Raw genomic sequence first — 144179 nt, forward strand, 5'->3', positions numbered from 1 at the left:
TAAGGCATACTTCATTGATATTCTGAAGTTTTGAGGCTATTTGAGATATCTAAGAGTCACATTCTAAAAAGACTTAAATGACTTGAGACAATTTTTCTGGTTAGTTAAATTCTAAATTTGTCTTTGAATTTCACTGCAACACTGTGAGTGGATACTGCACTTTCCTTTCCCTGTCACCCAGACCTGAATAATCACACAAAAACTTTACTAATTATAACACTGTTTGGTCAATGGCTCAGGCATATTCCTAGCTAGCTCTTATATCTTAAATTAACCCATTTATATTAATCCGTGTATCATCACAAGGCTGTGGCTTACCAGTAAGGTTCTTGCATATTTCTCTTTTGGCAGCTACATGGCATCTCCCTGACTCTGCCTACTTTATATATATGTATATATACATATATATGTACACACACAAATATATATATATGTCAGTTCGAATTTCCCACCCGGCTTTGCTCTGCTAAGCCATTGGCTGAAACAGCTTTATTCATCAACCAATAAAGCAACACATATACAGAAGGACATCTCACATCACCACACAATGTCAAAAATTAATGGCACGTGCAATGTCATCTCGCAAGTATTTCTGAGGGTAGTGACTCAAGGTTTTTGATGTCATTATATGCTAACTGTGGGGTTCCACACTGATAATAGACACAAAAATTTTGCAACACTTGTTTCAATAAAAAGAAACAATTTTACATTGCACCCTGGTACAATCAGGTTGTACTCTTTGAACAGAAATACACAAAGCTGCGGAAAGGTGTCTGGACTTGCCTAGATATACCAGAGAGCCCTTGGTGAAGTGAAGAAATTTATATGATTTCTGATGCAAAAACACAATGATGGTGCCTTTGCCAGTACTGATTGTGCAGTTAGAAACAAGATGTGGCTGAGACATAGTTCATCCTACATTCTATTTGTGAGTACATGAAACCTGAATAAACAATGTGACCAAAGTAAGAACTGACTTTGTCAGAAATAATGATAACTTCTTTATTATTTGAGTTAATTATCATCACTGCAAATGCAGGTGGGGACTCAAAAGGAATTTCTTTTTTTGCTAAAAAAAGATGGAAGTGCTCAATTTTTAATAAACAACTAGTGGTTTCAGAGTGCTGGGTGCTTGAGATGCAGCGGTGTGAATGACAGGCAAGGGCCCCGCCTTTGCAGACCGCCTTCCAGGGTCGAGAGCTGGAGTAAATAACAATTCGGTAGAGCTGAGAGGTGCAAGGGGACGAACGTGAACAGGGCTGCTCTCAGTATGGTGATCAGTGAGGCACTTTGGGATCCTCAGCAAGACCTGAGTCCTGGGTAGGAGATGTTAGCCCTGCAGACATTCGAGGAGAGATGGGCACCCGTGAGGACCTGAGTCCTGATTGGAGATGTTAGCCCTGCAGACATTCGAGGAGAAATCGGCACCCCCGAGGACCTGAACAGATGGGGGCTGGGTTTTGCTGGGGGCATGAAGAGAAATGAGTGTGGGCTTAGTTCAGTGCACCAGGGTGAGAAAGAGGAAGGCGGAAGGTCAGAGGTCAAAGCAGCTAGGTGCTATCAGACTCCAATAAGCCAAATGTGGCAGGTTCTCACAGATTGTGGTAGACACTGAATTTTATTTAAAGTGTGGTAGGTAACCTTTGGAATCAGTTAGGGTAAGAGGTCACATAACATGAGAAGGGAGACTATTTATATGAGCAATAATGGTGGTTTGAATCTTGGTAATGGTTGTAAAAAATGAAGAGAATTGGGGAGAAGTTTTGGAGGTGGTGCTGACAGACCAGGGGATGAATTGGACATGGGGGATGAGAAAAGGAAGGATCTGTTGATTTCCACGTGTAAATGTTAACTATTATTTTCTACCTAAAGCCCGATCCCCAATGTAAACTGTGTCTTTCCTCCGCCTTAAAGATTTCCCTCTGCGAAAACTGTGTTAAGAGGACACAATGACAAGCTAGGGAGAAAAGCGGAAGCCACACACCCACCCCGAGGGTGAGGGCGAGTACTGGAATCCACACAGAAACCTCAGAACTGGGAACGGAAGCGTGAGAAACCTAAATTATGGTGATGGCTGCACAAAAAAATATACTTACTAATTGCAGGCTTGTGTACTCGAAAGGAGAAATATTTAAACTAAACTTGAGTGAATTTCTAAAATCATGGCAGAAAATATTCCAAGCTATTAACAATAATTACTTCCAGAAGATGCAATTATGGAGAATTTGAATCTTCTCTATTTACATCTTTCACTTCTTTAAACTCTTTTATAATGAATGTATAATGATTTCAGTGGCTATCATTTTCTATCACTTCTTCACCCTACGGAAATGTGAGACAAACAACAGAAGATTTGGGAACAGGGCCTGTAATGGAGCAGCCTGTGCCGCTTTCTACCCTCTGCTTGATTCCTAGGAAACACATGGAATGACTAGAACTCTGGAAGTCACCTGGGGGCAAAAGACAATTGCAATAACAGAAACAGCAAACAGTAATGAAGACAGCATCCTCTACACATGTGACAAGGAGGTGCCTATTCCTAGGTTTCTATTGCAGGGGAGGATAAATTTTAAGGTATTTAAACCAAAGGAAATTGGGGCTCTTACTTGCAAATAAACCTAATCCTGATTTTAAAAAAAATCTTTAAAATCAGCAGTAAAAGTTTCTAACAATTTATCTTAGAATAAAGACAAGACATTAAAAAAAAAAAACACCTTTAGGGAGGATGGAGAGATGGCTGAGTGGTTAAGAGCGCTTGTTGCAGAAGACACAGGTTCAGTGTCCAGCACCCACATGATGGCTCACAACCATCTGTAACTCCAGTTCCAGGTTATCTGATCCTCTTCTTACCTCCGTGAGTACCAGGTAAGCACATGATACATATGCACGCCGTCAAAACATTCATACACTTAAAATAAGTAAATACACACTTTTAAAAAGACATTTAACCAGAAAGAGATACACAGATGGTCAATCAACTTATACAATTATGTTCAACACCGCTGAACATTAGGGAAATGCAAATTAGAACCAAATGAATTACCACTTTAAATATATCAAAAGGCATAGAGTAAAAATAGAATACCAGATGCCAGCAATGGCTGGGAGGAGCAGATTATGCACACACTGGTGGTAAGAATATAAAATGGTTTGGATGCTCTCGAAAACATCATGTCAATTTGTTTAGAGACCAGACACTCAACTACACAATTACACAGTACATGTTTAGTCTAAGGAAATAAAGACTTAGTGTCTCACAAAAATTGTACATGGATATTTGGAGTAGGTTTGTTGTGAATATTAAAAACTGGAAGCAAACACTATATTCTTCACTGCTTAAATTTTTAAGCAAACTGTAGCCTGTCTTTGATGGTTAGTCTTTGTCAACTCGACACAAGCTAGCATCATTTAGAAAGAAGGAATCACAATTGAGAAAATGCCCCCATCAGCTTAGCCTGTGGCAAGCCTGTTGGACAATTTCTTGATTGGTGCTCGATGTGGAAGGGCCTAGTCTACTGTAGTTGGTGCTATCCCCGGGAAGGTGTCCTTAGGATAAGCAATCAAACTGAACAAGTCAGGGCTAGCAAGCTAGTAAGCAATGTCCCTCCATGGTCTCTGCTTTAGTTCCTGCCTTGAGTTCCTACCCTGACTTCTCTTGATGGTGGACTACCAAAACCTTGGAGGCAAAAAAAAACCCTTCCTCCCTTTTTGGTCATTATCATTACCACACCAAGAGAAAACCAACTAAGCTAGGAGTTGGCACCATGATTATGTGGTTTTATTGTGAAAGACATGACCATGCTGTTCTGGGAGGATTATGAAAGGGTCTGGAATTCTGGGTTAGAAAAACTCTTGAGTCTTCAGAGTTTAATATGCTATTGTGGGACTTGAGAGAGAATGCTGACAGAAGTACCAGCAAGGGTGACCTGATGACTGAGAGGAAGCAGAGATGTAGCAAGGGTCCAGGGACAAACTACAAGCTTCAAAGGCACAGCCACAGTGACCTAATTCCAGCTAGGTCCACCTCAAAAAGTTTCCATCTTCCGAACTAACATCAAGAATTAGGGACCAAGCCTTCAACCCTTGAGAATGTGGAAGTGTTTTATAACCAAACCAAAAGAAACTGCTTCTGTTAAATCCTCCTCTGCACATGCTCCAGGCCTAGGTGGGCCTCAGGCCTGATTGGACAGAACAGCTCCAGGCCTAGGTGGGCCTCAAGCCTGATTGGACAGAACAGCTCCAGGCCTAGGTGGGCCTCAAGCCTGATTGAACAGAACAGTTCCAGGCCTAGGTAGGCCTCAGGACAGATTAGATAGAACTGTGGCACCTGCACAGGGAAGGACCCCTCACACTGGGGACCTTCAGGATCCACTTATCACCTCACATCCTTGACCAGTCTGGTGGAGACTGGGCTGGAAAAGAAGCTTGCACTGCGTAGCAGAAACAGAATGAAACCTCAAGCTTGGATTCCTGAATAGAGGCTAAATAACCAAGTAATTATTTCTCAGTTATATGAATAGCCAAAAATGCAGATGCCTCAGTTGGTTAGATATCTACCATGTAAAAATTAGGACCTGATCTGAGATTCCCAGAACTTACGGTAGAAAAAAAACAAAGTAGGGTATGGCAATATGTATCTATGACATCAGTGTTCACAGGAGTGGAAAGGGGGAGGCTGACACAGGCTGAGATGGCAGCTCCTTGGAGCTTGTTAACCAGTCAGGCTAGCAAAATGGTAAGCACTGGGTTCAGTGGCAGACACATCACAAAAGTTGGTGCAAAAGTGATTGAGGAAGACACTCAGGGTCAATCTCTGGCTTCCACACACAGACACACCCGCACAAGTACACACACACACACACACACACACACACACACACACACACACATTTAAAATATAATCAAAAATGTAAAATTGAAGGAAGGTCGCTTAAGTTCTTGTCCAGAGACAGGACAGAATCAGCTCCATTCAAAGGGAAGCAGGCCGGGCACTGGTGGCACACACTTTTAATCCCAGCACTTGGGAGGCAGAGCCAGGCGGATCTCTCTGAGTTCGAGGCCAGCCTGGTCTACTAGAGCTAGTCCTAGGACAGCTTCCAAAGCTACAGAGAAACCCTGTCTCAAAAAACAAAAACAGAAAAACAAAAAAAGCAGAAAAACACTGATTTGGCTTAATAAACAAAGGACACTCTAAGTCCTTTAATGCAACATTCTCAGTGCAGAGAATGTATATTTAAACTCTTTTCTGATTTACACACCAGCAAAATATGTGGGCACATGCTCACAAGTGTGACCTCTTCTCCTGGTGGGGCTCTGTGGGTACCCAGGTTTCTTCCCCTTTGTTCGTGGCTCTATGCAGGGCCGTTTTACCTTTGGCTTCCTGGCTTCTCTGTTATTACACTGGCCTGAGGGTTTAGCTTAGAAAGAACTTGGCCCTCTTTTGTTATGGTGATTCCACCTGCAAGCAAGGATCCTGCCGTAGGCCCTATACGCCTGCCCTTGGGCGCCTGACACCTGACAACCTCTTCCACTGCTCCGGATGGGAGGGGGCTTTGCCCCTTTGCCCCCTAGTATATATACCCGACCTGTGTTTAATAAAGTTGCCATTTACTCTTTGGTGAATGAGCATGGTCTCTTTGTGTCTGTCTGTTTCAACCCTTAGGATATTCATCCATTCTCGTGGGCTCGATTCGGGAAAGCGCGCGCCTGTTTCGGGTTTGGGAATTCACAGAAAAGTGCAGACAACAGGACTCTATCAATTTCCAGCAACTTCCAATCTAGACTGCATAGGAGTGCCGCAGAATTCCTTCAGTGTACACTTTCCAATTTCCCGAATGAAGTACCACAGCGGTGAGCAGGTTTTGCCACGCTGTGTGACTGTTTCGACTGCAGAAGAGCAGCAAAGGAATTACAGCTGGACATCCATCCAGGTTGGAAGCCAGGTCCTAGCAAGAATGAGAAAACACGGCCTTTCTTTTCTTTTCCTTTTTTCCTTTCATCTCCTTTCCTTTCCTTTCCTTTCCTCTCCTCTCCCCTCCCCTCCCCTCACCTCACCTCCCCTGCTCTCCTGTCCTCTCCTCTCATCCCCTCCCTTCCTCTCCTCCCCTCCCCTCCCCTCCCCTCCCCTCCCTTCCTCTCCTCCTCTCCCCTCCCCTCCCCTCCCTTCCTCTCCTCCCCTCCCCTCCCCTCCCCTCCCTTCCTCTCCTCCTCTCCCCTCCCCTCCCCTCTTATTTCTTTCCCTTCCTTCCTTCCTTCCTTCCTTTCTTTCTTCCTTTCTGCAAGCTCCCGTGGCAAACAATCACATTTCTCTTTTCTTCTAATCCTCACCAGAATCAACATGCTTGCTTATTGCGCATTTTCCCTATGAATGGACGAGGAAGACTCAAGTGAGGCTCACTCCAATCAGAAGGAACTCTGAGTAGTTGATGACTGGCCAACAAGCAGGAACTCCGCATCGCTCACAGCTCATCTGCTCTCAACACCCAGAGAACAGCAGGAGCCTGCAATGCACAGCGGCCCGTGATTGCTTTTAGATGCATTTTTTCCATAATCAGAAACAGAGTTGGCATGTTAGTCAAAAGCTGATGTCACCGTCTTTCAAGATTGCCTTTTGCATTCATTTGAAACTAAACATTTTAGGGTAAACCAATGTTTGCGCTGGATATAATAGTAAGGTGCACACTGTTTATTATACATTCCATCCATTTTATGGCTTTGTGCATCACTTTTCCTATCCCTCTCTCCAAAAATATGACAAAAACTTAAGAGTTCATTTGGGTTCATGGTCTGAGGGGGGAGATCTGTCATGGTGAGGAAGACACAGAACCTGGTACAGCTTGGTTCGTGATGGCAGAGATGTGTAGCTGAGTTTTTTTCAACCAGAAAGAAGAGAGATTGGGCTGAAAGCAGTGTTGGGCCATAACCCATGAACAACATCCCTTCCAGAAATCCACTTCTTTAGGCTAGGTTCAATCTTCTAACAAGTCAAGAATCTCCTCCAAATGATACCATCAGCTGGTGGTCAAATGTTCAAACACGTGAGCCATTATGGGTCATTTTACATTCGAACTGTAACAATTTACCCAAGACCCCATGGGCTCATGGCTATCACAAACGCAAAATCCATGCAGTCCAACTTCAAAAGGCCCTCCCTATTGCAGAGAAACTCTATTCAAAAATCCAAAGTCTTTTCTGAGAGTCATGTCAATCTCTTAACTGTGAACCTTCACTAAACAAAAACAACTTATACATACCCAACATGCAGTGACCTGGAGTAAATATTCCCATTCCAAAAGAAAATAATGGAAAAATTAAAGATTGAACTAAAGTATAACCTAAACCCTGTGTCCATATCCATCACCTGAGACTCATAGTGGCACCATATGAGCTCCAACAGTCTTGGGTAGTCCTGCCTGTCTTAGTTTGGTTTCTATTCCTATGATAAAGACAACAACCAAACGCAGCTTGGATAGGAAAGGGTTTCTTTGGCTTACACAACCTAATAATCAGTCCACCCTGAAGGGAAGTCAGAGCAGGAACTCAAGGCAGGAATTACAGCAGGACCCATCACAAAGTGCAGCTGGGCTGCATCTCAAACCGACAGCAGAACGTGACACTGTTAGCCACCCTGTGCTGGTTTTGTAGGCATGCAGAATACAGGAGTCCCTCAGTCCTGAATGCTACTCACAAGCCCCACAGAGCCACACAGTTAGACAGTGTGTGGCAGGGTCACACTTCCTGGAGGGAGGTTCTAAGAAACCACTGTGGAAATTTGTGACAATCATGTTTAACTTACAATAGAGACCCCAAGAATACTGGCGATGCCAGGAACATTAGAGGGACTTCTGCCAGGGCCTGAGTTGTTAGTGTTCCCATGCTGTGGCAGAAAAGTTGAAGGCCATGTCCTGTTAGATTTTATATTTTACCCGTTTGCTATGAGGCTGGGTCATCTGAGAAGGGGGGACTTCAATTGAGAAATAACTCCCTTAGATTGGCCAATAGGAAGTGTGTGGGGAATTTTCTTCATTAATGGTTACTGTGGGAGAGTTGCTGCAATCCTCAGGAGAGTCTCCGTTCTTCCTTGAAACCTAATGGGTACGTTTTTGTTTGTTTTGTTTTGTTTTGTTTTGCTTTGCTTTGCTCTTTCTGTCTGCCTTTGTATTGTCATTCTGGTCTTCCACAGTCACCATAGTTACGCACTAAGCTCATAGCAGGCTGGGGCTTCTGGGCCTCACCTGTCTAAACTCTCCCACATTCCTCCCACAACGCAATTCCTTGTTTTGTTTTTTTCATGACAGGAACTCACTATATAGTTTTAGATGACCTGGAGCTCGCTATGTATTCCAGGCTTGCCTCAGCTCAGAGATCCACCCGCCTCTGCCTCCCAAGGGCTGGGATTGAAGGTGTGTCCTGATCCACAAAAAAAAGTTTCAAAGCCCTGTGCATTACAAGGTCAAGGCTACCACAGCAATTTCTCAGAAGGAATTTACTCTATTCAACACTTTTTACCATTGTTGTAACCAAATACTTGACAAGGGAGATCCTATCATAGTGGGGACATGCTGGGAGGACTAGTTTAGGTTTGGGGGGAGGTGGGGGAGCAGGGATATGGAATAGCTGCTAGTTACATGGCATCAGCCAAGGAGAGAGTGCTCAGGCTGGAAGGCAAGACTCGCTATTACCTACCAGGCCCACTGCCCAGCACCACTTATGCCAGATAACCCCAACCTCCCAAAGATTCCATTGCCTCCCAAAGACAATGCTATCTGCTAGGGACCAAGGGTTCAAAGTATTTCACATTCAAGCCACAACAGTTTGATTGTATGTGTGTGTGTGTGTGTGTGTGTGTGTGTGTGTGTGTGTGTGTAGTTTTACATTATTTTTTGTGTATGGTTATTTTTCTTGCATACATATGTGCCCCAAATGCATGCTTAGTGGCCATGGAGTTCAGAATAAGACATTGGATCCCCTGAAACTGGAGTTACAGATGGTTGTGAGTTTCCATATGGAAGCTCAGAATCAAACCTAGGTCCTATGAAAGAGCAGCCAGAATTCTCAACCACAATCATCTCTCCAGGCCCAACACGTATTGAAAATAAAGATACAAAGCAACATTAACAACAAGCACCACTATTCACCTGATGCAAATCTCTGGGCAACTGTTTTATCTAGAACAAAGCCCAGTAGATATTTGAAAATTAAACAACAAAACTTTAATTTCCTTCGTCGGCCCAGTATTTAAAATCCAAAACAGATCACTGAAGACAAGCAGGGCTTGGGATTGTGAAACCTCTTTAAATGCAGGTTTCATCACGGCTTCACCGCAGACCTCACACTGCTTTCCAATTGCTTTTGCCATTGCTAACCTAGGTTTGCATAGGAGACAAGACTCAACTTTTAAGTAAGAACTGAGCTACAAAAGCAATAGACAGTATTAAATAGTCGGGCTTTTAATTTGAATGAGCAATATCACAGAACCACATGTTCTTCCGACATCAGAATGAGCCTCAAGAAGTAGCTTATTCATACATTATTTTATTTCTTACAGAAGTTGAACAGGTTCTTGACTCCTTTGTGCAAGTTACATAGGCACCTCCAGGGATTGCACTCTGCTTGCTAGGCTTTTCACTGTAATGTTGTAATGCATACAGAGTCGTCCATTTGAGCAGCTTTGGGCTACTGCCACAGACTACACCACTTATGATACACATGAACTTACTGGCTCCTGATCCTTGAAGCTGGGGAAGCCTAGACCAAAGGATGGGCCTCTGGGGAGGCCTTCTTGCTGCATCGTCCTCTACAGAAAACAGGACAAAGGAAGGGAGAGAAGGAACAAAAGGGAAATAGAGGGAGAGGAGAGATTCCCCCCAAACCACAGTTTTACAATGAGCCCACTTTCGCAATGAGTCATTGATAAAGTGCTGTTCTGTAGCCAGTCACCGCTCCTTGTTCCCACGCCTCAATGCTGTCACACTGGATTATTTTCAAGACCTGTTTTCTTCTTCAGAGAAGCATTCAAGTGTAGCCCACAGGGACCTGTTTGAAAAAGTGCACTGCTTTCCCTTTAAGGGAATGTTTAAGGTTACTAAATCTTCCACCCCAGTGACCTTTGCAGCGGCTGCAGTATTAGTATGTTGAGAAAAGTATTTTTTCTCATTTCTTATTAGTTCCTTGAGAATTTCCTACAATGCATTTGGATCATATTCATCCTTTCCCCAGCTTCTCCAGACCCACCTCCCCTTCCACAGCTACCCGACTTTGTGTCCCTCCTCCTCTTTTTTTTTTTTAAAGAAAACTCATCAAGTACAGTTTGTGAGGCCCATGTACTCTTGGATGTGTGGCCTTCTCTGTATGGCAGTTCACACACTAGGGGCCACAATCTTCGAGAAAATTCTCTCTCCATCCAGCAGTTATCAAATAATAACTTCTCAAGGTGGGACTTTGTGACCTTCTCGCTTTTCAACGCAAAACTCTTGCCTGGCCTGAGCCTGGTCTTGCGCATGCTTTCTCAACTGTGAATTCAAATGTACAATTGCCCTGTTGTGTTTGGAAAACACCGTTCTCCTGTAGTCATCCACTATCTCTGGTTCTTCTACCAGGATCCCTGAGCCTTGGGAGGATGGGGTGTGATCGAGATGTTTATTTTAGGGATAAGCAAGTCACAGTCTCTGATTCTCTGTACATTGATCACTTATGGGTCTCTGTGTGAACTGCTATCCAGTGCAAAAAGAAGCCTCTCTGACAAGGGTTGAGAGATGCAGCAATCTGTGAGTATAATGACTCATCAGTCATTAGGAGTCAGTTTAATGCTATGTCCATTTAGCACAGTAATAATAGTAGGTCCTCCCCGATGGCCTATGGTCTAGCCGCAAGTTTTTGACTCTGATAATGGTGCTAGGTATAGGTTTCAACTTGTAGTGTGAAGCTGAAATGAGCGAGTGGTTGTTCACTCCCAGGACGTTCATGCCACTACTGCACCAGTGGGCACGCCCTGCTGCTCACTGTACTCACAGGGTGCACAGCTGGGCAAGATTAGTGATGCTTCTTCATTTCCAATAGAGCACATGGCACCTTCCGGTCTATAAAAGCTGCTAAGTAGGGATGGAGGTGTCGACCGAGTACCAGCTTAATTTCTCCATGTTCTATAACTCAGGTGTGTGGTGTCAGTTTCCTGCTGAAAGGCTGCACTTCCTAGCTTTACGAGGGATGGAGGAAGCTGTTTCTGATGCTAGAAGGGACCACATCCATCTTCTTCTGTAGGCATTTTGCCATTTGCACTCGAGGGTGATAAAACTGCCCCCTCACCGTGAAAAACCATGGTCCTGCCTAAGGTCAGACCAAGTCTCTCCTCTTTTCCATCTTCCATCTCTATAGATGCTCTAGATAATCTAATTCTTTAGCAATAAGGCCTTGCTGTCAAGTTCTGGAGGGTAACCAAGACTACTGGCAATATTTGGGGTTCTGAGGGACTTCACTCATCAACCGCTCCTAAGAAAGTAGCCCATTCCTGTACATTCGTGGCAAGGGGAATTTTGTTATCCTGTGGTATCTAGTAGGAGCAGTGTTGCCACATTGCAGGGTAGCTCCATTTAAGCTTTTTATACATGCTTGTTTGCATCATAGGAAGTTCTTACAGAAGGTTACTGTTTTAAAGGAAATAGTTTGGTAACTGTATCCAAATAATAGACTATCTTATAAAAAGTTATTTCAATGGACATCCTCAAAATTACATCAAACCCTTACACTTTTTCTCTTTATAATGATTTCATCGATTGTAAAATACAATAAACAGGGACGAGAGGCCTGGCTCAGCGGGTAAGAGCACTTGCTGTACAAGAGTGAGGACCTGAGTTCAGATCCCAGCAGCCACAGAAAAAGATGTGCATAGCTTTGTGTGCCTGTTCCTTTAGCCCTGGGAAAGGGGCAGAAACAGGAGGATTGTTGGGATTGGCTGCCCACTGCATTGTTTCAAGTTCAGTGAGAGGTCCTGTTGCAAAGGAGTAAGGTGTAAAAAGGCATCATCCTTTGGTCTCTTCATGCATGTACAACCCCACACATGCACTTTCAAAACATGACAACCATACACACACAGAATATATAGCAAATGTTTTCTTAAAACTATTGAAATGCTATACAAAACGAATTACAAGGAACCCAGGAATTAGCCCACGTGTTGGACTTTCCTCTGTTTTCTTCTGAAGTACTTTTTGTTTCTTTCGAGACAGGCTTTCTCTGTGTAACAGCCCTAGCTGTCCTGGAACTAGCTCTTGTAGCCCAGGCTGGCCTCGAACTCACAGAGATTCACCTGCCTCTGACTCCTAAGTGCTGGGATTAAAGGCGTGTGCCACCACCACTTGACCTGAAGTACTTATTTTGACCTTATATTATAATTTACATCAAAGGAATTAATATAACACTGACAAAACCTAAACCTATCTTTCTTGCTTTTGTCCCTTTTAGTGAAATCAATTTAGAAAAAAAATTCACAATTTTATGCCTTGTCCTTTAATTGTCCCGTATGACCTTTCACTCTACTAATGGATAGACAGCTTTCAATCTTAACCCTCTTGAAATTATTTTAGCTTATGCTAGAGAACGCTGTATTTTGTTTACACTACTGTTCAAGAAAATTATCTCCAAATACAAACCAAACTACACTTAAAAAAAAAAAAATCACAAAACAGGTATCCAAACTTATCAACTAACCGAATGTGTAATACTTAAGAGATGGGTGTTGGTGCTGGCAGGGCAGTGGACAAAAGACAGCTGTGGTCAGGAGTTCTAGTGTCTGTTTAGTAGAGTAAGTGTGTATGGCTGACAGTAAGACATGCCTGTGAGCAACCCTGTCTAAACTTCAGTTTGTAAATACCTGTCCATTAGTGGAGAGAAGGCTGGTGCTGCACATGGAGATATGTGGATATTATTTAATTCAGGATCTACCATTATGTAAGTAGTATTTAAGGGCTGCTCTCTTAAAATTGCTTAAGGTAGGCTTTTTTTTTTAAGTTTTTGTGTGCGTGCACACGCGCCAAGCTATCTGGCGGCCAGAGAGCCAATCTTTCACAAGTCGGTTAAAAGAAGCCCACACGCATACTTCAAGTTTTAAAAACCCAGGGCTGACAGGTAAATAGTTGGTTAACGGGAACAGGGACGAAAACTTTCCTTACGATCAGTAAAGACCTGATCTCCTAGGCAAGAGTAAAGACTTAAGAAGCAGGCAGAAAACGGCGCCCCAGGCCCCCACCACCTCAGCATCCTCATTGGGCTTGTCCTGTGACGTCATATCACCGGCGTCCTGGAGGCGGGACTTCCTGGCTCGGGCCAGCCAGTTTCGGACGCGCCGGAAGTCCCTGCTGAGAGACGTACGAGTCTCCCTGTCGGAAGCTGTCTGAGACCCCTTGTATCCTGGTTCGGGAGGAGGACTTGTGTTTCAGCGAGCGCCAGGTCGGTCGGCACGCTGAGGAGCAGGAGCTGGGGCATGGACAGCCGCCTGCAGGAGATCCGGGAGCGGCAGAAGTTACGGAGGCAGCTCCTCGCTCAGCAGGTGTGCGCCCGGGTGGGAGGGCGGCTCAGTGCGCGGCCGCCTCTCTTTCCCGCCTGCCCCATCTGTGCACCGTCTTCTGCCAGGATCAAGGTCCTTTGTCCCCAGACTTTGATTCCCTGGTCTCCCCACGTTCTTAGCTCCGGCAGGCGCAGTGCCCGTCGGAGTCATCATGGAGAAGACCAGCCAGTGCCCGTCATGGGCTTCGCAGCCCCGTGGCTGCGGGCAGCCTCTTCGGTGGCGGGGATAGACGTGGTGTTTGTTGACTAGGACCGGTGGCTCTTTAGCCACTGCGTTTCTCTTCACCACTTCCGCGGTGTTTCGTGTCTTGCCTTTCTTCCACTTCAGCCTCACTTTTTTTTCTAAACAGTTATTCTTGTCTCAAAGTACGGGGCTTTGTCTGTGTGGGTACGTGCACGTGGGTACAAGTGCTCACCGAAGTGACAGAGGGTTGGATCTGCCTGGACCTGGAGTTATGGGTGACTGTGAGCCTCCTGGTGTAGGTGCTGGGACTTGCACTTAGGTCCTTTGGAAGAGCAGTGCACGCTCTTGGTCACTGAGCTATCTCCGGCCCAACTTCACATTCTTGAGATTGTGTTTTTGTTTGTTTGTTTTTCGAGATAGCTTTGGAGCCTGTCCTAGAACTAGCTCTTGTAGATCAGGCTGGCGTCCAACGCACAGAGTTCCTCCAGCCTCTGCCTCCCGAGTGCTGGGATTAAAGGCATGAGCCACCACCGCCCGGCTGAGAGTGATTTTGAAGGAAGTTTGTATTTTCATGGACTCATGTGAAGCAAACGGAGAGTAAAATTTAGACTCTGTCCTAAAACACAATCTCCCGGAGACTAGTGTTTGAATCCTTACTTTGTAGGTATTAGAAACAGGAGGGAAGTGTGATGGTTACTTAACCAAACAAGGAATGGGTTTCCAAAATTGTTGCTTCCCCTGGCCACTCCTCACTAGAGAATTAGCTGAGCTTTGTCTCTCCAAATATTAACTTCCAAACTTTCGCTTTCATTGAAGCTTGTGGACGAGTGTGTAAGTGCCTGCCGATTAGTAGTAGTACACGTCCAGAGGGTACATATTACACGTTGTTTTACCTGCAATCTGAGGCCTTTTTCATTGCACCATACAGACCAATAAAAGTGGAGGGAAATGTGCAACGCTTTAATGAGGCAGCTTGCTAAATCCATCGCTATATTGGTTCCTCAGAGAACTCGCAGAAGAAAAGGCTTGTATTCTGAGAAACATTCCAACTACTCTCTGACCAAAAAGAGTTAGGGATTTTATGAAGGATTTGAAACTGATGAGCATTTCATATAGTGGAAGAGATATTTCATTGGAGAAATGAAGGCAGGCATATGAAGTGGTATATTAAGAGAATATTTTGTTATTTAAAGTCAGAGATGCTAATTTGCAGCATTGATGTTTTTGTATGCCTTTTCTCTCTGGAGCTGAAGGGACCACTAAATGCAGATTTTCTCATATGTTCTTATCCTTAATATAACCAAACAGTTCCTCATGCTATTCTATGTCCTTGGTCTGACTTGGAAAGTTTTCCTTAAATTGGTTCTGTTCAGCTTAGCCTTTGTTTACAGAATTTCCCCCATGGCCACCCAAGTTGACATTACCATTTTTAAGCTATTAGTAAATTTTATTTAAAACTTTGCCTTAATAAAATTGAATAAATTTTTGTGAAAGCATGGGATAGTTTATGAATCAGTCCTTATGAAGTGCTTTGCCTTTTTTTTGTTATTGCTACAACTGCTAAATTGTGTTTTATTCACAGTTGACTAAGTAATCATCTTAATTTCAAATATGACCAAATACATAAAATATTTTCCAGCTGACAAAGTCTTTCTTAGTTAAAATGATCTTTTAGCTCACTTACAGTTTATTTTGCGAACCTATTGTTAGTGTTATGAGAGGTGCTGCTTTTATAAAATATTTGATATATTAAAAGTTAGCAACACAGTTTGCAGTATATGAATAGTGCATCGTGGTCTGACGTTGGGTTTTTGCTTCCTAGTTGGGAGCTGAAAGTGCAGACAGCATTGGTGCTGTGTTAAATAGCAAAGAGGAGCAGAGAGAAATTGCTGAAACAAGAGAAACTTGCAGGTATGTGGAGCAACTGCTTTTTTAGTGACGTGTTTATGATGTGAAAGGGTATTTTTTTTTTATTTTGACTTATTTGTGGGGGTTATTTGGAGTGGGGAGAGTGAGACACAGTCATGCTGTGTACCCCATCCTTGCCTTGTAGCATTTCTGCCTGAACCTCATGAGAACCGGAATCACTTCTTAAGGTTTTTTTTTTTTTAATGAACAATTAATTGTAGGTATGAATGTGTTGTTAGGAAAATTGTGAAAATGGAGATTTTGGAAACAGGTTTTTGTTTGTTTGTTTGTTTGGTTGGTTGGTTGGTTGGTTGGTTTTTTGAGACAGGGTTCCTCTATGTAGCTTTGGAGCCTGTCCTAGCAATAGCTCTGTAGACCAGGCTGTCCTCAAACTCACAGAGATCCACCTGTCTCTACCTCCCAAGTGCTGGGATTAAAGACATGCACCACCACCGCCCAATGGAAACAGTTTTTAATGTCAGTTAGAAATTATGAAATATTTACTTTCTGAAAATATTAAATTCCCATTTATAAAATAGGTTGAAGTGAAATGTTACACTAATAATTAGCTTACACACCATAAGTAGTGTTAAATTATAATTTTTATGAAATTATAAAAGAAAATAATAATTTAAAAGTGGTATTTATTTGATAATTCAGAAAACATTTTATAATTTTTAAAATTCTAGTTCATCAGTTGTATCAGTTTTACTTACAGTAGATAGTATAAAATATACATAAACTAGTATGAAGGATACATAATTTAAAAGTTTCTTTTCAGAATACAGTTTTTATAGTAGCTTATTTTTTAATTTGGTTGTCTTCTTATTAAAATAAGCTACAAATTATTGCCCCTGACTTTTCGGCATTAGTTTATAAGCTGAATAAATGTATATTTAACCAGGAAACATTTGGCTTTGTTCCCCTAACTTGTTACTACTATAAGCAGATTCATATGCATCTTTGTATTTTCTTGTGTGAAAGTTGCAGTTTACTTTTCAGGGCTTCCTATGATACAGCTGCTCCAAATTCAAAGCGAAAGTGTCTGGATGAAGGAGACACAGATGAAGACAAAGTAGAAGAGTATAAGGCAAGTAGGAAATGAGATGGTTGTATGCATAGTTGAGAAAGAAATCCTTCTAATAGATTCATCTCATTTGGAAAGCTTAATTTTAAGATGTGCTAAAATCCTTATGAGTAACATTTATATTTTTAGTTAAAGACTTGTATCAGTTTGCTCGTTTTATGTAAAAGTATGTGACTTACATATGATTTTATATATATATATATATATATATATATATATATATATATATATATATATATATAAAAACACAATATAGTTTTTGGTAAGTACTGGCAATAATACTCTTTCAGAACAGCGAAAAGATAAATCTATCATAAACTTTGGGTGACAGAAATACAGCAGATTTTGAGGGACTGCAGCAGTCACTTTTGAGTGACATTATTCCATATTAACAGCACAAGATAGTATAATTAAAGTATTTTCACAACACATGGACTCCAAAGCAGCTTTATTATTTCCAAAAGAACCCTAAACCTCACTTCTTTTGATTTAATATAATCCTCTATTAATTTTTGAGAATTTCATGAAGGTATACAGTATATTTTGATCACATTAACCCTTAATTATTCTGCATCCATTGCACCTCCAACTCCTCCATCCCTCCTCCCAACTATATAGCCATATTTAAAACCCAGAGTCTAGTTTGTGCTGCCTGTAGACGGATGTATAGCTATTTACTGGATCATGGTTAACCTACCAGAAACCACACCCCTAAAGAAAGGAGCCTTCCCCCCAAGCAGCACTCAACTCTTACTTACTAGCTCCTTAGCTAGGGATGGGAACTCATGAGCCCCTTCCGAGATGGAATGTTGACTAACTTGATCTTTTACGAGTCTGAACTGCTGCAAGGTCATGAGTACAGCAGACAATTCATCTAGGTCCTCCACAGCCTCTGACTCTTAGAATCTTTCTGTTCCTTTCCCCTTTTCTATTATATTCCCTGAGCCTTGGAGGCAGGGTGTAATATAGATGTTCATTTATGCTTAGTATCCCACAGAGACTTACACTTTGACCAGTTGTGTCTGTATTAACCACTATCCACTGCATAAAGGAACCTCTCTAATGAATAGTGAGAGCTACATTAATCTCTTAGTGTAGAACTAACCTATTTAGAGGGCAGTTTGATATTGTGTCCCCTTGGTTCATCTGGGGCTCTTGAGTTCCCCAGACATTAAGTTAGGGTTAGATTTACAGTATCAGGTTTGCATTTCCTGTGGTGGAGTGGACCTTAATTTCTGTCAGAAATTGGTTAGTTACGCTCATAATATTCATGCCATGACTGCACCATATACATACCTTGCCAGGCCAGTTACTGTATCATGAGGTTCACAGTGGGATAAAGCTGTTGGCAAGTTTTTTTTCCCAGCAGCCTACACGACACTTTCCAGTCTTATAAAACCTAGCAGCAGGGAGGAAGCTTTGTGGTTAGTACCACTTGGTTTCTCCGTGTCTTGTGACTTGAGTATGTGTACCCTTAGCAATGGCGCCTACCATCAGGTTCTGGTGGGCGACCAAAAACAATGGCAGTCTATTTTGGGGGTCCTTTTTGACACCTCTGTCTCAAGAGAAGGTATCCCACAATGGTACTAGGAATTTTATTTGGCAGCCCATAGTTTCTGGAAGGCACATTATCCTCTGTTTAGGGTAACTTGAATTAGCTCCTTTTTCTATGTGTCAGTGTATTCAAATATCTTATAAAATAGTAGATTTCCTAATAACTTTTTCAAACAACCTTGTGCTAGCCAGTTGGCCACACACAGACACACACACACAGACACACACACACACACACACACACACACACACACACACATACTGTCCCCTCACAACCCCTTACACAGCAAAACCTGAGTTTTGTTATCAACATATATGCATAGGCACCTTCACTCATGTATGCATTCCAACATACAGGCACGCATGCCTACACATGACTAAAAATAATAAAAACAGGGCTAAAGAGATGGCTCAGTGGTTAAGAGCACTTGCTGCTCTTGCAGAGGACCTAGATTCAGTTCCCAACACCCACGAGGTGGTCACAACCATTTGTAACTCTAGTTCCAGAGGATATGAGGCCCTCTTCTGACCTCTAAGGGCAGAACACTCATATCCATAAAATAAATCAGCAAATTTTTTTTTAAAAAAGTAAATCTAAAGACTTTAATGCAGTGCTAGGATAAATATATTTGAGGCAAATAAATCACACTGAGCCTTAAGATGCAGTAATTAAATATAGACCATATAGGCATGCCTCTGCCTTCCAAGTGCTGGTATTAAAGGAGTATGCCACCATACCCAGCTAAGTGTATACATTGTAGATGTTTAAATGTTTTCTTAATTTTCCCTTTTCAAGGATGAACTAGAATTGCAACAGGAGGAAGAAAATTTGCCATATGAAGAAGAGATTTACAAAGATTCCAGTACCTTTCTTAAGGTAAAATAAAGAATTTTTCAGTTTTAAAGCTATTTACAGTTAAGCTCTGTGCCTGAAAAGACCTAGCTTGCCTTGGGATGTCTTCAGTTTTTGAGATCTCAGTGTTAAAATAAAGATCTTAAATTACTCATGAAATATTCTACTGATATATAGATGTTTAGTTGTGATAATGGTGTATTCATACCAATAACTGTTGATAAATAATGTTGTATTTAGTTGTGTTTTCAAATATTAGTACTTTTTTCATTTTGACATAATTTGTACAACTTCATAATAAAAACACAAAGTTAGTGTATCTGCCATTGGAGTGTATACTGTGTATTTAATTTTGACCATTTCTTTAGGGAACACAGAGCTTAAATCCCCATAATGATTACTGCCAGCATTTTGTAGACACTGGACATAGACCTCAGAATTTCATCAGGGATGTAGGTATGTCAGATTTATTTGGTCTATAGTGCTGTAAACTATTGCTACATGCATGTGATTTATGCATTTTGTAGATTATTTCTAACAAAAGTTTTTTTCAGACTTTACTTCCTACTTTGGGTCTCAGGGCTTCAATTCTACCCTCCTCTCCTTTAAGCAATGCTATGTCTCTAATTTTTTTATGTAATTTGTATACCTTATAATTAATCCATTGAAATATATAATTCAGTGTTCTTTGAGTGCATATAGACCCTTCTTAGCAACCATCCCAGCATGTGTTATAGAGCATTTGCTTCTCTAAGGCAGTTCTGTACCCATTAGCGGTGGGACCACATTACTTCCTCTAACCTGCCCCTCGGGCTTAACCACTAAGCTACTTTTTTCTTTATAAGTTTGGCTAGCTATTATCAATATTTCATGTAATTAAACTTATACAACATGGGGCCTTTTGGATTGGCTTTTTTGACTTAGCACAAAGGTTATATATAGCATATATCACTACATCTTTTTATTCCCCAGTAATAGTCCATGTGACAAGTAAATGTTACATATATGTAGGTTTTATTTATTCACTTAGGTTTTCAGTAGATTATTATAGTACTCATGTAAAAAGTATTGTGTGGCATACACTCATTTTTCTTTAACAAACACCTAGGAATGAAATTGATGGGTCACATAATTCTTTTAATTTTTTTTAAATGTATTAATTCTGTGTTTGACTTTTGAGGTATCACCCCAAAGTTTTTCACATTCTTTACATTCTTTGTTACTGTCTGTGTCTTTTACTATAGCCACCCTAGTGGATGTTGAATATGCCATTGTGGATTTCTGTTTTATTTGCTTTTGTTGTTTGCTGTTTTGTGTTTTAGTTTTTTTGTAAACTTTTTAAATTTAAATTTATTTTTTGTATATGAGTATTTGCCTACATTTATGTCTCTCTATCTCTTGCATGCCTGGTGCCTTTGGAGGCCTGAAGGAGGGCTTCAGGTCCCCTGAACTGGAGTTACATTTCATTGTGATTTTGAGTCACTGTGTGGGTGCTAGCTCCTATAATCTTTCCACTCCCTCTTGCTTGATTTTCCCTGAGCCTTAGGTGTAAGGTTGTGCTGTAGATGTATCAGTTAGAGTTAATCACCCATAGTTCCCTGTTCTCTGCCTTTTGTATCTAGTCTCCACTTGTTGCTTTAAAACGTTTCTTTGATGTGGGGGTGAGAGTCACACTGACCTGTGGGCATCAGGATAAGTTTACAATACAGACAGAAAGTATACTGTCTTAGGAAATGACAGCAGTAGATTCTCTAAGGCCTGTGACCTCCAGTCACAAGAGTTGACTAGGTTTACTGTACTAGGCTGTTGGTCACCCCAAAATGAAAGTGCCACTGTGGTACCACTGGGGATATTTTTTCACTAAGCCAATCGTTGTGGTCATAGGTTTTAAAGCTAGGTAGGACTACCATTTGCCCTCACCCTCCGAGCTTGATTAGCACCTTCTAATGCTACCAGAGCAATCCTGGGAGGAGGCTTCCAGGTCAGGCCCAGTTCGATTCCTCCAAGTCCTGTGTCCAGAGTATGTGGGGTCAGCCAGGTCTTAACTAGGGTGCTGCACGGGAGCTGTTTTGTGCATCTTTGTTTGTTTTAAGATGGTCTCATTGTGTAGCCTAAGACAGCCTAAACATACTGTCTCCCAAGTGAATATCCTTTTGCCTTAGCCTCTGAGTAGCAGTGATCACAAGTCTCTGCCATCAGGCCCACATTCTGTAGTTTTATTTATAGTTTCTTGGAAACTAATGGAACCTTAGCATCCCATAGGCATATTGACCCACTTAAATATCTTTTAAGGAATTGCCAAATGTTTTGCTTATACATTTTTTTACCTTTGTCTTATTGAATTAATAATTCTTTGTATTTTCTATATATACATACATGATTTATAAATATTTTTTCTCATTCTGCTAGTTGTCTTTTTAGTTTCTTGATAGTATCCTTGTAATACAAAATTTAAATGTGATATAATTAAATTCTGTTAGCTGTAAGCTGTAATTCATCTCTCCTGAAGAATTAATTTAGATGTGATTTTTATGTTTTGTTTTTTTCTCAGTAGTAGGGCTTGAACTCAGGGCCTTGTGTATGGTAAGCAAGTGCCGAACCCTGTTTTATTTTATCAATTTGAGACAGGGTCTTTGTAGATTATTGGACTGACTGTGAACTTGATATGAGGCCCTGCCAAGCCTCCAGCTTGTGATGCTTTTGCTTCAGCCTTTTATAGTGGCTGAGATTATAGGACTATACCAACTCTCCAGACTCTGATTTTAATGTTATTGTAAGTAGAATTTAGGGATAGCATTAAAAAGTTACAATCAATTGTATACTCATATTTGAATACAGACTCATCTCTTAAGATACTTGATTTGCCAAGATAAAGAAATATATATCACACTGTTATAAATTGAGAAGAGGTTTTGTTGATGTATTTTGAGTCAACTGGAGATTTGAATTAAAACTAAACAAAAATACATTATGTTGAGGCAGCAAAACAAACAAACAAACCCAGTGGATATTTTTTATGATAGCATGATACAAGATACCTAATTTTCCCAAGATCTCAATGCCAAGAAACAAGGAACAAGGCTGATTGTAAATCTCCATACACCAAGCAGGACACCTTAACCTTAGATCTGTTTATCAAATCATCCAGGAAGACAGGTTTCAGATTGCTTCAGGTTTTACCTTCTGTTTTGTAGATAGATGATTTAGTCAAACCTGAGAGCAGAACAATTTTCAAACTTTTTTATTTGAAATGTGATCCAGATCACTGACTGATGGAGCTTTACAAGCATTTTCACTTTTATTCATGTTAAAGACTGTTTTAATTACTGTTTTTACTTAGGTGAATGTATTTGTGTAGGGGTATGTTTCATGTGAGTACACGTGTCCCCAGAGGCTGGAAGAGGGTGTCAGATACCCTGGACCTGGACTTACAGGCAGTTGTGAGCCATCTGATGTGGATGCTGAGAACCAAACTTGGGTCTTCTGGAAGAACCGCTAGTGCTCTTACTGCTAATCTATCTCTCCTGTCCCCAGACTTTTAGTTTTCAAGTTAAGATGTCTATGTAATTTATTTTCTTATCAGTGTTTCTTATGTATGGTAAACAAGAATAAAAATGAATTTCTAGTTTTAATTTAAAGTCAAGGAAGACTCATGACTTTTATATTCAACAGTGTTAATTATAGTTGAACTGAAATTTACTTTTACTATTTTTTCCTCCTTAGGTTTAGCTGACAGATTTGAAGAATACCCTAAACTTAGGGAACTCATCAGACTAAAGGATGAGTTAATAGCTAAATCAAATACTCCTCCTATGTAAGTAGTTGTTGCTTTTTTCAGTCTGTTTATTCTGTAACCTAGTCTTTTAGTAAAATGTATTATTTTGAAACTCTGGTGCTTCTTGTTTAATTCTCTAGGTAATTTGGGAGACTTGTGAATTCTGCCTCAGAGTCTCCATCTGTAAGGTGGAGATGCCTTGCTAGGGCTGATAGCATTTGAAACTGCATTACAAAAAGCCTGACTCATGATGCTTTGCTGTATATTCTTGCATTCTTGCTTCTGAGTTGGGAATCACTGTATTATTCTCTACTCAGTAGAGCTTGTTGGGGGCAAGTTTGGTCCTCTCCTGTTGTTACCTGAATGACAGGAAAGTGTTTGTCCTTCAGAGATGGCGATGACTTCACTATAGCCTGTGATTTTTTTCAATCTAAGCATTAAAAGCCCAAGCCCTTAAAGTAAAAGAAAAAAATCCTATATTTAAAGTATTTTGAATTGGGATGTGAGATGGATCCATGAGTAAAGGTGCTTGTTGTCCAGTGATGCATGCCTGATGACCTGAGTTCAAAACCCAGAACCCATATAGAGGTGGAAGGAGGGAACCTACTGCATGAGGTTGCCCTCTGACTACCATATGAACACTGTGTCCTGCCCCTCCCTAGTAATAAGAAATAAAATGTTCTCTTCAAAAGTGTCTTGAACTTAAAATACTTACATACTGTGTGAAAATAAATTTATTAAAGGATAATAGTTTTCATTGGTGTGACAACATCATTAGTATAAACATATTAATGAACAAGTTCATAAAAGGAAATCATATAATCATGTCCATATTTAGACACTCCTAAAGAAGAACTTTGAAACTTAGATCTCAGTTTTCTAACCTAATTAAATAATGATATGCTAGTGCAAATAATAATAATATATAAAAATCCAAATAGAGATCACATGTGAGTGTAGATTTTCAGCGTAAAAATAAATGAAGACCATATTCTTGATATACATGGAGAGTAATATGCTTTTTACTTTGTTGTAAATACTTCCATGTCCTAAGGAAGGTGTTGATTGATGATGTAAAGTCTGCAATAAAACAAAAGACCTGCTGAAGCTATTTAGTAATTATCTCATGATTATCTTGTAAATAATGTTTAGCAATAATTATCCAATAATATTGGGTAAGGGATTTCTTTCATTACCACCGGAGTTATTTCAAAAAGCTTTTCCCGCTCTGTTAGGTACTTACAAGCAGACATAGAAGCCTTTGACATCAGAGAACTGACACCCAAATTTGATGTCATTCTTCTGGAGCCTCCTTTGGAAGAGTACTATAGAGAGACCGGCATCACTGCGAATGAGAAGTGCTGGACGTGGGATGATGTATGGTGAAACTTGATCTGGCGCATTTACCTTTCAGATGAACACCTGCTGTTTGGTCAGAGAGTGGAGTTATGTATACTGCACTGTGGCTTCTTAGTCTTCTGTTTGACAGGCATTGAGGTTTCCAAGGGTTAATGATGTTAGTGAGATCATCTGATTAGCATGTGAGCTGGACTAGAGTACAGTATGAACACAGGGGTGGCAAGAGACTTTCATTACTTACCTGTAAGAGAAGATTCCTGCAGATGCCTGTGCACAAGGGGAACTTGTACTTCAAACACCCAAGCTGTCTGTGGCTCAAGCATATGCCACCACACCCAACTTTTGATTCTTTTAACCTCTGATATTTCTTTCTTTTAACATCTGACTGTTTTTCTTTTATAACCTCTGTAGCAAAATTCCATCATTCTGTAATTGCATTTTTCTGTCAACTCTTTCTCTTGAACACATATGAAAATAAGTATATGTGTCTGTGTTTTTGCACGTGTATGTGTGGTGCTTGTATATGGAATAACAAAGCAGCAGCCTATCTAAGTAACATCTGTAGAGATTCCAATAAGTCTCAATAGTTATTCTTTGGATTTATGATAAGTGAGAAGCTTTGTGCTCTATTATTTTGGTTCCTTCTAGATTATGAAGTTAGAAATCGATGAGATTGCAGCCCCTCGGTCATTTATATTCCTCTGGTGCGGTTCCGGGGAAGGACTGGACCTTGGGAGAGTAGTAAGTTGGTGTTTGTTGTTTGTCCTCAGTTCCTTCTCAGGTGGCTTCTTATGTTCATTGTGGGAAAAAAATATGTTTTCTAGGCTACAAGATTAATGTTCTTTGTCTTTGGTGTCTGAACTAGTTTAAAAATACTGAGAATTAAAAACGTAAAGGCCTTTATTTTGAGATATATCATGTTATATATGATATTTGGTCACAGTGACAAGAAAAGTAACTAATTCAATATATGAAAGACGTATTAACATATATTATGCCTTTGCGTCTTCTCCTGTCTGCACTAGCCCAGAATTGTTGTGACGCTCTGAAATTTGGCATCCCTCTAGAAAATTTTTAAAGATTTAATTTTGAAATTATTTCTAGTGTTTACGAAAGTGGGGTTACAGAAGATGTGAAGATATTTGTTGGATTAAAACCAATAAAAACAATCCTGGGAAGACGAAGACTCTAGATCCAAAGGCAGTTTTTCAGAGAACAAAGGTATTCCTTTTTTACTTTTTTTTAAATTCTCATTCTCTCAAACTGTTCTGAATTACTGTATATTAGGAAACTAATGTCAGTGGTAAGGCTCTTACGCTTGTAAAGTCGCATGAGCATTACAACTTACAAGTGTCCCCTTCATGATCTCGGGCTGTGCTGGAAAAGTGGGTTCCTGTGTATTGTAAGCTGATACAATTCTAATTAAGGTGTATGCTCTGATAGAGAAGTAGTTCTCTAAGCTCAGGAAGAAGAAATGACTGCAGTCCTCAATAGGTGACCAGGTAGTGTCATGTTTGTCTAATCTTACCTTTTTCTGTACAAGAACCCCTGAGGACTTCTGCTGTAGATGACTCTGTCTCGCTAGTGTGAACTGTAAGCTTTTGCATATTACACTTTGGAAGGCACTGGAGGGAGCACCTGTCTTACTAAGTCTTCCTTGAACTAGATCATGTACATGACAGGATTTAGAACATCTCCAGGTTGGTGAAGCTGTGGAATTGCTGAGAGGAAGGTGTGCCTGGGAGCAGCCTAGGATTCAGTTCCATACTCCTTATGCTATTTTTTATCATATGTGTCCTATCTGGCTAGTTGAGATGTGCATCCTTTTATAATAAACATACTGTAGTAAGTGAAGCACTTTTCTTAATTCCATGAGCCACCCAGGCAAACGTTTGAACCAGGGAGGATCATTGTAACCTCCAATTTATATTTATATTTTTAATTCATATAATTGGTCAGAAGCATATGACTTTGGATTCATACCTGAAGGTGGAGTGCCATCTTTGGGTCATAATGCCTTTAACCATTGGGGTCTGTACCACTGAGGTAGGTTGTGTCATAATTGAGTTGATGTGGAGCTACAGTGGGGAAAGTGGAGAATTTCGTGGTTTGGGAAACTGCAGCATACCTGTGTTGGAAGTGAAGTAGGACTTTGAAGTTTTGAGAGAATGTAGGAGTGGGAGAAAGGTTTTTCCCATTTATTTGACAGTTGCCTGACAGCCAAAGACTAGGCTTTCCTGTCTTGATTTTATCATAAAACTATATTCAGAGATCTGTAAAAAAGAAGTTTGTTTCAGAATTGATTGGGGACATTGAAAACATTAAATGCTATGAAGTATGATTGCTGGTAATGAGAGTTATTTGCACTGGTCTGTTGTAGGAACACTGCCTCATGGGCATCAAAGGAACTGTGAAGCGAAGCACGGATGGGGACTTCATTCATGCTAATGTTGACATTGACTTAATTATCACAGAAGAACCTGAAATTGGCAATATAGAAAAACCTGTAGAGATTTTTCATATAATAGAACATTTCTGTCTTGGAAGAAGACGTCTTCATCTATTTGGAAGAGATAGTACTATCAGGCCAGGTGAGACCTCAGTTTTGAAAAAGATAGTTTTATCATTCTTTGAGATGCAATTTTAAGATAATAGGACATAGTGTTGTGTAAAATAAAAGTCTTACATATTGATTCCTCTTCTCTATACGTCACATGTGAGCAGCTTTACCTTAACAAAACTGAGAAGTCAGAGATTTCCCTTATACTCCCTGCCCCTACACATGCATTGCCTCCCCCATTGTCAGTATTCCTTCCATAACTATAAAAGTCCATAACTTATGGTAGGATTGGTGGTGGTGGTAGTGTGTGTCAACCACTGTAATGTTACACTGAGAACTTCTACTGCCGAAGTCTTCAGTGCTCCACTTAGTTTTTGGTTGACACCATGTAATTATACACATTTTTGGGTTCCAGCAATGTTTCTGTCCATGTGTATATTAAGGTCAGGGTAATTGAAGTATATATCACCTCAAGGTTTTTTTTTTTTTTATTGGGAACATTTTAAGTCTTCTATGCTGTTTTAGTTATCACTAATGGTTAACTATGCATTACTATGCAGTGGTCATGTGCGCTTTACTGTCTGTTCTGTGTATTACTTCCCATCCCTCACTCTACCTGGCCTTTTGTAACCACTGTTCCAGTCTCTGCATCTTTCAGGTACACATTTTGTCTCTACCTGTAGGTGAGAATATGTGGTATTTGTTCTTTGCCTGGATTATTTCGGTTAACATATGCCCTCCTGTTCCATTACACTCAATCACAGAGTTTGATTCTTTTTGTAAATGTGGCAGTCACTTTATCCATTCATCCATCGCTTCCATAGCCTGCTTGTGTGAACAGTGCTACAGTAAACCAAAGGACTTTCTGGTTTGAGTTCCTTTAGATATGTACCCTAGGAATGGGATCCTTGGGTCATTCTAGTGTTTAGAGAAACCTCCGTACTGTTCCATACTAGCTGTTCTCGTGTACATTTCCATCAGTAGCATGTGGGAGTTCCCCTTTCTCTGCAGCTTCTCCAGCCATAGGAATTTCTTTTCTCTTTGGTCGTAGCCGTTCTGACTGGGGTGAAATGATACCCGAGTATCATTGTGGTTTTGTTTTCTTGGTTATTAATGGTGGTGGGCATTTTTTCATATCCTTGGCTGTGTGTGTATCTTTTGAGAAAAGTCATTGCCCATGGAAAGATGGCATGAGGAACAGCATTGTTGTGCTCAAATTCCTAGGACCTAAGAACTGAGTATATTTTCTTTAAGAGAAAAGCAGTTTTTTTCAAGACTTAACGAGAAAGCAGGAGCTCCATTTTCAGATAAGTAGGAAAGATATTTATATTCTTTATTAAATGTTAACCTTGTTATATCTTAAAATATTTTTCATTAGCGGTATTCTAACAATATAGCACATGGGTGGGAACAATGAGGGTGATATATCACAAAAGCTGTACTCTAGGATAAGAAGCAAGGTATATGCACATGAACCCACCCTGTGATGATGTGACCATGGCTTTTGTACATTCTGTGCCAGAGGATGATGGCTGTGTGGGTAATTGACCCATCTTTTAAGAATGTGTTGAGGATTTGAACTAGCCCCTACAAGGCCAGTAAAAGAGAACGGAGATGGAAAAGTCTCATCTGCCTTTTTCCCCTTTGTTTCAGGCTGGCTCACAGTTGGACCAACGCTTACAAACAGTAACTACAATGCAGAAACATACGCATCCTATTTCAGTGCCCCCAATTCTTACTTGACTGGATGCACAGAGGAAATCGAGAGGCTTAGACCCAAGTCGCCTCCTCCCAAATCCAAATCTGACCGCGGTGGTGGAGCTCCCAGAGGGGGGGGAAGAGGGGGAACATCTGCTGGCCGTGGTCGAGAAAGAAATCGATCCAATTTCCGAGGAGAAAGAGGTGGCTTTAGGGGTGGTCGTGGAGGCACACACAGAGGTGGCTTTCCACCTCGGTAACTTAAGGACACTTAACAATGTCCCCTGTGACTTTGGTTGTGGAGACTCCTTTAGAACTGACTCCCCGCTTGCACTTTGCTTTAGTTTCTCATGCTGTCAGAAAGATCTTAGCTGCCCCCACCCCACCCCAGGTCCTCGCAGTGTCACAGACACTGCAGCTGTGCTCAGGGTAGGTGAGTCACGTGCACGCACAGGACAGAGTGGGACACTCAGATACTGACGTGAAATAGGTAAGCAGGGGCTTCTGCGTCTCAGAATCATGACAGGAGTCAGTGCCATGTTTCGCCGTGGCTTCCACAGCAATGGGAGACTGGGAACCTGGGTAGAACACACTGGGGGCAGGTGGTGAGCCTCTTCGGGGCCTTTAACAGTTTCTTGTTGAAACACTAAAAGATGTAGAGCGTTTCCCCCTTAGTTTTAAACCCTAAAGCGTACCTTTAAATATCATTTGAGTACTGAAGACTCGGGGAGATGAAACAAATCATTTTCTTCCAGATCAGGATCTGAGGGGTGCTGGGGCCCTCAGGATAGGTAAAGGAAGAGGTAGAACTTAGTAGATTTAAAAACCAAACCAAAAGCTTATCATAACGAAAATTGTGCAGCTGCAGGTGACTCATAATCATGCTTCTTAAGGATGCTTCTTAAGAGGCACATACCCAGATTGGAGGGCAGAGGTGTGGACTTGACCTTGAGCGGACCTTCTAAGATGATTGATGTTTCTTAACAAAGGTGAAAACAGATTTTCTGGGGGGTTGATTTAAACATTTTACAGAATAAATGCTCGGTGATGAAGAAATGACATAAATCTTTAAAGTTTCTAATGAAAAAAAATTTACGTAAAAGCAATTACAAAATACCCTCAAGAATATAGCTTGGGAAATGGAACTGCTGTTGCCTTTTATTAAAACAGTGGTGCGTTTGTCTCCACGGGGCTGGTTGTCACTGGCTGTGGAAAGCTTCATACTGTTGCCTTTCCACACCTTAACTCATGTGTGAATGGATTTGGAAATGCCAGATGAGGTAATACTATTATTGTTCTTGCTAACTCCTTTTTTTTTTATTTTGCTGTAACTTTTCTAATAAAACTTTAAAACTTTGAAATTTGAGGTTTTTTTCCTTAAATACAGTTATTGTTGTTACCTAATGGAAAGAGCCTGACCTACAGTGAAACTCTTTTGGATTGCATTTGAGTTCTACTTGTCAACGTTAGGCATCTATGACAGCCCTATGGACACAGTTTGAAGGACTTACACTTTAAATGACTGATGAATTTGGCTTCCTCAACATGTGCTTTCTAGTACAGACAACCTTTAGATATCACAAGAGGTTAGAATGTTTGCTGTAATGGTGTTTTTAGTTAAAGTAATTATAGATTATCCAAAAACAAAACTGTATGCTTGATTTGACCTGTAAGGAGAAGGTAGGGTTTAACGGTGGGTTCCTAGGCGATCTGACTAAGGAATTCCTTCCTGCCATAGATGCTCCATCAGAATCTCACGTTCTGCGTTCTGGGCATAAAAAACAGCGGCAATCTGGTGTTCACTTGGCCTAGGCTCCTATCCGGTGTTAATAGTTGATCTCACAAAGAGAGAGTAGTTTTTTGTTTGGGTTTTTTTTTTGTTTTTTTTTTTTTTTTTTTTTTGTAGTTTGGAACTTAGACCCACAGCTCATCTTATGTAGACAAACTGTAAGAGTAGAGTTGGTTGAGGAAAGAAGGTAACAATTAGAATTCATCCGTTTACAGTGTGGTACCAGCTGTAGTGGCGCACACCTTTAATCCTAGTACTTGAACGCCAGGCGCAGTGGATATTTGTGAGTTCATATTGTCACAGAGTTCTATGAAGACAGAGTTTTAGTTGCTTCAGTTGTTCCTCAACAGTAAAAGTTGTGACATAGCTTTATGCTTTTCTATTTAACGTTTCTAGAGCCATGTGCCTGGCATGACAGCATTCAGCTCCAGGTGGTGTGGCCAAGGTAGTGTTCATTTACAGCAGGAGCAATTCTTCCCAGGCTTTTATTTCAAAGGATGAGGAGTAGGAGGCCCAAAGTGCTTCGACTTTATGCTCCACAGGGAAGTAGTTGATCTTGCCTACAGTTACGGAGTGGAGAGTGCTGTACCCGAGCAAAACTGCGTCCTCTTCTGTTAGCGCAGCTTATGGAGATGGTGGGCAGGAGTAAAACAGCTTGGTTGTGAAGGGTAAAGCTGACAGCCTGGAAGTACAAGGGAGGCAGCTCACACGTTCAGAGTGCAGTGGCTGTATGGACCCTGTGGCTTTGGTGAACTGGGGAGCTACCTTTTGAGCCCTGATGTGGATGGAGAAACTTAAACCACATAGACCCATTCTGCTAAAGCTACGTAAGGGCCACAGATTATTCTCACTTAAGGTCACCTGTGGACAGAGGTAAAATAGATTGTTACAGCTGTTACTAGGAGCAAGCCTAGCCTATGTCTTTATACCCATCTTAATTGCTGGTTTACATTCTGATTAGTTATAGCAGCTTTATTTTAAAGTATGCTGGAGGCCAGGAGTAGAGAAATGTTTAAGGCCCTGGGCTCAATCTTAAGTATACCAGACACACCACCAACACAACAAAATACATAAAATGCTCTAATATCAGGGTTCATGTAGGACTTTTATCACCTTCCTGTCCTTAACATTTATTGATTAGAGTCTGAAATTTAGCTTGAGTCTCAAGTCTACACAGTCAGTCTTGAGCTAAAAGTCTAGGACTTCCCATAACATTTCTTCAGCAAACTCACTCTCTGGATGAACATACTGCTGCTGCTAAGCCCTCTGTGATTTACTCAGGTCTGAACATGGTTAGTGATGTTGCACAGAAAAAAAAAAAACTTTAGTCAAAATAATTTGGACAACTTTTCCAATAAGCATTTTCTCTAGAGCTAGGCAGAATGTTCAAAGATCACCATATGTATGTGTTACAGGTCTTCCTTCCAACTGCTTATCAACACCAGAAATGAGATGAGGTAGATTCTCTCCCAACTTGAGATGGGCTCCGAGTCCTCAAAGTTTAACAGTGTAGAATGCACACAGACCCAAGTATACACCACAGAACTGAAGCAGGCTAGGAGTTTGTTGCGCGTTAGAATAATTGATCTTTTGGCACATCTCATCTAAATTGTAAACACATAGAAGATTTGTTTTAACTCGCTTTTCCCCTTCATTGTTTTCTTCCACTCCTAAGAAATTGGAGCAGCACAGAGTTCCTAATAAATGCCGTGGCCTTGAGTCTATAAAAAGATGGGGACTGGGCTCATGACCTGGTTAATGTGGATACCGATTGCCACTGGTAGCTGATTGTCGCACAGAAAGAAAGGGTTTGATGTGCAAGTGAAATCGCTCCTATTTTTAGAAGTTGACAAGCTAGTTTGCACCTTTTGCTTGTATTTTCTTATAAAGTTTAATTTGGTTAGGTGAGAATGCCATTGTTTTAAATTCTTGCTAATAAATAACATGAGACCAAATTTACTCAGATTTGGGGGGTGGGCGTTACTCACTTTGAAAAGGCAACCATTGTCTTTGAAAGCATGTGAATTGACTAACTTTGGGGGTAAACACGCAAGACGAGATGTGGATAATGAAGTTGTCCACCATGATGTGATTATGACTGAAAGCCACTCACCTCTCCAATGGGAGACAGTGTGGAGGCACAGGCCTGATTCGCTCATGAAGCACCTGTTAGAGATTCCTACATAAGAACAAGCATTTATAGTTCTTAAGAGCATAAAAGAGTGAGAGAATCATTTACCTTTGTGTAAGTTTACCATTTTTGAAAACAGAGGTGAAAAGGTGAAGAATTGTTTTCAATTTATCCAGTTGTTTATGCTGTTGAATGATTACGGCAACTGCTTAAATGGTTATCATCCAATAAGTATGTAGTTCAAGACAGTTTCTGAATTGTCTTTAATAGTGTAAGGCCTGAGGATGTATCTCAGTGGTAGAAAACTACCTGCCATTCATGAAGCCTGTGATTGATCCCAGTACTCTACAAATGTAGTCGTACTTCTAGAGCACAGTGCAGAACAGTGTAGATAGTAATTTGATTGTGTCAGCCAGCTTACTCCTTGACTCTTAAGTTCCAAATCCATCCTGATAAGATATGGGTCTGGACAGCACCTGAATGTCAGGACTGTTGCCAGTTGTGACTGCCTCGCTGGGCTCTACTCAGATGAAAAGTATTATCCAAGTGTCTAAGTTCTGAGTAGTAAGTCTTAGCCATTTGCTCTAGGAACACAATAGTATGCTTTCTCAACTGTTGTGTACACATAGTAACTGCTCAATAAGTACTTCCTTATTCCCTTTTTAATAATTGGAGTACTTCTTGGGATATCTTCATTTATTTAACTAGACACTTCTGTGCTAGTTTTAGATTTTTGTCTACATAAATACATGTGCCCATGGAGGATCTCCTGGAACTGGAGTTAGGGATGTCTGTAACCATCATGGGGGTGCACAAACAGCCAGAGCTGCTAACCCCTAAGCCATCTCTCCAGTCCCCCAGGATATTTCTAGTAACCTCTTTTAAGATCTCTTCTGCCCACCCATGCTTTTTTTCTGTCCTGGGAGTATTATCTCTGAGGACGAGGAATCAAGTAGTTTTCACTGAATTGCCATCTTTCAGAGGACTTAGAGACAAATTTGCTTGCTCTTTACTTAAATTTATAAAGAATAGTGGTTTAATCAAATGTCTCTTTATTTAATGATGGCCTAGATGGAAAGGGTAGCCTGCATTGTGACTAAAGGGACAGTAGAATGCTTGAGAGGGGAAGGAGAGGATGACAGGGGCTCGCAAATGAATAGGGAACCGAGATACTGAAAGGTTTCTTATTTACCCTGATGTCACAGCTATTGGTGGGAGCAGTAAGTCCTTGTTGGCTCCAGGTCCTATGCTTAGTCACCCTGCTGGGCTGCAGCACAGTCGGTCCCTCAGTCGCTCTGCTGCCTCTGCAGAGAGTCCACATTTGCTTTCTTCATGCCAACTCCTTTAAGTTTCTTAACCTGCTTTTCATAAACATCTTTATTATTATTATTTAAGTTTTGGATCTTCAGTTCTTAGTAACTCACCGAAGTCAATATGAACATCCCACTAGTCGGCTAGCATAGGGGCATTTTACTAGGTCAGCAGATGTATCTGTTGTTCTCAGTTCATGGCATCCACCAACCTAGAAAGGACCCTTCCTGGCCATGTGTTCACAGATGAAGAACTGAGCTGCTTGCAAAGCTGTCTTCATATGTAAAAGAAGCCATCGAGGTTCGCTGCAGCGAGCGAGCATGGAAATGGTGGGAAGACAGTGGAGATCTGGGGAGGTGTGTACCCCTCTGTGATGCAGCAATTAACACATATCCTGTCTTCGATGGAGCTGAGGAAGGCACACAGAACAGTGCCATTCAAAGCCATCCTCCTAGGTGTACGAGAACTATTTATTACTGTGTGCACTGAAGGAGACATAACAGCAGGAGCTCTGCCAGGCGTGTCGTAGTTCAGAACTTGTAAATGCCTTTCTCAAGGAGTATTTCTGGCAGCTGGATACAATCGAACCTTTACAAATATAATTTGCTATCCAGACTGATTCTCAGTAAACCTAGTTTGCGAGTTTCTGCCATTTTTAAAAAGTAAAAGATTTTTTTTTACTTTTAGTGCTACCCTTCTTTATTTTTAAATTTTCAAAAGACATGAAAAACAGCCAGAGTATATGAAGTAATTTATTGATATTGGTTAAGATCCATTATATACAGGTAGAAACCATCAAAATTGTACAAAGAACCATTAAGAATATAGATACCGTTTATAGACAAAACAACTGGAAAATATTTTAAACAGACAATATATAATTATGAAAAAAGGAGAACACAAATTGTTCTACCAGACAGATTATAGGGTTTTTTAAAGTCTGCTGTGCAGATCTTAAGTTGAAAAAAAAATCTGTTCAATGTAGTCATGGAGTTTTAAAAACATTAGGTATAAGGTAAAAATGAAATCCTTTTCCTCTCATGGCAAAAGAGAGAGGAACCAAGACCATTTTTACCATGAATCTATACAGTTTGAAAAATAATTTATATATCTAGCACAAAGAAAGGAAATTGAGACAGTGAATGGTTCTGTAAACTATGTAGTTATGAAATGCAAACTGTCAGCTTTAGAAATGAGAAGCTTGACAGCCAGAAATAGACTGTTCCCTTTATGGTACCACCACACTCCACGGGCTTACTACCCGAGCACCAGAGCTGAAGGTCTATGTGCTGTCTTGGCAAGTTCTCCTGAAAATGATCAAGAAATTAAAACTAGCCTACTATCTATCATTGGGGAAATTAGGCACCAAGTCGGAGACCGTCTCCACAGAAATGCAAGCTCGGTGGGAGAGGTACTCAGTTAAGCAGCTGACAGATCTCCTTGTGGACACAGCAGAGGAAGTCCACGTAAGATGATCCTCCATAGAGTCCTTTGTCTTCCACCAGGAACTGCCGGAAAACCATCTCCCGCTGCTCTCGCTGCTTCACGATGATGAGCTAGGAAAACCCAACAACAGCCGCTTAGATACACATTCTGCACATGGTCCAGCGACTGCCTTTGATTCAATGCTACCAAGCATGGTAGGGGCGTGAGGCCTGGATGATGATGTCAGCATGCCTGATTCTATAGGTTTTTGAAAGGTAGGGGTGTGTGTGTGTGTGTGTGTGTGTGTGTGTGTGTGTGTGTGTGTGTGTGTATACACATGCACATGTGTGTGTGTAAATGTACAGATCAGTGCAGGTTCCCAGAGAGTCCAGAAGGGAGGGTGTCGGATCCCCTGGAGGCAGAGTTACAGGCAGTCACTGAGTCACCCAGTATGGGTGCTGGGAACGAAATTTGGGTCTTCTAGACAAGCAGTATGTGCCCCCTCTCCAGCTCCAGTACTACACAGAGTTTCCCCACTGGACAGCTCCAAATCCAGGAGACTCCAGCACGTAGCTTACAGAAGGAGATGGGTACAAGCAGCTTGAACTTGGCAAGAAAGTCCAACCTTCTTGGGTTGAAGACATGATTTTATTCAAAGAGGAAATAATAAAATGGTCGAGAGTAACTGTAACTTTTCAGATACAGGAAAGTGTACCTTACAAATGTTCTGAATGGTATTTCTATGAGTATGTAACATCAGGCACCAAAAGGAAAGATACTTTCAAAGGCCGTGAGTGACAGCAGTTGTTTGTACACCACCAGGAAGACCATCACTAAGCCGCTATCTAGTAAGATAACCCATGGTCAAAGCTGTGTATTTTTGTGCTTGTGCCTATTAAGTATATAGACATATTCAAGGGTGGAAATTTCCTATCAAAGGTCATGAGATATAACTGTAGAATATGCATTGAAAGGATTTTTGATGAAATAAACACTTAAAGGCAGAGATCTCCTTTTACCTTCATTGAGTATGGCTTCTTGTGCTGGATATTATTTATTATCATTCTGAGTTGTTGGGAGTGCGGACTTCCCACCTCAGGCAGCGATGTCTACGGGTAAGGGCACAATTTCAGTATGACTTGAGACACTTAGAATAGCAACAGCAATAGAGACCACCAGCCTGCTAAAGCCATCCCTCTAATGCTACAGACACCTACGAGATCACAAGCCTGCTAAAGCCATCCCTCTGATTCCATAGACACCTACGAGATCACAAGCCTGCTAAAGCTATCTCTCTGATTCTATAGAGACCTATGAGATCACCAGTCTGCTAAAGCTATCCCTCTAATGCTACAGAGACCTATGAGATCGCCACCCTGCTAAAAACATCCTGCTAGTGCTACAGAAACCATTTAGTGGCTCAGTTCGTTTACCTGAAAATGGGGAAAACTGAACTACAAACTACTCATTTTTATTAGCGTACATTTCCACCAATGAACCAATTATCTCAGAAATACAGGTCTTCGCTGCAATGCAGTAACAGGAGTGTTTCATGCAGAGGTAGCTTTGGACCATCTCTCAGGAAGGTGATTAAACCTTTTCAAGACTATGGTGGGAAAGAAGAGGATGCCCGTATCCCTTTCCCTTTGGGGGGAAATGCTACCACACTCCAACATTAAAGTAACCAGCAAGTGCTGAATCCCCAAGGAAATGCTACCTCTTACACTTCCAGGACATCTGTTTTGTTTGCAAAGCAGCATAGCTGCACTTGGAGTTCTTCATGTATGAGAATGTAGGCTGCTAATTCTGCCTTCTCAGTGAGAAGGTACCAAGAGCCAGTCAACACGAGTTAGCCACCAGGGAGGATGTGCGACGGTAAAGCTTCACATCTTAGGGGAAAGATTATGGCCAATATATTTCACAGGAGTTCTGAGGGCAGAGCTAATGCATCCATCATTGATGCTCACACTCCTCCATCCCTTGTGTATTTTATGGCATTGTGGTGGATCATATTATTCAAGAAATAATATTAAGTATATAACATATATCTCAGAGTGCAAAATGAGTCTAAAAGTAAAGTAACCCTCTTTGGGTTTTAGTTTTGTTTCATTTTTTGAAAAACAGTGAGGAGGTAGGATGATAAAAGCGCAAGCCCTGGGCTCCTGCCCAGAGGTGGAGAGACCCCTGTTTCCTGTGCACTTTGGGCCTGCAAGGAAGTCTGCAACAAATGTTAACTCTCACTAACGTTAATTATAGATAGATATTTGTATTCATTTCTTCAACATGATTTCTTCTGTCATGACTACCAAGAGGGGAAGGTTAGGGTTTAGAGTATGGTTGGGGACACAATGTGCTTTGTGTGACTTTATTTTGTGCCTCGTTAACCTTAGTATGGAGCAAAATACCTCTAAAGGATTCTGAATTTTCTCAAACAAGAGGCTCGGCAGCAAGAATGGAGTTGAAAACTAGATGCAGGCTCTACCTCTGGCCATATCACCTGCAGGAACCTGCCCCTGGCTTCACTAGCTCATCAGGAGCATACTGCTGCAGCACGGACCTCACCCATGTGTCACAGAATGTGAACAGAACAGTGGGTTTAAAGTCCATATAGCAAACAGCCACTGGTAGACATCAGGAGTCTGGAAGTTTTGTCAGTGGATGTGTGCATGTGTGTGCGTGAGTGTGCGTCTGTCTGTCTGTCTGTCTGCATATGCCACATTTTTGCAGGCACCCATGGAGGCCAGAAGAGGGTGTCGGATCCCCTAGAGCTGGAGTTAGGGGCAGCTATAAGCTACCTGTTGTGAGTGCTGGGAACTGAACTCAGGTCCTCTGCAAGGACAGCAAGCATCCTTAACCACTGAGCCATTTCTCCAGCCCTCTGTGTTATCAGTTTATACTGAAGCCATGTCTAGTTTAACACTTCAGTAAATTATTTTACATTTTCTAATTTTTATTTATCAGAGTATGATTCACATATAGAACTATATAAACACACTGGTTTTCTTCTTTGCACCTTTAGCTTGCAAAAGCTACACATACATTTTAAAAATTTACATTTGTATTTTATCACAAAAACTGAAAAATACCTACCAAATCTGTGTTGATATGTGCAAATGATGGCACATTAAATATTCCTTGAATCAGCTCTGGTGGGCTACTCACTCCAAGCCATAAGAACACGTTCAGACCATTAGCCAGCAGGAATATTCCGTCTTCGGAGAGTCGGGCCTCGGAGCAGCGGACCGCGGCAGGTAGCACCGTGCTCTTGATGTCCCATGTGTGCTGTTAGGGCAAAGTCAGGAGACTTGGGAACTCGGCTCTCACCCTCTCTTCATTTCCTTTCTCTTCCCCGTCCCTCCCTTACAGCACACAGTTAATTGAAACCTACTTGTTGGAGACAAGAACCTCTGCCTTGTGCAGCTAATGGCCTTTGGAGGAAGACAAATGACATAAAATAAATAAAATATACATAATTGTAGATGGGGTTAAAAGCTGTGTGAAAAGCAAACAGTCAGTAGCATAGGGGTCAGTGGTGGGGGCAGGGTAGCTAGGAAGGCTTCTCTGGCCGAGGTAAATCTTGAGTAAAGCTACCTGAGGAGGTGAGGAAGAGTGAGGAGCTGGGCCTGGGGGAAGCGAAGGAAGAGCATTCCAGACACTGGCTAGGGTGTTTGAGAATCAGCAAAGAGATATGCGCAGCTGGCATGAAATGAGAGTCTCCTATAGGAAGTCGCAGAGAAGGACCAGCACTGGGCCATAGCTGTCCTGGACTAGCCCGACGAGAGAAGAGATGGGTGATGCCTCACTCTGCCCTGACCTCGGAGCTGCAAGCAGACTGAAGGAGAGGCAATGGTGGGAACAAGGAAGGACGGTGATGATCATGTTTGATGGCGGCAGATAATGAACAAAAAGTGGTCACACTGTGGCTACCCCGGGAGAGCTGGCCTGCTTGCTGACAGTAGGTATGGTAGAGAAAACAGTGAGGATGGCCAGGACAGCATGAAGGTAGGAGCAGGAGGGCCGTGGGAGAAGCCTTCCAGTGCCGGCTACATACCTGGAGACAGGGATGTGCGGCCATTAGAGAATAAATGGCGTCTACAGCCCAGAACACAAGGACCACTAAGGGTGGGAATGAAGGCAAGAGAAGCTTCCCAGAGTCTCTCGCTTCTAGTCTCTTTGGCCCACCCATTGCTGACTATCCAAGTTTATGTGACAACAATCATTTGACATGATCATTTCTTACACTTGCATCTAACACAATTTGTCACTGAGTGCACCATTGCTAAGCACCTGCTGTTTGTCACCGCTAAGACTAAAGGAGGCGTGGCATACAACCTACCAGCCCTCTCGATCTGAGAGAAAGAGTCCAGGCAGAGTGCCAGGCATTCAAGATGTTACCAACACCTCAACGAGGTGGAATGCATTGCCATGTGAACCCTCGAGGACAAGGGCAGCTGGGCTACTACATGGCACAGGTGTCTTCAAGTGTGTGCCCATCTCAAGTCCCTGACTGCACTTGAGAAATGCCAGTCTGGATAAGTGTGGGGACTCTTAAACAGACACACACTAGCTGAAAACAGATCCTTCATGCCTGCGCGAGATTCCTCCAGCACGTGTGTAGGAGGTGCAGGCCGACTGAAGGTTTCTGTTTACAGACTCCCAAGAGTGCCTGCGTAATTGATTATTACCAGTTTGAGATTGTCACAGACAGGAAAGCGATCTGAGCAATCTGGACTCCCTCACATCCTTCCCCAAGCACACCGAGCCCAGGCAACCTCCTCAAAGGGCTTCTGCTGTGAGCCCAGACTGCACGTTTTGACTGAATTTCCCTCCCAAGTGGCTCTAGGGAACACACAGTCAGCACACGCTTACTATTGGCAGGAGCTGTGGATAGAAGAAGAGCTGGGAGTCAGCCACGCCCATGGTCATGACCAGCTGCCGTTGGTATGCCCGCTCGTCAGTGGAGAGCTCTGGTCTACTGAGCAGCACGCAGTTTTTTAACAAACAGTTCATGTACACAGGCAGTACTTTCATGGAGTCCGGCAGTATAAGCTGAAAAAGAAAACGTTTGCTTCATGAGCCTGTCCCAGTTTTAGCTTTCTCTTTTTATACCTGTGTGCGTGCACATGCGTGCGTGTGTGCACGCGCATGCCAGAAGACAACTCCAGGTCTTCTTCCAAAGTCTCACTAGTTAGGCAGACTGGCTAACTGGTGAGCCCTGGGGACCCTTCTGTCCTGCATCTGCTTCCCCAGCACGGAGATCACGCCCATCTACTGTGTTCAGGATTCTTATGTGGGCTCTGGAGACTGAAGGTAGGGTCTTACATACTTCTGAGGCAAGCACTTTACCGACAGGAAGCTTCCCAGACCTTTAGCTAGCTATCTTTCTCGTGGAAAAGAATATACATTATCAGAATCCACAATGACAAGAAATTTTCCCTCGGGACTCTGAGGATGTTTAGTCCTCACCTTCCACCTCATACCCCTTCATATCAGAAGTGTCTTCTCATGATCTTCTGGGTAAGGGGTGTAAAGGACAAACTTGCTAACTGATTTAGGAAAGCGCATCCCAGAATGTTCTAGAATGCTCGACTTGACCATTTAATTCAGCTCAACCTCTGATCTCTTTCTTTTTTTTATTTGTTTGTTTGGTCTGGCTTTTGAGACAGGGTTTCACTGTGTAGCCCTGACTGTCCTGCAACTCTCTCTGTAGACCAGGCTGGTCTTGAACTCACAGTGATCCGCCTGTCTCTGCCTCCTAAATGCTGGGATTAAAGGTGTATGCCACTACCACCCAGCTATCTAATCTCATTTCAAGGCACCAAGAGTCAGGGACACTCTTCTCATTGTAGCTTGTCCCTCTAGCAGGAAGCCCTGCCCCGTGTCAACGCTGGATACTGGATTACTTTCTCAGCCAAGGAAAATGGAAGGAAAATGAAGGAACTGTAACTAGGAAATGAAGGTCAAGTCACAGAGCCAGTAGCCCCAGCGCCGTCTCCACGCAATTCGTAGCACAGTATGAGAAAATCCTCACAAACAGAAGTGCATATAATAGAAAGATCTTGAAATGTCCCTGATTGCTTCAAGTTAACCAGGAATAGTAAGGTAGCTTATATATCCATCATTTTAAATGCCACAAAGGAGTAAGTTTGGCATTTATGACAGCTCTAAAGAGCTGGGCTACGTGGGACCCAGGGAAGAAACCGGAAGGAGCAAGAATGAAAGCCGATGTGGAGATGTTGTTAGAGCGGGGGAGCAAGAGGAAAGATTTACTCCTTATGTTTGATGTCAAAAAGAAAATATATCACAGGTCATTACTGTAAAATCTCCCCTAAGTTCCCTGGCTACTCCATAATTAAATTACCTTAAAGAGAAAAGGTACTGGTTAGGGGTGAGCCAAAATTCATGAAGGTCTGGTTCAACCAAGTTTGGAAAATTCTTTGCCCTTTCTAATGACAGAGCAGTAATAAACAAAACCACTGGAAATTTTGCAGTTAAAGTCTTTGCCATGCCTTTTTTATTGTTTTAAAAAAGGACTTCAGTGGCATTTTAAGTAAAAGATTGACTATTTTATGTGTGTAAATGTTTTGCTTATACGTATGTCCATGCTTATACGTATGTCCATGAATACCGAGTGTCCTCGGAGGTAAGAAGAGGGTGTAGGATCCCCTGGAACTGGAGTCACAGAGGTTGTGAGCCACCATGTGGGTGCTGGGGATCAAACTCAGTCCTTTACAAGAGTAACAAGCATTCTTAACTGTCGAGTCATCTCTCCAGCCACGGATCTGCCTCATTTTACTCCCGAATAATATGAGCGGCTGATTTGATTTCAGAAAGATAACTAGCCCTACTTATACAAACCTGCACATTTACTAGAACATTCCTCTGAGTACTCTCATGGCTGAGCAACTGAGTCAGAGTGGTATTTCCCTAAATTTTGTCCCCCTCAGGGGTTTCTCTTGCCTTTGGTCGTTGAGCAAAAGTAGTCGCTCAGGTCTGTTACACTACCAAAGCACAACTCTAGCTTGGTGTTGGGGTCTGGATTTGGAAAGCATCCTGAGGACTCAGTACTGAAGGCTTGGTCCTCTGTGCACCCGTGCGCAGAGGTTGGGTGCTGGGGGTGATGGGAGCATCAGGGCCCTAGCTTCATTGGTGGTTGCAGGGGATGGTGCAAATGAAAGTTCAAGTGGAGAAAGAAAAATCTCATTTTAAAGAGCAGATATCATCTCTGTTAACTCACCCTGAATAAAACAAGAATCACCACAGCTGGTCCTACAATGCTTACGCCAGAAAAAGAGTTGCTCTAGTACACACACGGTTCTCCTTTTGCATCAGAAGCCTTACTGTCCCCTTAAATAGGCAACAGGTTGTTTCTTCACTTACGGTCGTGAAAGGCAATCATTTTAATATTAGTGAATAACCTTGAGGACAAGACACTGGCTGTGCAGCTCCACATCAACTGATCCTTCGAAAGCTGAGACACACCAGGGTGGAAAGAGAATCTTCCAGAAATCCCAGACAAGCAGAGAAGGTGGGTGCAGAGTGCTCATAATCAGGCTCCATTCAAGCTGAGTTCCACACGCACATGGTGGGCTCACGTGACTCAAACAAGCACCCTACCCAAATTTGCCTGCCTTTCTTCCCCCAACACCACTTCTCTCCCTCTTTCCCTCCCTCCTTCCCTTCCGTTTGTTTTTTGTTTTGTTTGTTTTTGTTTTAGGAGACAGGGTCTCAAAGAGCTCACGTAGGCCTCAGTAACCTTCAACACCTGATCCTGTTTCCTCCCCTTCAGAGTGCAGGGATTACAGGCCTTTGTCACCACACCTGGCTTCTGCAATAGTATGGAAACTTGAGTCTACTAAAACGAAAATATCCTGAATAGCAAAGACAAATGAGCAGCCATATTGACTCAACAGTTCTTGGAACAACTACCAGTACAGAAGGCAAAAGAATGTTTGACTAATCACTTCAAGCAGCACAAAGGGGAACTTTCCTGAAAAGGGCAGTGTAACAAATGCTTGTCTTGTTTTCCTTCCCTTTTCAGTTGTGAATATAGATGTGGGATTCGTCGGTGTTCTCTTCCTGCCTACAGCTTCCTCCAAGGTGAGTAGCCACTTCAACAACGAATGGGTTAGAAAAATGCCCTACGAGTTGCCCACTGCGTTCTTTTTAAATCAGAATTGTATAATAGTTGTATTCTATATAACTGTGAATATAGTATATTCAGTATATAGCCATGAAAACTGCCATCTAACTTCACTGACACAGGGGAGAATGTGATCCAGAGGTCACAAGCAAAACACATGCTTTAGCCTTTCTAAGTAAGGCTTACCTTAAATTTCAAATTACTTAGATGATGGCCAAAGACAATTATTTTGGAGTGATTCTATTAATAATGTGTAAGCTGAGGCAGGAGGATTGCCACACATTCAAGGAGAACCTGATCTACATAGAGAGTTGCAGGCCAATCAGGTCTACATCGTGAGGCCATGTCTCACTATGCAACTTTTAAATGAAAATAATTCCATCATTTATGTTATAAATTATACTTAATTTTTAAAGAGCCATTCTTACTACTGTCATCAGTTCATGGCAACATTATTTATATGCCTAAAGTCTATTTAAGCACTCACATTTCACAACATAATATCTAGGTCTATCTATATATAAACGAGAATCCTACAGTATTATGACATTCCTCTGTTATAAACAATGTAGTCGTGACTGTCACATTTTTGGTTCAGACACTTTGTTAAGCCCAGGTTTCTTTTATGATGTTGGCTACAAAAGCACATACTCCCATTGTCATGGTCCCCTCCCACCCTAGCTGCATCCTCAGTTTCCTTACTTGCATGCTCTCCTTCAGAGCATCTGGCTGCAGCAGCTGTGCACACTCGCTCTGCACACGAGAGTTGCTGCAGCTGCACACACTTGCTCTGCACACGAGATTTGCAGCAGCTGCACACACTCGCTCTGCACATAAGAGGTGCAGCACCTGCACAAACTCGCTCTGCACATGAGAGTTGCAAAAGCTGCACACACTCGCTCTGCACATGCTGGCTGCTCAGCCCAGCAGGGAACTCACCTGGCTTGCTGCAGATGGACTGGCACAGTGCTTCCGGTAACACGCCAACATATGGGCAGTCTGATTAACTAGAATTTCCCGGATGCTCTTCAGAGGCTGGTTCAAAACTGCTTTAAAAGCTAGGAGCACAAAACCACAAATAGGAAGGACACAAAAGCTTTAGGAACTGATCTCTTCATAATAACACAGAACGAGTTGCTATTATCTTGAGACAACCAAACAAGGATGGTATTCTTGCTAACAGCCTACTTTTGAGTACACAGGATGATCCAGGCAACAGAGGACAATGGTCTAATTATAGCAAAGGGTTACATCGACCCAGATTTATCCTGAGACTACTATAAATAGAGTTCTATACACAGAAAAGACAGGCCAGCCTGTTGTTTGTCCAGGCTCTGACTTCTGCTGGCTGAAATGCTCTCCTCTATTCCTTAAGTACAGACTTTCAGAAGGGAAGCTGAAGCAAGCACCTACCCTGCTTCGCTGTGGTCAGGGCACAGATGACCAACATTGGTGCAAATCACTGGTGCTAGAGGGCACATCCACACACTCCTAAATTTCACCTTACACTCTACTAGCAAGGAAACTCAAGGCAGATCTGCGTGGCCTGGCCCTGGAGAGGCTTGTCTCACCACTGCAGCTGGTGGGCGCTGACCATTCTTCAACCCTTGACTTAGCTGGTTCTTTTGGTTTATTTTATTTTTATTATACAAGGTTTCTCTGTAGCTTTGGGACCTGTCCTGGAACTAGCTCTTGTAGACCAGGCTGGCCTTGAACTCGCAGAGATCCACCTGCCTCTGCCTCCCGAGTGCTGGGAATAAAGGTGTGCACCGCCACCCCTTCACTCCCCCTCCCCCCGGCTGACTTTACTGGTTCTCGTACCACCGTAGTGGTTTCCAGCTTCTGCCTGGTACCAAATCACTAAGCTACAATGTTAGCGAGATGTTACCTGACTTGGCAAAGAAGTTGATAAGGGCATCTGTTTCGCAGCTCTTGTACAGGTCTGCTAGCTGGGTGCTGCAGTTTAAGGCAAGGTTGTGAATCCGGAGTCTTCGCTGGCCGCCAATGGTCGTGTAGAGCACAGCGCACTGCAGAAGCAACATTGAGGCATGGCTATTACTGGACCAGGTCCAGACAAGCTAACCTAATCCTATTTCATGTACAGAATAGAGGCTAAACTGCGGCCCCTGTGTGCTGAAGTTCTAACCTTCAGCACCTTAGAAAATGACTTCATTTGGAGGTAGGACCTTTATTTTTTTTTTTTATTTTTGAGATTAACAGAATTACAACGTTTCTCCCTTCCCTTTCCTCTCTTCAAATTCTCTCATATACCCCTCCACACCTCCCATATACCCTCCACACCTCCCATATACCCTCCACACCTCCCATATACCCCTCCACACCTTCCTTCAAATTCATGGCCTCTTATCTCACTAACTGTTATTGCATGTGTATGGTATTTATTCCTAAACACAACCTACTCAGTCCATATAATGTTACACATGTGTATGTTTTCAGGGCTGACCACCTGGCACCAGATGACCAATAGATATGCTCTTTCTTGGGGAAGAGCACGGAGGTAGCACCTGTACACGGTGAATCGACTAAAATGAACTCATTAGGGTGGGGTCATATGACTGCAAGAACCTTGGACACAGACACTTCACGGGGACCAGTTTGCTAATGTCCGATGCTTCACATCGGTTTGCTGGGCTAATCATTGCCATGTCGCGTGAAGTATACATACATACATACATGCATACATACATACACATACATACATACACATACATATACATACATACATATACATATACACACATACATATACATATACATACATACATATACATACATACATATACATATACACATACATATACATATACATACACACATACATGCACGCATACATACATATACATACATGTATATATATACATATATATATATCAATCTATGGGTGAGCCACACAAGAGAGCTCTAAGGACTCCTGCGTCGAGAAAGAGAGTCGAGTTTCTCTATGAAGAGAGTAGCACATTTGGCGGCACCTGGATCAAGGCTCCAGCATCCTCACTGAGTTTGTCATCATGCTTGAACTCTACAGTCACGGCCTTATCGCAGTCGATGGCCGCCATTTCTACATCCGTGGTGTTGTTCATAAATATTCCTCCAAAGAAATCGGTGGCTCTGAAACCTAAAGGACCGGAAGACAGGAACATCTGCTTATCTGAATTTCGCCGTTCTTTGTTTTGCTGTTACGTAAAGAGACAGTAATTCCGCAGCAGGGACGTGAGATGATGTAAATGCAGGTTACCTGTGCTGGTACGAACCCTCATGATGGCATCGAAGCCTATTTTCTTTTCAATATCATTTCGGAGGTCATTCAAAAACTGCTGGCTGTCCGAATTTACCTAAAAGACAAAATGTGATCAGTGGCCACCAGGTGGCAGTAAAAGACTTCAAGTAACATTACTTTTGACTGACTTTTCAAATAATTTTTATAGTTTGATTTAGCACACTTACATGTATGTCTTATATACATATATGAAATTGAAATTTGTGCCCTGGCAATGCTGAAGCATGCATGGGCAGCCCTATATGGCGGTTCTTTGAACCTGTCCATATTGGGTTTCATGGTCTAAATTTGATGAGGATGATGTACATATATAATCTTATGAAATACATAACCTTTGGGCAGTGACTCAAAGTTAAGTTCCTAAATAAATAGATAAGTTCCTTATCTATTTTTTCATCTTCATAACATTTGTGTGGGAAGATCACTTATTAATTTTATTTTGAGAATGGAGAAATAGCGTAAGCGATTCACTCAGGGGATTAGTGTTAGACATGGAAAGGGATTCAGTGTGTAACATATGAAGTCCCTTGGACTTCACAGCTACTCTTTTAAACTGTATTTATAAAAGTTGTTTACATCCCACACCTAAGCAGTATTAAAGGGGTACACAAGCATGCAGTACGGAGCTGAGGCTCACCTAGAACACTACCTCGCTGAGAGGCAGCAGCCAATGATGTATGTCTGACCAGGTCAGAAATGTCTTTATGAGATTCTCACCATTGCTGCTTGAGAGGCAGCGGAGAGGCACACACACACAGAGACACACACACACACAAACACACACACAACACAAACACACACACACACACACACACACACACACACACACACACACACACGATTCCCATCACCAATCCCCAGAACAAAGAGAAGAGAAGAAGAAAGGAAACAGGCACACCACAGACCGTCCTCATAAAAGACACTGCAGATACACATCAGGTGCCCGACTATGGACACTGCACACACATACCAGGTGCTTGGACCATCATTTTCACCTGGCAATATTTTTTAATGGAGGACACCCTTAAAATTTTTACTTTTAAAGCTGAGAAGTAGATGCTAACATGATTCTGTCTACAACAATGAACACAAAAGCTGAAGCGGATTAACACTAACGCTGATTATAAAATGTTCGACTTACTGACAGTGCAGACAGCTTTCTTCCATGGGATCATGACACCACTTCTTTTTTAATAACACTGATGGAGTCAATATTAATTTTTGGTGTAGTGACAAACAACTTAGGATTTTTATCAAACACTACACAGAACTAGCGCACGACTAAGGGAATGGAATCAACAGTGGTGAAGTCTGATGCCTCTTGCCAACACGACCCTTGGTCACAGTGCACCTAAGTCACTCTAATGAAGATAGCCCCACCCATGTGGGACCCCAGGACCACCCCAGCCAGGACTTTGTTAACAAGGATCAGAAGATGGAGGTTTCCGAGCAAATGTATTCCTCTCACTAGAGAATGACCTGAAACAGTTGCAGCGGGCCTCAAACACGCGGAATTCTGACCAGAGGAGTGTCTGAATTTTACCATTATTAAGGGCTTATGTTCTAGGGTACCTGCAACGATATATGTTTATCCTGAAGTCTTCAAGGGGTGGTTAAAGCTTTTATAAATGCATTTCATTGTCAGTCTTTGGCCTTCCTAAGTCTCTTACTTAACTTCCCACACAAATTTGTAACTGGGTGCTATCCACCCCTAAGCTAAGATAGCGTGAGCATTTGTCTTCTGTTAGGAAAACAGCCCTCTGTGACCAGTTGCCCCGTGGAGCACGAACATCAGTGGCCTGGCCCTGGGTCCTCCTGGGGCCGCATCCATTCTCTGTGCCTAAATACAGTAAGACTTCGAGGCACAACTGTCCTCAAGAGAAGCCTGTCCTAAACTGGGGTGTATGCCTTTGCCTAATTCAGGGGAGGCACGTTCGTCCAATGTGGAAAAGAGGGTGTGATGAGCTGAACCTGCCTCATAGTTCAATAAATTAAAACAAGCACACAGTTACAGTTTCAAACATTATCTCAGATGTCTCTTATATAAAGTATACTTTCCCCCACAGCAAAGCTCACATTAATATTCAACTCTGGGGCAGTACGAGCGCGATACGGGAGCTAAAATCAGTGGGAGGCCAATCAAATGTACACAGTTTTATATCTGTTGACTTTACTTTTGCTAGTTGTCCGCAATGCAACTTTCTTAAGCCATCAAACTGAAACTGGGCTGGGTAGATGGCCCAAGCCTTAAGAACACTTGATGTGGCTGGGCAGTGGTGACACACACCTTTAATCCTAGCACTCCTGGGGCAGAGGCAGGCAGATCTCTGTGAGTTCAAAGTCAACCTGTTATACAGAGCTAGTACCAGGACAGGCTCCAAAGCTACAGAGAAACCCTGTCTCAAAGGACCAGAGAAACAAAACAACAACAACAAAAACCACACTTATTGTGTGAGTCAAATGACCTGAGTTTGGTCCTGACCCACATGCAAAAACACAAACAAACAATAAATAGGTATGGTAGCTCAAAATTGTAATCTCAGAACTCCTACAGCAATACAGGAGGCAGAAGTAGAACTCCCAGACAGCTTGCTGGGCTAGCTAGCCTAGGGCAGTGCACAGTACACATGCAGAAACAAGGAAGACTCTACCCCAACTGGAAGAAGAGAACCAATCTCAAAGTCCTTCCTGAGCACCAGAAGCTCTCAGTGACATGTGTACACCTGCACACACATGCCCCACCCCCATGCACACCAGAGGGGGCAGGGAGAAGGACAGAGACAAAGTACATCTTAAGGAAATATTCAAAATTCAGCCAGGAGGAAACGCAGACGCACAGATGGCTCGCCACTTACCTGAAATCCATTGTATTTGTAAAGGGTCCCTCCCGTGAGCAGGGGGACCAGCCCCAAGGAAGCCACATCCACATACTGACTGGGAAAGAGGAAGAGCGTCACCGAGCAGCTATTGGCCACACAGTCCTTGGCCAGAGATTCATAGACAGTTGTTTGGGGCTGGAAAAGTATCTGAGGAAAAAGATGGAAGAAATGAAAAGCTATACAGTATTTTTTTTATTAAAATTTAAGTTTCTATTAATTTTTTTAATTGGACATTTTAAATGGGGAAAAATACGGAATTTCTACCTCCAGTTAAGTGGACGAGGTGAATGAAATAAAACAGTTGGTTGGCTTCAGGTTATCTGATAATCTAACACCCCAATGGGGCTGTCCCTGCTCCCATCCTCAGTCCATAGGCCTGGATACAGCTCTGTGGATTGGATGGTGCTGGATGGCTGAGGGGCGTGCACCTCAGTCAGCTCCATCTTCCATCACCAGAGACTGTTCCCAGCGGCCACACTGTCTCGGGCTTGAGTGACAGCTTCTTTTCAGCATCAGACCTTGGCTTCACGACTGGTGTCTCTTCCTCAGGAGAGTGAGGTCACAGAGCAACCACCTTCCCGCTCCACTTTCTTCTTCGTGCAAGCCCTCCCTTCCATTTCTCCAAAATTCTCATCTTATACAGGTTACACACGGAAGATGTTTCAGTGTAGACACGTCAGCTATCAGTCTCTCTGGTGCTATGAAACTCCCTAGCAGTTTACAGTTTAGAATACTCATGAAGGATGGGACCTCTTTTAATAACGCTTCAATGGACGCTTCAAAGAGTAACCAACCACTCCCAGGTACCTTCTCTTTGTCTGTGTTGACCAGCTTTCTGTCGTCTCTGTTCTTGAGTTTCCCCGGTGCTTCTGCAGTAGGCAAGGAGGAATGGAAGATAAAAAGCTTCCCAGGGCACTCGGCTGCCTAAAAGCAACGCACAAAATGTCTGGTTGTTGTGGCTTTATTTTTAAGAGCATCATAAAAGAATGAAAATCCTACCTCACTGCAGTCAGGAAGGTAATGATAAAAATGAACCATGAACTATGGTTGAGGCAGGGGCAAAAGGGACCTTTTGCAAGTCTCTAGAAGGGAGCCCTCCAGCCAATCAGAATGGAAAAGAGTGTGGAGGGCCCTCCAGTAACTGCAGAACCACCAGACTGCGGGAATGAGCTTTCTGAGCAATACTGCTGGTAGATTGCTTCTGCAAACCAAACTTTCACCTAACCTGGAGCCAAGTTAATGATGTGCTTGGAGACTATCATGAGGCATTCGTTCTGCTTACACACTGTATACTCAGAATTAACTGACTTTCGCAAAAAACAATGTAACCGATATTTCCACACTTTGAATTCCCTGATATAACATGTTCTCTGTTTCTCCTTAGTGACCCATTCATGCCCCTGACTTAGGAGAGTGTGTGTGGGGGGGTAAGATGTGGTGGTCACACCTAAGATCATTCACTGGAGGTAGAGAGGCATTGAAATCAACCTAAAGGGGTTAAAAAAAATACATGAGTATAGATCAATAACATGTGGTTGTGGCTTTGTGTTCTCTTTGGGATCAGTAGGGCCAAAAAGCAATATCCTCGCTTGTGAGACGTCTATGGAAGACTGATGAAGACATAAGTTCCTATTTACTGTGCTGTTCAATGCGTAAAGAAGATGGCCTTTGTTCAAGAGACCTGATCAGGTCAGAACTCTTCTAATCCAACAGGCTCACTCTCGAGAAAACAATACTAAGGGCTAATTTCTTTCTTCCTTTCTTTCTTTCTTTCTTTCTTTCTTTCTTTCTTTCTTTTTTTTTAATGTGATATTGTCTCGCCTGTAGACAAAAATACAGCACTTCAAGATATATATGCAAAGTCCCCTGAGTCCACACAGCACATAAAACCTGCAAACCCATGTTTATGATAACACTGTTCACAGCAGTCAAGTAATGGAATCCGTCTAGGTGTTCGTCAGTAGGTGACAAGGACATGTAGCACATAGACACATGGCATTTTAGTCAGCTATTAAGTGGAATAAAATTATTTGCTGGGAAATAGATGCAAATGGAGATTACCATATTAAGTTAAATAAGCCAGACTCAGAAAAACAACAAGTTCTCTCTCATTTTTGGCTTCTGTGTTTCATATACGCAGAAAGTCATACATGTATATGACATGCTAGCAGAATAGATACTGGAGATGGGAAAGAAAGAAGGGGTGCATGCAGGAGAGACAGAATGCATTCAGCACTATCCACAGGGTGTGTAAGACAACAAAGCATTTGCAAACTGCCTCTTTATTTCCAGAAGGCTTAATTAAAATGTTCTTCAGCATTCAAACCACCACAAAAAGCAACACCCTGCATTTGTGTCTGAATGGTCACCACCACCACCACATTTTCCCTCAAATTTAAATGACCCTCCCCGTCTGTTTCCTGCTTCCCAGACCGCATCTTGTCTTTTACTGTATAAAGGAAAGTGAAAATCACATCATATGGAGACTTCCTGTGTTAATTGGAGCAAATTAAAAATATTTCTCAGTAACACATTCAGCTCTCAGAAATATAAAGTAAAATGTTTCTCGTCTGAGCCACCCAGTTCCTAGAGAATTCACTATCAATGTTCTTCGTGCCCTTCTGGATGTTGTCTAGTCACAGAAGAGCTGAAACTTGTACTCCAAAGACCACAGGTCCTAGTTCCCACGGGGTTAGAGTCTTAGCCGTTGTGTTAGCTCTGTGCCTTTAGGACAACCACTAAGCTCCTCTCAGCTTCATGCAAACCATACATGACAGAATAAGCACAGAACACAAGAGTTGGAAGACTTCGATGGTTCGGTTAGTCATAATAAACGCACTTAATTGTCTAGTTAAATGAATGGCAAGACCCTACTCAGGGTCCAATAAGAAACTCGGCATTTTAAAACATGAAGCAGCTGGGGCTGGGCGGATGGATGGCTCAGAGTACAAAGTGCTCGCCATTCAAGCATGGGGACCTGAGTACACATCCCCAGCTTCCACATACAAAACTGTCAGGTATGTTGGGTGCTGGAATCCCAGCATTCAACTGGGAGAAACAGAAGACTAGCCAGAATTGGCAAGCTTCAGGTTCAGGAGAAACCCTGCTCCAAGGAATAACCATCGATACCCATACCCATTTTTTGCCCAAAAAGATTTACTTATTTTTATCTTCTGTGTTTGAGGATTTTGCCTGCATGTATTTAAGCGCATCGTCTGTATACAGTATCCATAGAGGCCAGGAAAGGGCATAGGATCCACTGGAGTTACAAGCAATTGTGAGCCACCATACGGGTGCAGGGAACTGAACTTGGGTCCTCTGCAAGAGCAGCGAGTATTCTTAACCACAGGACCATCTCTCTCTAGCATCCCTTTAGTCCGATTCTTACACAGAAGTTTATTTATCAAGTTATTTGACTTAGATAAATGAGTTTGTCAGCAATTGGCATGTAATTGGTTCATGCATGTGTCAGAGTCTGAAGGAAACACAGCTGTTACTATACAGGAGGAAGCAAGAGGCTGAGATTGGAAAATGCTGTGGACATAGCACAACGGAAAAGCATAAAGTCCTTAGTTGAGTATTTCCAGGGCCTTTAGGAATATGCATAGGTGGAATATGCCACTAACATCCCCAAACTGCCACCGTTTGCCTTTGGGACAAATTTTCATGGCTTTTTTTCTAATTTTGATCTGTTCTGTTTGCTTTAAGAAGTTTCTTAATAATAATTCTATACATATATGAATTACATATACACATATACATACAATTGGCATATAATATATTAGTGGTATATAATAATTATATAATTAGTAGCATATATATATATATATATATACATGTAAAGAATTTATTTGGTATCTATCTGGTAGAAAGAAAAGTTCTGAAAGGCCTTCACAATAAAACAAGTTCCCCTTTTCTTCCTTTTTAAATAATTTATTTATTTAAATTAATATTTTTAATTATTTTACAAACCACGGTTTCCCTTCTTCCTCTCCTCCTATTCCCTCCCCCACACCCTACCCTAACCACTTCTCATCTACCCCCCTTCCCATCCACTACCCCTCCATCTCCATTCAGAAAGGAGCAGGCCTCGCATGGGCTTGTACAAAGCATGGCACATCAAGTTGAAGCAGGACTGAGCTCCTCCCCCTGCATCAAGACTGGGCAAGGTAATTCAGTTCCCCACCACACACACACCCCGAAAGTCAGCTGAGTGCCAGGGACAGGTCCTGATCTCAATGTTAGAAGCCTGTTTCTACGCCCTCCCCATAGTGCTGGGATTGCATCTCTGCCCTCTGTATACAATATCTTGAGCTACTGACCAAACCATAGTCCTGAACTTTCCCAAGTTACCCCTGGCCTCCCTACTCCCTCTTTTACTACCAGAAGAATTGTGTCTCATGATACAGAATTAAATCTCCCCTGCAACGCTTCAGAAAACTTAGGCACAGGACAGTCTAGACTGCTTGAAAAACACAACCGCTGAATGATTTTTCTTATTGGTTGAAAAGAATAAATGAATGAATGAATGAACGAATGAATGAAGAGGCCTCCTCAACACTGTTTCTCCACTGCACATTCTCGAATATGTTAGCTTGTAGGGAAGGCTACAGGTGAGAATTTTAGAGGCTTCTTGTGTAAACTATACACATTTAAGTCTGATTTTCAGCTACCCAGGACCTGACTCTGTATTCATGAAGTTCTTCTGAATTGCTATGCTTAGATAGTAGGGGTTTTTTTTTCTCATTTTAAAACATCAACACTTTTGTGTCGGCTAGTTTACATCAACTTGATACAACATAGAGTTAATTGAAAAGAGGGAAGCTCAATTGAGATCCATGAGATCAGGCTACAGCCTTTTTCTTAATTAGTGACCGATGGGGGAGGGCCCAGCTCATTGTGGGTGGTGCCATCCCTGGGCAGGTGGTGCTGGGTTCTATAAGGAAGCAGGCTGAGCAAGCAACGAAGAGCAAGCTAATAAATCGTGCCTCTCCATGGCCTCTGCACCAGCTCCTGCCTCCAGGTTTCTGCCCTGTTGGAGTCCCTGCCCTGTCTTCCTTTGAGGATGAACAGTGATACAGACGTGTAACCCAAATAAATCCTTTCCTTGCTAAGTTGCTTTGGTCATCTGTTGCCTCACAGCAAAGATAAGCAACACCAAGACAGCTTTTGTACACTTCAAGGATGAATATATTAATAAACATTAATATAACAAGAAACTTGTAAACAAAAACATAATGCAAAAGCCATCAAGACATGAATGACAGGAATCAGAACGTCACGAATGGATGGCAGGGAAGGCTTCCTGCTACAGCAAGCACCGCAGAAGCAACTTCAGAGTATATTATTATTACTACGGACAATGGTTTATCACGATTGACATCAAATTTTAGACAAAGAACAGCTCGTCACCACTCGCTCCTCATGCCCCACTGATGCCAGCACATATTTAAAACATCACTTCCAGCCTTGGTTTAAAGCAGAGCGAGGCTTAGAGTCCTTCATGACTCGTGATGTGCGGGGAGGTTTACTAACATACTTCTCACTGGAGGGCATGGCTGACCTTCCCAAATGAAAAGGAACAGTCAGGATTTTAGTTATTTTGCGATATGAAATACCATAATTCCCAAGGCTTTCTATTGATCACTGATGGCTTTCAGTGGGGGGCGACTCTAATACCGTCAAATCATTTGTGATATGAAATCTATTGCTAGAGTAACATTAAACGGCCCATTATTCTGACAGCTGAAGACATTGACAACACCAGGAGCAGATGCTCCTATACCACACCTGAGCACTCAGACATCAGAAAACCTAGACCAGAATCAAGTGCTAGGGTCAGGCTACAGAAAGAGATGCACCATTCGTGTGGGATCAGTTCCTAAGCTCAGCCCTATACCACCACTAACTCTGTTCACTTGGATCATTCTTGTCATTATTGCTAGTCATCGTATTTTAGAAGTTGGCGTGGAGTTAATTTTAATAACACAATTTTAAAACTAGCTTCGGGCATGAGCTGTCAAAACCGACAGGTTCAACTATTGTGATAAAGAGACAGCAACAAGGCCGTCTAGATCGCATTGCCTTCTTCAGTCCTAGGAAGACAAAATGTCATTTGAGCCCAGGCTTCCCAGTGGTCACAGGGACAACACCACTCCGCTTAGACCGTGAGCTAAGCCATGGGCATCAGCCACTTCCCTGACACCACCTATCCCCAGGCCTCGCCTTTGCATGTTTGAAAACCCCAAAGAACGAGACAACAGAACTGGAATTTTTCTCATCGTATCCGATAGCTCTGATTTGACTGAACTAACTCTGAAAATAGATCACAAAACGTTCACCTGAAAGCCAAAGAGAGGCTAAGTTGAATACTAACCAGACAGCTGTCGTGATGCTCACAGCACTGTGATGCTCACTGTGATGCTGTGATGCTCACAGCACTGGGGTGGAAACACAGGGAGTGGCTGTGGCTCGGACCATTTCCTCCTGAAAATGGGGCACCATTTAACAAAGACTGTATTTCTTTTCGCACGCAAGGTCTTCCTTGCTAATTTCTCTGTTACAAACGTCATCTGCTATCAAGTAGAGGGGGCCATTGCTCACCTTGAGTGCTTCCATGCCAGCCTGGATGACAGGAATGAAGACTGTCTCGTTTTCATTAGAGTCAGCAAACATCTCCGGAATCTGGTCCAATAAACTGAGGGACACAAACGGGGAAAGGGTTTTAAACACTCAGCAAATCTGTCATAAACTTCAGAAGATAAACCACTGACGTCTCAAGCCTGAACAAATATGACATTTATTTGAAGGACAGCATGTGAGGGTAATTGTTACCCATAGGGAACAGGCGACCTGATGCAGACACTCCTTAAGGGAAGATGTTTTAGCACAGTCTGGCACCAAAACCTATTCTTTGGATGGAACATTTACTAAATTGCAAACTTTGTAGATGCTTTTGATTCAATATATACCTATTTATAATACCCAGGACTCTTTAAAAAACACTCTATCTTAATATGTACAGTACACGCAAGAAACACATCCCTTTCATCCCTTCCCCATCAAGGAGAAAGAATTTAAAGGCTGAGGCTGAATATTTTTTTTTATTGATTTTTATTGAGCTCTAAATTTTTCTCTGCTTCCCCCCTCCCCCCGCTTCAACCCTCTCCCATGGTCCCCATGCTCCCAATTTACTCAGGAGATCTTGTCTTTTTCTACTTCCCATGTAGATTAGATCTATGTAAGTCTGTCTTAGGGTCCTCATTGTTGTCTAGGTTTTCTGGGATTGTGATTTGTAGGCTGGTTTTCTTTGCTTTATGTTTAAAACCCACTTATGAGTGAGTACAGGTGATAATTGTCTTTTTGGGTCTGGGTTACCTCACTCAAGAGACTGAATGTTTTTTAAATGGTCTACACCAGAAAGGGATAAATCTAAGATAAATCACAAGAGTTGTATACCCTATGCCTTAAGCCTCCTATTAATGACAACACCAAACATTTGTAGTTGGATGAAAACACAACATGACTTAAACCATGCACCTGATTTGCATTTAATTAGAAGACACCTGATATTTACTTGTGAATCACAGATTGAGATTCTTGATAGTTGACAAGGAACCCGTCCAACAAAGGAACAAAGACCTCTGCAACATCGGTCACCACCATCATCTGAGGTTGAGCCAAATTACTCTTGACATTAAAGAAGTGCAGAACTTTGTTGTAGGTGATGAACCCAACCCGAATGGCAGACGTCTCTTCATGCTCCTCCCTAGGAGAGAAAAAAACAGAGCCAAATTTCAGGCACAAGCTCTCACGAACACAGTTTGACTCTTTCTCGGAGGTGATGAAGATGCCATAGACTTGGGACTTGGAGAACATTTTGCCTTCTTCAGTCTTTTGCCTGTGAGACGAGGCTTCTACCTAAGTTCAACAACTGTGTGCCCTATAGAACACAAGGAAAGCATAAAGTTCTGGTTTTAATTTCTACTGCCCTTAGAAAGCAATAGTGAATCATGGCAGGAAGGGATAGGGATGACTTTAAAAATAATCTGGCCAACATGGGAAAGCATTCTACAAATTCTAGGTCAAGGGTTAGATATTATGAAAACACTTAATACATATTTGCTCATGGGTTTCTTTTTCTTTCTTTTTAATTTTTTTTTGGAGGGAGGTGTCTTTTCAAGATGTAGTTTCTCTTTGTAGTCCTGGCTGTCCTGGAACTCACTCTGTAGATCAGGCTGGCCTTGTACTCAGAGATCCGCCTGCTCTATCTTCCAAATGCTGAGATTAAAGGCAGTCTCCCCTATGCCTGGCTTAAATACAATTCATAGAAATTAGAAATTTTAGAATTTCTAAAGAACAATCTGGGCTTATTACATTCATATAAATAAAATGTTCTTAGAAGTAACTAAAAGACCCAAGCAACGAGACATTTGAAGCGCAAGAGGGAGGGGACGCTTGACTTACTATAGGAAAGGACTTTAGGCTCTTGCAGGATATTTTTGCTACACATCCTACAATATCTCAGTGTTGCAATCCCTAGATTTTAACAACATGCCACAGAAACATATAGCAGCGAGTAAATTACACTCATAAAAAAGATTTCGTGTGATGATCGTAACAGGAAATGAAACCCATGAAACTATACTAACCAGCATCTTTTCTTTCAGGAATTCCAAACAATTTGTTAGTGTTCCAGGAAGTACAAGCATGAATTCATTCACCCCAGTCCATAGCAAAGATAGTAGAATTTAGCAGTATAGGCTCCTGTTGCCTGCTTGATGGCTGCATTTCTGCCCGCTCGCAATGGCCTTAAAATACCCACAGCTCAGGCACTCTAAGTTCCAATGGCAAATACTACACGGTGCTCAGAGTCTCGATGACAACCACGATAGAAAGGTACATGATGTTTCCCTTGACTCTTCCATTTCAGTTACATCTCCTCTGCTTAGGACCCTGTTCTTCTGAAGAAGGGGGTACTCTTCTCATTTCTGAATTTTTTCCAGAATATAAATGCTGCCTTGAGGCTGTTTTGCTGTTGTCTGTAACCCAAGCACTTAGAGGATAGACACAGGACTATCAGGAGTTTAGGGCCAGCCTCAGCTAATTCGGAGTTCTCAAAAAACTCAAATAATCAATGAATAAGGGGTGTGTGTGTGTGTGTGTGTGTGTGTGTGTGTGTGTGTGTTTATATATGAGCAACTTGAACATGAGGGAATACAAAGGAAATGGAAGTGCCCACAAGAGATATCTCAAGTTGAAATGTCAGCTTTCACTGCGGACTGCTGAGTGCAGGCTGACAAGAACTGGGTTCTACCTGCTTTGCTTTTATCCTCAATATGATTTGATAAATTGGTAATGTTTCAAAGGGTCTCATAACCAATGGCGAGAACAGTGGGTAAATGCTTACATTTTTGGACATTTGCAATGCTTTCAGAAGTGGGAGTCCCCATCTACTGGGTTAAAACACACATAGGTGTCTCCTGCGCTGCCTGAGGTCACATGAGCAGCTGCCACGCTTCTATGCTGCGCTGCCCCAAGCGACACCACAAACACAGCGCTGCTTCTGGGCTTTCTCCGCTTCCCTGCTATTAAAAATCTTGCTTGTCGAGATCAAGCATAAATCCTTCCTCCTATGAAATCCCCTGAGGGGACCAGCTAGAAGTCACTACCTCTTCTGAATTCCTCTAAGCGTTTCTCTCAGTGTCCAGTGCAAATGGAAGCTGACAAAAGGAAATGCCCAAGACTCATTGACCACCCCTCCCTGCCCCATGCCATTCCACAACATCTACTGTGGTGGAGAATTCGGGTTTTACTGAACATGACTTATCTGCTGGTGAGACACTGGACTGTGGGTGGCAAATTAGAGCTTGCAACAGTTAATCCCGGTTTTTAACTTGACCGGATTGCGAATCAACTGAGACAAAGACTTTTCCGCATGTCTGCAGTAGAGTATCTAGATTCGGTCAAAGACTCATCCTGAATGTGGGCAGTAACATTCCTTGGGTAAGGAGTCCTAGGCTGGATAAAAAAGACGAAGTTGGCTGGAGAGAGAGCTCCGGGGTCAAGAACATTCAGGGATCTGGCAGAGGACCTGAGTTCAGTTCTCGGCACCCATCTCTAGTGGCTCACAACTTCCTGTAACTCCAGCACCAGGGGAATGTGAAGTCATCTACAGACGCCGCTGTGAGCACCTGCACTCATGTGTGCATCCCCATACCTGAATCAAATAACGAGGGAGGAGGAGCACTGTAGAGTGGCAGCCAACAGTCATCTCCTTCTGCTTTCTGACTGCAGATGCAATGTAACCAGCCCGCTATGATGCTGTGTACCCTTAAACCGTGAGTCAAAATGAACCCCTTCCTGCAGTCTGGCTTAAAATCAGTCCGGCTAGAAATATTGGCATGTGCAATAAGGATATGCTACAAATTATGATTTTTTAATTTGACAAATAGTTCACTAGCATGTCATTCATTCACCTTTGCTTTCCAGAAACCATTTATTGCATAAATAAAAATGTCTGATAAATCATGAGTGACTGGTTCTTTTCATAGTTAAATTGTAGTCAAATAAAGCAACACACACACACACGAAGAGAAAGAGAACAATACTCTAGACTGATACCTCTTACCAGATTTGGGCATATGCTATCTGGGTGGGAAAGAGCATCTTGGGATCCACAGGGATAATCTAAATTAACATTTTTAAAGAGCATCTAATCAGAACATCTCACATCATTGTAAAACCTTATCACTCATCTTCATAGAAACATGGTTTTTTTTTAATTTGAGAAACAAACAATATGAAAACTTTTTAAAAATTTGTTCAAAGATGTAACTGTCCTAAACTTTTCTCCACACTATAACATATCACGTGAAGAAAACTCTGCCTTTCCCCATTAGTTCTGTATCACTCTGTGAGGTACATGCAGGGCTGAATCCTAACTCTGCAGGGCAGATGAAGGGACTCCGCACAGCTCTGTAGAGCACGTGAATGACTGTATGACTCGGTAGGGTACGTGAAGGACTGCACAGAACTATGTGGGGCACATTAGATGACAGGAGTTAACGGGCCTTCCTCTTCTGTGCTTCAGCTACACTCTTTCCAACAGCAGCCAGATTGCTTAACATATGAATTCGGCAGAGCAATACCACAGACATTAGTAAGCAGATAAGCCACAAAATTCCAAACTCATGAATTTCCATTATTTTTAGACAGCTGTCTTCTTTTGTACTGTTCATGTATATTTATGTGGCTATAGGTACGTATGGAGGCCAGCAGACAGCACTGGATGTCATCCTCGGGACACCAGTCACTTCCTTTGAGACAAAGTTGCTCATTGGCTAGGAGCTTGCCAATTACGCCAGATTAGCTGCCAGCCGCGGGCCCTGGCATTCTTATCTGTGTTCTGAAAATTGAACTCAGGCCCTTGCACTTGAAATAAAGCAAAACGAAGGCAGTGCTTATTACCTGAGTCGTCCTGCCAGCCCCATGTCCAATATTTAGTTCATCAACGTTGGAAAGAAGCAAAAGTCAAATCAACCCAATGATTTACTATGAATAACAGATGAAGGATTGGGAAGTTTTTCCTCCTTGTTCCAAAGAAGTCAGAAAATCTAGAAACTTTTCAAGGCCAGATGCAAATTCAGAGTCAAACAGAAAAGAAGGGGTTTCTCTTTTCCGAAAATTCAGAACATTCTAGAGCACCAAGCACACGCAGACTTCTTTGCAGAGATCGTGTAAAACATGCCACCTGCTTTAGTACAAGAAGAGCAATCAAATTGATGGGACAGTCTTACCATAAAACAGAAAAAAAAAAAAGCTGCATATACGCAGAGACCAAAACAAATTTCAGACAGAAAGCAACCAGGTGGTTTTTGTGTTTTCAAACGAAGACAGTTGGCTTGACAACACAGAGTTTAGAGAGATTTGATAGCGTTATAGAGTAACCAGCTGTAACCTTCGACTTTTCTCTCTTGTCTTCTGCCAAAGTCACACATGTGCTTCAGCGGGAGCGGGTACAGCGAGAACAACAGAATGTGTGATTTCAGATCTGAGACCAAACGCTGCACGCTTCGCGCCGATGTTCCCGGTAAGGAACACGGTGTTTGTGGAGTGACTTGGTGAAGGCAGTTTAGCCTGACTCGGTGGGAGACAAGAAAAAGGAGAACCTGTTTTCAGAAACTGGAGTGGTTTCTTATAAACTAACCCTTTCCTATCGACTAACCGTAAAATCCAGATTTGAATTTAAGACGGCCCATGGGCGAGTTCCGTGTGAAGTGCATGGCATCTAGCCAAAAACCAATCCTTCCCAAGGCTCTCAATAACACGAGGCAAAGCAGTCTCAGGGCATATGGGCCTTTGCTTGCCATCTGCAGCTGGCTCCCTCTCACGTTTCACCTCGGGCCAGTCTGAAGTCCCCTCAGTGTTTTCCAAACATTCCCACTGTTTTCCAAACCATCTCCACAATATTATGAGTGCTGCTTAACAGATACAAACAGAACTGCTCGTGGGAGGTCCAGAGCCTGCTCATCTTAGCTTCTCATACACAAAGCATCAGTTGTGTGTGTGTGTGGGGGGGTTACAGAGGAGCGAGCATTCAAAGGCCACAAAGCACTGTGGCTGAGGAATCCCTCCTCACCCAAATGCCCCCATCCAGAACAGATGTTGCCCTGTGTGCTCAGCAAAGAGGAGGTGAAAGGTATGGGGTGCACAGCATGTCCTGGCCTCCCTATGCGCTATGCATGGCCTCTTGGCAGATGACAACACCCCCCTACCCCAGTCTCCATGCTTGGCACCAGCTCATGTTCCATACAGTTAGCTTGTGCACAGAGACAACTGGACCTCACCATGATTTTAGTCTCAGTGGCGAACAGAGAGAACAATGAAAGGACACTACCAACTACTTCCTGCCGTTTCTTTCCAATCTCTCTTTAAGGGTTTTATTTACATAAAAACGATTTTTGTGCACCCCTCTCTGACCTTTTAAAGCAAGTCTGTTTTTAATTCTTCCAAATGCAATGTAAGGTATACGTGTACACAATTATACCTCATGGGTAAAACTACCACCAATTTTATTTCCACTTTCGTCTACAGCAGGTAGTGTGCCAGCTAGCCTTTTAAAGCCGTCTGCCGCGGGCGAGGTCATCAGGACAGGGTCTAGGCACCTGTTGGGCTGCAGGTCAATGAAGAGCTGCTTCCTTTCCTTCCAAGTGCTGCTTGCTGGAATGATAGAGAGAGGCTTGCCTCACGCTGCTAAGCCAGGGCACATAGGAGGCAGGAAGGGGTTTGCTGGCATCACAAGGGCAGAAGGGGCTTTGGCTAAAAAGATTCCGTCCCTTCCTACAACTGCTCCGTTTTCTGGGACCCTCTGAACTCTGCCACTCTCAGCAACCACCAGCTTTCATGAAATACTCTTGCAACGTTTCCCCATATACTTATTACTGGAATTGTCCTTGCAGTTTATAAACTATTTTGAGACGTTTCATTTATCTATCATTGTTTTTCTTTATACAAATATCCACTCTGACATTCCGAATATTCGGAAGAACGGTGACTAGCTATAGTGTTCAGATTAGCAAATGATATTAACCGGCCAGTCGGTACCAGCTCAGTCACACAGCATCTCACAGAAGAAGAGCAGTTCTCTTACTTGGGCAGTCTCTGCAGCACGGTCTTCAGTTCATCACATATGAGCTTGACCAGTCCATTCTTTATGTTACTGTACGAGACATCGATCATGAAGATGAAGGCTGGTGGGTTGGGAGGCTTATTCTTCTGCAGGGAGGCAAAGGTCACACAAGTAGATACAAACTAAGTATATTTCACAATCAAACACAAACAGACTCTAAGGCCAATCAGATGCTTCAGTCAATACTTAGGATATAACCTCTGTGGATCAATAACTTTCTAGGAAACTCAGTCCCTGCTATAAAAACAAATAAAAGAAGCCACTTATTCTCCAGGTTATGACAGGAACTTTCCACTATATTAACAGAGGGAGTATTGGGTCAGCCTTTGAGGCAGCAAGCTCTCTTATAGGAGGAAATGCATCTGGGGATCTGAAAAGGAATGTTCAAAAGGAGTACAATCGAAAATTAACATTTTTGGAAACTGGAACCAAGCTTCATTAACTGGGAGATCATGATTCAGGTCTCTCACCACTTCCTTTGGTTTTAGACATGTGGTTTTTTTGTTTTGTTTTGGAAGCAAGGTCTTGAGGCTGGCCTCAAGCGCAGTTCATTCTCTTGCCTAAGCCTCTGCACTGCTGGGATTACAGGAACATCTATACCAACACACTCAGCTGCAGATATGGAAGTGTCTATTAAGATTAACTGCATACCTTAAAATATACATTATAAAATACTTTCCAAACTTACTTTGTGTTTGTGGTAAAGAAAAATGGCCCTTTCCCTATGTCTATGCAGCAGTTACTGTAACATAAAGCAGCTGTTATGAAATTGGGCCCTCGCTGTTTCCCAATCTGGCTGGTGTCCAAATAGCTCATAAGGAAGTGATCCTTCAGCTGGGGTTTATAAAATGTTTAGAAAAGAAAGCCACAGGCACATATCATCAGTGACCTCCACTCGAGAATAAAGACCCAAGACCAACATTTATTCAGCTTATGGTGAAGTGTAAAAATGTTCTGAAATTAAAATATATTTTAATTTTATCATCTTATCTTATCAATTATTAGATGATAAGAGTTATAAATGATCTCATCGATCTGGTCTGTATCTACTGTAATAGACATAATACTGTTCTAATAAATATCCCATTTCAAATAAAAACATATACTAACTCAGTCTGAAAAGTTACTTTTCCATTTCCAAAATCAGAACAGCCAAGGAATGAGGAAAATCTGCTGGTGTGTTTGTGAGGATTTCTTCTCAATTCCCAAGTCCCTTCTCCTCTATTCCATAATATAGATGAGACCAGATAAAAATAGAAACCATTCTCATTAATAAAGCAACACCTCTCGGTGACTTTATTAATTGTATCTTATTTATTATCCTTATACTCTCTCATACAATTCCCCATAAGTCATTCCTCGCTGACCTGCCTGTCTCTCTAAAAATCCTTCATTCAGTCAGACTTACTTGTTTTCACCATGTGTGTAGTTAACGTGTCATTCCTCCACACTACACTGCCTTTGTTTCTTTCCGTGACAGCACCACATGACAGCTTGAGGCTGAAGCTGTACTTGACCTGTTTCCCTCAGACATTTAAAAAGAAACTGTTCCCGGGGCCCCTAGCTCTTTCGCACAGACCCTCTCAGTCTTCCATTCTAGCCAGCGTGTGCACATATGTGCATGCGTGTGTGTGCGCATGCGTGGACATGCGTGCATGCGTGTTTGCGTGCATGTGCATGTGTGTGTGCGCGTGTGTGGGCGTGCTGCGTGCGTGTGTGTGTGTGTGTGTATGTGCATGGCAGCAGAAATCAGTGGAAACCACTGCCTCCCCACTTTCCATTATCCCCACCCCACTAAAGTAACATAAGCTCTCAACAGCTTGTCCACCCACACTCTCTATAAAACTTCCTTTACAATGTGTACAAAACTCTAAAACCCCAAAGACACAATGCTAACCCAGTAGGAAATAAAGGGACAGATTTGTCTCAAAATACTTCTTCAATTTACTTCTCATTCCCAATACGCATTCTCTCAATTTAAGTGGCTGCCATTTCCAAAATATTGCCTACACAGCATCACACACACACACACACACACACACACAGAACCTGAGCCAGGACAGTAGTAAATATGTTTTATTTGATACAGCGTTTTAAAAACACTTGAATTCTTATGAGGTTTTGAAGAAAATGGAGTACACTCTCCAGCAATCTTGGTGCTTACAATGGGTCCACATCGGTCCCCAGCAGTCTCTTCAGAGCTCCCGAGCAGAAGTGACTGGGCTGCCCCTGTGACCCACTTCTGGTCACTCTGCAGTTTCTCCCTCCACAGGCGGTTCTCTGCTTGTGTTGTATCTTCTCATTATTACTATTAGTTACTTTTGTTTGTTTTCTGGGTTTTGTTTTGCTTTTGTTTTGTTTTTACAGGGCCCCACTAGCTCCAGCTGTCCTGGAACTCACTATGTAGACCAGGATGGCTGTGAACTCACAGAGCTCCATCTGCTTCTGCCTCCCAGGTTCTGGGATTTGAGGTGAGTGTGAGCCCGGCTATCTGCTCCTGGCTGAACTCACTCATGCCACTTCCCGATACACACCTTTCTGACCATGCTCTCCTCCAGCTTTGACCATTCGTCCTTCACAGTGTAGCATACTCAGGGTCATACTGTGACCAGACATGCTTCTTAGGCATAGCCTTTGAACTTATTTATTATATTGCTGGTTTGGGGCAATTCTTACAGTACAAAGATGAATTGTTTGGACATTCAAGTTATCTAAGATATATCAAAATGAATTAAAAAGGCCCTGCATTCTTATTGAGGAAGAAAAGCTGATGGTAGATTTGCTCTTCCTCAGGGAAACTTCATACTGATTTTGCAAAACACTTGTCCACACGCTTCATGGTGTGCTGACAGGGGAGGTAAGGCTCTGACCCCACAGACATGGGCTCAGGGTGGCACCATCACCTTCTACACATTTGATCTGCAACTGAAGCTCTCTCACCTGTCCCTATACAACGTGGCACACAACACAACACTGTAGAAATGTCACAAATCAAACTGAGACCCCAACGTGCCAGAATCTAGGAGGAGGACACACATGCAAAAACATAGATATCACAGGGGGAACAGATAAAACTAAGATGTCCTCTAAGTTTGATGAAGAAAAAGAAGCACCCGTTGGAACGAATAAACGGGGACACCTGCTCATAATGCACTTCCATCTAGTCAGGAAGCAGAGAATAAGTAGGCATTTTTCCAGACAGGAGTCATACACCCATGATGGGTCAGGAGAAAGACACCCTCTTATCTTTACTATATAAAGGCAGAGCTGATAAGTCAGTCTCTGTGTTGAGGATTCATACAGTGGCAGACAGCTCCGTGAGGGCAGCATAGTGTCTCACAGCCAGTGACTTGATAAGGAAAGTTAATTTTGTTATCTTTTTCTTCTTTAAGAAAGAACCCATTTATTAATTATGGCTCTCAGTGTCTGTGCTGCAGGGTTATATTTAGGAAATGGTCTCCTGTGCCAATGTGTTCAAGTGTGCTCCCACTTTCTCTTCTGTGAGGTTCAGTGTGGTTGGTCTTATGTTGAGGTCTTTGAGCCATTTGGACTCGTGCATGGGTCCAGACCTGAACAGAGAACTCTCAACAGACGAATCTAAAATGACTGAAAGACACTGAAGGAAATGGTCAACATCCTTAGCCATCAGAGAAATGCAAATCAAAACAACTCTGAGATTCCATCTTTCACCTGTAAGAATGAGCAAAACCAAAAACATTGATGACAGCTTCTGCTGAAGAAAATGGAGGGTAAGGGGAATACTCCTGCATTGCTGGCGGGAGTGCAAACTTGTACAGCCACTTTAGATTTAAGTATGGCCATTTCTCAGAAAATTAGGAAACAACCTACCTCAAGAACCAGCAACACAGCTATTGGGTATATACCCAAAGGATGCTCAATCACACGTACTACAAGGACATGTGCTCAACTATGTACACAGCAGTGTTGTTTGTCAAAGCCAGAACTGGAAACAACCTAAATGCCCCGCAACTGAAGAATGGATATAAAAAAAAAAGTGTGGTGCATTTACACAATGGAGTACTATACAGTGGAAAAAATAATGACATCTTGAAATTTGAGGGCGAATGGATTGATCTAGAAAACACCATATTGAGTGAGGTAACCCAGACCCAGAAAGACAAATATAATATGTACTCACTCATAAGTGGCTTTTAGGCATAAAGCATGAAAAACCAGCCTACAATTCACAACCCCAGAGAACCTAGACAACAAAGAGGACCCTAAGAGAGACAAACATGGATCTATGCTACACGGGAAGTAGAAAAAGAAAAGATCTGAGTAAATCAGGAGCATGGGGATCACGGGAGATGGTAGAAGGGTAGAGGAAGGAAGAAGGGAAGAGAGCAGAGAAAAACATACAGCTCAATAAAAACAATAAAAAGAAAAAGAAAGAACCCAAAGAAGTTTATGGGAGGTAGTCAAATGAGTATCAGAGTTACACACTAAAGTAAGGAAGCCCGCAGTTCTCTAAGCATACTGGTTAAGCTTCTGTCTTGGTAGAGAAATCACTAACAAACCAAAAGAGCCAGAGACCTGGGTGGAATTAAATTACTGCATTAAGAAGCAAACAACATCTGGAAGAGGCGCCATTTGCCATTCACCTTAGCATTCATTCGGGAGTTCAAGGTCATCTTCAGCCACACAGCAGGGTCAAGGACCAAACTAAGGGAGACCCTGTCTCAGAAACCAAATCAAAACAAACAAAAGAACAGGATCCCCTCTCTCAAACAGACAAAACGGAATTGTTTCCTATTTCTATACCACACTTCTAAGCTTGATTACCCCAGGAGACAGCTCAGCCACTGAACCATGCTAACGAGTCAGGTTGGATCTGTGTCTGAGGCATTTCTACAAGCCCCAGGAGATGCTCTGTCTGTGAACCATGTCATGTCTTTACATATGGAAGTTGTTCAGTGAAACTCACATTCGACATAGAAATGCTTACGTCCTGGCAACACTCACCCTGCAGTAATCCAACGTAGCCACATATTCATAGGATCCCAGCGACAGCTCCGGCTTCTCATAGTGATCCACTCGCCTTCCAATGTGGTCCAGATGTTGGAAATAGAATGGAGGGACTAAGGAAAGCAAACCAGGGCAGAAAATCCTTTTTTTTTTTCACAAGAAGACAACCCAAGAAAGTCTCAGATTTTATTATAGAAGAAAGGAGTTAGGATCAGGAACACAAGTTGTTCTCAGTATCACTGTGAGACCATGTCTTAGAAACATGTGAAAAATGAGTTCTCTCTTTTAAGGTCACTGACTTTTTGACTCTTGTATATGTTGTAAGTCATTATGATTATGATTATGTCTTTTAATTATGTTCGTAACAGTTTTGCCATATATAAGCTTTGATATTTTTATAATCAAGTCAATCTTCCTGGAATTCTATCTATAGAACTATAAAATTTTATACATACTTTTCATCAGTGTTGATTGCTTCATTACTCAGCATAACGTATTACTACATTTTAATCATGAAATATTTTATCCATATAGAAAACAGCAGACCACAATATTCACATTCATGTTACAGGAATGAAAGCTTTGTTAAAAACCTCTCGATCATAGACAAGTTATTGATGGCAAAGGACATTTATAATTTTGGGAATTCCAGAGAAAAGTGCGGTCGTTTCCAAGCTAACACACCCAAGAATCTGCCTCCACTAACTCACCTCTCTTCTATAAATTTAATTTTCTATTTGGATTTTTAACGTAGCTGACGGAGACTAATGCTGACTATCAGGATTATCCTATCCACTATAATCTTTATTACACCTTAATTAAGAAATGTCCTCAGCGCTGGGCTTTCACACGCTGATCTGCTAGCGGCCGGCCCTCCTCATGTGGAAGATTACTGTATTAGGGAAAGACTGTACCCGAAAGATCTCAGTGGAAGTCTAATTTGATTCAAATGTCTCAGGAGGTTACTTCTAGCGAGGTTCTGGAAGCCACCCAAAGGCAGAGCAAGAGTTATGACTCACACGCTCCACACTTGGACAAATATGGCTCGGAGTCTCTGCTCAAAAGAGCTCCTGTAGCCTGGTGATAGCCAGAGAAGGCTGCGAAACTTCTGTTAGGAGAACATGGGAAAGCTACCAATGTTTTCAAGTATTTTGCTAAGAACAGCATCCCCCTCTGTAAAAACCACAAAAGCAGTACCCTTTGGGTTGAAACCAAAGGAGTCTCTATATTCAGATGTGAACATGCGAATTATAACAGGATTATTTTTCTAAAGTCAGATTTTAAAAAAAAACACAGAAGTTTCAGAGTCTATGTTCTTATCATCTCATGACTATTTCCTTTAGGAGTGAACTCTATAAAGTTTATATTTACATATTTGACTCTGAACTTGGCAAATTCAACATCTTGAAAAGATTACAGAAGACGAAGACGACAGTCTCTGTCAGTAAAGTCAAATAAACCAGGGGCCATGATAGTGACTGGTTACGTGTAGGTGTCATGCCGATTTCTGGGCTGTCTGGCTTACGATACGTGGAATGGTACTTTCTATACAGCATAATGTATAATTCATTCACACATCTCCATATAACGTGATTTTTTAAAATTAATTTGACATAATAAAATTACATTAAATATTAACATTTAATATTATCTGCCACATATCCTCAATCGAACTCGAGTCACACCATAAATTATGCTCTGCCACAGAATCTCTTTCTCTCCTGGTTTCTGTGTGCGCGTGAGTGTGTGTGTGCACGTGCGTGTGTGTATGTATGTGCGTGTGTGTGTGCATGTGTCTGTGTGTAGCTACACGTGTGTGGGGGTCCACCTCAGGCAGTATTCCTCAGGAGCTGGCCACCTTGTTACTTGAGACAGGGTTTCTCACTGGAACTTGGAGCTTGACCATTTGGCTAGGCTGGCCAGCCAGGGAGCCATAGGGATTCTCCCTTTTCAACCCCACAGCACTATGCTCTGATTGCGTCTCATGTGGGTGCTGAGGACCAAACTCAGGCCCTCGTGTTTGTGGACAAGCGCTTTATCCATGGGCTCTCTCTGTAGTGGCCTCCCGCACAGTCTGACATCAACATTAGCGGATTTACAAGAGGATGAAACGAAAAACACACCCAAAAGGCATCATCGTATGCCCCTTCCTCCTGAAAAATTCAACATTTATATCAGAAGAGGAAAGTCCTTGGTTATATGAGCTTTTCCGAAATACCATGAATTCAAGAACAACCCCAGGCAGTGGGGCACTGTGGGTCCCAGGAGACACAGGTCCACCATTACACACTTCAGTTTCACGCAAAGCAATAGCACAATTTCCATGTGGGACTCCTGCAACTACATACAGTTAACAGGGACCTAGTTCCATTAGTAATGGCTTCTGTTTAGGGACGCTACCATTAGTGCCATCTAGAAAAAAAAATTTAAAAAAAAACAAAACAAAACAAGAGCTGTCTTCCCTAAGCTAAGGCATCTAATACTTCATATTTTTAAGTAAAAAGCTTCTACAAAGTGCTCTAAATGGCACCATTTACCATCATTCACACAGCTGCAAAATCCACACTGATAGCGCCTCCCGCCTTCAATGAACTGCATGAACGGGCACATGTAGGCTTTGCACCGGTTGCACCGCACTGGTCCGCTCTCGCCATGGTTGACCAAGTACAAGGGGGTCTAGAAGAAGGAAGAACATGAAATGAATTGGGAGCACGGAGATTCTGGGTACTATCAAAACCCCCCACTAGGACTCACTGAGAAACCCTTACTGAGCATTTACCAGGACCGTGAAGATTTCTCCCAGACCACTGGTGAATTCAAGGATTATGACACACTCCACCACACCCAGACAAAGATTCATCTAGACGTATATATCACTAACAAGCATATCTCACTTGCAAGAACATATTAACACCTGCACATCGATGTCAATATGTGTATGCATGATTACCTGTCTCTGTGTGAAAAGATAATAAATAAAAAATAATAATGTAAATAGTTCATTAAGCTTATGTGAAAATGTTCCCAATGCCTATAGCACGCATCCTGCTAAGCAGGGCACACTCCAAACAGAATAAGATGGGTCTTGTAAGAGTCTAGTGTGTATGGCAGCATGTTGTTCATGTAGCTTACAAATGACTTCTTCTAACATGAAACTATTTGGACTAGAGAGATGACTCAGAGGTTAAGAGCACTTTGCTCTAGAGGACCCAGTTCCAATTCCTAGTGCCACCATGGCTGTTCGCAACCATCCATAACTCCAGTTCCAGGAGATCTGATGCCCTCTTTTGACCTCCATGGGCACCAAGCACACTTATGATACACATACATACATACATGTAGATAAAGCACCCACACATAAAGTGAATCCATTTAACAAAGCATTTGTTAAAATGAAACTATTTGAAAAATATGCAAGAAGGGCCACTTATTTAAGGCTGGAGGCTGATTATACTTTTTGTTACTTCATTAAATGACAAAACTTCATAGTAGCCTTAGTGTGACCGGCCATGTTTGACAGACTGGAAAAAAAAAATACTTGATTCAGATGCATCTTTCTCATCAACACAACATAGAAAGCCAGACTAGATTGAAGGTAAAGAGGCCCAGAATCAGGACTCTGCTTGTTTCTTAATGGTCCAGCTTTTGTAATAAAACCACAAAGACCCTTCTTGCTTTTATAAACCTGTTTAAAAGAAAACACCTTCAGAAACCCCTGAGAGCTGAGGAGCTGCTCATGTCAATTAAAAAATTTAAAGATAAAGTTACAAATAAAGAAGATACTTTTTATGGAGGCCTGAAGAACAGGGGACCATCAGGTGGGGTGAGGGAGCATCAGGTGAGGGAGCATCAGGTAGGGATGAGGGAGCATCAGGTGGGGATGAGGGACCATCAGGTGGGGTGAGGGACCATCAGGTGGGGATGAGGGACCATCAGGTGGGGTGAGGGACCATCAGGTGGGGTGAGGGACCATCAGGTGGGGTGAGGGATCATCAGGTGAGGGATCATCAGGTGGGGATGAGGGACCATCAGGTGAGGGACCATCAGGTGAGGGACCATCAGGTGGGGCGAGGGAGCATCAGGCGGGGTGAGGGACCATTAGGTGGGGTGGGGGGCCATAAGGCGGGGTGAGGGACCATCAGGTGAGGTGGGGGGGCATAAGGCGGGGTGAGGGACCATCAGGTGGGGTGAGGGCTCACCAGGTGGGGTGAGGGACCATCAAGTGGGGTGGGGGACCATCAGGTGGGGTGGGAGGCCATCAGGTGGGGTGGGGAACCATCAAGTGGGGTGGGGGGCCATAAGGCGGGGTGAGGGAGCATCAGGCGGGGTGAGGGAGCATCAGGTGAGGGACCATCAGGTGTGGTGGGGGACCATCAGGTGTGGTGGGGGCTCACCAGGTGGGGTGGGGGACCATCAGGTGGGGTGGGGGACCATAAGGCCAGTTTCTCCCAGAGGTTTAGAAAACCCAGTCCCGGTGCTTGTGTTTGCCTTTGTCAGATGTTCAGAGCGAAAGCCGACCCACTGCTGGGGTTTCAGAAATGGGCTGTGAGGTCTCGGAACAGTGGGAGAGGAGGAAAGGTGGGAGGGGAGGAGGAGTTGTTGAGACAAGGATTAACGTGAGCATGCAGAGACATGTTCTTGGCACAGAGGGCTGGGGAAATGGAGCTGCCATTGTTTCTATCCAGAATAACTTTATCTCTCTAAAAAGCACTTAGCACATGAAAAACTGTCTTTAATGGGGGGGGGGGGGTTAGAGCTGGGTAGTATGAAATGTACTCGGGTTTCTGAAGGCCAACTTCTTAGTTACTGCAAAATGTGCTCATAAAAATGACCTAGAGGACAGAAAATCTACCTTCCAGGAGACTTTAATATGGCTATGAACTAGTGGTTAAAAGCTGAGAGGCATTTTTAAGCATCTAGGGATTTGCTTCAAACCTGCCCATGGATGTACACAGTAGTGTTTTCATATATACCTTTTGTCTGAAAGACAAACTGGTCCGAGTTTGCTTTTTTTAGTTAGAAGCAATAAAACATGATCTAGGGACCGGCCTGAGTGGGAAGATGCAGTCCCCAAACAAAAGGCCCCGAACAAGTCAGGGGAGCGAGAACCAAAGGCAGAACAAATGGCATTGGCCAGGCCACTGCTTCCGGGGCCTGTGTTTACTCTCTGTAACCAGACAACAGTTTCTGAAGCTAAACAAGGAAGAATTCTGTAATTTGCCTTGACCATGGCCAAGTTCTACTTTTTTCAGCCTTTTGTTTCCAAAGACTTCAAAGACTACAATCAGTTCCCTGAAGTGCTTTAGAAACAATTACGATACAATTATTTGCCAGACAAATCAGTGGGAATGGAAGGTAATTTGCTTTTATATTCAGGATTATAATTTGCCCAAAGGCAGACCATGCCTAAAACGTCTGGGAACTATCACCAACCACCACGTAAGCATTCCAGTCCTGGGAGTGCAACCTCCCAGAATCAGCATGGATGCCTAGCAATAAGCGGCAGCCCCGTCAGGACTCTTTCTTGGCTATTACAAACACTTATGTTTTCCTGCGTTCGCTCCTTGAGATGATAAGAAAGGTCTTCAGCCAACCAGGGCGGCGGCAGCAAGGAATCTTAAAAGCTTCTTAACTGTTTATGTCTCATTCAGGGGCGACAGGGAGAGGTTTGAAAGTGGTGCTGTCTTGTTTAATCTCTCAGGCCGTGTTGAAAACCGTCAGGGTTTATTCTCTTTCCCTGTGTCCACTTATCGGCTCCACAGTCATGTGCATAAGCTTGGAAAGACCTAAGCTGCCTTTTCTTCTGTGCTTAACTGCAGTGAATATGCATTTGTAAGTGAAATTCCTTCTTCTCTAAGACTGGCGAAAGCTGCTCACTTTCCTAACCAAGGGTGCTCACCGTGCCTCACCTGCCCTGGCTTCTAAGCGAGCTTTCATCTTTGACCTCTGTACACTCCTGTTCACACTATATTTTTTTCTGACTATCGTTAGTTCTGGTACCATGTTGTGTGACTTTATCAATATGTAAGCAGGTGACAGAGACGCTGAAAATGGAAAAAGACAAAGCTGATTTTTCAATCTCCTATTTTGGGATTATCAGAGGTGTGGTAAATAGCATACCGATACTATTTGTCATTTAAATGTTTTAATTGAAAAAAATGTATCTTTATGTATAAGTAAAATTAACATTCAGAGTTGGTCAAAGGGGTCCTACAGACCACGCAACCATCACAAGCTACTGCCAAGTCTGTTGTTTCCTCTCCACAATCTAACGGGTGGGCCCTATATCAAACATGCTGAAATCAAACTGGTGCCTAACTAGACATTCCATAGACTGGAGTTCATAAGACCAGAGTTCAAAAAGGAGATGTCAAACCAGTCACAGACTATATCTTCAAAACAAAATCAGATATTCAGGAGGATGAATCCCATCCACATCTTCTAAGATCTTTAGGCTGTGGGATTTTGCTTGCTTGTACGTTGTTATGAACACTGTACGTACAGAGCACAGAACAAGGGTATGAGCTTGTGATCCGGCAGGAGGAAGGCTGGGGTAGGAGGAGCCTTGCTTACACAGGTCATGTCTCAACAAAATAAAACTCCAGACACTTGAGTTTTGCTGTAGATTTTCTGTCCTAGGACAGCAAGGAATTACAAATAACCTAAGCCAAAACTGTTATTTTTATAGATGATGTCCAGTAGGTGGCACTGTGAGACTACAATTGAAAACAAAGTTCTTGTGGGTCATGCCCAAGAAAACAATCGCAACCACTTGTGTAATTTTAGAAACAGCCAAACTTAGAGCAGCCAGTACCTCATTAAAATAATAAGTATAAAGTTTACTAAGATTTACCAACTATTCTAAAACAAATTAATAAAAGACAGGCATATATACATACACACACATATATATATACATATACACATTTCGTCAATATTAAAGCAATTACTAAATTTACTGAGGTAATAGGAAAAATTGTATTTTTAAATGTTGTTAACATTCTGCCAACTTCTCCTTGACTCTACATAGGAAAGCAGAAATATTGCCGGGACTGACAGGCAGCCACCAGCACAGCGGGCAACATCAAAGTGGCCTAAAAGCAAAGGGACTCAGGAAGCCAGCGCCCACTGCCACAGCGGCTCCCACCTCCTGCTCTGTACCCTGGCAATCAAGAGACAGAGCAGCCAGAGCCCAGTGCTGAGTCATGGCCCCGGGCAGCACTGTGATGGAGAGAGGATGCAGCCACGGCCAAGAGGAAAGTGCACAAGGATGCTGATGCTGTTCGGAGGCCCAGCAGCCACGCCTAGGATTAGTCAAGCCCTGCCTAAGGCACCCAGGACACTGTGAGTGAGAGCCCGCCTGTCTCTTCTTATTTCTTGCATTTGCTTTTTAGATCTAACACTTTAAATTTTTAATGGAAACATATTACATCATATCTCCCCGTCTCTTTCCTCCACCAATCCCTCCCGTCTCCTACCTCCAATCTTCCCCAATTCCCCTTCATGCCATCTCAAATTCATGGCCTCTGTGTCTTTACTATCATTTGTACATGTGTGTGTTTGTGTACACACATATATGAGACGTATGTACACACAACACATATATTTGCACTCATATAACTATAAACTACTGAGACCATTTAGTTTTGTTTATATGTCTAAAAAAATTTGACTCTTTGGTATTGGATAACCAAGGAGGAGGGAGGCTCAGCTCTGGGGAAAAAAATAATTATCTCTCAAAAGTGAGAAGGAAATAACATCGCGATATTGTAGGAACAGTATGGCGGCCCAAAGAAGACCTGAACAATGACAACACCAATAAATAAGCTAATGTGGGAGGGGGAAAATTGCACTTCACAGCACAGAGTTCATGTGGATGTGCGCGTGCACACATACACACACACACACATACACACCTGTGTTCTTTCTCTTCCTCCCCACCTCCAGTCATTAGTCCCTCTTTTTTAGTATTTATTTCTTTGTACAAAATTGGCACAATCTGCTTGGAAAGAGTGTGTGAAAGGAGACCAAATGTTGTTCGTCTCTATCCCAGAGAATGCGTGGTACACTCCCTGGCTCCTCCAGCTCCTGTGCAGTTCAGTGACTGACTTCGCTGCATCTCTGCACCCATGTAGCCTGGCAACCTGGATGCCAGGCACTTCACCTTCCCACTGCACTACTGGCCTGCCAGTGACGTCATGAATCCCTGCCACTAGGAGGAGGAATTCGGCACTGGCTGGCATAACCACTGAAGTTTTCCAATGGAGCTCTCTTTCTGGTCACTGAATCCCGATCGCAGGCTCGTTCAGGGTTTTGGCCTGTGCCAGTATCTTCGGAAACATCTCAGAGTAGGTGTTTCTGGCTCAAGATCTCCAGCTGGGACATCACAGAGCACATGGTCCATATGATCTGAAACCAATAGACCTTTCTCTGGATGCTTCTTTGTAATGACTTCCACATTGGCCTTGAGGTTCTCCCATAAGAAGCCACTGGAGAGCAGCGTCCTGGGTAAACCTCTAGCACATGGTGCCCCTGCCACAGCTGGGCCTGAAGATGATGGTGTGGTGTAGTCTAGATGCTGGCCTTCATAAACAAGCTAGCCTGAAGTCCCAGAGGCAGTCCCAAACTTTGGTTCTCAGTCTCTGCCCCTTACAGTCTCTAAACACATCGTGACTTGCCTGCCTGAAGAATATATTTCCTGAGTGATATTAAATATCACACCATATATCACCTATGGACAATTCAAAGATAACCTTTATAGCTTTAAGAGTTTTTGTAGTTGGCTCAACTTCATTTTATGTTTCCAATAAATGATCTCTTCGCAAGTTTGGATGATTTTACAGCGTTTCCTTCTATGGCGCTGCTGGAGAAAAGCTGTCCACACTGATCGAAAAGAAGAAACAAAGGCAAGAATGGCAGCTCTTAGGTATGGTGGAGGAGAGAGTTTATCATAAATAAAAGGGAGGGCATAGTCAGAAGCAGGGACATCTGTGAGAGTCCAGAGTAGACATGACCCTGTGCCATGTGAGAAGAGGGGGAGGGGGAGGGAAAGGGGAGAGCAGGTGTCCACCAAAAGCGACAGCCTGGGCCAAGAGAGTAGATGAAAAGGTCAGGGAACAAAAAAAAAAAAAAAAAAGGTTGGATTGTATAGGGAAGGCAGCTGGGGGAAGGGCACCCTAGTCCCAGAGCTGGAGATGTTTAGGGTAGGGAGTGAGGTGTGCCAGTCAGGAGGGCTCTGTAGCAGGAAGAGACTGAGGGATGCAGGGAGAATCTGGCAGCTGGCATCCACTTTGATATGTTAAAGGCATCTCAGTTAGCCCTTGGTCCTAACACGGGTGACCCAGGGAAAGAGAAGAAGGAGAAGAAAGAAACACAGATGTTTCCAAAGAGAGACGGAGAGGTCGCACCTACACACACACACACACACACACACACACACACACACACACCCCATGCACACGCACACTACATGCACACACGCGTGTGAGCACACAAACACACACACACACACACACAGCGACAGACAGCCCAACAGTGTAGAAAGACAAGAGGGCAAACTACCACAAAGAAAACAGTCACACCAAGCCCAGTTCCAGTCACTTGGATCTCTGGCAGTGAGGGAAGCAGATATCTTATCCGAAAGGTCAGGGGCCTGGGGATAAGAGGCAGTCCTATCCATAGGATAATCCCACAGCTCTCAGGGCCTCAGCTCCAGTTGTGGTCTTGCTGGGACAATGAACTCTATAACGAGACAGGTCAGTTGTGAAGAAGAGTTCTCCAGGTCAGAGGGCTGTGCCCAGCTGCCATTTTGAAAGACAAGCCCTTGTTTAAAACTGAGCTATCCTGGTGACCCAGAGAAACATCACAAGTGCCAGAATTTGACAGCCACAGTCGGGATACAATCCCAGTGAGATGTGGCAGAAAGCAGAGGGCCTGTGCTGACAGGCCAAACAGCGCAGGAATCAAGAGGCTTGTCTCCGGCTGTGAAGCTTCCGGGGCCTGGCAGCAGACCTCACCAACCAGAAATAACTCCGAGCCTCAGATCTGTAGGTAGAGCCTGTTACGTGGAATGGAACTCTCTGCCACAGAACAAGAACTCAGAAGCTCCAGCAGATCCTTTCATGCCCAGAGAGAGAGCCTCCCTCCAGTGGGGCAACAATGGTGGGCTTTCAAAGCGTGGAGACAGGTTAGCCTACAGACCTCAGGGCTATATAAGACTGAACATGCTAAGTTAATCCCCAGACGGGCATCAATAACCAAGCCATGTGACCTCTCTCCAGAATGGCCACATCTGCTTTAAAGTATACACAGGTGACACAATCCTATCTAGCCCTCCAATGTCAGGTGGGCCTTTCGGTAGGAAGGTCACATCGAATTAAGTCTAGAAGAGTGGCTGCCTCTGGTAAGTCAGCGACTGTACCTTCAAAAGGGAAAGTAATTATCAGCACACAGCTAGAGAGATGGCGCGGTGGCTAAGAAGCTGCAGTGCAGCTCTTACCGAGGACCCGGGTTCGGTTCCCAGCACCCACATCAGGCAGCTTACACACCAACACCTGTAACTTCAGCTCCAGGAATCCAATCTTCTGGATTCTGCATTCACATGTGCAAATCCATACACAAGACACACACGTATGCACATAACTAAAATCAACAGTCTTAGAAATGACTGTCAGCACAGTTGGAGGCAGTACCAAGTTCCCTGAGTATGGGGCTGCACCATGTAAGATAAGATTCCTGAAACAAAAGGTGGTCTGTTTGGACCGGGTTAGGCAGACAACAGAGTGCCACATTTGCAAAGATCCCCGTTGTTCTTTTTGCTGGTATAGAAGTTAGAAACTTCGGAGTAAGCACTGCATGATGAATTCGCTGGGCAAGGATTCTGCAGTTCAATGCCATTCCCTTCCGCTTCTCATAAACCTTGGCCCACTGTAGCTGCGGGTTTTATCTCTACAGGAGAACTGTATCTTAGAGTTCACATGCAGGCCACTGACAGAAGACAGGCTTAGTTGCTACCGCACACAATGCTCCAGGGACACCGGGAGCTGATCTTAGACGTAAATCCCTTCTGTTTCCAATCGGTTTCCTCCCTAATAGGACACATGGTGGCCTCCTTGTCCTCAAACAGAAGTGGGAAGGACTGAAATGATTCATTCGAAACTGAACTGCAAATAATCTGTCCGAAACTGAACTGCCTTTGCGTCTGTCACAGTCAGAATTAAAAGTTGGAGAGTTCCCTTCCTTCGTCTCATTTCTGCTCCGGTCATGAAAACCTCTCCGAACAGCTTCCATCTGGGCAGACTTGATGGCATTGTGTCAGTCCAACCTAGCTGAGCACCCATCCGGTTTACTCTAAAGTCTGATGCAAGAAGCTGCCATGCCTCTCCCCTGCTCTGATTTCTCTTCCTCCGCGGTGCTGTATAACCCGAGCCCGATCTTACCTTTGTACATAAGAACAGAACCTCTTTCTTGTCTGCGCTTCACTAGCAGGCCCCACGTGCCCAGAACCCCAGCCAGCCCACCCTGCACAAGCAGCAGCTTCTTACGGAATCAAAGCAATGGCTGGTCTGAAACCCCATTTTGAAACAAGACGATAAGCAATCAATTATCCTTCACCAAGCTGGATGCTGCTTATAAAACTACCAGTCACATGATAGTGTTTCCTGTGTGGGTCACGGTACGATCACTGAAACACTGTTATAATTGAAGATGTGAGTATATAATTATGAAACTTAGTCTATAAGGGGCATAGCAAATCACCATCTTTTCCACACTTACATCTATGGAAAATAACACATGTATTGGAAGCTTTTTCTCAAACTTTTTGAAACTGGGACAGAAGGTGTAGAAGAGAATGAAGAATGGTGGGGGAGGGGGAGGGGGTGGAAATTCTAAGGAGGAAATTAAACTAAAAGATGAATAGGGCCGCAGGCAAGACAGCTCAGCAGGTAAGTAAGGGTACTTAGCACCAAGCCCGAAGCCCTCTGTCAATCACTGTAACACACATAAACAGGAGAACAACTTCCAGTTCCCAAGTTGACGCCTGACCAACACACTCCTCCACACCCTGCCTAAGTAAGTGGGTTTTGTGGTTGTTGCTTTTCTTGTTCCTTCCCTTCTTTCTTTCTTCCTTTCTTTCTTTCTTTCTTTTTTCCTTTCTTTCTTTCTTTCTTTCTTTCTTTCTTTCTTTCTTTCTTTCTTCTCTCTCTCTTGCTCTTTCTCTTCCTTCCTTCTTTCCTTCCTTCCTTCCTTCCTTCCTTCCTTCCCTCCTCCTCTTCCACCTTCTCTTCCTCTTCTTCTTTTTTTTCCCTCTCCAGAACTAACTTGAATAGCAACCAGCAGGTGTTAGGGAACTCGCTTCAAGGCGGCTTGTCTTAGAGCCCCAGTTCCCATCGGAGAAGCTGGTCTCTAGTCTAGCCTCAGGCTGTAGACACAGCAGCCCAAGCCCCCAGACTGCAAACTACAAATTTACTTCCCCTGTACATTAAAGTATAGCAAGACGTTTTCCTTAATTCTTATTTCCCGTGAGGTCGTTCTTCATCTAACAAAAGCAAGCGACTAGCTTTGCAATTGAGAAAATTAGCTTGGCGCATGTTGCTCCTAAGCTACAACAAACAGAACTGCAACACACTTTGCCTTGACAAATGGGAACTCAGCAGCCTGCTACAACACGATAGCACAGCTCTGTAAAGGGTACGGCCGCGTTCTTCAGCTGCCAGACTCACTCACAGCATCACAAGAGTGACCCAAACCACCCAGGGATTAAGATTTAGTTTCAAAGTAACTTTAGACAATAAAGGTACCCTAATGTTTTATCCATGGCTCTTATTTCTATTTTAGTATGTGCACTTTACTTTCCAAGTTTTCCCTTTGGGTAATATATTCAAGATATCATAGTCAAGCTTTGGACCATACCATAGTACACATCTTAGCAGTTAATTTGGGACTTTGAAACATCTGCTTGAAGATAATTTTAGTTGTAAGTCTCCTTTTAAATTATGCGAGGGGCTAGAGAGGCCACGATATTTTGTAGTAGTTTAATTATAGAGCACAGATACATGTAAAAGGAGCTCCATATTAGCTCACGTGAAGATCTAATAATATACGAAGTATATAAACATGGCAGTGCACAGCGGGTGCTGCTCAACAGAGACTGGATAAATGGCAGTGGCCCCTGCCTTCTGGTCCTGCGGTCTGTAAGGGACAGGCTGCTTCTGCCCGGGAATGGAGGCCACGATCTTTTTTTTTTTTTTAAAGGTTTATTTATTTATTATGTACACGGTGTTCCTCCTGCATGTATACCTGTTGGCCAGAAGAGGGCACCAGATCTCACTACAGATGGTTGTGAGCCACCATGTGGTTGCTGGGAATTGAACTCAGGACCTCTGGAAGAGCAGCCAGTGCTCTTAATCTCTGAGCCATCTCTCCAGCTCAGGCCCAGAAGAGGCCCTGTGAACACCTCCTGGTTCCTTGCTCGGTTTTCTGTTACTTAGCTGCCATCCACTACAATTTGAGGAATGGAGTCAACTTTCACTGGCTCCCTCAATATCTTAAGATTCTTCATAACTGTCTTAATGTCTGTCCTCTCTGGGTAGTCTGTCTTGTTGATAAAAGAGAACGAGCTAAGTTAGTGATCACGAACGTGGATGAGCTTATTCAAACTACATCAGTGGACTCCAAAATGATTTTTTATTAACCACAGAGTTTATGGAGAGATAAATAAAGCTATAAATGACATCTATAGTCATTCACAAGTACAAACCAAAATGGCCAATATATGATACAAACTTATACTTCATTAGCAATATTTATCAACAGACCCAATTATGAGTGGCTATGCCGTAAACACTAAATTAGAAGCCTAAAGAACTATAAACTAACCACATTTCTGTGGCTTCGTTGATCTTTGTCTATACAAGCCCAAGGAGATCTTACTTATTCAAAAAGACTCTATGCCATCTCCTGATGATTCTGGGTAATCTTGGCCCTTCCAGGAGTATGAAGGGCTGGCTTCACGTTGTAAGTTCAGCTCATTCATAAACGCAGAGGGAAAAAAAGAGCCCATTGTTATTAGTAAGAAAAAGGAATGCCCTTCTATGTACTTAACCAAAATAAAAGCCTGGCCAGCTCCTCCAAGCCCAGTGGAGCCTGAAGAACTCCTGTTCCCAACCAGAGTTCCAGCAGCATCAGTTCCTAGGCCTGCGACCTTAAACAGCCCGGACCTGCAGAGCTTCATCGTAAAAGAAAAAGGAGACAAGAAAGGGGAGGAGGGGAAGAGGGTGACATGGACTTTATAAGCTGTAATTCTCCTGAAAGGAGGATGGATGCGCACGGTCATCTTGACATAAACTACGCTCTAGGGAGACAGAATGTTTTTCCTTTGGTATGTTAAACAGAGTAACTGCTCTTCCAAAGTATGTCACCTCATGCACGAGCGACTGGCTGAAAAGTCAAATGCACAATGGTCAGTTCCCTTCACATGGCTGTGAACCTTTCCCCAGCAGGATGCACTGGTCCTACACTCATTTTCGTTTTCTGTGCACACTATTTGCCAATTCTTGAGCATCCATTCTTCCTTTTCCTTGCCAATGGCATCTTCTTTATAAATACTGAGTTATAAGAATATGGAGTCATAGCCGAGCGGTGGTGGCACATACTTTAATCCCAGCATTTGGGAGGCAGAGGCAGGCAGATCTCTGTGAGTTCGAGGTCAGCCTGGTCTACAGAGCGAGTGCCAGGACAGATTTCAAAACTACACAAAAACTGTGTCTTGAGAAGAAAAAAGAAGAAGAAGAAGAAGAAGAAGAAGAAGAAGAAGAAGAAGAAGAAGAAGAAGAAGAAGAAGAAGAAGAAGACGTCATTCAAAGAAAGGATTAAAGGAAAAACAAACAGTAGGACAACCTTCTTTATTAAATCACATCTTACTTGGGGCTGAAGAGATGGCTTATTGGTAAAGAAAACCGGCTGTTCTTCCAGGGGTCCTGAGCTCAATCCTCAGCAACCACATGGTGGCCCACCACTATCTATAATGGGATTCTTAGCTCTCTCTGGCATGCATGCAGATAGAGCACTCAGACCTTTAAAAAGATTCATAAGTAAATCACATCTCAGGTAAAATGCTCCCTAAATATGAACTCCACAGACAAGGTTAGATTTATAGACCCCTTTTCACACTGGGGAAAAAAAAAATCTGTATGTTTGCAAATTCTCCTTAAGTCCTGGCCAAGAGTAGCCGGTGTTGTCTCCATAATGCGCATAAAATACGAAAGATAACTTCAGCAAAGTGTAGAGGTATGGACCAAAGTTCAAGGCTGCTAATGCCTTATGATTATGTTCACTTGCGACAGAAGAGTATATACAAATAGCCACCTGGTTTATAATGGATATTACTCATTGTATATCTATGAATGCACAAAATGTAAAGACATCATATTTCATAGAAAAGAAGCCAAATGAAATTATTTGCTTCTATCTCGAGTCTTTTGGTACTTGAAGTCAAGAGGATTTCTACCTCAGTTTTTAAAATACTGCATCAAAAGTAAAGGATTTTACAAAATTTTTAACATGACTAGTAATTTGATGAAAAAAATCCTTTGGGGTTAACTATGTTTGAACATGGAAGTGGGTCCGCCCCACTTAGAGCCTAGTTTAAAAGCACCGCGATTTGTCTGACCATGAGGACACAGCCCTGCCCTTGGAAGCAGCAGGTATCTCCAAAGCAAATGCTGGTAGGAACAGATCCTGATAATAACTTCCTGGCAACGTTTGATTTTGCAGGCCGTTGCTACCACAAAGGATACTTTTGAAGGTTTTGTCAAACAACAGAGCCAACTCTTAAAAAGCTGTGCTATGTAAATTGTTTTGAGAGATGCCAAACCAAGATGTTACTCTGAAAGCCTTAATAGTGTGGTAGTGATGGTCATGTTAGCCCACTACAAACAAAATCCTAAGATGTAGGTAATCTGAAAATAAATACAAGTCACTTGTAACACAGGGCAATGATCTAAAATGCTATTCATATGGAAAACTGTTCTTGTATAACCTACTTGCTCGGGATGGTATTTTATTTGAATTTATTTATTTACTTTCATTTTATGGATCTGAATGTTTTTGCCTGCATCTATTCCTGTGAATGAGGTGCATGTCTTTGTCCACAGATGCCAGAAGAGGGTGCTGGATCCCCTGGAGCTAGAGTTATAGATGTTTGTGAGTCACCATGTGGGTGCTGGGAATCAAACCTGGGCCCTCTGGAAGAGCAGCCAGTGCTCTTATCCACTGAGCCATCTTTCCATCCCCAGGAAAGATATTTTAAAGCTTATTTCCCTGAGGGTTGGGTATAGTGGCACACATTTTTAATCCCAGGACTCAGGAGGCAGGTGGATTTCTGTATGGCCAACCTGGCATACACAGTGAGACCCCATCACAAAAAACAAGTAATAAAACACAAAAACCTAAAACACCTTGTCCTTCACATTCATTTACCTAACTATAATTACTGAGTTTTGATTTCGAACATGAGCCATTAGGTAAGCAGTGGCAACAATTATTAGTATTTAGAAGAATGAACGGGCACAGAGATGAGAACACGTTGAACATGTTGAATGTTCATTCTGCGAGAAGCATCTGAGTATGTGGATATGGGTTGAATGAGGGAGGGAGGGAGAGAGAATATGACTTTGAAGAACTCCGGTGCCTGGCATTGGGCCCACTTAATAGTTGCTGACCTTTTCAACACACCTAACTCTGCCTTAGATTCCTCATCCCTAAAATGGGGATAACTACCCAGGTTGGCTGGCACAGTTTTTCAACAGTGTTTCTCTACTGTCCGTGGCTCTCCCCATTTAGGTCCAGCTAAATGCTCATGGAGTAGACACTTTCTCCAAGGATGCCCTCGAGAGCTACTCCCTGGAGCTTTAGCATCTTCTCCACACCCCTTGTCTGTTCCTTCTATTTCAATAAGCAAAAATGACAGTGCTTCTCTGAGGAGGCAGCTCTTCATGAAGGGGACACTGCCACCGCAGGCAGGGCCTCTCACATCTGTCCATCCAGAATGATCCTTCTCCTGCTGCTCTGAGGGAAGGGGCGGAGCAAAGGAAGCAGAACTGTCACAGGCACCTAACTGTGCAGTATGACACTGTCTGCAAACACTGGAAGACAATGTATTTTTATTCTTAAGTACAGCTTCTCCGCAAGTCAGATTTCAAATGTCATTCATCAGTCTAACTTCACCTGCTCTGGCTCTGGAAAGCCCAGACACGTTCCTGAACTCAAACTGGCACAAAGGGAATGTCAGGCTTCGGGGTGATGTGGTATTCCTCTCTGTATGCTATGAATATGTTTTGTTACCTTTGGTTAATAAAGAAACTGCTTTGGCCTATATCAGGGCAGAGTATAGCCAGGGTGGAAGAGATAGAGAGAGAATAGGCAGGATCAGGGAGACGCCATGTCGCTGCCAAAAGGAGACAGATACCAGATCCTTACCGTAAGGCACAACCTCAGGCCGATACACATATTAATAGAAATGGATTAATTTAAGACGTAAGAGCTAGCTAGAAATATGCCTAAGCTATTGGCTGAACAGTGTTGTAATTAATATAGCTTCTGTGTGATTATTCATGTCTGAGCAGCCGGGAAATGAACAAGCAGCCTCTATTTACATCAGGGTAGATACCATTCAGTTAGAACTATTGACTTTAAAACTCACGAAGCAAATATTCAGTCTTGATATAAATGTCTATATGATTTTGGGGAAGGCTTGAATTAATGGCTGAAAGATTTTCCCCCCAACAATACCCCAAATCTCCACACATATCAGGTTTAATTTTTAGAAACATATTATTGAATATTACATTATTACTACTGCCATGATAACAGGAAGCTTGGAGGGGGTGGGAGTGTGTTTCAGCTGGCAGAGTGACGGCCTTGAGTGCGGGGCAGAGCTCCTGGCTTCCAGCCCCACATCACATTCCTCCCTCAGGAGGTGGAGACAGGAGGATCAAAAGTTCAAGGTCATCCCTGGCTACACAGTGAGCTGGAGGCCAGCCTATATGAGACCCTTGTCTCAAACCAACAGAAACCTATTGATACGAGCATATAGTAAGATGGCCAAGGAGCGGTGTCATCAGCAAACAACAGCTAAACTTTATCCGGTTCCAAGCATTTGTATGTTGTCTCTCTGGGTGGGCCATGTCTGTGTATTACGGTATAGCTATGTGTATGGGAGGGAGTCTATGCCTATACGTGCACATGTATAGGGGGGCAGCAGTCAACGATGGGTATCTTTCTCTATAGCTGTCCAACTTATTTGGGGGTACAGGGTCTTTTTCTGAGCCTGGAGCTCACTAATTCAACTAGACTGGCTGTCCATCCATCCCCTAGGAGCACCTGTCTCTTTGCCCCAGTGCGAGAGCAACGAATAGGTGCTGCTGAGCCTAGCTTTTACTGTGGACTGGGAATCAAAGCAGAGGTCCTCGTTGCCTGTGAAGTTGGTACCTTACTGGCTGGGCCCCAAGCCCCTTCCCGGGATATTTGACCCAAGTTAGCTTTCTCGGGAGGAGATAAAGAATAGATTATGCTTGTGTCCAGCTAAAACCCAGAGAAATCAAGCCAGAAGGTGGTGCCCCCTGCCTTTAATTCCACCAGACGAAAGGCAGAGGCAGGTGGATTACTGCGAGTTCAAGGCCAACCTGGCCTACAGAATGAGTTACAGGACAGCCAAAGCTACACAGAGACACTGTCTCAAAAAACCAAAAAAGAAAAAAAAATCAGACAAATTCACTACAGTGAGCCCAGTATACCCAAAAATGACAGTCAGGGGCTTAAGTCCCACATCCATGATTTTGATATTCAACAGAACTTCTGCCTAGAATGTTTTCTTATTTGATGTATTCTTGGTGGGGGGTAGCTTTTAAGATATAAACTCATCTTCCCCTGATTATGAAAGTTACAAGTCTCAGAGGCAAGACAGAGAAAGTACACCTGCAACAACCCCACCCCGAGGAGAAGCGAATCCACGGTTCTTCCGGGCACATTTGTGGGAACGCAGCTCCCCAGCTTTGGGACTCATGCTACAAAAGCTCTGTGCTTCCAACATCTCACACTGGCACACACGGTGGTAACGATGTTTCTCTTACTACACGCATGCCTCCCCACCGTTAAGGGTGACACTGTCCTCTAAACAGCGGCATGGGACGAGTGCAAGACACACTCATAGACAACAGAAAAGAGGAGGTCAGTGCACAGCTGGGCCAGCATTAGTATAGTAATTTACATGTTGATTTTTTTTTACAGGATGAATACATGTAGGCTGGTATATGCATATTTTAATTGTAAAAGGAATCTGAAAGAATAGGTAAGGCTGTTTGAAAAAAGCTGGTGGGCTAGAAGCAGGGGAAGGGATTGATTACCCACTGAGAATGTTCAAATTTTATTATTCAAATGCCATCAGCTCAGCCAAGCAAAGAATAGTACTACCTATTGTCATAAGGTGAGAATAAACATTAAGTGTATTTGTGTCTCTCCCTAGAGAATAAGGGGGAAAAGAGAGGTGGGTCTCAGTAAACGAGAAATTACATATACCTAGGATGTGTTAATTCCCTAAAAAAATCATAAGATAACAAATATTGTCATTTATTCATGTGAATCATGTGTTTATGAATGGCATACTAGTCAGTGTACCCTTTTGAAATTAAATTTTATTTAAATCACAAAACTGGAAATAAAAAATGTCATAGATTCTACCACATACCCATCATGGTTGCTTAGATTAAAGTGAGGACATCATGGGATCCTGGGGACGATGTGGAGGAGCTGGCGTGCTAGTGCAGAGTGAATAAAATGAGGCAACCACTTCAGAAAACGGCCTTTGAGTGTCTTATAAAACCACTTAAAATCCTTAAGAGGATTCAAAGTATTTGTGGATGTTAGCTTAAGAAAATAAGTGTATGCCCACGGGAAACTTGTACAGCATGTTCACAGCCGTTACATTAATGAGTTAGGAAAAGCCTGCACATCTATGAACTACTGTGTAAGCAAACTGGCATGCCTGTACAATGAACTACTACTCATACATGAAAAGAAAAGCTATTGCTCCACGAACCTCTGTAGGGAGAGAGAGAGAGAGAGAGAGAGAGAGAGAGAGAGAGAGAGAGAGAGAGAGAGACTTTCATGGGAGATTTTTCTAGCCTCTGTAATTTTAGCCATATAAGGCACTAGAAAAGTAATACAAATCTGTCAGAGAAAAAAGTCAGAACAGTGGGCCCCAAAGAAGGGAGGCTGTGTGAAGGGTGGGAATGGCTCGGGAGCATGGGCTACTTCTCCAGAGTCACTGTGATAGTTTAGATTCTGATAGGCATCAAAGTTACACAGGTATATAGATTAGTTCAAATGTAATCAATAGCAACTTTAAGGCATGCATTTCTTGAACATGAGACCTTGGGTTTGACTGCCAGACCACAAAAGGATGTACATACTTATCATAAATGAATTCTGTAGGTAATTTTCAGTAAGCAGATATTGGGCAATAGTTACTAATGTGTGCATGAGTGAAGTAGACTGACATTCACAACTAACCTTAAGATGCTTCCAAAAAAAAAGAAAGAAAAATGTAGATATGTGACAAAATAACAAACATTGATAGTATTTAGATGATGACATAAAATTACTTTAAATTTTCTGTACATTCAGCATTTAAAATTTTTTGACATTATAATACAATACAAACATTCCTCCTTTTCCTTTTCTCTCTTCAATAAAACATTGGCAATAGTTACAGCACATATTATTTAAGCTACATACGTTATACACCACAGGATCTCTTTATCAATATATGTTGGTCCATCTTATCACACCATTGGGATTAGTACCCAGGGCACTAAGTAATGAGGCTTATGAGATTCTGGTTTACAAATGAATTGAATGACTAGCTGTTTTTTGAATTGTATCTGCTTCTTCCAGTTTCCTGGAGTATAGAACAATGTACAGTGAGAAACTGATGAGACAAACTTGGAGTAGGCGAATTACTGGATCACTGTAAAAAGCCATTCTTACCTCATTTGGTGGAATGTCAGCGAAGGGCTTGATGACAGCAGCTAGTGGGATCTGAGCTTGCTTAGCCATGTCCGCGGTGCACGGGAAGCAGTACGTGGTGCAGCGAATGTACCGGGGGCTCGAGTGGCCTGAATCATCCAAAGTCACACACAGACAACACTCGGTTAGAATAAAGAACTGTCCAAGATACCCAAACAAGAGTACATCCGAACAATCCATTCTCATCTATAAATTCTCTGTTTCTAAAAATGTGTAGTGTTGCAGAATTCTGCAGTCTACATTCCGAGGGCATACATGAGACATGCTGAATTTTCTAGAGAGATACGGAAGAAGTGTTTTATTACTATTACTATTTTCAATAAGCTGGGCTTTAATGCAGCCCAAATATAGACCGGAGAGGATTTAGAGTTAATGGAAGATATGAAATAAAGAGACAAAGAGGCGTGAGAGAATGAAGCTTTAGGCTCACAGCCGTTCTTTTTATTAAGATTTATTTTCAGTTGGATTTATGGTAGTGTCTGTCTGATGGGGGAGCCTTAGGAGGTAGGGTGAGCACTTGTGCAGGTGCCCATGGAGGCCAGAAGAGGGCACTAGATCTCCAGGAGCAGGAGTTACAGGCTGCTGTGAGCAGCCTAACATGGGTGCTAGGAACTGAACTTTGGTCCTCTGGAAGAGCAACAATACTGCTCTTAACTGATGAGTCATCTCTCCAGCCCAACAATCACTTTCTTGTTCCCACGCCTACCAACACATCTGCCATGGTCACATGCATATCTGGACAACATTTTACTACCAAAGGAGACGTTGTCAAATACAGCGGCAACTGTCTACATTTTTTTAAGTTTGTAAATGGAATTCGTAAATTAAAGTTCTACTTGTAATAGAAATGTTACTTTTAAAGTCATCCTAATCACTTTTTAATATACATTAGACTTCTGACCACACACTTTTATCATGTGGCACACAGAGAACACATGGCATGAAAAACAGTTTAATCATTAGAACAATTTAATTTTTTTCAAAAGCATCATCATTAACAAATTTTGTCAAGAAAACTGAATTTCTATATGTGGAAGGATCTTGCTTTTTCACCTAAATTCAAATAAAGTTTCAATGGATCAAAGGTCTCAACATTAGACCCAAAACTTTGGAACTTCAGAACAAAGAATGAGTGCATTTCGGGTTTAGGGTCAGGTGAGGAAGAGTAGGGAGCACACTTCGGGATTTAGGCTCAGGTGAGGAAGAGTAGGGAGCACACTTCGGGATTTAGGCTCAGGTGATGACTTTTTGAACAGAATGCCAGTCACCTAGGAAACAGGACCAGTAACCAACAAGTGTGTTGTCACGGAATTAAAAAGTTCTGTAGAGCGAAGGAAACTGCTGGTCAACTGAAGAGGAAGCAGCCTACAGAACGGGAAAGAGCTTGGCCGGCTACACATCTGACAGAGGATTGGTGTCCATAATATGTAAGAACTTCAAAAACTACACATCAAGAAAACCAACCACTAAATTTAAAAGTGGGCTTAGGAACGGAATAGAGATTTCTCACAAGAAGAAATACAAACGTCTGAGAAATATTTTGACAAGTATTCACCAACTTTAGCCAACAGGAAAAATGCAAATTAAAACTAATTTGAGGCCTTATCTTAATTCGGTCAGATTGGCTAAGATGGAGAAAACATGCAACCACAAATTCCGCTGAGGATGTGGGGAGCCCTTGGGCACTGTTGGTGGGAGTTCAAGTTGGCACAGCTGCTCTGGAAATCAGTGTGACTGCTCCTTGTTGACCCAGCTATCCCACTCCTGGGTGGGTACCCAAAGACTATATTCTCCTGCAGGGATGCACAATCCATGTTCATATCTGCTCTCTTCACAGGAGCTAGACAAAGAAACAGCTTAAAGGGCCATCAACAGATGAATGGATAATGAAAATGTGATCCCTAGACAAGGCAATTTCATTCGGCCATAAAAAACTAAATTACGAAATCTGCAGACAAATGGATATAACATAACTGGAAAACATACTGAGTGAGGTAACCCAGATCCAAGAAAACAAACGTCACATGTTCTCACTCATACATGGATCATAGTGTTGAATCTTTAGATTATTTGCTTAACTCCGGGGTACCTGTTAGAATCCAGGGAACGAGAAAGTTACCGCCGGTGGGGAGAGAGTGCCCTGGTCATTTTGTTGTTGTTCAGTTTGACTTAAATTAAGAGTTACCTGGGAAGAAGAACCTCAATTGAGAAAATGCTTCCATCAGACTGTCTATAGGCCAGGCTATAGGGTATTTTCTTGACTATTGATTAATGTGGGCAGGTGGTTCTGAGTGGTGGTAACACAGCAAACAGAGCTTGCAAACTGAGCTAGCATAAGGAGAAAACCAGTTCCCCACAGTCTCTGTTTCAGTTCCTGCCTCTAGGTGTCAACTCTGCTTGAGCTCTTGCTTTGGATTCCCCCAATGATGGACTGCTCGGAAGTGTAAGCCAAACAAACCCTTTAATTTCCAGTGGCTTGTGGGGAAGAGAGAGTCGATTTTCTTTAAGGATGTAGCCCCTGGTAGGTCTGTCACACTCTGGGGATGGCCCTGTACCCATGACGGCAGCACAAACAGGACAGGAATATGGGAGAGTTTGCAGAGGTGGGGATGGATCCGAGGAGAGAAGGGGGCAAATATGATCAAAATACATTGCATGCATGTATGAAGTTTTCAAAGGATTAATAGAAATAAAAGATGTATTGACTGTCACTACATTTGGTCTCTGTCCTAGGTTTTAATTTCCGTTTACTGGCACTGGAGATAGAACGTAAGGCCTCACTATGCTAGGCAAGCATATGATTGATGAGTTATATACACCCCAATCTTTTTTAGTTTTATTTTGACATGGTCTTATGAAACTGTCCAGGTTGCCCTTGAATTTACTGTAGACCAGACATGTCTTGAACTTGAAATCCTCTTGTCCCATCCTCCTGGGGAACAAGTATTAGACCTTAACTATCACCCAAGCTAACGATCAAAAATATTTAGGATTATAATCTATTAGGACCAGAGAGGATAATCAAATGATGTTTATTGAGTGTCCACTTCATTTTAGGCACCGTCCTAAGCCTTACTGTGTACTACATAACTATGCTTTTTATTTCTTAATAGATCATGAATAATAGAAACACAAAGAATGAGTCTACTATCTAGGACATTAGAATGTGATTATCAGCTATAAAAAAAATGAAGCCTCTTTGGTTAAGGAGTATCAGAGAAGAAGAGGCTTATTGAAATTTTAAATGCTTTCAGGACCAGCCTCAAGAAAAAGATAACATTTGAGTAAAGATTCGATGGAGACAAGGAATTCACTCAGATAGACTTACACAGGAAGCCTACCAGAGGAGAACAGGAGCTGTTTAGATTGGATCTTCTTGGGGCCCAGCAACTGAGGCTGAGCTCAGAGGAAGAACAGAATCAGATCCTGGACACGTAAAGCTCAGCAAGCCCTCAAGGTTATACAAATGAAACGGAGCATCACTGCCAGGGTTGGGTAGAGGGGTGTCGGGACCTGACTTAGTCTCCTGGCTGTGCGGTGGAGAAGGGCTGCAATAGGAGGAGCAGAGCCGGGAAAGCTCAGGAGGAGGCTGCGGCTGGGGCTGCATGAGGAAAAGGTAGTGGCTCAGCCCAGTCCCCTGGCAACAGAGCATGGAGGGACAGAAAGATCCTGGGCATATGTCAATCTAATGGCATGAACGCTTGCAGGAATAATGGATGCACTGTACAGATGTGAGTCTGAGGATCAACAAGAATTTGAAATTGCCATCACTGAAAACTGAGAGGCTGCAAGGAATATGAGGAAGGGACCAGTTTTTAAGGGATGAGTGGACAGAGATCAGAACTGGGTTAGAACATGTCCAGTTTGGAAAATGGATTAAGTCACAGAGCAAGTCTGAGAACATGGTTAGAGGGGAGTTGGAGTCCAGACTAGCTGTGTCCTTTTAAGAGCTCTGAACAGAGATAGTACGTAGGAGTAGGCTAAACCACTACAGCAATAGCCAGGGCCAAAGGGAAGGTGATCAAGGACTAACTAAATCCATATATGCATATATGTATGCATAAACAATACACAGGCATCTACACATAAATGAGCATATATATACACATGCATATGTATACAATATGCATGTACACACATATACACATGCAAATACATATGCATATATACATAATATGCATATGCACGCATATACATGCATATGCATACACACATGCATATACACATGCATATGCACACATATGCATATTCATGCATGGATAGGCACAGAAAAGAGAGAGAAAGCAAAAAACATTTTTAAAAGATTGAGGAAGGATTAAAAAAGGAGAACCCAGGGCCCTAGCTCTGAAATGAGGAAGATCCATCAAGAAAAGGGCGTATGGCCACCTGCACCTGATGGTGCTGCTACACCAATGTGACTACTTGGTTCAGTAATTCAGACAGACAGAGACTCTAAAGAGGTCTCAAAGGAGTTCCAATACTTCAATACTTAAACTATTAAATAAAACTAGAGAATATACAGAAAGTTCATGCAGAAGTAAGGGTTTGGACTAAAACGGCCGCATCTGTTTATCCACAAGAGTAGAAAAAAACCATCACGCAGCACACCCTAACACTTTACAAACGTGAACTCACTGTGTACATCTGATGATTATGTAAATAATAAGAACAAAGCAAATCATTCAAGACTGATCGTGATTCAGTTTAATATCAATGTCTAACGATAATGTGAGAAGATGACTGGGTCCTGGATGACTTGACAACTCTGAGCTAAGGGGTGACGTCATACTTCCATGAAACAGTCCACAGAGCACACACCCATTAAAATGCGGTATTCTGACTTCACCGAGCCACTATGGCTTTGATGTTGGTGCTGAGGATCAAAGCCAGGCACAGCTCTACCACTGAACTGCAGCTCTAAGCCTGTCCGTCACATTTTGACTTGCCAACAAGAAAAGGATCTGCATGGGGCTTGATAGGCAGATTAAAATGAGAGCAGGCGCGGGCTGCATCAGGAGAGGCAGAGTTCACGTTCCCCTTATTCTGGTGTAGAGGCAGGGAAACAAGAACCAGAATGTTAAGAGACCAGCTAAAAACAGTATCCCCAGGCTACAGCGGGTGAGCTGACTCACAGAGCTTAGCCTCCCTGTTCTGCTCACAATGCCCAGCAGGGCGCGCAAATCCAACCCAAGTAGGGGATGGAGTACCTTAAACCATAAACCAAAATTTGAAATTTTCTTAAATGGATACATTGTATTATACATCACTCAAAGTTCTGCGGATTGTTACGTCAGAGAGTATAACTGTTGGCAGCACCTCTGGGGTTCTTGAGCGATTAATAGGAAATTAGTCTATTCTCAGTTATAACGGGGTTGCCCATCAATAATAGTATTGATGAGTGGAGTCAGGGTATTTGTTTTTAAGCCAGTGAGAAATTTTAAAACAACAACAACAACAACAACAATAATAATAATAATAAGTCACTGAAAAGAAATACCTTGGTCTTGAATCACACAGTCCGTGGTGACCAGCGGAGGCACCTGGCCTCTGGTGTTGGTAGTGTAGACCTGCCCGCCTCTGGTGGCCCTGTCACTCTCGATCACTTGAATCTGACAAACAAGACGTGAAGAGTGAATTACACTAATTTACAAGTCTTCCTGACACTCAGCTAAGGGGGACAGCGGCTCGTTCCTGCTCCCTCTTCCTCCTCTCCTCTCCCTTTCCAGAGAAAGAGGAAAAAGAGAGAGAAGAAGAGGGATGGAGACAGAGAGAGAAGGGGAAGGAGAAACAGGAAAAAGAGAGGATCTTTTAAAAATCCTTTCGTTTCTTTGTTGATTTAAATCCATCATACCTTCATTCCATCTTCATTTACTTTCACAATTTTATACCATTATCAAATTTCCAAATCCTATCTGTAATACTCTTAGCTCAGACCCTGACCTTTCAGAGACCCTTATTTTTATTTATTATACTTTATCTTATTTATTATAACCATAGATGAGCATTTGAAAAATAATTTAGAAGGAAAAAAAAGAATCTTGAAATCTTGTTTAACGGAAATACTTTTGTATCAAAAGAAAACTCTAAAAATCATTAAATATGGCCAGGTGGTGGTGGCACACACCTTTAATCCCAGCACTCAGGAGGAAGAAGCAGTCAGATCTCAGTGCATTCGAGGCCAGCCTGGTCTACAGAGCTAGTTCCAGGACAGGCTCTAAAGCTACACAGATAAACCTGTCTCAAATATGAGCAAAGAGGTCAAGACCATGATGGATTCACACACTGAAACAGTTTACCTGAGCTAATGGAAGCTCTCCAACTCCAGCTGGCCTGGGAAGGAACAAGCAAAGGACCAAACTAGTCCCTCTGAATGTGGCTGACAGTTGTATGGCTGGGGCAGACTGAGGGGCCACTGGCAGTGGCACTGGGATTTATTTCTACTGCTTGTACTGGCTTTTTTGGGGATCCTATTCTCTTTGGATGAATACGTTGCTCAGCCAAGATGTAGTTGGGAGGGCCTTGGACCTTCCACAAAGCAAAGAGCCTTACCCTGTTTTAGGATTAGAGGGGGGTGGGGTGGGAGGGTGTGTGGAGGGAATGGGAGGAGGGGAGGGAGTGGGAATTTGAATTGGTATTTTTTTTAAAAAAATCTAATAAAAAAATCATTGAATACAGAAGAAATGGTGTACACTATCTGAGCTAAAGCCACCTATCTACTACTCAGAATCCATCTTCTTCCTCAGTTTCCCTACAGAAAATATTTTGGGATGGGGGTATCTTTTGTTTAGAAATAATCAGGTGTGAAGGGGACCAACTGTTGCCATCTAACATAGAAACATATTTTTCTACTAATAATATTTGTTGTTGAAGACTACAGAGCTTTAGTTTTGTTTTGTTTTGTTTTGTTTTTTTCCTTTTCATTCTAACTGTCTCGGGTTAAATGGTAAGCAAAACTGAGTGGAATGAAGTTAGGGAAACAGGAAGAAAGTCTCGGGACTATCTCCCTCTATTTCCTCCTTTTCCACTCCGGTCCCTCACTTTTATGAGGGGGAGTGGCTAAAGAAAGCAACAAACAGAGGCTAAAACCAAAGACAAGCACAAGAAGACAGTGAGAGGAAGTGTCTAGGCTAGAAAAAATGAAAAGATACCGCTCTCCGCTGTAATTAGTGATAATGCTGACTGTGAACCAACTCAGAAGTGTTCTCTTGGGCTCCAGTCTCACCAGTGCAGATGGTGCTGGCACCACAGGCTCCAAGAATATTGGCAACGAACCTAGCCTGAATTTAAACCTGCTTCTGTCTGCCTTCTGGCTCCCTTAGAGACTGAGTACTTATAAAGATGTAGGATGTGTTCCCAACACCACTACCACAGCAAGACACAGACAAGATGCTACGCTGGACAAGGGCGACACAGGGGCATGGAAGCACTGTGATTGTACTCTGCATTTAACACAAAGCTAATCGGTTACTCAAAAGCAAAGTCGCTTCTCCATTACTTAATGCTAACATTTAGCACAATCATTCCAACCAACACAGTCTAAGGTGAACACTGTCACGATGCAGCCATGTGCCAAATAAGCTGAACCTACACGGTCACCAATCAGGACACCATATTTCCAGAAAAATGTCATTTAAATTATCCATTTACAACTCTCAAAGCCAAATCCCCAAAGAAACAATGTTATAATTACTCATTATTAATTAAAAATCCACATCTTGTCAGAACAAGACACAGAAAAAAGGAAGAAGACATCAAGCAGTTCTAGCCATTGCTAAAAATAGCTTTTGATTTACCCCAAACGCAGACTCTTAAGAAACAGCATCAGAAATGAAACAATAAGCAAAACCTCCAACAGCGAGAGGCGGCGACCTGCACCCGTGAGCCGAGACCTAGCACAGTGACACGTGACATGGTAGCGCTCTCCCAGAAGACACGGATCTCTTTCCCCTTCGGAAGTGCCACTGGAGTCATCTCCTCGAATGTTGTGGAATCATAAAACATCCTCAGGAAAAGATACAAAGGGGGCCCTGCTCTAGGAAGGAATGCACAGGAGGAGACACGAGTGAAGGTGTGTGGCCACGTAAGCAACGATGCTCAAGGCAGAGATGTTTGACTTGTGGGCGGTGGAAGGAGAAGAGGAAGGACTCTAAATAATCCTCCTCTGGATGCAGAAGAGGGTGAGGAGAGCTTTGGCAATGATGCTTCCATCCCTTTATAATGTGGCTAAGACCACCAGTCACAGGGTTGTATTAAGTACCTCACTCGGGACTGGAGGACGGACTCTTTCCTTCCGAAAGAAAGAGTTTATTTCATTAGAAAAATATGTCATTTTGGTCAGAGGAAAACAAACAGACTCCATCTGGCATCACTACGTCATTATCTCAAGATAAACAACATGGGGCTGATTTGCATATAGACACTTTCGAGATTCACAACGAGCCGTGGCATCTGCTGCTTCTTCTCATTAATGCTCATCCACCCCTTCACTCAGCATACTGAGCAGCGGGCTCTGTGTAGGTGCTAGAGACAGCAGCAAACACACCAGATCCTTGCCCCATGGAGCAGACGTTCGAGTCTGGAGAATGGTGGCAAATAAATCACGATACCACTAGTGCGCCCTCTGCCGGGCAGTTGGATGCTGTGGACATGTAAAGACACAGAAAGGCGGCAAACATGTGGGAAAAAAGAGCATAGGAGTTGGGCTGGCACACGCCTAGGAAAGGAGCCTAAATACGGTCAGTGGAAATGTCACAGTCAAGCTGAGGCACACAAGGCATGTTTGAGAGCTGGAATAACTAAAGTGGAGGTGCAGGACAAGAAGAGATCAGGTGAGAGCCATCTAGCATTTGTGAACATGTATAGAGGGGAGCTGGAGTCAGGAGTAACCAATGGAGTGTCTGAATGGAGAAGGTCCTAGAACAACAACTCCTAAGATGCTCTCGGCTACTATCAGTTGCACATGCTTGGGGGTGTATTTTGAATAATGCTGAGACCAAGAGACCATGAAGAAAAGTTCATTCCAAAGATTAAGTCTTGGGGAACTCTAACACTGGGTCAATAACAAAAACCCACACCTACAAACACACACACACACACACACACACACACAAGACCTACAAACATACCACACATATACACATACATATATGCACATACCACACACATAAATGCAGACACATACATATATATACAAACATACACAAACATATACACACCCACATTTAAATACATACACACATACATATGCATACAAATTCCACACATACACATGTACATACATGTATATATATACACACCATACATACATACACACATACATATGCATGCATACAAATACCACACATACACATGTACATATATGTATATGTACACACAGCATACATACATACATACACACATATATATAACCCCCCATACACACAAACACACAGAAACAAGCACACAGTATATACAAACACACAAGAGACACATTCATGGAAAAAACAAATCCATTTATATAGACACAAACATTTATACACACACATACATACACATAGGCCTGCAAAACCACTAACTCACATACATATTCAACATGAACACACACATGTACAAACATAAACACATGCACACACAAATATGCACATATATACATAAACACCTGCAAACAACACATATAAACACACACATGCACATCCACAAACACACACAGGCATACACCACCCCAAAGGTCCAAACACGAGGGTACATACCCATTCACGTGCAAATGGGAAAACAGGGTTAAGAGATGAGGGTGTATTAAGAGATGAAGATGTAAGTCAAGGGGCACTGCCAGGTGTGGAAGTGCTGGTGGGGAGAGCGGGTCCTGCTGGTTTCCAGGGAACACGCTACAAAGGCAGGAAGCACTGGGTGGAAAGAAGGCTTTCACCTGTCAGCCTGAAAATCAGCAGTGCTCGCTGACAACAGGGTCAGCGGTGAGACCCAGACAATTGAGGGAAGGTAGGAAACTGGGAGGTTCATCCCCAAGGATACTAAAGGCACCTGTGATTCTAAGAGGAAGAGACTTGGTGAGAAGGAAAGTTGGGGGGTGGGTATCCGAAATCACATGGAGAGTCAGAATAAGCTCAATATAAACATATTTTGAACCCAAATAACCAAATAATTTTGTTTCCGTTAAAGACATTTTGTCACTGGCATAAAGAACTTAAAGGAGAAAAGATTTATTCGGCCCATGGCTGCTGGGCCCCACGTATTTGTGCAGAACCTCATGGTGGAGGAACACGCAGCACGTATGTGTTCTTCATGTGTCTGTGTTTGCACACCTCACAGCAGACAGTGAGTAGAGAGCACGGCAGAAAGGGACCGCATGCTAATTTCTTTCCTGTGCTGTAATAAAACATCACGGCCAACGCAAGTGATAGAACTATAAGTTTATTTTGGCTTATGATTCCAGAGGGTTAGATTTCCTAACAGCAGGAAAATCGGGGCAGACTGTGGCCAGCACGGGGGTAGGAACAGGAGGCTGAGCGCTCACCCACACCCTAAACCACAAGCGTGAAGCAGAGAGAGCAAACAGGCAGTGGAAAAGGACTCAGGCTCACAGAGCCCATCCCCTGTGACACACTTCCCCCAGTAAGGCCACACCTTCTCACCTCCCCAAACAGTGCCAGCAGCAATGACTAAGCAGGCAAACACAAAATCATATAGGAGACATTTCTCTTCAATCCACCACAGGCCAGGAACAAACTACCCCCAAAGACCGACTTCCTCTAGGCAGGTCCCATCTCCTAAGGTTTCGGAACTTCCAAAACTGCACCTGACTAGGAGCAAAGCCTGTATGTACATCTTTCCTATTCAAGCCATAAGAAAAGTTATGTCATAATTGTAATAACAAAGGCACCAAGGGCAGCTGAAGTTGGACTCTTAGTGCATTAGGAGGTTTATTATAAACCCTGATACTTCATCACCAATCTTCAAGTTTATAGAATTACAAAAATAGCCAAAGTCTTCACCCCTCTCTGTATCTGTCTCCTTTCCAATGTGACTTACAGTGCCTGATCCAGAAGGCAGAGTCCTCCCTCTGAGCCCTCAACATGCTCCGAACCTGAGCATGCCTCCTCGGGTGGCCAGTGTCCCAGACCTCTACAGGTCCTGGAGGACCCAGTGCTAATAGAGCTTCTGTGTGGGAGGGGAAGAACCACTTACAGGACTGGGGATGGAGTCAGGATCCAGCTTCCTCTGGAGCTGTGGCGGTGGTCCTGCCATCTGTGCAGGACCTGCAGGGAAGGCCCCTGGGTAAGGCATCTGGGCACCTCCCATCTGCGGTCCATAGTTGGTTGCTAGAAAAAAAGAAGAAGAAGAAAAAGAAGTGACAATCTCCAAGCCCAGGTGTAAGACTCACTGACGATATTATACTGTTGAATCAAGCAAGCCACCAAGTTCACCTTGCTGGATGCAGCAGGAAATTAAAAGTGAGTTCCTAACTTCCTCTTGAACTTTCTCTTCCGACACTATCCAGAGGCTACTGTCTCTTTACAGTTGACACAGAAACAAGCCTGATCCCCAGCTCAGGGCACCCCCAGGTAACACACACCTTGGCCTCCCCCTGCCCACCTTACCTTGCTGTGGAGGGTAGCCAGCACCACCCAGGGTCTGGCCTGCTGGAGGTGGCGGTTGGTACTGGGCATTCGGAGGAGTAGGCCCAGGAAGTCCATCCTGCCTGTGAGTTGGTGGAGGCATATGAGAGGCACCAGGGCCATTCAGAGCGGTGGGGGGCGGTGGTGGAACCTGAGGTCCTGGCTGCAAAATAGATGGCTGTGGGGGTTGTGGAGGCCCCTGGAAGGAGGCTGCTGACTGAGCACCAGGAGGACCCTGGCTCTGGGAAGTCATGCCCACACCTGTGGAAGAGAGAAGACCACGCCTTAGCACCACGTTCCTCAGCTCTCGTGCCCACAAAGCACATGGCAAACACTTGTTTTCCATACACTTATGAATTATATGTTTAGGTATATATCATGGCCACAAATTAAAATCTTCCCTCAGAAAGTAATAAACATAATACTTGGGGGCATTTTTTTTTTACAAATAAAAAAATTTATAAGAGTATAAAAGCAACATCTCTAGTTTGGGTAAGAAATTTCTTTTTAAAAAAAAATTGAGCATTTGTGTGTGTGTGCATGCATGTGCACACATGGAAGCTAGAAGGAGCTAGAATAATAGGCAGTTATGAGCAGTCATGTGGGTGCTGGTATCTGAACTTGGATCCACTGCAAGAGCAGCAAGTGCTTTTAACCCCTGAGCCATCTCTCCGGCCCCAGCGAGAGGCTTCTTGACAGCACAAATTTTAACTCCAGTTCATTAACGCCACATGATCCATGAACTACTTTAAAACATCTGCATCTCCTAGAGAGCCTTCAGAATAATATGAAAGAAGAAAATTGTCTAGAGCAAGCACCACTCAGATAACTTACACCTTCGATACTGAGTTTGACTCGAGCATTTGAGTTCAGAAACAGGTAGAAATAACTGGAGGAGGTCTGGGCCACACACAGGCTCTCCATCCACACTGGAAACCCAAGCTGTTTCCTGGTCAAGGCTTATGTGAAGCTAAGCTGCTCCCTAAGCCATCCGTTTGGAAACTAGTGAAAAGGCCAGAAGTATTCCGGGAGACTTATCAATACTTATAACAAACTAGCAGTACGGAGTACGCGGGCAATTTAACGTCAGCTTGGCACAGCTAGAGTCCCCTGAAAAGAGGGATTCTCAGTTGAGAAAACTGCCCCACCAGACGGGCCTGTGGTGCATTTTCTTGATTGATGTTTGATACGGAAGGGGCCAGCTCACTGTGGGTGGTGCCATGCCCAGGATTCTGTAAGAAAGTAGGTTGAGCAAACCATGAGGAGCCAGCCAGTAAACAGCACTCCTCCACGGCCTCTGCCCTAGGCCCCCTGTCCAGGTTCTGCCTCAAGTTCCTGCTCTGACTTCTCTGGATGATTGACTACAAGCTGTAAGGAAAAAAAAAAAAAACACAAAACCTCTTTCCTCCCCAGGTTGCTTTGGGCCATGGTGTTTTATCACAGCAACAGAAACCCTGAGGTAATAAGCTGTTACCAGGTTGTAGGGCCTGGCTGTGACAGACCTGACCATGAGTTTTTTTTAGAGGATTGCCATTGCATATGAACTATGGGTTGAGAAAGCCTTTGAGTGCTCAGAGATCAGTGGATTGTTCTGTTGGGGCTTAGAAGGCAAGGACACGAGCAGAGAAGATGAAGGAGACCTGACCTGTGACATTTCAGAGGAAAGAAAAGACTCGGCCAGGGCCATTTGTGTGATATTTTCCAGTAAAGAATCTGGGGTGTCAGCAGGGCAGTGGTTGGGAGGCAGAGGCAGGCGGATCTCTGTGGTTTATAGAAAAATGAACCAGCCAGCATTTTAGTGTCATGCCAGAGTTAGGTCTATCTTCAAAACGAAGAGATAACGATTTTGGGAACATAGCTCAGTGGTTGCCTAGCACTAGGTAGTCAGTGGTGGCCTAGCACTAGGTACTCAGTGGTGGCCATCTTCCACACCTCAAAGAGCACCGGATGGGGCTGAAGGGAGAGTGTCAGTGCACAGTTACCGTAGCTGTTGATCTGCATGGTGCTGAACTGACTGCCCAGCTGGGTGACAGAGGCAGTGGACCCAGGACCTGGGTAGGACGACGGTGGTGGGGGCTGGCCTGATGCGTAAGAGGGGGCCGCATTATTGACAGGTGGGGGTCCCGGAAATCTAAGAGACAAAAGGGATGGTTAGTGTCCCAGGGTTGCGGAAGCAAATGACAAACAAAATAGTTACTATATTCTAAAACAACAACAAAAGTACTTTCTCTAGGGGGTAGGAAAAATGACTGATATTGTAGATTACATATTTACTCTTGTTCTGAGCTCAGAGCAACCCACAGCACAGCCCCACGTCTCTCTCCACTCACATGTTTCCTATGTCGAGGGAGAGAAAAGTCTAACACGAACAACAAGGCCAGCTTTGGAAACCAATAAAACAATGAGCCCAAGGCAGCCACTTCACACTCACTGAACTTGACCGATAGAATGAAACAAAACAAAAACAAGACCGCATGCTTTGTGGTTGTGCATTGGTGATCATCCTGCTTATCATTCTGACCCAGTTTTTAAACAGAATCTGGCCTGTCTTACATTCTGAAGTCTGTGAGGCACACCCTAGAAAGGAAGGGTGTTTGGCAGTCAACATTGCAGTAAGTTTGGAGTAGGTGTTTTTCTGTTTTCCTCATTTAAAAATCCCATCATACTTTACCCATGATGTAGTTTGAAACTGTGTTTGTCCGTTGTGTGTTATTGTTACTCTTTGGTCTAAGCAATGGCTATCGCCCGAGTAGTGGCCCCACCCGAGCAGTGATACAACACAGAAAGCTAATAAGTACCAGGGATTCATTATGAATCTTTTCCTACTAACTTTCAGTTGTGACAAAAATGAAGGCTCCCTAGATTACATGGCCTGAGGGGCTGGAGAGATGGCTCGGTGGCTAAACATATCTGTGGCTTTTGCAGAGGACCTAAGTTTGAGTCTCAGCACCCACATGGCTAAAACAACCACCCATATACATAAAAGAAAGAAGAAAGAACACTAAAGAAAAGATGGGGATATAGCTCAGTGGAAGAACACTTTCCTAGCATGTTCAAGGCCAGGGATTTAGGCGTCAGCACTACAAACAAGCAAACAAAGCCTATGGCTTCTTTTCAGCGCAACCTCCGTTTACGTCGCAACATTTCTTAGTAGATTCTCATAAATTCAGTTGGAAAGCTGGGTCTTTTCATTCTCTATCTCACTATTTCGTGGTTAAAACAGATGAATTACAATGAATTGACTGTCATTTTCCCTTATGATGGAAAGACTGACATTTAAGAGTATATATTTTAACAGATTAATTCTTCATAGTAGTACCTTTTGCAGAAAACTTTAGAAGTACTTGTAAGTATAAGACAGTTGTCCTGGGGCTAGAGAAATGGTTCAGAGGTTAAGAGCACTGGCTGTTCTTCCAGAGGTCCTGAGTTCAATTCCCAGCAATCACATGGTGACTCACAACCATCTATAATGAGATCTGGTGCCCTCTTATGGTAATAAATAATAAAAAATAAATCTTTAAAAAAGAAAAAAAAGAGTTATTCTACTTCAGCCATGATCAAAAGAACAAACAACTAGGTATGTGTGGTAGCTTGAATGTAATTGGTCTTATAAGCTCATAGAGAGTGGCACTATAAGGTGTGGCCTTGTTGAAGTAGGTGTGGCCTTGTTAGAAGAAGTGTGGCATTGTGGGGGCAGGCTTTGAGGTCTCCTCTACTCAAACTACATCTAGATCAGTTCACTCCTAATGCCTAAAGATCAAGTTGTAGAACTCTCAGCTCCTTCTCCGGCACCATGTCTGCATGTCTGCCTGCAGGCCACCATTCCTGCCATGATGATAAGGGATTTAATGTCTGAATTGTAAGCCACCCCAAATAAATGCTTTCCTTTATAAGAGATGCCATGGTCTTGGTGTCTTCTAGAGCAATAGAAACTCTAAGACAGTATGGTTTTTAAATTTTTTCAGATATTCCTTTTGAAATAAAAGATCTTTAATATGTATTTATTTAAATTTATTTTTATGTGTATAAATGTTTTTCCTGCACCATGTGCGTGCCTGGTACCTGTGACGATGAGAAGAAAGTGTTGGATGATCTGAACCAGGAGTTACAGACAGTTGTGAGCCACCATGTATGTGTCGGGAACCAATCCTAGGTCCCCTGCAAGAGCAACAAGTACTTTTAACAACCGAGACATCTCTCCAGTCCAAAAATATCACTATTTTAAAAATCATATACATATTTACTATATAAATCAACACAATGACTCTGAGTTTGAATTGATTAAAGTCTTATCTCTGTGGCTGAACCTCTATGTAGAAGGAGGATCATCACCTATAGGTCAGCTGCTACACAGTGACTTTAAAGGAAAAAGAAAGTTAACCACACCTAACAACTGAATTTTTATTTATGTGTGTGTGTAAATATATATATATTTAAATATTATATTTATATAATATAAATTTATAATATTATATATTATATATAATTATTATATAATTAATTATTATATATAATTAATATATAAATATTTATATATTTACACACACACACACACACACACACATATATGAAGTTTCTAAAATAACAAGTGTGGTGGTTGAATAAGAATGGGCCCCACAGGTTCATATATTTGGTGTTTAGTCACCAGGGAGTAGACCTCTTTAATAGGATTAGGAGGATTAGGAGGTGTGTCCTTGTTGGAGGAAGTGTGACATTGGGGGTGGGCTTTGAGGTTGCAAAAGACAATGCCAAGACAAGTCTCTCTCTCCCTCTTCTCTCTCTCCCTGTGAATGTAGCACTCTCAGCTATGGCTCCAATGGTTGCCCACATGCCACCATGCTCCTGGCCATGATGAGAATGGATTAAAATTGCAAGCAAGCCCCCAAGTAAACACCTTTGTATGAGTTGCCTTGGTCATGGTGTCTTTTACATAGAACAGTGACTAAGACAGTAGGTTTCTATTTGACTTCTTCACAGATCATTGGTGTTATCTATCTCTCCTCAAACCCTTTCTTCTGCCCTGGCCTCCCATCCACTTCCCCACTTATATCTTTCTCTTCCCATTATTCTCCTACCCACCCCATACTGCCTGTGTTTGACTGTCCCTCCTCCATTATTCTCCCCTCAACGCAAACACAATGACCCTTTCTAATTTCCCGGCTTCTACAAGTGCTCCAATTTAAATACAAATATCCATGGACCCAAGGCTGGCCTACAAATATGAGAGAGAACACACAGCATTTGTCTCTCTCGATCTGGGTGAGCAGACTCAGAAGAACTATATCCAGTTCCATCAACTGGCCTGAAAATTTCACTTTTTCTTTACAACTAAATAAATTCCACCCTATATCTGTTCTGAATTTCCATTACCCATTCATCAATTTGTACAGATCTAGGCTATTTCCATTTCCTGACTATTAGGACTAGAGCATCAACGAACATGGATCAGCAAATATCTCTGGAGTAGATATAGAGTCCTTTGAGTATATGCCCGAGAGTGATATAGCTGGATCATGTGGTAGAGTTATTTATTTCTAGCCTTTGGAGAAACCTTCACACTGTTTTCCACAGTGGCTATACCCGTTTTCACTCCCACCAACACTGAATAATGGGTCTCCTTTTGCCACAGTCACTCCAGGATTTATTGTAATTTGTTTTCTTAATCTTAGGCAGTCTGGCTGGGGTAAAATGAAGTCTCAAGGTAGTTTAATTTGCATTTTACCTGATGGTCAGTGTGGTTTCATAACCCCTTCAAAACAATACAGGCTATTGCTATTGCTGGCAGTGCTATTACTCCAGAACTTCATAGTAAGATCCTTTTGCTGAAGATACAACATACTTGAGACATGGGACATGGAAAGATCCAGTTGCTACTGAACTGGAAGTTTCCCCTCTTCTGGCTAGCTTTCACGGTGCTAGAAGCTGCTATACAGACCGCTAGGAGGAGGGGAGTCATCAACAGTCTTATTCAGTCTTATTGACCAATCCAGTAAACTATAGTAATGGCCAGCATGGCAAGATATATGCATGGATGCAGCAGTGGCATGAATGTTATGGGGGAAACCAAGCACTATGGGATTTAAGGCTCACTCTACAGGAGGACATACATACACATGCCCAGTATTGTAAATATGACCAAGAAACCATGATCAGGGAACTCACATGCCTGAGGACGGAGCCTACAATTACTGTGTTGCTAAATGGAGATAGTGTCAAACTGCTCTCTAATACTCATCATTATGTCCACAGGCCAGTACAGCTCTGAGACCTCATCAGAGAGGCTTCCTTTTACAATGGATAGAGATTAAGTGCAACTACTCACAATACGTCAAAGTGAGGAAATAAATGACTATGGTGTACTCAGCCCGCAACAGAACATTTATCTCCCACCCACTTGCTCAGAGACCACTGTGAGAGAGGAGGTCGAGAGCCTGTAAGAGCCTAATATTGTGGAGAGCAGCTGGGAAACAGCATTTTCTAGACATGACTATTGCACGCACGCACTCACAATGGCTGTGAATACCTGTACAAGATCAAGTCAGTAGCCATTCCATCACCAAAAAGGGGTGGAATCAGAATCACAAGGTCCTGTCCCTAGCTGAGGAGCTGTTTTCCTCAGGGAAGTGGGCCCTGGGGAGCTGCCCATGCTCCAGCAGATGGCCCTACACACATTTACATGGTGACAGCACTCACTAGACTCAGTGAGTCAAAAACAACAGAAGAGCAAATAAAGTAGGGAGGGTCCGTGGGGTTCTGGGAGGAGTCCAGGAGGAAGATGGGGTGAGTATGATCAAAACACACTGAAACACATGCATGACAGTCTCAAAGCGTAAATTAAAACGTCATTTTTAAAAAAGCTTTTAAAACATAAAGGAAAGATGCAAAGAGAAGGAGGAATGGAGGAAGAGAGAGAGAGAGAGAGAGAGAGAGAGAGAGAGAGCGAGCAAGGAAGGTCACACACATCTATTCTCCTCTGAGCCTCCGTCATCAGAAGAGTGTGACTCATCACAGCTCACTCTGTCCTTTGCCTTTGCACTGCCCTGTGTGTACAGAAACGTGTCCCACGGAGCAGATAAGAGGCAACCTGGAAACAGCCTGCATATCGGACTTCCCCCTAACTTTTTCATCTTCCAAACCTACCTCTAACTTTTAGGCCAATATTCAAGTTGTACCACATAAAAAGTGCTGGGGAAAGAACAGGACCTAATTGTGCTTCCTTGCAATCAGAGTCCAAGCAGATTCTAAGTCTGACTTCCTGGAGTCACCAGCCTGAGGGAGAGCAATCCAGAGATAGCAAGTGGACTTTCTATCCAGTGACATGGCACACTAGAGCCAATGAAATGAGGCTGAGAGCTGCTGACATGTACTGAGCCTATGGACTGTGATCAGCATTGTGTGTTGCATGAAGTCATCGGCATGCAGAACCCTCACAACCATGCATTAGAGGTGTAACTGTAAAGGCTGAGAAAGCAAAACCACACAGAGGTTAAGTGGCTTACACACCACTTAACAACAGGATACTCTGAGAAATGCATCCCTAGGTGGTTTTTGCCCCTGTGTCAACATCACAGGTTATACAAACCTGGATGGAAGTGCCTACTACATACATAGACTGTATATTCCTAGAACAACAATGAGCAAAAGAACGCTCAAAGAGATCAAGAGAAAAATGCAACTAAGAGATGCAGTGAGGTAGATCATCGAGCAGCTGCTGGCAATCAGTACAGTGAGTCACAACAGACTTCTCTGAGTAGGAGAACACTCTAAAATCGCGATCAGTACTATGGGAAACACCTGACCAGTGCAGTCACCGCATCCCTACCCAGGGTTCTGTGCTGGCGGTGAGCAGACCTGTGAACACCAGTGGCATCCCAGACACACGTGCAATGTTTCAGGGTGACAACATTCAGATGCTGTGGCAGCACTGAGCCCCAGGAATTCTCCAGCTTCCTTAGAACCTGAGGCTCACACTGTACATGCGGAGAACATGTATAGAGCATGTGACAAAAATCTGTTCAGCCAACAACTTCAGAAGGCATGCCTGGCAAACATGTCTCCACTCCTCAGGGTGCCAGCCCTGTACTGTCTCATGATGTCATTCCCACACGTGACAACACATCAAAGAGATCCACCAGCTAGGCCAATACCAGTGACCAAAACTTGTTCTCAAAACCACTGGTTCTAACTTGGCTTTCTTTTCTGAATCCTGAGATACCATGGAGGGGGTTCACAGTAATGAACTGTCCTGGATCGTCTTCCTTTTCCCTCTGAACTAAGAAGATCACTTCCTCCTGTTTCCAGTGAGGAATTAAGGAACAATATCAACAGCCCAGGCTACTCTGCTGTTGGGGCCAAAGCTACCTTGAGGTTCTGAGCATTTCTTTTCTATATTTACTTATTTATTCTTAGACATTTTAAAACTTAACACCAGTTTGACAATTCCATATATTTTTGTTTGTTTGTTTGTTTTTGGTTTTCTGAGACAGAATTTCTCTGTAGTTTTGGAGCCTTTCCTTGAACTAGCTCTTGTAGACCAGGCTGGCCTTAACTCACAGCAATCCACCTGCCTCTGTCTCACAAGTGCTAGGATTAAAGGCATGCGCCACCACCGCCTGGCTAACAATTCCATATATTTTTACAACGTATTGTGGTAATATGAATTCCCCATATGTTCTTTTATCCCTCCCCAATTCCTGCTCATGCAATTCCTATTTTCAACTAGCTTTTATGACTTGTTGGAGTTGGATATTGCTGTTTTTGAATCACTAAGTTTAATTACAGTCAATTGGATGGATAAGGCTGAGGGGCTATTTGCAGGGCATGGGCAATTCACCAAGCGCCATCCCACTGAGAAAGATGGCATCCCCTGCATCGCCTGGTAACCACTGACGACCAGCTGCTCCTCAGGGAAGGGTACGACTTCATGAGGTCCCCCCAGATCCACAATGGGATGTTTAGGACCTAATTTTGCATTAAACACGTGTGTAGGTTTCCACAGCTCATGTCTGTACGTTCACAGTCACACTGATGACGTCACATACAGAAGACAGCTGTGGCTCTTACATGGTTTATCCCCTCTCCGCCATGACGGCTGAACTTGGGAAGGGGTGATGTCCCATTTCGGGCTGAGCACTCGACTGTCACTTATTCTCAGTGCTCTGCTCAGTTATGAGTCTCTGCACTATCGATTCCTGTTACAAAGGAGACTTTTCTGACTACGGCTTTCCTGGGCCTGCCTCTGACTCCCTCTTTTCCAGCTTACTACAAACACAAGCACAAGCTGTATTTCTTGAGCTGCTTTTACAGCAGGCCTGCCAATTTACAGCAGCACCAGCATATGGCTACAAACATAAATGTATAGTAATATTGTACAGGAATATAAACAAAAATATATGTATGCTATATTTATATTAAAACTCTAGAAAGCACTTTAGCTATATTCATTTAGCAAAATGACAACAGTAGACTCTGCCCTAGAGTCACCTTGCCAGCAGCATGCTTTAACCAGGTTCACAGTATCAGGCGGGAAGTCCTTCAGTAGACTGGATTTCACATCCAATCAGAAAGCTTTCGGTTTCCCCCACAACAGGCGCGTTGCTTTGTACCAGTGAGTCTGCCTTACCTGGCAGATTGGCCGTACACTGTACAGGATCCACAGTTATAGAAGACTCCTCGGATTTCTGAAGCCGAGTTTGACTTTGTAGTCTAGGCTGGCCTAGAGCTATATAACCCAGGCTAGCCTTGAACTCACAACAGTCCTTCTGCCTCTGTCTTCCTGCTAGATACAGGTATATGCCACTACATGCAATGGTTCTCAGCACTGGGCACCTTCATTGCCCATCCATCGTGTTTTGGAGACTAATGGCCCGTTCACAACAAGGCCTTTGATGAACCCCTGCTTTGTGCTCAAACCACAGGTGTGCCCACAAAATAAATTCCTTTTTTTTTTTTTTTTTGGTCCCCTGTGTGACACTTCTCTGTGATGCCATAGCTACATCTTTAGCCATAGTTACCACAACAAACAAAATCCAGGCGTGTCAGACCTAAAAGGCAAGGCTGATGATTTCAGAATCTCCGTTTTCCCATTACCAGGAATGGCATCCTTCCTCAATGACACAGACCTCAAAGGTCCCACCCCCACTCCAACCTGACAACTTGGGGAAAAAAACTGCGTCTGGACCACCCCTGGAGCAGCTCCAAGGTCAGTGCCATGAGGAGCCGAACTCCTTTTGGTGGCAACAGCTTGTGGGACAGATAACATTGAGATTTCCAAGCCTTGAAGTTTGCTGCTGGCTCCACCCCAAGTGATAGTCCGTTATGGATAAGAGGCTCTAAATATCTCAGGAAGATTTTGGCTTCCCTAGGCCTGTTCCTGACTTCCTCTTTCTCAATTAATTACAAATAAACACGAGCTGTATTTTTGTTTTTGAGCTGCTTTCACAGTAAGCCTGTCCCTCATTGACATAATATGCTTTCTATATAATATGTAGAACCCACAGACTACACCACTTACTTCAATCCAGTTTCATTTTAAGATTTTGGTAAGCGCTTACGGGTAATGAACACAGGTGTGTGGGCATCTCGGGAGAAGAGAATGATCTAAGAGAATTTCTCAGTTTTAATGCTTTGTTCTGTTCTGTTGAGTCAGTATCTCACTGTGTAGCCCTGGCTGGTCTGGAACTTGCTCTGCAGATCAGGCTGGCCTCAAGCTCACAGAGATCTGCCTACTTCTGTTTCCCAAGGGCTGAGATTAAAGGTGTGCGCCACCATGTCCAGCACGATCTAATATTTTGAAAGACATATAGACTATAGATGTCTGAAGATAAGCTGGAGATAAACACAAAACTCTAAAAATAATTGCCAGGTGGTGGTGGCACGTCTTTAATCTCAGTACTCAGGGAGGCAGAGGCAGGCAGATTTCTGTGAGTTCAAGGCCAGCCTGGTCTACAAGGTGAGTTCCAGGACAGCCAGAGCTACCCAGAGAAACCCTGACTCAAATAAATAAACAAACAAACAAACCTCCAAAAATAAGCTGAATATAACCCCCAAACTAAAATACGTAGCACTGACACAAGCAATTTTTATGTATTCTTAAATATGGAACATACAAAGATATTAAACTTTCGACCAAGAAACACAGGAGTTTAGAAGATACTTCCAGAATACAGGGCATATTCAAATGAGGGTTGAAATGCACTTGGCTCACCTTTGAGGAGGATGGCCTGGGGCATGGGCTCCATTTGGGCCAAACTGTGGGGGTCCAGGAGGTAAAGGGCCTGGGGGCAAGAGCCCTGAAGGAGCAGGGGTTCCCAAAGGCCCGGAGGGCTGCTTCATCACGCCTGCAACAGAAGGGAACAGTTATGGGCACTGAAGTGCAAAGAGAGATAATAGGGAGGGGGAAGATTAACAACCGGAGTGAAGAAGGAAGGCCAAAGGGCAGGCCACAAGGTCTTTCCAACCTCCCTCAGCCACCCTCTCCACAGTGCTTATTATTACTTAGTAATAACAATATTAAAAGAACAAAAATATTTTTTTTAAATCAAACTGAAAGTTAAATAAAGGAAATAAACTCTGCATGTGGCGGAGGTGCCCTAACAGAACTCAGGATCTCACAAAAATATAAATAAGGGGGTGATAACTAAGTCAAAGAATCAGAGAGCAGCCTGGGAGAGCATCCTAAATGCATATAAGACGAGCGCCTGCCAGGGTCTTCGGAGAAGCTGGCTGTCAGTCCTGCATATCCTGAGACAGCTGAGGGAGTATTAAAGTCATCAAACCCAGAATGTGGGAATCACAGACAATGGCTGTGACCACTTTCTTGCAGAGGTTCCTCGGAAAATGTCTTAATTAGACTTTCTATTGTCGTGATGAAACACCATGAAGAAGTAAACTGAGAAGGAAAGGGCTTATTTGGCTTCCACTTCCACATCATAGTCCATCACTGAAGGAAGGCAGGACAGGAACTCAATCAGAACAGGAACCGGGAAGCAGGAGCTGATGCAGAGGCCACGGAGGAGTGTTGCTTAGTAGCTTGTCCAACCTGCCTTCTTACAGAACCACAACCACCGGCCTGGGGATGGCACCAACCATATTAGTTGGGTCCTCCCCCTTCAATCACTGATTAGAAAATGCCCTATAGGCTTGCCTACAGCTGGATCTTCTGGAGGGATTTTCTCAACTGAGGCTCCCTCCCTTCAGATAACTCCAGCCTGGAGCAAGTTGATGTAAAACTAGCCAGCACAGAGAACTTGAAGGTCCTTCTCTTTTTTTTCTAAAGCAACCACGGCAGAGGAGCACCTGGGCTTTGTGGCGGAGAGCCGAACGCCGCGTCTGCATAATTAGCAGCTGCTCAGACCTGGACAAGGAGCTTCCTCTGAGGACCTCAATTTTCATCTTCGTAAACTGAAAGTAAAATCGACTCTACCCAGCCGAGTCCCTTAAGCTTCCGTCCTGCCCTCCGGGGTGTGCCCCTGTGACCTCCAAGCTGCCTGTGTGTTCTCCAGGACACCTGGTAGCGGCACTCAGGCTGACCTCCTTCTGTTCCCAGCCTCCAGGACATTTACCCCACACTCAGCCCCAGCCAGAAGGGGAATGACAGCGTGGTCTGCAGTCACCCAGCAAGGCCTCGTCAGACTGTCGCATGCCTTCGTGAAAGTCCTTTCACGTCTTTGGATAACCCAGCACACGTGACTGCCGGAGCAGCAGGCTTTGGGAGAGATTAAAAACTGCAATGCCTATCAAGCCTCCTCTCTTCTAGCACTGCTGTCTCCGCTGAGGATTGAGTCCAGGACCCCGCGGGTGAGGCACACCCCAGTAAACAACCCAAGTTATAGCCCCGCCTTTTTTATATTTTATCATTGTAAAATTGGAGTCTCGTTAAATTGCCTCTGCTGCCTTTGGACTCGCCCTTCAGTCTGGGCAGACTCTAAACGTCAGTCTTCCCACCTCAGCCTCCTGAGCAGGTGGGAACCCAGGCCTGCACCACCGCCTGAGTGAGGAACGTTATCTTTTAACTTTATGGTCAGAGTTCTGTTTGCAACTTTCTATACAGGACAAATGACAAATATTGCTATGTAATTATAAATTATTTTAATTGGTAAAAGTATATATTAGTGTGATACCCTGTGATATAGCCACCAGGTTAAACACATATATCGGAAAGACATCAATTGATGGTAAAGCAACTGAACACTTTCTATAGCTATTTGAGAACCATGGTGCCTACACGGTACCTCTTTGCACCTGTATATAATACCACACTGGAGCTCCCTGCTTCTGTCTAACTTAGCGCCCACTAAGCATGTTTTCTCATCCTCCTCTCACTAGCCCAGCTTCTAGAAACCACCATTCAATTCCCCACATCTACGGGACCAACTTGCTCAGCTCCCACATATGATTCCCACCACGTAGCATTTTTCCTCCTGTGAATTAAAGAGGAGTTCTCCCAACACTACATTCTTGGATGATGCTCAGCGATGTAAGAACACCACGGGGCTTGCAGTCACACCAACCGCGTCCAAATGCCTTGTCTACCGCTGAGCTACTAAGACTGACGAGACAGGGTACTCTGTCTCTCAGACCCAGGACTTCTCAGGCTGGGTCACAGCTGTAATCTCCCTGCCGTCCAGGACTGCTTTGAGAATTAGGTGAGGCAAGGGGTATGGGAATACTCAAAGCCACCTTCTCTTGCCGGGCCATACGCCCTGACTTCCTTTTCGTTTTACTTTTTTATGACTTATGGTTTAATAAAATACATGTAACTAAGAACACACTGCATTTTTATTTTTAAAGTGTTATTTTGGACAACAGTAGAAATCCACAGCGGTATTACCCGAATATTAACTACTGTCAGATCAGGAGCCAGAACCCTTACCTTTCAAATGAGCAGGTGTCTTAGTTAGTTTCTATTGCTATGCTAAACACCGCAACTTTGGGAAGAAAGGGTTTACTTCATCTTACAACTCTCAGGTCACACCTCCTCATTGAGGGAAGTCAGGGCTGGAGGCAGGAACTGAAATTTCTTTTGAGGCCATGGAGGAGTGTTGTTTACCGGCATGTTCACCATGGCTTGATCAGTCTGCTTTCTCATACAGCTTAGGTACCTACCCAGGGGTAACACCACCCATTGTGGGCTGGGACCTCCTGCTTCACCAATCATTAAAAAAAAAAAAATCCCCACAGACCAGTCTGGTAGAGGCATTTTCTCAATTGTGTTTTCTCTCTCCAGATAACTGTCAAGATGACAAAACAGGTACAAACTACAACCAATCCAACCAGGATAGCAGGTCAGTGGCCAGTTTTCCAGCCTCCACATGCATCAGGAGACTCTACGCTGTTCGGAGGCACACGCAGAGAACTGTTATATAGTAGTGCAGTCTTTGTGTTTGAATAAATAAAACTTTCCTGAATATCAGTGCAAAGCAACCACACTAGTCAGCCATGCAAGCCAGGCAGTGGTAGCACACACCTTCAATCCCAGCAGCCACACTAGTTAGTATAGGGGCCGGGTGGTGGTGATGCATGCCTTTAATCCCAGCACTAGCAAGACATATAAAACGGGAAGTGACAGGTCTCAACTCAGTCTCAGTCTGAGGATTCGTGGAGGCAGGATCACCCATTTCGGTCTGAGGTGGAGGTAAGAGCCAATGGCTGGCTGTTTTGCTTTTCTGATCTTCAGCTTGAACCCTGATATCTGTCTCTGGGCTTTTACTGTTCGTGCTACACTGTTATATGTTGGTCACATTAAGATATGCTCTCCCTCTTGCTTTTGGAGGTCAACAATGATTCGAACTCATTCAACACACAGTTAGCATGCCTCTAACGCACTAAGAGCACGTATGGAGGACACAGCCATGTAAGAAACAGTGACCCTGTCACGTGATAAGAGTTACAAGAGGCAGAGGGGCTCCTAACCTTCCTGGAGAAATCAATGAGGAAAGACAGCTTGAGGTACACCTTCGGGACAGCGGCTTCTTAAAACAGCAGTCAGGATACGGGATTCTAGCCAGAAGTGGAGCCTGACCCGTGGCCTGAGAGAGCATGGCCTCATCAGGGACTGGCGAAGGGTTGGGTGGACATGGAGCGGGGGTAAGGTGGCAAGTACAGAAATCACCATACAGATTGGTTGGAACCAGGCTACAAAGTCTGGTGTGTCATCTGGACTCTGCCCCCAGGGCAAAGGGAAATCAGTATCGTGGTGACCTGCAGAGGAAGAGTCTTTGATGGGCCACACAGTTGACATTTTCAAAAGTGACCAGACACAAAGAGGATCGGGTTCTCTAGAGCAGGAGGGGAACTTTAAGAGGAAATGAATACCACAGCAGGGGAAAGAACCGCTCATGCCAGAAGAAAGTGTCAAAACCCACAGCCATCTCTAACATGGCGGCAGGTAGAGCATCAGTGCCCTCCACGCTTGCCTTCACATACGGTCCTCGGCTAGAAACACGAACTCTATTTCCCAGGATCCTCTACAGTTTCTTTCTTTCTTCTTTTTCTTTTTTTTATATGCAAAGCAACACACCTTTGAGAAGCTTGGGCTAGCACTGTCACAGGGGCTGTCCTTCTGGCCTCGAAGGAAGTGATTTTTGATAGAATTGTCCTGTGTGGGCTGTGCATCTCTGTAGACCAGATAAAGATCCTAAGTCTAGGGCTTGGGCCTTTCTCTGTTTGTTTCCTGACAGCCCTTAACAAATTCCTTTCCACTACAAGAGATTCTGTTATCAGCAAAGGGACTCGGATCAAAACAGCATCATGGAAAAGCAGACCTTAAATCAGACCCTATTTCTAGCAGAGGGAAACAAAAATCAAAGCACATTTGAGGGAAGAAAAAAATCTTTATCTAAAACAAAACAAAAAAAAAAGGTCCTAATGGCCAGTGCTCCCAAAGCTCTGGTTACCTGTATAAGAGGTAGTGGTTACCTATATAAGAGGTAGTGGTTACCTATATAAGAGGTAGTGGTTACCTATACAAAATCATGTAGTAGCCACTTCTCACTACCCCAGGCCCAACCCAAACCCCACTACTACAACAGTAACATGTCGGATCTCTCTGCTTCCAGTCACAGAAGATTTTTTTCTTCCACTCAAAGGACTCTTGGAAATGCCAGCACATTTTGACAAAAGTTTTGGTAAAACTCCCTGAAGAAGAGGGAGGTACCACTGGTGTCTGGTGGACATGGACCATAGACCATGGATGCTGCTAAGTGCACAGGACATCCCTTTCTCACACACACACACACACACACACACACACACACACACAGGTGCACGCACACATGCGAGGGGGGGGGAGGGGAAGAGAGACAGAGAATGTGAATCAGTTTATGCCAGATGTTAAGAATGCTAAGATTTAGAAACCCTGCCCCCAACATAGTATACCCACTCCTAGTTTCTCCTCCACACCTCCTAATACCCAGGGCAGTTCCTTCTCACTGCATACTGGAGTGTGACCCTTTCCAGTTTAAATCACTCCAGTGGCACCTTTGATGTGACCCCGTTACTTCGCACTGTGCGGACCCTTCCTGAGTCACATGCTGAGTGTCTAGTTTACACCAGCAAGCCACCTTCCTTCCTACTGACACGTCTCACTGATCTTTCAGGTCACTGCTCTGAGAAGATGCTTTGGCCCTGACCCCCATCTCAGAGCTTGGTACTTTCCTCCTGTTGCTGCTGTGTGCTTCCCTGCCACCCTCCTCTTCCTTTCCAACGCTCTCCCCCAAACTGTGACTGTACGTACTGTCCTCGAGATAAGTACGTAATATAAGGACTAAGCCTGAGATCACTGTATTTGTTGTTTTGTGATGAGTACTTTGCTCACTCAAAAAATCTGTTAGATTTGTTACCAAATAGCACAGAAATTACAAAAACACAATCGATGGGTGCCGAGAGAGATGTAATCTGTGCAGAACACAAAGCCAAACTTGGCACTGGCCCCTCTGATGGAACAGATACTCCAAAAAGCCACAGTTAGGTTGTCTGTCGGAAACCTGGCGAAGAGATCACATACAATGTGTGTGTAAATATCTGTGAGTTGGTGCTGCGGAAGGAAACCCAGAGCCTTGTACACACTAGGCAAGTGCTCTATCACGCGGCCCTCTCTACCTAGTACAACAGTTTGGGAAATGGTTTAATGTCCGGCGTGGTGTCAGGGAATAAAGCAGGGGGAGGGATGTCTAAGCGAGCTGGGGAAGCATCTGCAGGAGGATGAGGTGGTCAGTTGTGAAGGCAACATGGAGGAGGGACGACCATCTTCCTGGGAGAGCCGGGTGCTAGCCAGGCGCCTAGGGTAGATAAACCAGCACTCCAGCGACAGGTTGGTGTCTGCAGAGTAACGGATGAGGGGACAGAGCCGGGGAACTGAAAAGAAGAAACTGGAAAAATAACAAAGGCCTAAGGAACTTGACGTATAAGAGACGCAATGGGAAGGCATACAAGGTTTCGAGCCAAGTGTGGCATACAAAATCCATCCAGTTCGAGAGTGGAAGGTCTGGAGAAAAGGCAATGGCGGGTAGACGCCTAAGGGTTAAGAGGCTGTTTGTCACCTGGGTGAGAGATGGATGGATTGGGCAAAAACCACTAACAGAAGGGGAGGAGGAAATAGGTAGGAACAATGTTCCCAAGTGCTCAGAACAAGTGTGGGAGACAGTTAGGCGGTACACACACAAATATGCTGCAAACTCTCAAACATGTATGATGAATTTAAAAAAAAAAATCAAAAAATAAACTCCTGGGAGATTGACTAGATTGGAACAGGTAAAATAAACAAAAGCCTCTGTTTTGATTTTGTAGTTTTTGTTTGTTTCCTGGAGACAGGGTCCCATATAGCCCAGACTGGCCTTGAACTTACTGTCTAGCCAAGGCTGGTCCTGAACGCCTCACCCTCCTGGCTCAATCTCGAGTGCTAACCGTACAGGCATGCGCCACCACAGCTAGTGTATTTCGGTTTTGTAATAATGAAAGTTTGGGTGCCGAGTGATGCTCGGATGTGATGTGGAATACCAGCAAAAGGCAGGCTTCAAGGAAAGAGACCCAATTGCTGTGAATGTGAGTATGCCATGCCTAAGTAAACAGAAGGGTGGCAAACACTGGTTAGGCATGGAAAGACTTCAAGGCTGAAGGAGTAGATCTAAGAGATAAGCGTGAACTTCGTGTATCTTGCTGTAAGAGCCTCTTGAAACGATGCTGTCATGTCAAACCACAGCTTTAGTCAATGACTGCAGCCTGCTTGGTCCCATCTCGTTAATGACTACCAACTAGGAATATCTCATGCCTCCGAGTCCAGGGAATGAGTAATCACATACAAGTGGAAAGAACAATTTACCTGGTGGAGAAGTTACATGGGACGGATCCCCATAGTGTCCATAATGAGGGGGAGAAAGGCCCATTCCAGGCTGGGACTGAGAATACGGGGGTGTCGCCACATAACCTTGTCGGCTCATTATGAAAATATCATTCCAAAGGAGAGCTACCGCAGAAGAACCCTGCAAGGGTAAAAACAAGAAGTTGACAAGAGAATTTTAGATACTTAATGCTATTAAAAATATAAACACTATCAAGAAACATTCAGGATGGCCTGAAAACAGTAAAAGTGTCCATCCGGGAAATATCTTCATTGTATACAGCATTACATATCATGTTATTATCCTCAGGACACAGCTTATGACATCTCTTTGGAATTCAGTAGCATCATTTCAGCGGTCCCAGGAAAATTCTCAGGCACAGATCCGAAGAGTAATTGCAAACCATTCTTTCCCTGGGAAGCCTGAATTGCTTCCTACAGTCTCTCATTAGTATTCCTACAATTCTGTGTCTTGGTTTCCATGGTCACATCTTGAGACGACGCCATGCCGTTCAAGTGACTGGCCAGAATGACTACAAGCCGTCTGCAGCCAGATGTTTCATGACTTGGATCTTTCTGGTGCCCGTCTAATTAGCCAGCTTAATCTGCAGTTAAGGAAAAGGCAGAGTCCATCGACTATAAGCTGAGATAGAAGTGATACCCGCCTCTGTGACTCATAATTTGACAAGCCAGTGGCAGCTCCAACCATCGTGACCAAAGATGCTAGGTAGGATTCTGACTTACATGATGTCACACCTCAGATTCAAGCACCTATATTCAATCAACAAATGTAACAGTCCCATTGAGTCTATTCAGAACCCAAATACCAAGTAGTGGTACACATTTATGTTTCCAGGTTTTAAGAAAACATACCTCCTAGGGAGGCTTTCAAAAGACATTTGTTTGCTTGTTTGTTTGTTTGTTTAACTTTTTTCCCCTCCAGACAGCGTTTCTCTGTGTAGCCCTGGCTGTCTTGGAACTAGCTCTGTAGACCAGGCTGACCTCAAACTTATGGAGCGCCACCTGCCTCTGCCTCCCTAGTGCTGGGATTAAAGGTATGTGCCACCACCTCCTGGCTTTCAAAAAACATTTGCAACAAGACATGGGGTGCTCAAAATTCTGGGGGGAGGGATGGGTTTTCATCTCCTATCTGGCAATGTATAGCTTTGTGACCCAGGGCAAACTGAAGAGGCTCTCTGGGCCCCAGTTTCTGTTTTAGAAAGTGAAGTGTCCAAAAGCCATATTACTTGTGAAGCATTGGTTCTCTAGTTTCTTTCCAGTTTCTCCACCAGGCATTTGCGTGTGTCTCCTGTCATTTCTTATTGCTTCTTTTTGAGGTAAAGATTAGCAACGCCTTCTAAGACATGGGTTCTGTCTTTATTCTGGAAATGCCTTGCCAAGCTAAAACGTGAAGGCCAGAATTCACGCTTCAGCTTTGCTTTCACATTAAAACTTAAGCTTCTGAGTGGCCACCAAGAAAAAGTATCATGAGGTCACTGTCTTCTTAACGGAGGACAGAAAGGCAGACAAAGGTCTCCAGTCCACTGTGTTCCTGACAACACTTTCCCTCCTCCCACTGCGCCTAGAGAGACGTGGCAGCCTGCTTGGCCCCATCCAGCCCAGCCCCTTCCGAAGACCGCACCGGCACACCCACGCAACAGCTGCGGGAGGGAAGCGGGGCAGCGATGCTCAAGCAAAGAACGAGAAGCTGCCCATCCCTCTTCCCTGGTCCTGGGAGGAATTCGCTTCCTCACCCTGCTGTGCCACGTCAAACTTCCTCACCCAGATCACCAAGTTGCTGAAACCTGACTCAGCTGCAAGCGGGCGACATGGCAGAAAGCCACTTGGCACCGACCGGCCTCGGATCCAAACGTAGAGTGCTCGGATTCCACAAACACACCCTTCCCTGTCCACTGTCACCCGGGACAAGTTCGCGTTCCGCTCTAATGATGTCCCGAAGCCGAACGCTGGAGTTGCCATTTTCCCTCGGAATATTTCCTGGGGGAACCGGGGAGCCAAGTTGATGGGGAGTCGCGATGCAGTGGCGTGTGGCCGCTCCGCACCCCAGCTGCACCCCGAGCCCGCCAAACCTGCGACTCCCTAACCTCCCCATCCTCCTCCCCGCGTCCTGTGCCCCGCATCCCCGGTACCTGCTCTGCACGCTCCGCGCCCCGCGCCGCCGCCACCGAGTCGCTCTGGACTGTGAGTGCCACGTCAGGAGCCCGGCTGCGCGCGCGCTGGACCCGCTCGCTCCCGCGGCGCGCACCGGCGGGGGCGGGGCCGCGCCTCCCGCTGCGGCCTCCCGCCTCTTTCCGGGTCTTTTCCGCTCGGCTTTTCCTTCGCCAGGCCCCGCCTCCACCAACTTGTCAAAGATCCTCCGGTTTCGTTCCGCCCGAGCCCGTGGGAGGGACCCGAGCGAAGAGGGCGCGCTCTGTGTTCAACAGGTGGCTCTGAATAGCCGCCCTGCGCGTCCCTTGCTGGAAGGGACGCCTGTCAGCGATTGCACGGTTGCAGGAGCAATCTGGCTCGTGTACAGACAATTTGATGACGTCTTCCAGCACTACAACAGAGGAAGGAAGGCCCAAGGCAGCCTGGTTAGGTGTGGAACAAGAGAGGAGGATGCCCATAACGTGAGACTGCCCAGCTGAGATGTCCTCAAGGAAGCAAAGGTGGCAGGACCTCTGAGGGACGGATGGCATGTCTCACCCATCAACAGGAACTCGCAGGTGTCAAAGTACATAACTTTTAGTCCTCGTCCCCGCAACAGTTGAAAACACCTATTTTGCATTAGACTAGTTTCCAACCATGTCTCACTACGAAAATAGAAACTGTGAGTTCAGTCCGCAACGGAGTTTGATATAGCTTTACTTACTCAGTTTTATGAAATAAAATCAGCTTGGTGATTTTGCCTTCACTATGTGCCTTCTGAGTAATCAGAAAATAAAAGCTCCCTAAAACGTGACTAGTGAAAAGCTGAGTAACTTTTCCTATCACCATAATAAAATTCTCTGACAGACACAACTAAAAGGAGAAAATGTCTAGTTTTACACCTCAGTTCAAAGGTGTAATCTCATCTTGGTGCAGAAGTCAAGCTGGTGGTAGCCTGAGGCAAAGTGATTGCTTTGCATCCACAGTTAGGAAGCAGAGAGTCATGAATGCTTATGGGTGACTCTTTCTACACAGTCCAAGATCCGAGCCCAGGGAATGATACCACCCACAGCGGCTAGGTCTTCACATCTCAAAGCATCTAATCAAGATAGTCCCTCACAGGCTGGCCGGGAGCCTTCCTACCTCAATTTTAGATACTATTGGAATTATCAGGAATTTTAAGGCAACTGTATCCACTGTTTTTGTCACTGAAAAAGAAACAATTTAAAGACTATTCATTTATGTTGGCTCATAGTCTCAGAAGTTTCATTTCTAAGTCATTTGCTGTATTGAAATGAGGGGGTGGGGGCTGCTGGCAGATAAAGCAGCTGGGAAGCAAAGAGGGAAACATGGAGGGTCTCAAGCAGGATACAGCCCTAGGTCATCCCCTCCCATTATCTATTTAAATAAGCTATCTTAGTTTTAAATAGGCTATCATAGTAACTTTTCTATTGCTGGGATAAGACACCATGACCAAAGCCACTTAGAGAAGTGAGGGTTTATTGGGAATCTGCAGTTTCAGAGGATTAGAGTCCATGACTTATGCTGGGAAGCATGGCCCTAAGCGCACAGACATGGAGCTGGGGCAGTAGCTGAGAGCTTATATCTAGAGTCATGAGCACAAGGTAGGGAGAGAGATCCTGGGAAAGGCCATAGTCCAAGCCTGCTGCCAATGCTACCTCTAAACAAGTCCACACCTCCTAATCCTCCCCATACAGTTCCACCAATGGGGAACCAAGTATTCAAATATCTGAACCTGTGGAGGACATTCTCATTCAAGCCACCACATTCCACCCCTGATCTACACAGGCCTGTAGCCATATCATAATCCAAAATGCATTCAGTCCTACTTCAAATGTCCCCATAGTCTTTCACAGTCTCAACACAGTTTAAAAACTCAAAGTCCAAAACTTTTCTGAGATTCAAGATAATCTCTTAATTGTAACCTCCTGTAAAATCAAGTTACATACTTCCAAAATAAAATCACACAGAATATACATTACCATTCTAAAAAGGAGAAATGGGGGCATAGTGAAGAAATAATGGACCAAAGTAAGACTGAAAACCAGCAGAGTAATCCCCATGAATCCCATCACTCCATGTCAGTTGTCAGAGGGTTTTGGCTCTGTCCTTCCAGCTGTGTTGACTGCAGTACACTTTTCCCTCTCTCTTGTGCTGTTTCTACTCCCTGTGTGCAGCTCTCCCTGGCTGGGAGACTATGACTTCGGCACCTATGGCATTCTGGGGTCTCCAGGGCAATCCAGATTTTACTTTCACAGCTTCACGGGTTGGCATCTCAGGACCTCCATGCGGAGACTTGCCTGCTACACCAGCCCTCCTTAGATTCCATAACTCTATCACTCGTGTGTCTTTCGTGACTTTAAATCCAGAACCGTGTGCTCAGTACTGCCAAGATTGGCTGCCTGCTTGGAATGGAGTCTGCCTCCTTTTCGAAATACATTTGCAGAAACATTGTTGCTTTTTTTTTTTTTTTAAACAGAAAATCCCTCAGGCCTTTTCCTTTCACAAGGTAAAGGATTAGCTGGCTGGAGTCTTGCCCTGAGGACACCACTGCCTTCTTACAATTTCAATGCAATCCTTTCCTAATCTCTTTCAGGACAAGCAAGGCTTGGCTCCAACATTAAACTTCCTGGTGCTCTTTTCCTCCTTAAACTGTGTGTATTTTTTATTCCTTCTGGCACACTTGTTCTTTTCCATTGTAAACATGTATAAGAGTGATAACTAATAAACACTTGACAGAACCAGTATTAGGCTGTCTTGAAATCTCTTCTGAAAATGAAATTAGTCCATTATTTTTCAATTTTGCCGCAGGCGAATTTTAGGACACAGGCAAAAGGCAGCCATATTCTCTGCCAAGATATCACAAAAATGGTTTCAAGCCAAGTTAGTGATATTGTTCCTCTCTGAAACCTCTTGAGCTGGGTCTTCATAATCTACATTATTCACTACTGTAATATACTACTATATTCAAAGCTTCTACTAAGATGGCCCATTAAGCCCTGTTGATAGCTCAACCACCTTTCTAGTCCAGAGTCCCAATCTAACACGTGCCTTCTCCAAACAGCATGGCAGGTCTGTCCCAGCTACAGTCCACTTCCAGGTACCAAATTCTATCTTAGTTACTTTTCTATTGCTGGAATAAGACACCATGACCAAAGTCACTTAGAGAAGAGAGGGTTTATTGAGAATTTGTAGTTTCAGAGGATTAGAGTCCATTATGTTGGGGAGCATGGACCCAAGCATGCAGACATGGAGCTGGGGCAGTAGCTGAGAGCCTACATCTCTCCCTGCCATATGCACAAGACAGGGAGAGAGATCCTGGAAATGGCCCTAGTCTTTTGAACCCTCCAAGGCCGCTGCTGATGACACACCTCTAAACAAGGCCACACCTCCTAATCAGTTCCCATACAGTTCCACCAGTGGGGAATCAAGTATTCAAATATCTGAGCCTATGGGCACCATTCTCATTCAAACCACCACATAGGTCTCACCTTTGAATATTTGTGTCTCATTCCAATAGTGTCTTACTTGGGAGACCAGCCTGGACTGTGTAACAAAACCTGTCTGAAATAGAAGGAGGATGGGAAGCAGAGGAAAAGGAAGAGAAGAGCAGAGGGAAAGAGAGAGACAGAGAAGGGATTAAAATCTCCTGAAATTAGTGTCTGGATTATGATTTTTGATGAGAAGTTATTTTCTTTTCAATAAATTCCTCAAATCTACTTCCATGATTACCTAGAAAAAATGGTTCAACACTATATTATTGTTCTAAATAGAAATTATTAGAAATTGGGATTTCAGAATATATTATTGTGGCAGAGACTTCTACTGTTTTCAGGGTATATGTGTATGTGTGTGTGCATGCACATGCATCATGTATGTGTGTGTGTGCATGTACATACACCCACAGGGAAGCAAGAAGACAGACTCACGTGTTATTCCTTAGACTGTGTCCACTTGTTTTGTAGACAGGGTCTCTCCCTTTGGAATGAAAGCTGTGCCTTGTGTCAACACTTTGAAAACAGAGTCCCCTTAATCCTTGTCCGGTACTAGCTACCAGCACAGACTTTGGGGCTAATTATCCAGGTTGCCACCTCAGGCAGATGTTAGCGAGCCCCGAGGTGTATGGGGCCAGGATGCTCCCTTTGGATTTGCTCAGTGATCCACTGGGTCACGGGGAGCAGGTTGTCAGAGATCGTCTTATTTGCATTAGAGCATTTCCCAGAACTTCTGTTCTCTAGTAGTTTTTGTCTTCCTGCTATTTCTCCAACTTAACTGCAGTTTTTGTCTCTCCTCTCTTCTGTTTATTGAAACTTCACCCTTTTTGTGTAGAAACTCTATGAGCACCTAATTATACAGACAGTGAAGAGAAGCATTTTTATCTCTATCCCAACAGGGTGATCTTATGGTGGTGTGGGAGAATTGTCTGTATTCTGTCAATCATGTATTTTAATAAAACACTGATTGGCCAGGCAGGAAGTATAGGCGGGTCAACCAGACAGGAAGTAGAGGCGGGGCAATAAGAATAGGATAAGGCTAGGGAGGAGGAAACTCCCTCCACCATTCCTGTCCAGACCACTGAAGAAGCAACATGTAAGCTGACAGTTGGAAAAGGTACTGAGCCATGTGCTAACGTAGATAAGGATAATGGGGTAACATAAGTTATAAGAGCTAATAAGTAGCCTGACCTAATGGGCCAAGCAGCTTTATAACTTATAGAGTTCTCTGTGTGATTGATTTTCTCTGGAACTTGCCGGCTGTGGGGTACCAGTTGGGAACAGATACCCCAACAAGCCGGCCCTCATGCTACATTATGGTAGTGATGGTGGTCATCTAGGTTTGTTCCTTGGACCAAAAATTAATTATTAATTAATTAAAATTAAAAAATTTTTAAAAAAAGAACTGGATGACCAAAAAAGATGGGAGATCAAGCCACACAGAGAAAAGCAATGGCTTTGTGTGTTCAGGATGAGAGCAGCCTAAGAGGGAAGTTCATTAAATGGACTTTGGCTGTGGTAGTTTATAAAGCCCCTGGGTCCTCTTCTTTCCCCTGTAGGTCCTGTTTAGATGCTCGCCCTCGGGCCTTTTCTCTGTTCTTCCTCACAGTGTTCTCTGGGAACAAGAAGTGGTACCACAGGAAGCCTGCTTTTGCTTTCCTAGTCTAACCATTTCCCTATAATTCCCCTTCATTCCTTCTCTCAGAGATTCATACCTACTGCTATCGGGAAAAGGTCAGTGATGACTCTAGCTTCATAATGCTATGCTGAGAGAAGACTTCTTCTAAGAAGTATTGGTCCAAGAAAGGGAGAACTCTTGTGAGGTGGATTGCTGGGACTGGTCCAGGAGGCTGAAGTAAAATCCGAAGGACAATGTAACTTGTAAGGACTATTCCTACCACGAGCTCTCTGCTGACGTAAAAATCCCAATCAAGCCGAATCACAACAGGCCAAATTTAAAAATGTCCAGGTTTAATGAGATTCCTGCACTCGGGTGGCCCAAGGGGAACTAGTGTGGCCACGAGTGTGTGTGTGTGTGTGTGTGTGGGAACACAAGGACACCACCACAAAGGGGAGCAGTTTAAGTAGATTGGGGGAGTGTTTAAGATTTTTGGTGGGCTGTCTTGACCCTCCTCCAGGGAGGAGTCAAGGTTTTGGTGGGCACAGGGATGGGGCCTCCAAAGATGGAGGCCAGAGACCGGGACTTACATAACTGAGGCTCCATCGGCAGGACTGTCTGTAGAAGCAGAAGAGCAGAAGTAAAGAGAAGAATGTTAGAGATCACTACAGTGTAGCTTAGAGTAGCGTGGCCATTCTCTAAAATGTCTCACATCCAAGGCTGGTCTTGAGAGTGATGAACCTAGCATCTGCTTTGCTAGCTGTTGGAGTGGCTAGAATCAGTATGACATCTCCCCCGGATAACTTCTAGAGAGGGAGAGAGAGAAGACATTTAAACATCATTTCATTTTTAGTTTAAAGTCATAGTGGGCTATCTCTCTTAGTTACTGATAGGTATGACAGTACTGAATTCAAGCATTCATGACATCAAGAAGAAAATCACTAATGAGAAATAGTTGCCAAAGTGACATCTTCTATGCTTTTAAAGCCACAGAACGTACATCATCCCTTAAACTAACAAGCCCACCATCCTTCTCCTTGATTACACTTTCTTTCTGGGTGTTTGAGGCCATACAAGTGGTCAAAAGGAATCATTTTTATTTTTTACTTTCAAGGTCTCTTAAGGATCCTCAGGGGTCAGTCCTGTGAGCCTGAGAGAAGTCTCTGGCCCCTCCAATCTCTCTTTCACTAGTTGTCCGGTCTATGTGAGGATCAGCCAAAGGCCTTGCTTGACCAATGCTTCACCTGGCGATGTTTACTCTTTATTTAAACCTCCTCTTTGTAGACTGAACATTGATTAAAGCTTCCCAAGTAGCGTCTTCCTGGCCACCCTGACCGAGAGGACAGGTGACTTCCTACAGTTGCAGAATATTTTGAGAGATTCCCCATAGTTCCCTGGGACCTACTTGACTTTGAAGGTAAAGAGGGAAAACGGAATCACTTTTAATTCCTCTGGCCACACTAGTGAAGCCTCCGAGTAGGGTTACTGGGCACCCAGAAGAGCAGTTCCACCGGCCTGGCACTTTTAACGACTCAGTAATATTCCGATGAAACCTGGGCAAAACGCAAGCACGTAAATACATGCTGAATCTGTAAGTCAGTCCTTACCACTGCTACAGAGCATAGAACCATAACGCCAATGGTTAAACCAGAGATTGACACCAAGGTATTGAACTTCGACTTTTTGCAAATCCCTAAATAACTTTCTCTGACCTTTGTAATTTTATAGCAGTCCCCCCCCCCCATTATAAAAAAATATCCGGCCATCTTATGAAATACCATAGTATTAATAGATGAACAATCGGGCAGGCAGGGAGATTTCTGGCCAGAAAGGGGCACTGATCCTGTAGCAGAAGATACAATGGAGGGGTAAGTGTGCTCCTGACCCGCCACAGAAGCCTGGCAAGGGAACACACAATTTCCCCACCACCCTTATCTCCCTGGGTATTCTGAAGGGGTAGCTTCCCCCGGCTAAGCCCTCTCTCCTCCTACCCCATCCCTGCTTTCAGCCAGGAACCCCTTCCCTTCCTCCCTCCCTTTTTAGGGGCATAAATTCTCCCAACCCAGCCTGTGTGGGCGCCGGGACAGGGCGGTGAGTGCAACCCGGCAGGAGGGAGTTCCTTTGTTTTAATAGCCTGCCTACAGCAAGGTAGGACTGCAGGCGGGGAGATTTCTGGCCAGCAAGGGGCACTGATCCTGTAGCAGAAGATCCAGCGGAGGGAAGAGCCATTGGAGAGCATCTGAAAGAAAAGATGGGCAGGCACCAAGGCAAGAATTCCTCCAACAATCTGAAAAACAACATGAAAACACTAGATCCCAGCGATCTTACTACAGAAGGATTTAAACACCCTATTCCGGAAGAAGTGGAAAACAGTGTCATTATGAAAACAATACAGTCCCTTAAACAGGGTATGGATAACTCACTTAAATAAATGGAAGAGAAGTATAACAAAAAGATTGAAAAAATGAGTAAAGAATTGGAAGAGAAGTATAACAAAAAGTTTGAAGAAATGAGTAAATCCGTAAATGACACCCTGGGAAACCAAGAAAAAAACAATCAAACAGGTAATGGAAACAGTTCAAGAATTGAAAACAGAAATGGAGGCAATGAAGAAATGACAAACCGAGGGCTGGCTGGATATGGAAAATCAAGGAAAACAAACAGAGACTTCAGAAACAAGCATAACCAATAGAATACAAGAGATAGAAGAACGAATTTCAGATTATGAAGACACCATAGAGAAAATAAACGCTCTGACCAAAGAAAACAGCAAATCCAACAAATTCTCATCACAAAACATTCAGGAAATCTGGGACATAATAAAAAAACCAAATCTAAGAATAATAGGGGTAGAAGAAGGAGAAGAATTGCAGAACAAAGGTCCAGAAAATATATTCAACAAAATTATAGAAGAAAACTTTCTCAACCTAAAGAACAATATTCTTATGAAGGTTCAAGAAGCATACAGAACACTGAATAGACTGGATCAAAAAAAAATCCCCTCACCATATAATAATCAAAGCACAAAGCATTCAGATTAAAGAAAGAATATTAAGAGCTGCAAAGGAAAAAGGTCAAGTAACTTATAAAGGTAAACTTATCAGACTTACACCGGGCTTCTCTATGGAAACCATGAAAGCCAGAAGATCCTGGATAGAGGTACTGCAGAAACTAAAGGACCATGGATGCAAGCCCAGACTACTATACCCAACCAAGCTATCATTCACTATCAACGGAGAAAACAAAATATTTCAGGATAAAAACAAACTTAAACAATACGTAGCTACAAATCAGGCCTTATGGAAAGTATTAGAAGGAAAATCACAACCCAAGGAATCCAACATTCCCAACACTGCCTACAATAACTCAGACATCTAGCAACCCTTCACAAGCACAACTCAAAGAAGGGAAATACATACACTCTACTACCCAAAATAAATAAATAAATAACCAGACTCAACAACCACTGATCATTAATATCACTTAATATCAATGGACTCAATTCACCTATAAAAAGGCACAGACTTAGAGACTGGATAAGAAATCAGGATCCAACATTCTGCTGTTTACAAGAAACACACCTCAACCACAAAGACAAACACCTACTCAGAATAAAGGGTTGGGAAAAGGTTTTCCAAGCAAATGCACCTAAAAAACAAGCGGGTGTGGCCATTCTAATATCTAACAAAATAAACTTCAAACTAAAATCAATCAGAAGAGATGGAGATGGACATTTCATACTCATAACAGGAACAATTCATCAGGAAGAAGTCTCAATCCTGACTATCTATGCTCCTAATATAAAGCCACCCACTTATGTAAAAGAAACACTTCTAGAACTCAAGGCAGTCATCAAATCACACACACACTAATAGTAGGAGACTTCAACACACCTCTCTCACCAATGGACAGGTCAATCAGACAGAAACCTAACAGAGAAATAAGAGAATTATTGGAGGTATTGAATCAAATGGACTTAACAGACATCTATAGAACATTCCACCCAAATAGAAAAGAATATGCCTTCTTCTCTGCAGCTCATGGAACCTTCTCGAAAATTGACCACATACTTGGTAACAAAGCAAACTTCCACAGATACAAAAAATATTAGTAACCACCTGTGTCTTGTCAGACCACCTTGGATTAAAGGTAGAATTCAACAACAATGCTACCCCCACGAAGCCAACAAACTCATGGAAGTTGAACAGTCAACTACTAAATCACCCCTGGATCAAGGAAGAAATAAAGAAAGAAATTAAAGTCTTCCTTGAATTTAATGAAAATAAAGACACAACATACTCAAACCTATGGGACACTATGAAAGCAGTGCTTAGATGAAGTTCATAGCACTAAGTGCCCAATTAAAGAAAACGGAGAAAGCACACATTGGAGACTTAACAGCACACTTGAAAGCTCTAGGAAAAAAAGAAGCTGATTCACCCAGGAGGAGTAGAAGACTGGAAATAATCAAACTGAGGACTGAAATCAACAAAATAGAAACACAGAAAACAATCCAAAGAATCAATGAAACAAAAAACTGGTTCTTGGAAAAAATCAACAAGGTTGACAAACCCCTAGCCAAACTAATCAAACGGCAGAGAGAGAACACGCAAATTAATAAGATCAGAAATGAAAAGGGGAGCATAACCACAGACACAGAGGAAATTCAGAGAATCATTAGATCTTACTACAAAAGCCTGCATGCCACAAAATTGGAAAATGTAAAAGAAACGGACATTTTTTTTAGATAAGTACCATATACCAAAGTTGAACCAAGACCAGGTGAATAATCTAAATAGACCTGTCAGTCGTGAAAAATTAGAAGCTGTTATCAAAAATCTCCTTACCAAAAAAAGCCCAGGGCCAGATGGTTTCAATGCAGAATTCTACCAGAACTTCCAGGAAGAGCTAATACCTACACTCCTTAATGTATTTCACAATATAGAAACAGAAGAGTCATTGTCAAACTCTTTTTATGAAGCTACAGTTACCCTGATACCAAAACCACACAAAGACACAACCAAGAAAGAGAATTACAGGCCAATCTCACTCATGAACATCGACGTAAAAATTCTCAATAAAATACTGGCAAACCGAATCCAAGAACACATTAGAAAAATCATCCATTATGATCAAGTGGGCTTCATCCCAGAGATGCAGGTCTGGTTCAACATACGCAAATCTATCAATGTAATCCATCATATAAATAAACTGAAAGAAAAAAACCATATGATCATTTCATTGGATGCTGAAAAAGCATTTTACAAAATTCAACACCCCTTTATGATAAAGGTGTTGGAGAGATTGGGGATACAACATACCTAAATATAATAAAAGCAATATACAGCAAGCCGACAGCTAACATCAAATTGAATGGAGAAAAACTCAAAGCCATTCCACTAAACTCAGGAACACGACAAGGCTGTCCACTCTCTCCATATCTCTTTAATATAGTGCTTGAAGTTCTAGCAATAGCAATAAGACAACATAAGGGGATCAAGGGGATTAGAATTGGAAAGGAAGAAGTTAAACTTTCGTTATTTGCAGATGATATGATAGTGTACATAAGCGACCCCAAAAACTCTACCAAAGAACTCCTACAGCTGATAAACACATTTAGTAATGTGGCAGGATACAAGATCAACTCCAAAAAATCAGTGGCCCTCCTATACACAAAGGATAAAGAAGCAGAGAGGGAAATCAGAGAAACATCACCTTTCATGATAGCCACAAATAGCATAAAATATCTTGGGGTTACTCTAACCAAGGAAGTGAAAGACCTATTTGACAAGAACTTTAAGTCTTTGAAGAAAGAAATTGAGGAGCATACCAGAAAATGGAAAGACCTCCCCTGCTCTTGGATTGGGAGAATCAACATAGTAAAAATGGCAATTCTACCAAAAGCAATCTATAGATTCAATGCAATCCCCATCAAAATCACATCAAACTTCTTCACAGACCTTGAGAGAACAATAATCAAGTTTATATGGCAAAACAAAAAACCCAGGATAGCCAAAACAATCTTTTACAATAAAAGAACTTCTGGAGGCATTACCATCCCTGACTTCAAACTCTATTATAGAGCTACAGTATTGAAAACAGCTTGGTATTGGCATAAGAACAGAGAAGTCGACCTATGGAATCGAATAGAAGACCCAGATATTAACCCACAAACTTATGAACACCTAATTTTCGACAAGGGAGCTAAAGGTATACAATGGAAGAAGGAAAGCATCTTTAACAAATGGTGCTGGCATAACTGGATGTCAACCTGTAGAAGAATGAAAGTAGATCCATATCTATCACCATGCACAAAACTCAAGTCCAAATGGATTAAAGACATCAACATTAATCTGTCCACTTTGAACCTGATAGAAGAGAAAGTGGGATGTAATCTACAAGATATAGGCACAGGAGATCACTTCCTAAGTAGAACCCCAGTAGCACAGACAATAAGAGAATCAATGAATAAATGGGACCTCCTGAAACTGAGAAGCTTCTGTAAAGCAAAGGACACTGTCAGTGAGACAAAAAGGCTACCTTCCGACTGGGAGAAGATCTTCACCAACCCCTCATCAGACAAAGGTCTGATCTCCAATATATACAAAAAAACTCAAGAAACTAGACACTAAAACTCTAATTAACCCAATTAAAAAATGGGGTACTGAACTGAACAGAGAATTCACAACAGATGAACTTCAAATGGCCAAAAGACACTTAAGGTCATGCTCAACCTCCTTAGCGATCAGGGAAATGCAAATCAACACAACTTTGAGATACCATCTTACACCTGTCAGAATAGCTAAACTCAAAAACACCAATGATAGCCTGTGCTGGAGAGGATGTGGAGTGAGGGGAACACTCATCCATTGTTGGTGGGAATGCAAACTTGTGCATCCACTGTGGAAATCAGTGTAGCGGTTTCTCAGGAAACTGGGAGTCAACCTCTCTCAGGACCCAGCAATTCCACTCTTGGGAATATACCCAAGAGATGCCCTATCATACTACGAAAGTATTTGTTCAACTATGTTCATAGCTGCACTATTTGTAACAGCCAGAACATGGAAACAACCTAGGTGTCCCTCAATAGAAGAATGGTTAAAGAAGGTGTGGAACATATATACATTAGAGTTTTACTCAGCGGTAAAAAACAATGATATCTTGAATTTTGCATGCAAATGGATGGAAATAGAAAATGCTTTACTGAGTGAGGTAACCCAGACCCAAAAAGAGGAATATGGTATGTACTCACTCATAAGTGGATTCTAACCATAGTTAAAGGTCTTTGAGCCTATAATCAGTGATCCTAGAGAAGCTAAATAAGAAGGTGAACCTGAGGAAAATCATATAGTTATCCTCCTGGATATTGGAAGTAGACAAGATTGCCAGGTAAACTTGGGTGCACGGGGGATGGGGGGTGGAAGTAAGGGGAGATGGTTAGGGAGAGGGGAGAGGGGGAGGATTGGGGATGGCTTGGGGGAATGGGATGGGGGGGAGGGAGGAAGGATGGTTATGGGAGCAGGGAAGTATATATCTCAACTAAGGGAGCCATTTTAGGGTTTGCAAGAGACTTGATTCTGGAGGGGTTCCCAGGCCCAAGGAGAGGTCCTCAGATTGTTCCCTGGGCAGCAGAAGAGAGGGTGCCTGAACTGGCCTTGGCCCATAACCATACTGATGAATATTTTGCATGTCACCATAGAACCTTCATCTGGAGATGGATGGAGATAGAGACAGAGACACATATTGGAACACTAGACTTAACTCCCTAGGTCCAAATGAGAAGCAGAGGGAGGGAGAACATGAAAAAGGAAGTCAGGACCGCGAGGGGTGCGTTCACCCACTGATACAAGGGGACTGATCGAATGAGAGCTCACCAAGGCCAGCTGGACTGGGACCGAACGAGCATGTGATCAAACCGGATTCTCTGAATGTGGCTGACATGGGGGCTGACTGAGAAGCCATTGACAATGGCACTGGGTCTTGTTTCATCTGCATGGACTGGCTTTTTGGGATCCTGGTCTGTTTGGATGCTCACCTTCCTGGACCTGGAGGGAGTGGGGAGGAACTTGAACTTCCCACAGGGCATGAAACCCTGACTGCTCTTAGGACTGGAGAGGGGGGAGGAGAGGGAGTGGGGGGAGCGGGCGGGTATTGGGAGGAGGGGAGGAAGTGGAAATTTTTATAAATAAATAAATAAGTAAATTTAAAAAAACGAATGCAGGAAAAAAATAGATGCACAATCGACAAGCTTAGGCATGATGGTCCACTGTAAGATGTCACAGCTGACGTCATGGCAGTTGTCTGACTTGGAAGATAGAGCTTTGCAAAACCACCTTAAGAAAAGAAAGCCGAGCAAGCGGTGGTGGCGCACACCTTTAATCCCAGCACTCAGGAGGCAGAGGCAGGCGGATCTCTGCGAGTTTGAGGCCAACCTGGTCTACAAGAGCTAGTTCCAGGAAGGCTCCAAAGCTACAGAGAAACCCTGTCTCAAAAAAAAAAAGGCAAAAACAAAACAAACAAGCAAAGAAAGAACCCAGACTGATAGATAGCAAGTTAACATTACTTGTGTACATACCATTAAGCTATGAGACTTGATAAGCCCCCGGGTAAACCTTCTAGAAAACACTAGACAGCTTTTGTATGGTACATAGAGCAGTCTACCATACCAGTGCTGTGGGTTTTAAATAAAATATAAAAGGCACTTACTCCTTTATAAAACTGAGCCTAGTAGTTCACGTGGAACAGTAAACTCAGTGTTGAGTCCAGTGACTGCCTGGCTCCAAAGCACCTGTTCTCCTCATAACTGGCATAGAATTGACCAGATGAGCCTTATTATTTACTGGAGCATGTATCTGAAGAGGAGGTTGACAAGCTTTCCTTTCCATCTTTAAATATGATAAGGTTATGGGTGAGGGGCAGTAAGCGATCAGCAACCAGGGAGCACCAGGCCAGTAGATGTATCTGTGTTCATCAATGTCTAACCTGAGATCCTGGCTAGACTTGGGGTGACCAATTGCTTGGAAGGCTGTAATAATGTCTGATATCCTTACATTTGGCTAACGCGAAGGCACTGCGAATATAGGTGGATCCAAACTCCTACAAGCGAACCATCCCTGGAGATGTCGCGGACAAGCTTGGGTTGTTTGTTGGCTCGCTTGCTTATTTGTCTACTTCTGTCCAGTGTTTGAGAAGGCAGCTGAGTGGTGACTTTGGAGGTTTCTTGGAATCAGTTTGTTCCATCTGCAATGAGATGAAAGCAAGGCGATAAAGAAATCTTGGTTCTGAGTTACGCTTTTCCCACCCTCATTCAGTCCCCCTGAACGGGCATGCCCGGTTTGTCATGAGGGAGCAGCTTACACAGTCTGCTCTGTCCCTGGGAGAGGCCCAAGGAAGTAGTGGGATTTCCACACCTCACGTAGGACTCAGTGCCCTCCAATCTCCAGGTTGCCTCCTTTAGTAAACCACATGAGCGCTAAGCCGACATTCAGTTTATGGGTTCTGTTCCTCTAGAGAACCCTGACTAACATACTAGGTTTCTATGCTTTTGCTCTGCTTACCACGAGTCGACTGTATCCTGTACAGCCAAGCCCACAACAGCCCCTTACTGGGACTTGACTTTCTACTCTCTTGAGACAGAGGGTTTTTTTTTGTTTTGTTTTGTTTTGTTTTGTTTTTCAGAATTTAGGCTTCTAAGATGACAGTGATTAAGATTTTATTCTTTCTGGGTATGATTTTAGATGTTAGAAACGGTGGGGATATTTAGGGATTTTAACATTGAAGACTATGAAGTTCAGGAGGGTTGGTTATTTTAGTGGTTGTGATGAGCTCTGGGGTTTCACTCTGTCTCGGTTTGCCTAAAAAACTCCCCATGGATATATTTTTCCCTAGGTATAAGATGTGGGGCAATATTATACAGGCCACATATTTCTGCATTGTATTGGCAGCCAGGTTCTCAAGCCACAATAGCAGCCGAGGTGCTAAAAGTACTTTCAGACAGGCTGTGTCCTGAGGTCAGGATGCGCTGATGTTGTTCTGCCCTTCTTTGTAGTTACGAGGACCACCTGAAAAAAAAGTGTTAACTCCAAGCTAGTGACAAAGCTGAGGATATAAAAGCTGTTTTGAGAATAAACACAGGTGATCTTCAGGATTTGAATGGACCCCAAGACTTTCTTCCAATATTGCGGTGTGGACTGTGTCTCAATTATTCCTGCGCCTCCACGCTGGTCCGGTGAGATAGTTTATGTTGGGGTTGGACCCCAACAATAAGAGACATGTTGTTGTATGACCACAGCGTAAAGCTGTTAGGGCAATTCTAACTTCTGCTAACGTCTCACAAGACATAATTTCTGTTGGCTAACATTTGCATGACAGAGCTCTCACCTTAGCTTAACCTTTCCCTGTCGAACTAGGTGGTATTTCAGTCAGTCATGCCTTGGCCTGAGTTATAGTTCTCAGTACCTAGAAAGGTGCCAGGCAGCTAATCAGCAAGGGCACTGAGATAGGTGGAGAATTAGATTAATCCATGGAATACGTGCCCAAAATAGCATCTGTATAGTCCTCCACTAGCGAGTCTACACAGTGGTCTGAGCAGGCGCCAAGAGTGTTCAGGGACAAATTGAGCACTGAGCGTCTGGTTCTTAAAAAAATGCTAATGTTGAAAATGTCACCTGGGAAGGTGTGAAAATTTCTAACAATGAGCTGTAATCGCCAACTACATGAAAATCATCCCTTTCAAACATTAGTGCTATTTAAAGATGGATGTGCCAAGTTCGTGCCTGAATGTTTGTCGCTGGAGACGATATTAACAATGTTGCTTGGGCTGTGAGGAACAACTTTGGCTTAGCGTGATTTCACTTTTAAATGTTGCTCCTTTGCACTCCACCTTTTCCTGTGATCGTACAAAAAGCAAGACAACTGTATTGCATTATTGGATGCATTAACAGAAGAACTTAACAAACAGAAGGTAAGATGTCATAGCAACACATCAGGTACCACAAGCAGGAAACAGTCCAATCTCACAACCAAAGTAAATGCCGCAGCTGTCAAATTGTATACATATTTGCTATATTTGCACAGGGGACTCTGACTATATAATTTACACTTTTTGGTATTAAAATAAGAAATAGTTCAGATTCAACACAAAATCAGGTGCTTTCTCTGCTATTAATATTCGTCAAATTTCTGAATGTGTAAGTCTTTAAGCAATGTCTTTGTAAATGCAGATAAGAAGAGGGCAATAACATTAAACTTCTTTACACGTCTTCAAACTTTCTTGAACATATCAAATGAGAAGTGAATAGAATTCATCAGCATTTGAAGCATTTAGCAAGTTGCAATGACCATCAGTACTTACAAGGAGGTTGATATCTTGGTTAAGCTTCACTAAAACAGAAGAAGAATTGACGTGTCTTTTCAAAAGCTTGAGTGATACCTGAGGTCTAGATTTTAGATTTGGTGACATATCTTTGCAGTGTCTTGACATGTGAGGTAGATCTTTTGCTGAATCTGTCATTTTCAGCATGAGAAAGAGTATTTTCTGTGTTAAAGTGAAATAAAATATAAAGAAATTTAAATTTGATTAAAAAATTTAAAAAGTCAAAATTTACCAAGACAATTTTCTTGATAAATTCTTTCTATGAAAAATGCTTATTGAAGACAAAAGAAAGGCAAAAGTCCCCATGAAAGTATTTTTATATAAAATGTCAAAAGATTTCAGTGCCAAGCAATCATAATTGTGAATATTCTCAATGTAAAGTTATTTTTATCTTATAACAATGGAGAGAATGTTTTCATATTAGAATATTAGGTCTGTAAGATAAAGATCAATCAATTAAAGCTATTGCAATTTTCAAACACATTTGGAATATTTAAGCAGGTAAATATGTAAATATTGTAAGCAATTATAGGAGATTCATAAAAATAATAGCTTAATAAGGAAAATAAGAAATATGTTAGAGATTATGCATGCTAAGAGACTGATCCAAATCTGTGCAGCCATAATGAGAACAATTATTCTGTTCCTATCTTCCCGTTGTCCGTATTGATTGAGCTCTTCACAGTAAAGATACAACTTAGACATAGCAAAGTCACCACTAAGACTTCAGTTTCTTGCATAAGTGTTTTCTTACGGCAGCATCAATTAGGTCTGTCTTTCTCCCTCCTCTCTCTCTCTTCCCTCCATTTCTCTCTCCTCCCATCCCCCCTCGCGCTATCTACGCACTCCTACTCAACTATGACTTCTCTTGGCCATATTCCCCGAACAACCTTCTCTTTACCATTTTTGAGAGCACTCTTTGTTTTTTTTTCCCCATTAAAATAACAGAGATTTTAACAGTTTGGTGCAGGCTGTCCCTTTTCATTTTACCAGACTTGACCTGGAAACTCTGACGAACTCTTGCTTTGTTCATATTTTGATGGCTTATGGGGTGTCTGTCTTTGGGTCTATATCACTGTATAGTGGAGAGAAACAAACCTCATATGACAGAAATAAATGAATTAAAATAAAATCAGAGATGGTGATACCTCTGTCAGTTCTTTCATTATTTAGGACTATTTTGTCTATGTTGCTTTTTTTTATGCTTCCAAATGAAATTTAAGATTATGTTTTCAAGTTTTACTAAGAATTGAATGGGAGTTTTCATGGGGATTGCACTGCATCTGTAGATTGTTTTTGGTAAGGTGGCCATTTTTATAATATTAATTCTACCAATTCGTGAATATGGAAGGTCTTCTCATCTTCAGGGGTCTTATTGACCTTCTTTCTTTAGGATCTTAAAGTTATTGGTTGGATGTTTTCCGAGTTTTGATGTGAGGATAATTCTGACTTCATAGAAAGAGGAAGTATTTCTTCCTTTCCTATTTTGGAGGATTATTTGAGGAGTATTAGCGTTAGTTATCCTTGGAAGGTTTGGCAGAAATCTGCACTTTTTCCATCTGGTCCTGGGCCTTTCCTTTTCTTTTCTTTTCTTTTCTTTTCTTTTCTTTTTTAACTTGAGAGATTTTAAATTACTGATTTTATCCCCTTAGTTGTTGTGGATCTGTTTAAATTATTTACTTCATCTTCATTTAATTTTGGTAAGTCATATATCTAGAAATTCATATATTTAAAAAAAAAGATTTTCCAGTTTGGTGGGATGAAGATTTGTAAAGTAAGTCTTTGTGAGTCTCTCATTTTCCCTAATGTCTGTTGTAATGTTTCCTTTTTCATCTTTAATTTTATTAAGTTGGGTCTTCATGCCTTCTTTCAGTTAAACAAACAATATAAAGAATCAGTAAACAAATAGTTGGTTCTTGGAAAAGACTGAGATACTTTTTAAAGATGGGAAAGAAAGAATGGAGAGACAGATCTACAGTACAGAGCACTGGCAGAGGGCCTGGGCCATTTACTAGAATCCAGTGGACCTGACACCCTCTACGGACATCTACAGGCACCAAGGTTGGACATGTTGCCCATGCATGCATATATGTATTTTAAAACATGTAAAATACTGTGTGAAGTTACAGCAAAACTGCAGAGAAACGGGAAAGTATGAATTGCATTTGCTGTCTGTGCTTGGCATACTTACGAGCGAGCAGGTGCTGGGATGAACGGAGCTGGGGTCGGACAAGTGCGGCAGAGTGAGGATGAATCAGAGCCTTTCGTGTGTAGAATTTTAAAAAAGATTTCATCTTCTCCGATTGAAACTTTAACTCACGTGAGTGCAAGTGCTCATAGGGGCTGCAGGTGCCTGATATCCTGGAGCGTGGGCCTACAGGTGGCTGTGAGCCAGCTAATGGGGGTGCTGGGAACTGAACTCAGGTTCTCTGGAAGAGCATCAGGTGCCCTTGCTTAGCCATCTCCCTAGCCCCTTAAATGTATTTTAAGTGTGTGTCTGTGTGTCTGTGTGTGTGCACACACACGCGTGTGTGAAGGGTATGTTCATGTGAACACAGTTTTTTTGAAGAGCCCAGAAGAGGACATTGGATGCTTTGGAACTGAAGTTTTTACACGATTTTTAGCCACCATATGTGTGCAAGGAATTGATCCCAGATCCTATGCAAGAGCAATAGGTGGTTTTGGCTCACAAGCCAGCTCTTCAGCCCTGTATCATTTATCACAAGGAGAATAAGAGAAAGAGAATGCATGGTGCAACTTAATCGGGTCTGTGAAGTGAAAAGCAAATCATTTCACTTCTTACATATTTATTCGAGGCAGTTGTTTATTCATCCTTTCCAATCTCTTTTCTACAATTTATGTCATGTGTTCCTTTGGCGTCAATATGAAATGTTTAATTTACATTGAATATATTTGGTAATTTCATATTCAACGCTGACTGCCCTCTACCTAGCTTCTTGTATTTATTTACTTAAGTAAATGACTGTGCATCTGTGTGTGTATTTTGTGTGAAGGCTAGAAATTGACAACCAGGTGTCTTTATTTCTTAAGTGTTGTGCACCTTATTTTTCGAGGCAGAGTCTCTTACTGACCCAGGAGCTCACCAAATTGGTTAGCATGTCTGGTCAACTAGGAATCCTCCTGCCTTTGTCTGCCCAGAGCTGGGATTATTGCAGTGTGCTGCCGCACCTGGCTCTTTTACATGTAGCCTAGGGATCAAGCTCGGGTCTTCACGTTTGCATAGCAAGCGCTTTGCTGGCTGACCTAACTCTTACTTTCAGTGGCAGATGCAAGTAGACCCCATAACACAATTATAGGCGGAGTTTTTTGCCAGTACCGCTAGCTCCCAAATAATCCACAGAGACTTATTATTTATAAATGCTTGGTCGATAGCCTAGACTTGTTTTTAACTAGCTGTTATAACTTAAATGAACTCATTTCTATTAGTCTATGTTCTGCCCCGAGGCTCCTTTACCTCATGCATGTGTTTTCATGTTGCTTCTTCCAAGTCTGGCTGGTGACTCCTGAGAATTCGCCTCCTTCTTCCCAGCATTCTCGTAGTCTGGTTCTCCCGCCTAACCTTATCCTGCCTACAGGCCAGTCAGCTTCTTTATTAAATCAATCACAGTGATATATATATATATATATATATATATATATATATATATATATATCACACACACAGTGTGTATATATATATATATATATACACACACACAGTGTAAAGGAGTAAGCCCCACACCATAATCACTATTCACTAGCTGTTCATTGAGGAACAAAGGAGGTAGAGACAATTGCTGTAGTAACTAAGTACCTCCTGAAGCAAGGGGACGAATTCTCCAGCCCAGCATTGTTGAGATTAGTGTTTATCTGCCCTGCCTGTCAATACAGTGGCCGATTATATGTTTCCACATCAAAACATCCTATTAACAATGCGTTCTGCCAATCTTTCAGGAGGAACATTGTTACTTGGATGCTGTGCTGAACTCATTTTATTCCCCCTCCAAGGTTGATGTATGCAGTTGTCTTTCCGTTAATACTGTGCTGAAAGTATCTTATCATGCTTTAACTCTCAACTGTCTTTGAATGCTTTGCAGCTCTGAAATCTTGTTATTTTGTGATTTGGAGCATCCACTGAACTAGGGACCATCTATTAGCTATTGACTTGCCTCCTAAAAGTGACTGATAATCTTTAAAGATTAATAGCTTGGGATTCCTTAAACACAACAGTTCTATAAAGAAACCAAAGGTTTTGTATCTCAAACAAATGGCTCTATTAACTAGACATCATGCTCTGCCTTGATGAGCATGAAACAAAGCATTTCACATTGTCCTAACATCTGGATTTCATTTATTAATAAAGCAGAATACAACAGATGGGGGGCAGGGATGAAGTGAAATCATTTTTATGACCGCTATCTGGTCTTGCATTCAGACTGAAATTGACTTCTCTGTTTAAGTCCGTCTCTGCCATGTTTGACTTTTAAGAAAAGTGTGTGTTTCATTAGGAACAAGTTACAGTGACATCATCAATGACGTCATCTACTTTTTCCTTCCCTGTGATAACGAATGAAACAAATCAAAACAAAAACAAAAGCAAACTCACTTAACGGAAAATGTTGGAATAAGAGGAAATGTAATCTTGGTTGAAATTCCTCTGCAGTGGCTGATGGATTTAAAAATTTAAATTACATGCATTTGTTAAAATATTGGATTTCTCCAGAAATAGAATATACACGGTCTATATGCTGAAACTTTTCAAGTTGTTCATCTAAATTTATTGATCTTAGATCTTTAGAAATGTATTCGTAAATTGGATCTCAGACCAATGTATTTGAAACATTTCACATCTGACTAACATTTTTCCTGTGATGATAACATTATGCATACTTCATTGTTTATCAACTTGTGCAAAGTTTTACACATATTAATGTATGGCTTTTCAAGAAAATGTTTCCATCTCTCCCCTCCTTTCCTTCCTCTCTGGCTTTTGAAAGAGAGGCACTGTATAGAGCCCAGGCTGGGTTTTAGACTTGCAATCCTGTTGCCTCTGTCTCCTGAGTGTGGGGATTACAGGCATGTGTCAACAGTAAATGTGGACAACACATTATAAAAAATTCTACAGCTCATCAGACAAATGCACACAGATGATCTTTTCAAATGTTACTCCAATGTTTGGAAATCCAAATCTACCTTTTAGTTTGGTTTAAAATGGCAGGGTTGCCGGGCGGTGCCACATGCCTGTAACCCCAGCACCCAGGAGGCAGAGGCAGGTGGATCTCTGTAAGTACGAGGTTAACCTGGTCTACAGACTGACTTCTAGGACAGTCATGGTTACATAAAGAAACCCTGTCTCAAAAAACCAAAAATGAAACCAAATCAAAATAAACAACAACAACAAAAAAAACCCAGAGGCTTTTTTTTAAAAAAAGATATTTAAATGTTTGCAGAGAAGGATATTTTCATATTAGCTGGCCCTGCCCCCAGTAACCCTAGCCATGACTAGTACAATCACACAAAACCATTGCAACAGGAAGTCTTGCTACAAAATGACAAGCGCTTTAGAAGTTACACTTTGAATCACAGATACTTTTTGTCTCGGGCTCAGAGCTCTTAAATGCTCCTGTAGTTACCCAAGTTAGAAAGAAAGATGAAAAGAACATTATCCTTTCCAACAGTTAAAGCTAGACCTAGCCAAATGCTGGAAAACAAAATACAGGAAAATCCCCTGAATGTGTTGCCAGGGAAATGGCCTAACTGACCTCTGTGTAACTTTTTGCGCTGCCGATGTAGCCCGATGTAGTCTGGCTTCCTTTCTCAGTGGCTCCACTGTGACTTCAGGGGACATACTTGGGCTGGCTGTTTTCCTCTTCTTAAACCGTCTCCCTGGAGGTGTTTAGCAATGACACTCAAGTAAAGAGGCTTGTTTCTTAAAAGCCTTCCAGGGCCGGAAAGAGAAAACTATCAAAAAGATTAAAAAGTATTTTTTTTCTTTAGTTGCTGGCCAGTAAAAACTGATCTCTAAAAGTAAAGCCAACACTGTTCCAATTGGTTAATGTGTATCTGCTTTTATTGTGTTTCTGCTTGGCACTTCATGTTGAATTTACTGTCACACTCTACTGATGAAGACTCTCAAAGCCTGGGCCGAACACTCCTGGCTGTCCTGAGACTACCAGGAAATCTTATCTGTGTGAAAGGCGGCAAAGAGAATCTCCCATGTCCAGATCTGATTTAGCAGCGGAACATGAAAACTTAAGACTCTTACAAACCCTTCAGGACTGGAAAGAGACAATTGACAAAG

General features: G+C 42.9%; 2 protein-coding genes across 2 annotated transcripts; one reads left to right on the plus strand and one right to left on the minus strand.

Annotated features, from left to right (window-relative positions):
• The first annotated feature begins 13331 nt into the window (after nucleotides 1–13331).
• On the plus strand, nucleotides 13332–29899 carry Mettl14 (methyltransferase 14, N6-adenosine-methyltransferase non-catalytic subunit). Its single transcript, XM_048456798.3, has 11 exons — nucleotides 13332–13543; nucleotides 15567–15655; nucleotides 16655–16742; nucleotides 19090–19170; nucleotides 19515–19602; nucleotides 22870–22960; nucleotides 24157–24298; nucleotides 24929–25021; nucleotides 25385–25501; nucleotides 26661–26871; nucleotides 28494–29899. The coding sequence occupies exons 1-11, from the start codon at nucleotides 13478–13480 to the stop codon at nucleotides 28796–28798; spliced, it is 1371 nt and encodes a 456-aa protein (XP_048312755.1). The 5' UTR covers nucleotides 13332–13477; the 3' UTR covers nucleotides 28799–29899.
• Nucleotides 29900–34503: 4604 nt separating this feature from the next.
• On the minus strand, nucleotides 34504–121487 carry Sec24d (SEC24 homolog D, COPII component). Its single transcript, XM_085677755.2, has 23 exons — nucleotides 121374–121487; nucleotides 119206–119365; nucleotides 112093–112225; nucleotides 102869–103017; nucleotides 100869–101147; nucleotides 100456–100589; nucleotides 94772–94883; nucleotides 89236–89363; nucleotides 70728–70866; nucleotides 68188–68303; nucleotides 63166–63290; nucleotides 57091–57282; nucleotides 56118–56211; nucleotides 50322–50438; nucleotides 49491–49661; nucleotides 46594–46690; nucleotides 46328–46473; nucleotides 45226–45364; nucleotides 44277–44395; nucleotides 40064–40243; nucleotides 38285–38476; nucleotides 36214–36303; nucleotides 34504–35325 (listed from the first exon to the last, which is right to left on the minus strand). Exons 2-23 carry the CDS (start codon nucleotides 119321–119323, stop codon nucleotides 35185–35187), a joined length of 3111 nt encoding a protein of 1036 aa, XP_085533881.2. The 5' UTR covers nucleotides 119324–119365; nucleotides 121374–121487; the 3' UTR covers nucleotides 34504–35184.
• Between the last annotated feature and the right edge of the window lie 22692 nt (nucleotides 121488–144179).

Source organism: Myodes glareolus, chromosome 17, assembly GCF_982192425.1.
Source record: "Myodes glareolus chromosome 17, mMyoGla1.1, whole genome shotgun sequence".
Classification (NCBI taxonomy): Eukaryota; Metazoa; Chordata; class Mammalia; order Rodentia; family Cricetidae; genus Myodes; species Myodes glareolus.

What these genes read in the sequence shown, in the direction of transcription:
- Mettl14 (XM_048456798.3), top strand. Translation starts at nt 13,478, where the DNA reads ATGGACAGCCGCCTGCAGGAGATCCGGGAGCGGCAGAAGTTACGGAGG. An exon ending in AAATCAAATACTCCTCCTAT is followed by an intron (nt 22,961 to 24,156) that starts GTAAGTAGTTGT and finishes CCGCTCTGTTAG; the next exon opens with GTACTTACAAGCAGACATAG. An exon ending in GACTGGACCTTGGGAGAGTA is followed by an intron (nt 25,022 to 25,384) that starts GTAAGTTGGTGT and finishes AATTATTTCTAG; the next exon opens with TGTTTACGAAAGTGGGGTTA.
- Sec24d (XM_085677755.2), bottom strand. Translation starts at nt 119,323, where the DNA reads ATGAGCCGACAAGGTTATGTGGCGACACCCCCGTATTCTCAGTCCCAG. An exon ending in TCAACACAGACAAAGAGAAG is followed by an intron (nt 49,662 to 50,321) that starts GTACCTGGGAGT and finishes CTTTTTCCTCAG; the next exon opens with ATACTTTTCCAGCCCCAAAC. An exon ending in ATCCACAGCTCCTGCCAATA is followed by an intron (nt 38,477 to 40,063) that starts GTAAGCGTGTGC and finishes TTGCCCTAACAG; the next exon opens with CACACATGGGACATCAAGAG.